This window comes from Styela clava, chromosome 12, assembly GCF_964204865.1.
Source record: "Styela clava chromosome 12, kaStyClav1.hap1.2, whole genome shotgun sequence".
In the NCBI taxonomy this organism is placed as follows: domain Eukaryota; kingdom Metazoa; phylum Chordata; class Ascidiacea; order Stolidobranchia; family Styelidae; genus Styela; species Styela clava.
In genome coordinates, this window is record NC_135261.1 from 16,801,180 (window position 1) to 16,910,000 (window position 108,821).

At 43.7% G+C, this 108,821-nt stretch overlaps 4 protein-coding genes, 2 non-coding genes and 3 pseudogenes across 10 annotated transcripts in view; 7 read left to right on the forward strand and 2 right to left on the reverse strand.

The window, feature by feature from the left end:
- Window positions 1-357: 357 nt before the first annotated feature.
- LOC120330114 (colorectal mutant cancer protein-like) lies at window positions 358-10,052 on the reverse strand. Of its 5 annotated transcripts, none has more exons than XM_078118726.1 (17): window positions 9,901-10,052; window positions 9,531-9,699; window positions 8,714-8,818; window positions 7,027-7,108; window positions 6,821-6,948; window positions 6,087-6,217; window positions 5,401-5,541; window positions 4,912-4,988; window positions 4,321-4,462; window positions 4,140-4,218; window positions 3,407-3,550; window positions 3,142-3,237; window positions 2,671-2,730; window positions 2,061-2,176; window positions 1,819-1,899; window positions 1,484-1,568; window positions 358-1,307 (listed from the first exon to the last, which is right to left on the reverse strand). In XM_078118726.1, the coding sequence occupies exons 2-17, from the start codon at window positions 9,597-9,599 to the stop codon at window positions 1,224-1,226; spliced, it is 1,620 nt and encodes a 539-aa protein (XP_077974852.1). In that variant the 5' UTR covers window positions 9,600-9,699; window positions 9,901-10,052; the 3' UTR covers window positions 358-1,223. The 5 variants fall into 5 exon arrangements, with proteins under 5 accessions (XP_077974852.1, XP_039252880.2, XP_077974851.1 ...); XM_039396946.2 differs by having other exon boundaries at window positions 1,484-1,586; XM_078118725.1 differs by having other exon boundaries at window positions 1,819-1,941.
- A 12,644-nt stretch (window positions 10,053-22,696) lies between these two features.
- Window positions 22,697-31,426, reverse strand: LOC120330179 (P-selectin-like). The gene is made up of 20 exons (XM_039397036.2): window positions 31,267-31,426; window positions 30,804-30,889; window positions 30,445-30,540; window positions 29,905-30,061; window positions 29,656-29,796; window positions 29,047-29,185; window positions 28,752-28,846; window positions 28,167-28,355; window positions 27,560-27,700; window positions 27,186-27,327; window positions 26,981-27,075; window positions 26,561-26,755; window positions 25,936-26,133; window positions 25,595-25,786; window positions 25,295-25,480; window positions 24,812-24,923; window positions 24,482-24,557; window positions 23,854-23,926; window positions 23,362-23,525; window positions 22,697-23,226 (listed from the first exon to the last, which is right to left on the reverse strand). Exons 1-20 carry the CDS (start codon window positions 31,322-31,324, stop codon window positions 23,029-23,031), a joined length of 2,733 nt encoding a protein of 910 aa, XP_039252970.1. The 5' UTR covers window positions 31,325-31,426; the 3' UTR covers window positions 22,697-23,028.
- An 11,766-nt stretch (window positions 31,427-43,192) lies between these two features.
- On the forward strand, window positions 43,193-44,715 carry LOC144430951 (large subunit ribosomal RNA; annotated as a pseudogene).
- Window positions 44,716-50,409: 5,694 nt separating this feature from the next.
- LOC120330529 (small subunit ribosomal RNA) lies at window positions 50,410-52,192 on the forward strand. The gene has a single exon (XR_005567858.2). It is a non-coding gene; the product is annotated as a small subunit ribosomal RNA (ribosomal RNA).
- Window positions 52,193-53,847: 1,655 nt separating this feature from the next.
- Window positions 53,848-55,854, forward strand: LOC144430613 (uncharacterized). Its single transcript, XM_078118624.1, has one exon. It carries the CDS (start codon window positions 53,848-53,850, stop codon window positions 55,852-55,854), a length of 2,007 nt encoding a protein of 668 aa, XP_077974750.1.
- A 195-nt stretch (window positions 55,855-56,049) lies between these two features.
- Window positions 56,050-56,727, forward strand: LOC144430614 (uncharacterized). The gene has a single exon (XM_078118625.1). The coding sequence runs from the start codon at window positions 56,050-56,052 to the stop codon at window positions 56,725-56,727; it is 678 nt and encodes a 225-aa protein (XP_077974751.1).
- A 1,342-nt stretch (window positions 56,728-58,069) lies between these two features.
- On the forward strand, window positions 58,070-63,978 carry LOC144430947 (large subunit ribosomal RNA; annotated as a pseudogene).
- Window positions 63,979-73,838: 9,860 nt separating this feature from the next.
- Window positions 73,839-75,366, forward strand: LOC144430949 (large subunit ribosomal RNA; annotated as a pseudogene).
- Window positions 75,367-107,342: 31,976 nt separating this feature from the next.
- The window catches only part of LOC144430857 (small subunit ribosomal RNA), a 1,810-nt gene continuing 331 nt past the window's right edge, over window positions 107,343-108,821 (forward strand). The window contains exon 1 of the ribosomal RNA XR_013479771.1: window positions 107,343-108,821. This exon is cut by the window's right edge and continues 331 nt beyond it. This is a non-coding gene — a ribosomal RNA (small subunit ribosomal RNA).

A 108,821-nucleotide genomic window follows, 5' to 3' on the forward strand; every position in this document is an offset into this window, starting at 1 on the left:
GACATGGCAACTACTGTAAACTATTTATATGATCAACCAATCAAGTACAAAGATTTCAGGTAAATTCCTTCCAGCGCCTGATTCAAGCAAGTTTAGTTACAAAATAATTTCCTCGACATTATCGCAACTTACAGCATTCAACTATTTTGTCAGATTTAATACCAGGCGAGATACTATTACCGCTTTCTATTTACCCTTTGCGTAGTTTTGAAAGTATATCTTTTAGCTGTTCATGTCACAAGATTCTTAACTTATTTCTTGACTGGTGTGTTCTGATGTAATTTCACCCGAAAGTGTTTATAGAAGATGAAACTGACAGCACTCGTTGACATGCAATCGGCGAAGATTTCAACACAATTTGTCAACATTAAGCACACTTTATTTGAAATCTATTTTAACACAGTGCAAGGCAAGAACTAAGTGCAACCGAAAATTTACACAATGCTGATAAAAAAACAGCACAAAAACCTACATGAGAACAGTTCGCTATGAATTTGATGCATCATGGGATACCGAGTATTACAGCATGAGATTAGTCATTATAATACACAGTACGTAGTCATCGTTACCATTCGGAGTTTCAGAGATAAGAATGACTGATAAATATCTATAACAACAACTAATGTTGTTATTTAATCGTCACCAAGGGAAACGTGAAAGTAAAATATGTACTAGTAATTACCCTACTCTGAAAGATCGGTATATCTGCCTAATGCACCTTTTGATTATATTAAGATGTACAAGAATCACGCTAAAATATGATACAGTAAAAGAAAATGTAAAAAACAACTTCAGAATAAAATAAAAGGTAATATTAAACTGGACATGGAACATAAAACTGAAAGAGGTAATAGAAAAAATGGATAATTGAAAGTCAGTATGAGGCCACCACATCACTTGAGTAAGGTTCAGTAGTAAGTAGCCGTATGGGAGAATAATAAAATGAAAAAGGAAAACGGTCAAATCAGTCATGCGATAAAATAGGTCATGGAAATTTACATAAGTGCTTAAAACTTTTTAATATTTCGAAATATTTTGCACAATGTGAGATAAATATCAACATAAACATACAGTTGCTATAAAAAAATGCAGTATTGTAATATGTGAAAATGTGAAAAATTTGTCATGAAAATTCATATAATATGGATGGCTATATATATTGTTTATATATAAGAAATGTAGCAGTCATGGTGAAACATTGAAGGTCATGGAAAATTATAGTACTAAAGTGCAGTTTCATTTTCAGGTAAAACGGTATTTTCTCTTTCTCGTTCATAAAATAAAACTTTCCGTTTCAGCTCTTGTATCTGAAAAAAAAATGCTTTTACCATAAGAAAACTACCAGCAAACTGCAGAAATAAAACATCATAATTGCAAGTAAATTGAAGTAAAAATATTCTATCCCACTAGTTTAACTAGTTTTACCTTGTGATGTTTGAATTCTAATCAGATATTCAGAAATATATTATTTTACATTACGCACCTGTATTAAATGCTTTGCATCTGATATTGCAAGTACTTTCTCAAGTTCTTGTACTCTGGTTCTGTGTTTTAATTTTTCCTTTTTGCTGTTTTCCAACAAAGTACTGAATAAAAAGGGAATAGTTTTAGAAAAGTTTAATCAAATATTTTAAAGTATCGCCAAAGCATTAATGCTTTTCAACCAAGGTACCAGCCAACCAAAAAAACGCCACTCTTTCATAAATAAGACAAACACCACTTGGCCACCACCAAAACAAAATGATTGAGTGAAAATCCCAGTCCACTCTTAAAAAGACACTCAGTGAATGGGAAGATAGTGGAATTTTTCATACATACCTATATGAATCCTTGAGACTTGACATAACTTGAGACGACTTGATATGTCTGTTTTCACTGTTTTGTTGAATTTGCTGTAAACTAAAAGCCAGTCTATCATTCTCCTTCTTTAATCGTTGCTCCCTTACAGAAAAATTGATTAAATACACCAACGATTGTAATAATTTGAATTGGTTGTTATATAAGTTGAAATGTGTACAACAAAAATGGACACAACCAATACCAGATGGAATGACAAATACCTTTTTAATGCTTCTGATAACTCTGTGCCAAGTTCTGACTCTGCCATAGTACTAATTCTGAGATCAGCCAGAGATAAAAAAGCAGGCTTTTTATTCATTTCAGCATCGGCTTCAGCCTGTCAAAAGTATAGTTAACTTTAAAAAACAAGTGAGTGCGGGTTTTCACTGTTTTTTCACAGGTTTTGCAAGGTTTGGCGGTGGTATCAAATCCCATGCCAAACAACTCACTCAGGGTGTAATGAATGTAGGAAATGGAAAAACTGGAAAAAATTTGATCATTCCAAAAATAAGCAAATTTGGGTAGAATAACTTATACCAAAATTTTAAAACAAGGGTTTAAGCAACTTGTATTATTTAAAGTAGTTATCTAAAGTAGCTTAGTTTTTTTCTTCTTCAATAGAATGTATTTATTGAAATTTATATTAAAATCCTCTATATGTGTTGTGCATTGGAAATAGATCTATTAACAACTTGCAGACACATCATATTCTCCATAATTTGCATTGTTGTGCATCTTGTCATTGGGTTTTCTACTCCTACAATACTTGAACCATAACTGATGGAATGATTCAATTAGATTAATTATTTAAACAAAAAATGTATTCCAAACCTCATTCATAGATTTTGCAGAATCAGTCCAAACGCAATTATATGAAGCTGCTGAAGATGTCTGAAACAATAATGATGATTTCTTAAATGGAGCTATTGATACAAAATGGATGTTATAAGACAAGGCTACTCAAGGAGTTGACCGCATTCTTCATCCGTCTTTATTTTTACACATTAGCTCCATGAAGTTTGGATGAGTGATTTCCTTGCTTGCCATAGTTTTAAAGAATGCTGTACCCATCCCTTTCAATCATACCTGCATATGCTTCTAGCCTTTTGTTTGCCTACTTTACATCAAGTTGTGTAAAGGGACTGAAACCTATTGGAAAGGGGGTATATTCACTTGGCACAGACAGTCCCGACACTCGTAATAAAACTAAAATAAGGAAATAAGGAAAATAAGGAATAGAATTATGGCCTAACCCGAACCTGGTACACACACTACGGGAGTACCTTTTTCAATCCGACTTACCCTACTTTTGATCGATTTTGGTTTCAGATCCAAACTGGATTCATGAAGACTCTGGTTTGCTTTTTGATATTCACATTTAAGATTGACAAGCTCTTCCTGGAACAAAACTCAAATTTCAGAAAACTGGCATGTGAAAATTTACGGTCGTATTGGATATCAAATATCGAATTTTCAAACTGAAATTTTGTAGGAGAAGGTGGGCCACCACAAAGTTTCCAAAAGGATCGTTATCGTTAGGCTAAAACACTCTTGTAAATAATCGAACCTTTACACTTGTTAATTCATGCAACAAGACTGCGTTTTCAAGATCAAATTCAGAGACAACTTTATCCGATTTGTTGGAATAAGATGGAGATTGTAGGGTTCCAATAGAGAAGGAATCAAGATCCACAATCGCACGTTTCACTGCCTGGGTAGAAATAAACAAAAAACAATGTTGTTGTGATTCATGAATTATATTGAGAAAAATTTTTCCATCTGTATGGTGGCCCACCGATGTCACACATGAAACAAAAATTTTTAAAAAAAAAAATTGATGAATAAAAAAATAAATAAAATTTGCAAAAATTGAAAAAACGAAAATGAAATAAAAATGGAATGAAAAATATGAAAATGAAAAAGGTTGACAACAATGGGCCGTTTGCCTATCTAATCTTTTTTTTTGCAAATTTAATTTTTTAATTTTTTTATTTTGTTTGGATTTTTTTTTAATTTCACATGTGACAACGATGGGCCACCATACATCTGACATTTTAATATAGATTCATGAATAATTCAAATCGGATTTCATAATGATGACTATCAAAACTTTAAATTTTAGAACAAATACTCAATTAGTGCTTTCATGTCACTGTCATACAGATAAACTTGAATGAAAGGAGCAGTAAAGAAAAGCATGACTAGCACAACCCACAGTAATTTTCTAAGGAAACATATTACATTCTATGATTAAAAACTAAAAAATGGTGTTGCATTTTCAAAGTATTTATTCGTCTGACCTGTTTCTTCTTTTCTACTTCTTTACAGAGTTCCATCATTGTTAGAAAATCAGATGCAGTAACTTCATATAATGAACAGCTGACATAAATAACAGAAAAGTAAATTAGAATATCAAAATACAGATTCAATAATTTTTTATATTTATCCAACCCCTGATCAAATCATAAAAAAAAATTGTACCTTTCCATGATTTGGTCTAAAAAATCAGGAAGATGACTTGAAACATCTGATGGACTGAAATCATCATTTAAAGAATGTTGAAGGCCGTTTAAAGTTCTTCTTAACCTATATTTATGAGTGTGTTTGATGTGATGAAAAGTATCTGGAAAAGAAGAATTATATTGTCACACTGCAGTTATCTGCTAAAAGCCATGAGATAGCCGTAAGAATTTGATATTTTCAATAGATGATTTCACATATTCACTTCAAACAAGACTCTTTATAAGTAGGGCCTGATATTTATGAAAAAATCTTTCCGGTTCAACCTTTTTCTTCCTAAATTATTGCTTCCAGGTGAAGCGGTGGGCATGGGAATTAAACTTGAGGTCTTCGACCTTGGTTACAAACAAATTTAACTAGTACCGTCCACCAGACATTTGCGATCCATCAGGATCCTAGTAGATCTACCAGCACTACAAAACTGTCCTCTATTTCCACCAAATATAAAGCTTTCAATGCAGGTGCTTGTCAATATTATCAGACACCGAAAAACAGGCCACTGAGGCATGTTTAGAAAGTAAGTATGAAATATACATGAATTTCAAACCCTACCTTCAAGAAACTCTTGTTCAAGGACAACCTTTTCCAAACAAGAAATAAGTGCAAGATAGGCCTCTGATGTTAGTTCACTGGAAATATAAAAATAATCATTTGTATAATCTACTTCCATACAAAAAGAAATAAAATAAGGTATATTCTAAGATTAAATACCAAAAATCACATACTTAAAAATTGGTCTTCCTTTAATTTATCACACCCTGGGTAAAGTAGGGGGAATTGGAAACATGATATGTGTAACCTACAAAGTCAACGCAGTTAAATCAATGTAATACAACTAAGCTTACCCCTCTCATCTATATAATTCAAAGCAAACTAAACACTCAATGAATTTTGATACAGGTTCCATCACCCTGATGGTGGGTCAAAGTATCACCTTACCATTTGGGCAATCATTACGTATTTGTCAATCTTAAGAAAAAATGTTGTTGAAAAAGGTAAATTTTATTGAAGATCAAAAACTTGAACAGCTCCTATATTTACCTATAAAATAGTGTCATCTTTTGAACAGTGTTGTTGGATTCAAATTTTGATAATAGCATTTGAAGTTGCTCTGTTTTATTTTTACTTTCTTGAAGAGTCAAACGAAGTAAATTATTCTCCGATTTTAGATGATCATTGCAACTGGAAATTTTGAAATACAATAGAAAATAAGGAATAAAATTAAAAAAATCTAATCAACTATCCATTTAGCAATAAGAGAAAGAAAAAATAAATAAGTTTACAAATGTATGACACCAATCAATTGCTTTTAGTCTATTTTTCACATTTATTCGTTTTGTACAAATATTTTTCAGTCCATTATATTCACGTTTAAAGATTCGTTTCACTCAGACAAATACTACTCAAACTACTATAGATAAAGACGGTTTTATTAACAATAAGGATAATAAATCTTACAAGACAAGCAAATTTTCTCTAACAAAGTTTTTCACCATATCAAATTCGAATATTACATAGCACAAAGTAGTACAGTGATACCTCAGTTGACGAACAACTCGATACTCGAACAATTTGGTAGTAGAATAAAAGATTCGTCTAAAAAACACTGCGGTACTCAAACACCCAAGCGTGCCACCTAGTGATATTCTGAACGAATTATGTTCGACTACCGAGGGAGGTATCCTTGTATATAACAATTTTATTATATCAGCATAAAATCAACTCACCAACTCAGTCGTTTTAATTCAATTTCAAACTTGCTCTGTATTGATGGATTTGTTGAATCGTTTAATATTTCTTGAATATTTGAACTTGTTCGAAAATCTTGAACTAGTTGTTCTGTGAATCGTGATGATAACTAGATAGATATGTTTGTAACTTTTAGACAAGATATACACCCGAATCCAATTTATTATCTATGCCTATGGACTATGGTGTTACAATGCCCTAACAAATAGCTTGTGCGAAGCGAACAATGCATGTCATAAGATCAATAACCAAAATTTTTGCGCCTGCAACTACGAGAAAGTTTATGTTAAATGAAGGTGCGGCCCACAGTTTCACCCACTTATTTAAATCTGGCCCTCTTGTATTTAAGGTTGCACATCCTGCCATAGACATACAGATATTTAGTTGTACGGAGATTTTTCATATGACACTTTTTCAAACCAATCAAGGCTATTAGTTACCTCTATTCTATGATGATAAACAAAAAGCTATTTTTTCGTGAAAGGATGCAATATCCTGACTCAACATTGCTTAGCCAATTGATTGCACTTTAGGTGAGGTGATGAACACGATATATGACACCAGTACAGCTAAAGTCAGCATACCAATTACAGAGCTCCAGGGTTTGTGTCAATCAGTACAGTTATGGTTGAGCATAGTGTGTCAGTTAGTTACTTTGTAAATAGTCACAAAGATGAGTTTTCTATGAATACAAACAAAGTATTCAACCTACTTTTTCAGAATCTAAGTCTTTTCCATGAAACTTTCCTACTATATCCTCAGTAACATTGGAATTTTTGACTGGTGTTTTCTTCAACTTGACACGTTTAGCTTTTTTCGATACAGCAATACCAGAAGGACCTAAAAATAGAAAGATTTGAACCCAAGATCTGTAACCTGTGATGCTAACATAGTTACCGTAAGTTAACATTTTCTTACTTGCTGTTCCTTGTCCATTATTCCTGCCATCATCTCTCTTTGTACCTTTTAGTTGGTTTAACTCATTGAGAAGATTGTGCACCTATAAGCAATATCGCCGGATGAGAACAGAACAGGCCTAAGTCACAATTTTGAGTTTTGAGAAAAACGCAAAAAACAATTTGGAATTTTTTTATTTTCGAATTTCTAGATATTCACACTTAGTAAAGTCCTGAGCTCTGGTTATTTTAATGTGGATGAGAATATCTTTGTAATCAATATTTTTTGGCACTTCAGCTTCAATTCCTTCCTGCTTTTTTACCCTCATAAGAAACTTTGGCCCATTCTGTTCTCAACAACTTCTGAAATTTTTTGTATGGGATGCAAGGTAAAACAAGGTGACTTAGGCCTAAGTTGCACTGAACAAATTTTTAGGGATGTAAATTTCGACATTTCATTTCTGATGTTCATGCCCATCATATTGGAACTTAGGACTATCTTTTTTCAATATTTTGGGGTTTTGAGCCATGCTCTACAAGGTGGTGGTCTTGAAATCCTGAATTTCTCAATAATAAAAATTTTAGCTGGACTTAGGCCCATTCTGTTCTGAAATATTTTAGGCCAAGTCCAGCTAAAATATTTATTATTGAGAAATTCAGGATTTCAAGACCACCACCTTGTAGAGCATGGCTCAAAACCCCAAAATATTGAAAAAAGTCAATTTTCCAAAAATGTAACTTAGGCCCCTTCTGTTCTCATCCGGCGATATGGAGATAATTTAATCAATATTTTATACAAATTCACAAGAACAAATCTTATATCCATATAAAAATTGTGTTCAACTGGCAGTGATAAAAAATAACAATGAAGTAGCATTTTAGAATAAATGTCATATTTATGACTACCAACTAGACTACCAACTAGCCTATATTTCAATTATACTTTTCCAAGTTCGTAGGTCGAATCCCATGCGGGGATGGTTATATGCGTATTGCTGGACTTCTCGCCACCTTAGGGTGGTTCACATAACCGCTGGTCGGTTACGGCTTCCGCCATCAAGTCTATGCTTTCAAAAACAAATAACTGGCTAACTAATCCCATACCAGACTTGGACTGAGGCGCAGTTCTTACCACTTCATGGCAGCTCCTGCCACGAACAAACCGCGGCAGCTCTTGCCATGGTTAAATAGCGCTATTCAGTATTCAGTAATCGGTATTAGCGGTATATTCACAAATTAATGTGGAATTATATGTACTTAAACCCTAACCCCAAATCCATCAAAACTGTATCCATAAGAAAAACGTTCCGATTTACCCAATATTTGTCACCATAAGGGACAGCCCTGTCTTTACGGCCTACCTGCCGCGTTTACGGCAGCAAAATTTTACCTGCCATTGGTTTTCAATTTGCTGCCGCGGTGACGGCAGCTCGACATTGGTTTGTGGCAGCTAAAATGTCAGTCGCCATAGGTTTGGCTGTAGCGGCCATGGTAGGGAAATACCGCCATGGTTTTGCGGCAGCTGCAGACGCCACATGATACTTAAAACTGCACTTGCTTGGACTGGTAACCGGATGAGAGGCCGTGGTTCGGCATATGATTGAGCTGTCTTATCGGCTTTCTTCTCCCCCTATATAAATATGTGAATCCTATCCTATGATGCATTTGCCAATCTGCCCTAGTTTATATATAGTTTCAAACTTCGTTACCTTTCTTCTTAAATGATCTCTTTCCTCTCTAATGCCATCTAAAGTTGCTCTGGTTTTATTTAATTCTTCTTCTTTTTTATAAAGAAGTTCTTGGACATCTAGTACCTAAAATAATGGCAATTATAAACATAGAGAGCCGAAATGATAGTGTTGTAATACATTTCAGTATGATATATACTATGATATATAGTTGTGCGTAGAGCTCTACTCAGTGTTTGATTCGATTCGGTTGATCTGTCTCACGCTATGGAATTTACGGGCTTCTATCCACTGCTGCAGGGGTGTGCAACCTTTAATACAGGAGGGCCAAATACAAATAACTAAATGGAATCGCGAGCCGCACCTTTATTTAACATGTACTTTCTAGTATTTGCAGGCACAAAAATTTTGGTTATTGATCTTATGAAATGTGTAGTTCGCCAGGTTTTGTTTGTTTACCCGATACTGCTGTCATTTGTATTGTTCATTTTTTGAGCTGTGTTATAGACTCAAGATTGAAATAAAAGTGTTTGTGAAAAGTATTGTATCACAAGTACTTCTAGTGGAATTGTCTCAACAATTTTTGCATGAGTTATTCTAATCCTCACCTAACTATGGCATCCAAAAATATATGAATGATCGTCCAAACCATGAGAACAATCACCCAAAACCAAAAAAACAAAAGCATACTCTCTCTCTCTCGTTTTTTTGTTGTTGGTGGATCATCTTTCGATTGCAAGTGTTTGACTACGGTTTTTTGGACAACCATCCGTATATTTTGCCAGGTATGAGGTAATTCATGTAATTGTAAAAATTACCTAAATCTGTAAATACTTACATTCTTATCTGAATGGTTGATGTGGTCATGGCTTAAGAACCAAGGCTTACGTTTGCTCACAGGGTTCATGGACTGGTATCCACTGAATATAGTTTGCTTGCAAATGAGTTAGAGACATAACAAGCGAAGCTGCCAAGAAATTAAGATGATTCCAAGCTGAAAATTTTCTCTGTAAATTAAAAAACCAAAGTTTTTAGACTACTGCAATACAGAACAAATTAGGTATACTGATATAAGTTGGATATTGAACTAAATTAGTCAAAACTTTGAACCGACGGCAGAACAGGATATTATCACATTATCGCACAGGTAATCAATGATCAATATAGTGACGAATGATATGTGAAATAAAATAAATAAACTTCCGTACCGGTACCGGTACTAAATTCAGCCAGGTCTGCAGGTTTAGGAAAACTGGACAGGCGATCTAAATCTCTTTGTACTTTTGTCTCTAGCAAAGTACGTCGTAAACAAAACTTAGAAGTTTTATCGGCGACGCATGTGGGCGAGGCGCAGTTCTTACCACTTCATGGCAGCTCCTGCCACGAACGAACCGCGCAGCTCTTGCCATGGTTTTATAGCGCTATTCAATATTCAGTAATCAGTATTAACGGCAGTGGCGGCGCGTGGTCATTTTGACAACCGGGGCAAGCTACTGCGGGATCAAGTCACCCCCATCTACGGGGACAGGATGAGCTCTGTAAGTTCTCGCATCATTTTATGAGTATAAAAACCATTCCATCGGTAACAACCAAGTATAAGTATAAGTTTATTTCGACTCCATAATCAGCAATAGACGATAAAAAAATAGATAAAAACAAAAGTAACTGATTATAGAATCGGGAAAGCGAACAAAACCTAGAGTAAGGTTTGAAACGTACAGATTTTAGATAGAAAGGTATTGAATTGATAAAAGAAGTAGTACGTGTTCGCTCACCCAAAAGTAAAAAAAAACTAATTAAGGCACGCACGCACACACACAATCATCGAGACATGATACTGTCGGAAGCGAAAAAAGCGAGACTTAAAAGTAAAAAGGAAGGAAAATATACAAACAAATAAAAAAAAAAATGAATAAATTCTTTTGCCACACCAAATTAATAATTTTATGAGGATTGCAAAATTGGATACCAAATTAGTCAACAAGAGTAATGTATTGTGGATAAAAAAGTAGGATAGGATTTACATATTTATCCCGGGGGAGAGGAAAGCCGATAAGACGGCTTATCCATATGGCGAACCACGGCCTCTCGTCCGGTAAGTATTCCTCAAAAGATATCGTCAAGCTGATTATAATTGGAGTCACCTGATGCCAAATTGCCCAATCAGAATTGCCAAGAAGGATGTATGAAGAGGTGGGCTAGACCTGCTTCACTCATCAAATAGAAGCCACAACAAGCCAAATAACGTCCAAATTATTTTAAATACTATTAATCAATAACAGTACCGGTAATCATAATTAAAATTAATTAGGGAGGTATGATACAGAGGTAGGAAAACTGGTTAGGGGAATATATATGGTGTTTAAGGTTCAAGTAAGGTTTCTAGGGTCATGGATTATAGGCAAGTAACTTCAATTGAGGTTGTTGATCACTGCGGTCAGTTCAAATTCATCACGGATGATTCATCAGTCTGCAAGTTTTGTTGATGTATACACCTTTCATGTTGACATAGATAGCATTTAAATTGATCATCATGACGTCCTGAAAAACGAAAAATATATCTGCGAGTACAATATTCAATGATTGCAAATAAGGAATCAATAGAAAACTACCCTACACCTTTGAGTGGAAGTTGTTGAATTGTGTAAATAGTGATTAATATTTTTTAAATATCATTAGACTGCTAGTTGAAAGACCTGAGAAAGAAGAGATTGTGGTTGGGACACAAGAGAAATTGTTCACAAACCATGCAAAAACCTTTCGATGTCGGTCAAACCACACACATGTATGCCATTATCTTAGTCATTAACATCAGTATCAGTAGTTTATTTTTACACATGCCGAAAATACACATTATACGAATAGGATTAAGTAAAAAAAGAAAAAAAATGCATTTTAGTGTGAAGGAAGACGCGATAAACCAGTAATGGTTATCGAGCAGCGTCACCTACAAGGAAGTCTAACATCAAATTTTATAAAGGAATAAAAATACGAACATTAAATACTAAGAGAATAAGGAAATAGAATATATTCAGGCGACCCGAATATCCGAGTCTCGTTCATAACGAAGGAAGCAAGCGACTCCAGTCACAACAGGCGGGGTAACCATGTCAACCGCGTTTTATTAGATATCAGAGTGATAAACCATAGCATTATGAGGTAACTATGGATAAACGGGCTAAGAAACCTCGCCTGTCAGCTGCAGTAAGGGCCATTGTTTTGGGGGTAGTACCTCATTCGGGAGACATTAATAACAAACAATATTATTGGAATCAGGTTCCGAAAGGGGTTTTTAAATCTATACGGTACCGTACTCATGGAATTCTACAGTGGCCTGAGCCGCCTGATGACTGAGTGCTGGTGGCAAATTCATACATGAACAGAAAAAGAGATCAACTTAAAAAGGTAAACAAAATTCTGGTAAATACTAGATTATCGTTGAACCAAACATAAGTTAGATCTAGCAGAAATCCACAAACAGACTGCACAGATATTATTAAAATAGGCTACTGAAGGCAATTACAATGCAATAAGAGATCTGAAATATAACTTATAATTTTAGATCATGTACCACATGGCTATTGTGGTATAATTTCAACAAAAGTGAGAGCACTTATGTTTGACTGCAGGTAACAAATGCAAAAAAAGATATTGGTTAATTCAAAACATGAACCCTCGAGTGTGACTGCACTTCCACAGATATCTGTGGATTACAGGAAGAATAGAAACAAACTCATGTGCAAAATAAAAAGTATAATAAATATAAGACATGACTATTCATTTCTCTGCATAAAATTAAACAGTCCTTGTAGAATTCAAAAAAAGTAAGCATGGAGATTCATTTCACTGTACAATATATGAAGTAAATTAAGAAATAGACAGAAATAACCATGAATATCCATTCCACTGTGCAGTATCAAAGGTGCAGAACGAATTCAACAAGAATAAGCATGAAAATTTATTTCACTGTGCAGTATATAAAGTAGGCAACAACAAAAGAGTGAATATTCATTCCACTGGGCAATATATAAAGTACGACAAAAGTGTGACATAGAAAAATAAGCATGAAAATTTATTCCACTGTGGAATATATGAAGTAATAACAAGAATCTAATAAAAACAAACATGATTGTTTCTTCCACAGTGCAGAAAATTGATTATTAAAAGTATCAAGTCAATCTATTCGAGAGGCTGTGGATCAGATCAAGCAATCCTGGCAATGACAAAGAGGAAAGCTGACAGCACATCAACTCTAGGTGCTGGCAGGTGACAGGTAAGAAGAGAGCATGAATTTTTTAAATTTAAATTTAAAGATGTCATAAGTGGAGTCACGTAGACTGAGGGGAATACTGTTCCAAATTAGTACACCTTTGTATTTTAGGGAATTTTGTGTTAAGCCTAGGGAAAAACGTGGTACAAAAAGATTAGACTTAGTCGAGGAGCGGGTATTGTGCTCATGTACATTACTAAGACTTAGAAAATAATTGTCAAAAGCTGCGGGTAGATTATTGTTGTGGTATTGGTGCATAATCTTGGAGACCTCTAATTTGTAGATGTCTGACAATTTTAGCACCCTGGTCTTAGGGTATAGGATGTTTAGGTTGGAACGAAAAGGAGCTCTAGCGAGAGTTCTAACAGCTCTATTTTGAAGAACTTTTAATTTATGCAAATTTGTTTGGGAGGCAGCCCCCCAAGCAGCTACAGCATATTGTATATATGGTTGGAAAAGGGCAAAGTATACGGTTCGAAGGGTTGCGTCATGTATATAATGCCTGAGCTTTCCTAGAATACCTACTGATCTTGAAAGTTTCCTATGTATTTCAACAGTGTGGGTGTTCCACTTTAATTTGTTGTCAATAATGAGCCCTAAATATTTGTAAGAGTTGACAATTTCGAGCGAGATTCCTTTAATCACACTAACCCTTACACATTTGCATGCTATACACAGCATAAATTCGACCAAGGATAAAAATTTTGTACACACGCAGGACGCAGCATATAGTACTACAGCAAGTTAAAATGTAGGGGAGAATCCAAATATACCTCGACGTACAGGAGTTAAATTTTACCGTCTACAACCCTCACAAAGAATCACACCACCCAAACAGAAAACAAAGTTCACGCATGTGGAATATCAGAAACCCAACATTGAAAAGAAAGGAAACATGCGCATGCAGATATCAGAATGTGAACAGCCATATTAAGGAAAATCTAGAACAAAATAAATGGCCAACTAGAATGCAAAACAGATGGAGAGAGCTCAACTGCTTGTTCAAAATTAATTAGTAATCTCAGAAACAATAACAATAGGGGAGAATCCAAATATACCTCGACTGGTCACCTAATTACAATATTAGGTACAGGAGTTTAATTCTACTGTCTACAACCCTCACAAAGAATCACACCACCCAAATAGAAAACAAAGTTCACGCATGTGGAATATCAGAAACCCAACATTGAATGAAAAGGAAACATGCGCACGCAGATATCAGAATGTGAACAGCCATATTAAGGAAAATCTTATGCTATAGAACATGCCAACTAGAATGCAAAACAGATGAAGAGAGCTCAACTTATGTCATGGTCTTTCTTTTGAAGTTGTAGCTAATTACATACGAAAAATATATAACAGTGTGATTCTAATAATAAATTTTAATATTTTGATACCAAGTAGGACTTGACTTTTTTCTGAAAAGATTTTTTGGATTTCAATGTCTTCAAATTCAAGGGGAGAGAATTCCACAGCTTGGGCCCAGTATAACATAAGGCATGCTGGCTCACAGATGTACTCATAAAAGGTATGAACAGGTTGGAACTACTTCTTCGATTGGAAGTAATTTTAGTTAGTATGTCGTCGAAGCAGTTTGGCAAGGAATTGTTATGGAAATCATGGACTAATGATAATACTTCAAATTTCATTAAATCTTCAACTTTGAGTATATTTAGCTTTTTATAGAAATGGTTTACACTTTCACGTTTACCTTTCCTAAAAAGAATTCTTAAAAAATTATTATAAATACTTTGCAATTTTGAGACAAGTGTTTTATTACCATGGAGCCAGACTGAGCAACAATATCGGATATAGCTGAGTAGTAATGATTGGAACATTGCTAGTAAAGCTGATTGATTAACACACTGGAATACTTTGGCAGCAACTGCCAAGTTTCTTTTTGTTTTACCAATAACATGCAGTATGTGTGATTTCCAAGACAGATTTTCATCGAAGATAACTCCTAGAAATTTTATTTCTTTCACTCTTTCAATTTCATTGCCATTGAGCAGCAGTGGTTTTGTACAACTCACACTTTTATGCTTGCTTGGATGGAATAATACAAATTTAGTCATGTTAGCATTAAGAGATAATTTATTAACTAACATCCAGCTATGAATGTTGGCTAGTTCGTAGTTTGCAACTGTGAACAGATCTTAAAGGTTTTCCCCATGAAGAATCAAGTCAGTGTCATCAGCAAATATGATTGACTCAGAGGATTTCAGACACCTGGACATATCATTAATGTAGGCTAGAAAAGATAATGGACCAAGTAAAGATCCTTGAGGAACTCCGGGCTTCATGACACAAATATTTGTAGAGAATGAATTGTCATATTGCACAATTTGTTTTCTGTCTTGCAGGTAGCTCCTGATCCAATTGAATGGGACGCCTCTAATTCCATAGTGATAGAGCTTACTTAAAAGGATGGAATGGTCAATGGTGTCAAAAGCTTTTGAAATATCAAGGAATATTCAAATTGCATGTTGTTTGCCTTCAAAGGCCTTGGTTAGTTTGTGTACCAAAACATTAGCAGCCATAGCAGTGGAGTGTTGCTTGTAGAAACCGAATTGATGCGAGTGGAAAACATTGTTGGTTTCAAAGTAGTTTGACATTCTACTATACATTATTTTTTCAAGAATCTTAGGCAATCGGCACCAATCGGCAAAAGCGACAATTTTTAACGATAAGAAATTGTCTTTAAAACCGGTCCAAGTCAAGGGATTAATAAATATAGACATAGTTTATTTTGAAACCTCTTTCAAAAGGAAAGGATATATTTACCCAGATAAATACAATGACATATTAACAGAAACTTCGGGAAAGCAGACAAAACCTAAAATAAGGTTTAAAACGTTACTATGAAGAAAGGAAAGTTAATGCAAAGATAAGGACATGCGTCGCTCACTCATAAATATATATGCTACTAGACTTCTACTGCTTGAACATATATGCAACACGCCGCGGTTTCTTGGAAGCAAAATGCTCAATAACGCGCTGATTAAAGTCATGCATCCCAGATATAACTTCTCTGTGAATGGATAAAACAGCCAAGGAATTTAATCTATCTTGCTTCATTGTGTTTCTGAGATACGTTTTAATACGCTTCAGCGTGCTGAATGTTCGCTTTGCGTCGGCGGAAGAAATAGGCGTCGTCAAAATGATGTCCAGAAATTTTGCAGACGCCGCAAAGGTAGTTACTAGAGTGTTATCTATGAGGAACCCATAGAGCGCGCAATTTGATGTGATGTTCAAAAAAGTTTGATTGGTGTATATACATCGCAATTCATTTTCCAATTTACCCACGTTTATCATGGGGTAAAATTTGGAGACAGTAGCCAACAAATGGATGGGAAATTGACCTGCAAATTTTGAAAAATTTTTGGGGTTCATCAAAGAGAACGCGGCAAGGTGTTCAGTGCGCAGACGATCGCCTATTTGATTCACCAGAATGTCACAGCATTCCTTTGCAGACAAAATCAAACGCTGCGTTGTTTGCCCGCGGCGTAAAGAAGCACTCCATGTGTCGTCGTATTTTATTGTTTCCCGGATACGAGATACAGCATTGCAGAAGTCTGAAATACACGACTGCACAGACGCTCTATCCATTAGCCTTGACTGCAATGCGCCGTATAATACATCCACGTGATAGAATATTGTGGAGAAAAAGCGAGAAAAAATGAAAACTCACCATCTTCTAGCAGAAGCTTTAGACCTGCCGCCTCCCTCACAGAGCGTTCGTCCCAAACCGGAGAGCTCTGAATGCCATTGAAACACTCAATGAGCTCAGACCTAATTTCGGACACGCCCTGCACCATGCGTGATTGGAAGTTCCAACGTGTTGGTGCACAAGCTGGGAGACGGCGGCTACATATCTGGCGAAGGAGGTCAGAGCGCTTCGGCGAAACGGAAAAAAATGAAGAAAACCCCGAAACATTTGTTGCAAAAAATATACGGACGAGAGGGGTATCAAGACACATATTTTTAATAACGAGGTTAAATTGGTGTGCATAACAATGTAAAAAATGCGCATGAGGAAAATCTTCTTTTATATAAATTTGAACACCATGTTTCGACCCACTCATGACTGCCGCGCCGTCATAAGTTTGAGCTATCAATTTTGACTTCAATTTTGACTAAAGGTCTCTAACTGATTCAAATAGCGAAACAAGCGACAAAAACGAAGGCGAGGAAACTATCAACTCTTCAAGCAACCAACGAACGAGAAGGAATGCGTGAATATGTCAACACGTTGTTGTAAGAAACGTCGGCATTGTGTCGTCATAATTTTGGGGCTAGCCCCGATCGGCCCTGATGATTCAGTAAAAGAAACAGAAAACAAACGAGACAAACGCGGCGAGTGGAAGATAAAAGAGAGAATACGATATACAATGAGCAACCGGGGCAAAATCGGCGTCGTCCCGTCGACGTTCGGCGAAGGCTTTGCGAGCGAAAAATGAACCATGTCGGGAGAATATGGCTAGTGTAGACAGTCTGTGCAACCGATATTGAGGTATTTTTCGAATATTTTTTATTATACCGAAAAAACAACCGGGGCATTGCCCCGGTTGGCCCTATTGACGCGCCGCCACTGATTAACGGTATATTCACAAATGAATGTACCAGATTTTAATTGATCATGTGGAATTATATCTACTTAAACCCCAACCCTAACCCCAAATCCATCAAAACTGTACCCATAAGAAAAACGTTACAACTTATCCAATATTTGTCACCATAAGAGACAACCCTATCTTTACGGCCCACCTGCCGCGGTTACGGCAGCAAAATTTTACCTGCCATTGGTTTTCAATTTGCTGCCGCGCTAACGGCAGCTCGACATTGGTTTGTGGCAGCTAAAAAGTCAGTCGCCATAGGTTTGGCCGTAGCGGCCATGGTATGGAAATACCGCCATGGTTTTGCGGCAGCTGCAGACGCCACAGAATACTTAAAACTGCACTTGATGTGGGCAGTATTGGGTCCAAAATTTGCTGCATTGGACTCGAAAGAAACCTATGGTTATTGGACACGAAAGAAACCTATGGTAATTGGACACGAAAAAGCCTATGGTTTTTGGACAGTGGACACAATGTATATGAATAAGTATAAGTTTATTTCGACTCCATATTCAGCATAGTAGACGATAAAATGATTGATAAAAACAAAATAAATACAACTTATTAAAGAATCAGGAGCGCAAACATATACGCTTTGCCCATTGGACGCCCTTTTACAAATTTCCCGTTAACTTGCACAAATAAGACAAATGTAATGATCATCAGTGCAGAGAAGATCCAGGGGTAGTTGAATGGCAGTCGAGTTTTTGTGTGATAATCTTTTTTTAATATCCTTTATTACCACCATAGGAAAATGCGTGCACATTGAAACTAGATGCCGATTGAAACGTAGATTTTCTCTGATGTTGCGTTGTTGTGATTGTGGCGCAACAATGTGAAATTCAAGGTTATGCATGCAAACTGTGAAATCTCTAAAGACAGCGTGCTGCGAGCATTGGACAAGTGATTATGCTTATTCAAAATTGGGAGAGATTTTATAAATTCATTAGTTAGGCAGACGACAAGGGCAATACTATCAACAAGACGATTTAATTTAGTTACATAAGGTCAATAAATTGGTGTTGCAACAAATTGTTAGTCAATATATCACACCTCTTATTTGAAGAAAGAAGTGCATTCTTTCTATTCGACCTTTAGATATGACCTCCACTCTTGCGACAACTCTTTCTACCGATAATCTCAAGGTCCTGGTCAAAATAATCAATATTGACTTAACTGCAAGACTTCCGAATTTATTGTCCAGTCTCTTCCTGTAATGATATTTTTGGATTTCAATGTTTTCAAATGGGAAAGAATTCATTCAATAGTTTGAGTCCAATATAACATAGAGCATGCTGGCGCTCAGATTTACTCATGAAAGGTATGTCGTCAAAGCAATTTCAAAGAATTGTTTTGAAAATTAATACTTCAAATTTCATTATTTCTTCTTAACCATGAGTATATTTAGCATTTGAAGTAATGGCTTACACTAGTGGTTCCCAACCTTTCATGGCCCGTGATCCATTTCCGGTGGATTTTAGTGCTCATGACTAGGGGTGTATTCGAATCGAATTTCGAATCAGAACGTTCCGATTAGAATATTTCCGAATCTGATTCTATTGAATTTTTTTTTTAACTTGGAAAGAAGTAAAGCATTGTTTGTGATTTAGTAATAATGAAGAACTAAAAAATGAACTAAAAAATGAATTTCTCGGAAAATATACGTCCCTTGAATAATTAAATTTTTTTAACACCTCAGGCGACACAGGTGACACATATTTTTTTTTCTTTCTAACAAAATCATGTATGTGTATTGTGATCATTCTTTACTAATATTGACTTATATATATAATTTGTGCAAATGCCCTTTATTTCACATGTTATAGTATACAGCAGTATCTCTAGTACAGTGGTCTCCAACACGCGGCTGCGTCATGGTCGAGATGAGTGGGCTTTACTATGAGTAGGTTATATCGTGTTATTTAACATCAAGAGTCCAGTCCGACAAACTGTAAAAAGTGAAACACCCCCTCCCCCCAATGCAACAATGGTGAAGGAGAAGGATTCAGAAGTCAATGTTCCAGAGTTTTACCGGTATGTGTCCGAAGAATAGTTCCCAAAGTTAATTGTAGGCTACACTACTTGCGATGTTTGGCAGTACTTATATTTGCGACCAGTTCTTTTTTTCAACATTGAAAGGTAAAAATTCAGCGTTCCGCACACGACCAACGAACGAGCATTTGCATGCTGCCTTAGACTAGCAAACTAACTCAAAATAATGCCAAACTTCAGTTTCTCGCCGCTATACAAAACGGCGCTAAATATCCAGCACACGTATATGAATATGTTTCATGTTTTGTTTGGTGTAAGATTCAAGTGTAATTTCAACACAGTACATTCAAATTTCTTTTGTTATTTTATGTGTATCCATTTTGTAGCTGTTTGTTGGTTTGTTGCCCGCGTCGTCAATAAAGTTCAAAAAGTGGCCCATTACATATTTTGAGTTGGAGACCCCTGCTCTGGTACCTCTATTCCAGTGTTTTCCGAGTCCGCGGTCTCAAATGAGTCCGCAGAACGTTCGAATGAGTCCGCAACGACCAAATTAGAAAGTTATGTAGTAGTATATTTAATATAGGTCACTAACCTTTTCAGTGTCGCAAAATTCATTGCGGGGCGAAAACGTTTTTACCAGACTTAAGTACCTGCCAAGTTACGATTCACGTTAGTATTTACATAAAACATAAAATTCAAGTTTATTCACATAAAATTAATCGAGTCAATAATTACTCGAAAAATTACTCGAACAGCAAACTATTGGAATACCTGGTAACACGTGACTTGGACACAGCATGTCAATCGCGCTGAATCAAACGATTAAATTGCACAACGGACTCGCAGATTTCTGACAAAAACACGAGTTGACACGTACTTTTCGCTTCCGTTAAGATTGAGTGTCATATTTGTGTTTTTTATCTATTTGTTTCCTGTAACACCATTGGCACATTTTTAAATGATCTTATTGTGCGCCAATATCGCATGAATTTCACATCTTTTCAGTGGGCCATTTGGTAAAATTCGATTCACCAATACAAATAACAAAGATGTAACATTTCAAAATTTTCCGAGCGGATATAATAATTTGAATATACAATACCATTAGATGAGTTCTATCAGATTTCAATGGATACGCAGTAACAACATTTCGGAGGATTTGTTTCGAGGCAAAAAAGACATAGACTCGATACAGACAGAAAATGACAGCAAATTCAGGAACCAGTCATAAAGATATTGTTAATTTTTTAATTTTACGAAGACGATCGATAAGGACAAAAATCAAAATGAATTTATTTGAAAATCTTAGTTGTAAATTCCTTCCTATGATTTTCGTCAGCGAATTGTAGCCAGTGATCTCATAATATCTTTCGAGTTTGTCAGAGCGAGCAGTTCTCGATGTCTCAATGACTGAGCACCTCGCTATGGTTTCGATTAAATTTTGTAAATATGGATTGTAAACGGACTTCGTTAAAATTCTGTTGTCTTTGATTTTATTGCTCCTTCACACAGAGTTCGGTTTTAAAGTTACCGCAGGTTGAGTCCGCAAAGATTTTCCCTGGTGTGAAAATAGTCCGCGACCAAAAAAGGTTGGGAAACACTGCTCTATTCAGTTGTGTCATTCATCATTCCAGAAGTACAAATGACTTCGAAGGAACCATCGCAGTTTTATGTTTGATAAGGAATAATGCTATGCTATGATGTGGTAATAAAATGATGTCATTTGTAACCAAAAGATTGCTTATAATAACAACATATTAGATAAAAATTCAAACATTTTAAGTGGCGAAAAAAAGAGATAGGGAAGGGGTAAAGAGTGACCCCAAGGTAATGAAATCAGGTAGAGCGGGAAATTTTGTTATAAAAGGAAAAGTATGCAAAGAAATTCGCTTTAAAATAAATTTTGAGCCGAGTAGCCTCCCTCCATTTGCGATTGCGACCAAACACTCTCAAAATATAAGTATCAAAAACTTTAAAATAGTAAAGTAAAGGCAGAAATTTTAAGAGGTCAAGCAAGGGTCAAAGAAACATCAATTGCTGTTTGAGCTATGTTACAAAAATAACCAAGAAAGTCGATGTTTCAGGAAACATCCGTTGGGATATGAGCTTGTTTGACCTAATTTTTCTCCTGTGGATAAAGTGTAGGCAATCTCTTTACCAATTATGCTTGGTTTTGATTTAGAGTTGTATAGCCGTGATTTGCGCAAAGCCGGCGTTAATAAAAATAACCTAATGTTGGGTGAACTCTGACCCGCTTTTCATCCATTCAGTGTATGAAAATATTAATTGGTCTAAAGATTTCTACCAGGGTAACGTTCACGTGGAGCTTCGTTATCAGTCAAATTATGCAAATCGTGTATGAGATTGCAAATTTGTACAATATTAATACTAACGTAGTCCCACCACTCTCTATGGTTTCCAACAATACAAACCAGAGTATTGGTCGGAGACCGAAGACTTATCGATCGAAACTGCGGTTTCGATTCTTGACTTTATAGTGACTTTATAGTGACACCGCGTGTCCCATCACTAATTAATCAATGACTCGCTATGATACGACATAATTCATCCAAAATCAATAGGATTCTGATCCGAGATATGATGAATGCACATGCAAAATTTGGAGCAGATTCAACCTTGCCTTCTTGAGATATCGCGTTCATCTAACAGACAAACGAACAGACATATAGACAGACGAATACCTATCAACATACCTACCGATCTTAAGATCGATAAGTAATTAGTGAGCGAGGCGAATATTTTTTAGATGTTTCTAAAATGTCTAACAGGTATGTGGCCATCCAGCTTCTCATGTTTTGCTGCATCTGCGAGGTTAAATATGGGTAGGATGGGCAGTATACGAATGGAAAGCGTAAATGATATTATATGGAGAGTCACACGCATAAATTTTTATTTCAAAAAAACTTACAAAGTTATTTGCGAGAGGGTCATACTTCGTTCGATAGCTGTTAACTCGCTCGTGGATCGCAAATTCGTAACCAAGGATTGCAACGCAGGGCGCGAAGATTTGGGCACATTTGATTTTGAGGAGTTTTATGATCGTAAAGTTCATTGTCAAAGAGTTGTCTACCCTAACACAACGGGAAACTGAGCCACTCATTTCGATACCTTTATCCAGTAAGATAATATATTTGATTCTATAAAAAGTAAAAAATTACGATTATTTAGTGCTACAGACATTAAGCAATGTTTTATATAAAGTACAAATAACGATAAACAACAATGAAAGAAAGAGAATAAAAATGATATATAGAAGGCAATCCTTAAAAAAATAGCAAAAAAAGCATGAAAACAATTGGTAATATGGACTAATAAATCATTTCTGTGGGTCAATATTAAAAATCTAGTTCAATACATATATATGGTGTAAAATTTAAATATGTATATATAAAAACTTTATGTGTACAGAATAGAAACCGTACTCATGTTTGGCAATTTTACATATTTGCGTGATAGCAAGGATCCCCGCACACAACATCTCCAATCTTCTTAGCTAATTTCACGTTCAGATCATCAAATCCGTTTTCCCAAGCGTCCATTATGACGTTTTCTTCACCTCCGGCTATTTGAGTAATCTCACCAAGTAGAGCTTCTTCGTCATATGGGCCGGTAGGCTTGATAGGCAACACTTTTATCTGAAATGAGATAATGAAAGTATTAAAACAACAGAACAGAATTTTTTATTAATTTAAAACTATAAATTCATTACTATTTTATTTTTCTTATGTCTTCAGCAAAGTTCTGCAACAAGTAATCGTAAAAATACTTACCATTCCTTTGTTTGCCACAGCTCGGAAATATTCAGCGGCAAAAACAGCATCGTCTTGTGGTTGTCCATCAGTTACCAGAAGAATCATATCATGAGAATCATCTCTGTTTTCGGGCGAATCAAAAATAGTAGCTGCATATGTAATTGCTTTGCCGGTACGAGTTCCTAGTAAAAGTAATACGATGGGGTGAAAATGTACATCGTCGGAGAATAATTACATGCATTTGTGTATTAGATCAATCGGCGCTCCGGTGTGTGTGGAGGTAACTAATTTTGTTCGCCTACTTCGTATATACACTTGGCTAAAACAGACAGTTCCCGAACTTGTAATAGAACTAAAATAAAGAGAATCGGAAAAAAATTATCGCCTAACCCTAACCCGGTACATACATTACGGGAGTACCGATTAATCATTTAGATGCCCTGTCAAAAAAAATTCTGATTGTCATCGTAAATTCTTAAAGCTATTGCATTAAAAGGAAAGACTTCTTACCACTTCCGTCATATGGAACATTTCTGAGATGCTCGATAAATTCTTCATTTGTTCTGATCTGACCAAGGTTAACCTGTATTGGAAAGTGATAAAATGAAGCTAATAATTATGTGTTTGTTTTAAATCTAACGACTCCCTATAATCCCTATAAAAACTGACATGGGCAAACTACGGCGCGTTGGGTACTTCAATTTGATCCGTTGGATGAAGCCACAACCAAACTAAATCCAAATTTTGATGTTTGAGCTAGAAAATAGCTCAAGGAATTTGTTAAGATTGAATTAAATTCAGTTTTGGTACGAAGCTTACTGTTTTCCACTTTTGCTTTTGTAACACTGTAACATTGGTCATAAAATGTCACTTTTTACGTCACACTTACATGTCCCGCTAGTCTAGATGGGAAAACCTTGCCCACCCATGCTGTAAAACAATCCCACCAAGACAACTAGTATATAACAAAGATTGTATTCGATATATAGTTTCATCTCTTTTTCTTTGGTTTATGAATCATTTAACCTTCTTTCTCAGGCTCTCACTTTTATTGGATATTATGTGAATGCCGCGTCATCTGCTTTTTGATAGAATTCTATCAGAAGAATTATTGAAAAATGTTCATATTGGTACATACCTGCGATTCTACATCAACTTCAGAATTGTATCTTGCAAAGGCAAAACGAGATGAGTCGAGAGAAAGATCGAACTCTCTGAATTAAATATACATGTTAAAATTATTTAAGTCCAAATCTTTTATATGTATGTAAACTTATTAAATTAAGCACCATCTATATATTATTGAGTTGTAACCTAATTTATTGCCATACATAAATCATATTCAAGATTTGTTAAAAATCAAGTAGTTGACATTAATATACACAAACATACTGATTGTACACAATTTTAGTTTTCCTTTTGGTAGAAATTATGTGCAAAACCAAATAAAAGAGTTTAAAATACTCACGAAATGAAGCCGATTAGAAAATCAATCATTTTGTTCCAGTTTGGCAATGTGATGGACGAAGATGAATCAATCAAAAGCAATAAATCCATAAAGGCATGTGGCGGACAAGTTTCTGTTGAAAAGACAAAAAATGATAGTAACAAACTACCTTAGCTATTTTCAACCATTTTCCAGGCCAGCACAATTTGTAATCGTGGTGGGTTATCGGGAACGTAGAAGCGCCCGCCAGTTGGCGCATCGTGTCAAGTAGTAGAAACACGCCTGCCATCGCATGTCTTTTAATGATATGATTAAGCCCACGTATCAATTTACTCTCGTCTTGATGAATATAAAAATACTCTGAATTCTATTGCCTATGTATAATTAAACGGCACTAGACTGAAAACCAGAATATCTACAGATCCACGTCTAGAATGAATTTTCAACGTTTTATTATTCAATTTAAAAACATGACCATATGAAAAAGAATAAAAGTTTACATACTTGCACAGCAAGGCTTGGCAACGCTCCATTTTAAATTGTTTTGACAAGTGCTTTGAATAGAATTTGGTGGGTAAAGATAAAATCCGTCATCCAAACATTTGTATTCACACACTGAGTTTACATCGGTGTCATTAGAACATGAAATTTCACCGTGCTTCAAAATTCCAGGTTCATTGCATTGTAGAGCTGTAATGAAAAGAGCGAATTTCAATGGACTACTCAAAAATCGCACAATTACGTCAGTTTTCGGCAGAACCAATCTCCAACTCATTTAATCAACAAATCAATAATTGCATGTACCTTTGCACGTAGGTACTGATTCCGACCAGGCACCATATTGTTTACTTCCAGAGTTTTTGCAGATAGAATTTCTTTTTCCAATCATAGTGTAACCTGCACTGCACTTAAAGTTACAAATGTTTCCAACTTTATCACCGTTGCATGAGACAGTTCCAAATTCTAAATACTTCGGTGCATTTCTACACGTGATTGCTAAATGATAAGAATAGATAAGATACCTTCAACCAGCCAATATTTTTTGAAATTCCATAAATGCTGTTCGAACAAAGACAAATTGTTGGCTAAGTTGATAAAATGTACCTTTTAAATACAGATTTATAAAAAAGATAGTTATGGCTTACGGGCGCAAAAAGGTTCCTTTCCTTTCCATACACCTGTTTTAGGAATAGTGTCATGGAGAGAACATGTCCTCTGGGCATTTCCACCACCAAGCCAATATCCAAAATCGCAAGAATATGTGCAGACACTACCGACTTTAAAGTCACGTTTGCACTTGATTCTTGAGTTGCTAGGTGCCTCTAATGGTTCGCACTCAACGCCTAAAAAATATGTAAATGTAAATAAAATTGTACGGTATTCATATCGATAAATAATATTCAAAATTTTATTTAAATGCATTATGTCGAAATGCATTATTTGGAGACGTTTCAAACAAAAAAACTAAAATGACCCTATTACTATAATGACTGCGGGTATCGTACTATCGGAGTGTGATTAATTAATGGGGTTATATGTTCCACCGTTTTTGTTTTCAACTATCACGTGATTCTACGGGATTCTACTAAGTTCACATTGCAAACGATGTTTTCTATAAGAAAATACCTTCAAACTAGATAATTAAGAAAAATTATATTACGGTTAACCTACCGGTTTGTATAGGGCTATCTATTACAAGCTTGACAATAATCGATATCGAAATCTTCTTATAGCCAGTACAAAAATATTTTATTCGTTGTGGTAACTTACGTTTACACGTTGGTGGTACATTAGTCCATCTTCCAACTGAATTGTCATTATACATGCATGTAATTCGTTTGTCTCCGACAAGAATATGATTCTTTGAACATCTGAACTCACAGACCTGTCCTTGTTTGTGAATTGCTCCAAACGTACATGCCCGAGCTCCAAACGCTGGAGTTTTGATATCATTACACAGCACCTCTGTTAAAATAAATATGATGTAATAAAGCAAACAATTATTTCAAAATAGAAGAAATAACATTGCTTATTAAAAACTCTTCTATATGAGGATATTTAAACATATACAGCAATATTCTCACTTTGCTAATATTTTTTCTCAACAAAAGACGTATTTTCTTGTCACACTCGCAACACTTTTTATTGTGGCAACATTTCCGGTTATGGTGTAATGTATTTGTTTCCTACCTTTACAATATCCACTAAACTCTGACCATTTTCCTGTCTCCTGGCACTCTGACGTCAAATAACCAATGGCGTGGTAACCAGCATTGCACGATGCCCTAAAATGAAAAGTTATAATCATATGAGTTGAAAAGTTTGAAGAATGTAATAGGCATGAATTCAATATTTTGATTGAAATTGGACTTTGTATTCACGGAACACTACTTACACACAAGTACTCTGATAGAAATTTCCTTCCCTGCAGGAGGTAATTGTTCCCATGAATGGGTCTTCCGGTTTCACTGGTTCGCATTTGACCTCGACGCACGTAGCACTAAACGGCACATACTTGACGCCATCATTTCCAAGATCTTTTAAATTAGGAAATTACGTAAAAATCGCATTCATACATATTAATTTGTTGTCATTAATTAGCAAAAATAATAAACAAATCAGAATTCTAATATTGAATTGGCAATAATCCACTGGAATTGGCGTAGAATGAAGTGATGTTTAAACATGGAGGAAATCACATTATTCCAATCTTTAAATTTAGCACACTTGATTTAATAAGATATCGTTTCCCGATTAAACCCTACTTACCCATGCATGTAGTTGATTTTTGTCCGATAAGTCTGTAACCCTTTATACACGAGAATCTACATTTATCTCCAATCGTGTCATCTCCCATGCATTGTATGATACCGTGCTTGGGTGCCACTGGACGTCTTTTGCACTTGTTCACTGTAATGAATGTGAAGTATTTCATGAAACACTCAACCTTATTTTTTATTGATAACACGCGTTTGCTCACTCTATCGCAGATTCAATTTCCAGCATAGTAAAGTACATTGGTCATTTGTTTCCGAATACAAATGTAAATACAATAGCTTGACTAAGTGAATTCTTTGAAAGTAATTAAACCCACTTGAACGTATCATGTAGGACGTATGTAATCGGATTATGTAACACAGATTCTAAATGCTCTTCACACACGACACTTTAAAATGTTTAATTAGATTAACAGTCTGGCATGTGCAATATTGTCGAATTCGATGTTACTGTGTGTTGAAGTTTCGCGTTGCATTGCGTTGGGCCATTTGTGAAACTTGCGGTATTTCAATCAAAGTTAAGTCATCTTGATCAATTTGGGACATTAGACACAGGACAGTTCTAACTCACCAATTACACACTTCACATGCTAACTCACATTTGCATTTCGGCATAGGCGAACTCCATTTCGCGATTGGAGTTCCGACGTCACGGCAAACAGATGTCAAGGCTCCTATCAAAACATATTCAGCTGGGCAAGAAAACGTACACGTGCTATTCAGGTCATTATCATCACTACATGACGTGAACAGCAGACCTTGAGGTTTTCGAACGCGACAAGTTTTTTCTGTAAAAACAGTGAAATGAATTTATTATGATGTCACGATCAGGAGATTTAAATACATTATCAAGGTCGTAACCCTTTCGGGAAGCACTGATGGAGCAAATTTGATTCGAACTATTTATGACAAGTCTAACGGCACATTTTTATGCATTCGTTGCTTCACGATCATTAGTGGGCGCAAGTAAAATAGAGTTAGTTTTGCAGTATAACGTCACCATACAATTATATTTTGAAAGTGTGAATAGTTTTGTGATATTTTTCATCGGAATTCTAATCAGACTAGCATACCAAAGAATTGGATATAGAATTGGTGGGTAATGATTTAACCAAGGTGATTTAATAAACATATTTCCGTGGAAAGCGTCGGCAAATAAAAAGTTTTTAACGCAATCTACATACCCAAGCAATAACCAGTAGAATCAGACCACAGTCCGTTTTCTTGGCATATAATGCTCAGTTCATCGACTTGAAAATAACTCTCTTCACAAGAAATCCTGCGTAAGAAAATATAATAATCAACATGAATTTCTCAAACAAATTTTAAAATTACACAAATGAGAAATGTATAGAACATGAATAGTCAAACATTCACCACCATAATGCAAACAACACATTACAGTTTAAATAAAGCGTTTGATTAAATCTGCTCTATCGTTGTGCTGTTACCCGTGGGTAAAGTTATATATATACATACTCGCACACGCTCCCGATATTGTCCTCGTCAGAGCAATTCCCTCTAACTGCACCCGAAGAAATCGTCGTGTTTGAGGGGCAAGTTGTTCTCTGACAAACTGGTGGAAAAGGCTGGTAGATGGATCCAAGTGCACCGGCGGCTAACAGAAACAATTAGGTCGTTAAAAAAAATCTTACATGTTTTCTAAATCATTATTATTAGGTTTTGTTGCGAATTAAACTTAGGGAATGCAAAAAAAAAACCTACCATAATAACAAAAGCAGTGGGCAAAAATTTGAAACTAACATTGTTCTTCCACCTCTCTTTCAATTTGGTCTGCGACTGTACCGGGTGACACGAATTTCATAATGTTAATTTAACTGTGTTGAAGAATTGAAATGAAACAAAATATATACAGTTGACTGTGATACTCAAAAACATTTTTTAATTAAATTAGCTATGCAGTCTTGGCACGAAGCTTATTGTTTTCCACTTTTGCTTTTGTAACACTGTAATCATTGGTTATAAAATGTCACTTTTTACGTCACACTTACATGACCCGCTAGTCTAGGTGGGATATTATGTGAATTTAGCCAATCATGCATTTGAAAGCAAAATTGATAATCTTACGTAGACATGTTGTGATGATTTCTCCAACCAACTCGAATCCTGGATTGCATGTATAACTACAAAATCCTCCGATTATGTTGCCTCCGATACAATCAAATTTACCGTTTTCAATGGGTGATGGAGTCTCACATTTGTCACCGGCTGCAGATATGAAAATATATAATTGATCATAAAGAATACCGAAATGTCCGGTATTATTAATACCATAAATTATACATTTACAAAATCAGAAAGCAAAGTTGCACTCACATCTTCTGTCTGGAGCAAGTGTTGGCAATATGTCCGTCACAGGCGTTCCAATGCAGCCATCCAAGTGGTTGCATTCATCGGTAAAACAACAACAATGGCAAACAGAGTTCTCGGTACCGGAGTTACATTGTGTTGAAGGTCCTGATGGCATAGTGTTCTAAAAAAAAATATATATATATATTTACACAGAGAAAAAAAAACGACTAAAAAATTACTAAACATAGCTCGAGTCAATTCGTTCTTGATTAGATTTGGTAAGGGAAAAGATGCAAATTGAGTTTCGATTACCGGAATTGTTTTTGGAGTAGTATCCTCTTTTGAAATCATCTTTTAAATCGACATTTTGTCGTATATACATGATCATGACAAAAATAAGTTGCGCAGGGAAGCTTTTCTATTTTTGAGCGTAATAAAAATCTAACATTGTGTCACAATAGTCGGTCATGAATATTAAGCGTTTGAGTTGTACATATCAACCAACCCTTTGCTATCAATTACGTCCAACACATTTTAAATTACTTTTCGAAATAGCTTACTTACCTGTTTGACGTTGTTTTCGCAAGCGTGCTGCTGTTTACATCTTTTAGTTATTCTTGTCACTCCGCTATGGATTCGTACTTGAGCATGACATGATTGCTGAAAAGGGAATAATATTTAATTAAACAAATGGATAATTGCAAGTATTTTGCATTAAATAGCTATCGAGACATGGGGAGTAAATGCTAGATAAATTCATCAGGGGGTATATTTTAAAAAACTTTGCTTTTTGAAGAATCAAAGAAAATTATCGACACCAGTGTAACTTTCCACACGGAATTAAGCGCAATATCAAATATAATAAATTTTAATAAAATACCATTGGTAAACAATCACAGCAAAATAAATGAAATTTTTCTTACTTCGTTTTCTTGGCAGGTCACAATTTTTCCGTTTGTCTTGCAGTCGTCGTGACTTTGCGCGTTATCGCAACTAATGCAACGAAGGGCTAAATAAACAATTAGGATGTTTATAAAATTTGTAAATAGAATACGGTAGTATAGGTAAGCAATAAACAAAACTAAGCAGTTTATACAAACACTTGAATGATTATAATAAATATCGCATTAAAGTGCAAATATATATATAACAGAAATAACGCATTGCTGCAAATAAAAACTGCTTCAGCAAAATTAAGACTTGATTCAAATAAATATTAAACTACTGATATTTTGAGTTTGACACGAAAAATGAAATTTATAGCTTACTCAAATTGGCCAAAAATTGTTCAGTGAAAATACGAGTTCAATACTCATACATAGAGTACAGAAGACAAGAAGCTGCCGAACCCTCAGAAACTTTTCAAAGTTCAAACTTTCTACTAACCTTCGGAAGTCGCAGCAAAGCAACATGCTATCAATATGAAAAATTTCTTCGCGTCCATGTTTCAAGAGCTTGCTTGTAACAACTTCAAATGTGTGTTTCAACTCCGATTTGTAATTTTGTGAGCGAACAGAACCGCTTATATACCAAGAGGGATTAAAACGTGGGTCAAATTACACAAGATATTAATCGCACGCATATTCGAGAAATCTTCTAAAAATGTACGTGTTTAGAGGTATTTAAGTTGTCCATTTTCTCTCTCTTCATATATTGAAACAATACGGATTAGCTTCTACGATGCGCCCGGGAGGAGCCTTTGCGTTGCTGATTAGAATGCAGCCTCCAAAAATTTGACATTGGAAATGACACGGAAAGGAACAATCCAATCAAATTACACGGCTTTGGACTCGAACTAATAGAATTATTGATTAATGGTAAACATATGTAACGTGAAGACGGCGAGGGGGTTGATATCGCTCACTTGCCTATGGATCATATATAAATATCTAAGGCCATGTTTGTTACATCCACGAACAATTTTGTTTCGTTTTAATAGCAAGTGATTCTAATTTGTTTCTGTTAGGGGACATTGCGCTGATTACATAATACCAATTGAGCTTAGTAAATAAAGTATGTCAAAAGCAATTTGAATAAGTTTAGAAATGAAATGTCAATTGTCGTTTCAAAGTTTCCGCCGCCACACAAACAACATGGCCACAGAAGACGAACCACACGGGGACGTACCATTATACGTGTGTCATTAAAAAGACACAAAGTAGCCAAATGGATCTTGGTTGTAGTTGGGGCGAAATTTTTGGTGTGGGTAAAGTCGCTTTTTCCGTAACTAATGAACCAATAGATTTTTAATTTTTAGACAATACCTAAAGATGGAATTAGTCACCAGAAGGCTATTACTTTTTTTCTCTAATTTTTTTGGGTCCTATGAGATCTGATATTTCAGCCAAAAATTCAATGTTTTATGTTAATTGATGGGGGAATACTTTTTTCATTCTGCCACACGTGACTGTCCGTGTCACGGTTGCACTTTATTTTCATTTTGCGAACTCTGTGTTTGAACACATTTCGCAGTGTAAGGCTATCGGTATTGCGGTTAGTTATTGGACTTCGTGTTCATAAATATATAAATGAGTCTTGATTACTTGTTTCATCATAATAATAACAGAGAATTGAAAAGTGTCTTCTGCCCGATACTATATCTAACCCAATCTTTTGCAACCTCCATATTTGGATTTTAACGTTAGACAGAAGGAAAATTCAATGAAATAAATTAAAGAAAGTAATCACGTTACCATAGTAAGAGTTTATATATTGTGACTCAATAATTACAGGTCTTTCAATGTGGAATTCAACCGTATCGTATACTTTTTTAAATAGAAATATTGTAGTATTCATTCCAAGCCATAAATCGATTCCAATTTTGCTCCTCTTCTTCTTCTACAAGTTCAATGATAAATTGAAAATATATATAGCTTTTTTTTCAGTTCGTCCACTCCATACTATTTGTAAGGAACGATGAGATCAAGACACAATGCAAATACCACAGTTAAAAAACCCGGTTGGTCTTTTGGTATTATGCTTATTAATATTCTGTATATATATATAAGTGGTTTCGTTTGCAAACTTTTTCCTTTGAAAGAAATCACATTTCTCCTTAGTTTCATCACCTGAGAAGGTTATTGGACACGAAATGTAAATATGGGTCGTTTTGTTATTATTATTATGTTGTTGACCATCTTTCAAGTATTTCTTTCCTCATCTTTTTGTTGATAATAAATCGATTTTCTTTTGGATCACTAGCTTTGAAATATTTAGTAGTTAAAGATTGTGTTTGTCCCTAGAAGGCCTTTACTTTTATTCATTTCAAAACCTTCTGTGTGGTTTGTGGGATTTGATTTCCCATCTGAAGTTTAATGTGGTGGCGTCAATTTAAAACGGTAGCCTGGTATCGGATCCGATAATACAGTAGTGTCTCGGGTATTGGTATTTCAATTCATGTTGAAAGTTGAAACATGAATCATCTTCCCAAGACTTGGAAAAGCTATGACAATTTGGGTACCGTTACCCTGATTCAGGTACTGTAGTAATATTTTATTTCGTCACCAATGTAAAATAGTTTATTGGACACGTCAGTGGACATAACGATCGTTTCAATATTATGTTGTTGTTGTTCTTGTTTCTTGACACGGTTTTAAAAAGTCGCTTTTCTCTTTGATTATTGGACCAATTGCTTTGAAATTTCAGTAGTTAAAGATTGAATTTTTTTCTAGAAGGCTATTACTTTTATTAATTTCAAATATTCCTGAGAGCTTTATGGGATTCGTTTTTATTTTGAGCTATGACGCCATCAGAATTTGCCACCACGTGGCAATTCCGCAAACACATATTGATCACGTGATCAGCGAACAAGTTCCGTGGCCAAGTCCTGCTAATAAGTTATCGTACCGTACCACAGTAAATTTCAGCGTAACGTGTCCATATATTTGAGTTTCTTGCCTTCCTGCCAACAGCGGCTGGTGGTGCGAGTATGTATCACTTGTAACTATCGATATATATCTATATGTATATATGAAATTATGCGAATTGCTTTGTTTTGCAGTATACTGAGCTTTTTCAAATGCTGGTGTGGAGCACAGCCCCATATTATTATTCCGTAAGATATATAATATGTGAATGAAAGAGACTGTGATATGATATGTAAAAAATGTACTTGTAGCTTACTTAGTTTTCCAGCGGCACGTGCTATTTTTTTTTGGATAGCAGTTCAATGTGACCACTCCAGTTCAACAAACAATCAATTTCAAGTTCCAAGTAAGAAGCTGTTTCTACTTTTTTCAGCTTTATACTATCAAAATACAAATTACCACTCGCATGTTCATCCTTGAAAATTACAATGTATTTGACCTCCTGGGGATTCACAGTTAGCTTGTTGGAGTGCATCCATTTACTGATCTTCGAGAGCGCAGAATTGCAATCGGTTTCTAACTGGTGAAAGGAACATCTCGAAATTTTGAAAGAAGTGTCATCAGCGAAAAATGTGTCGAAAATTTACTGGAATTATGAATACCATTCACATAGAGTATAAATAATAGAGGCCCCAAAACAGAACCTCGTGGTACATCCATATATAAACATGTTTTGACGTAGATCTCACATTACCACAAATGACATGTTGCATACGTTCGCTCATGTCACTTTTGATCAGCACCAGGGCTTATATACCATAATGATGAACATTGTGCAATAATATGGAGCGATCAATTGGGAAACAGATTTTTTCAAGTCCACATGAATGTTAACAGAATGTTTTATTTTCCGCAATATTCATATAATGATGAGTACCACTGTCTAAAACTGCGTGAATAGTTGAGTGTTCAATCTCAAACCGAATTGTTTATCTGACAAAATATCAAATTTGTCCGAATATTCTGTCAATCTAGAATGCAAAAGTTTTCCAAAAACTTTAGATATAGCTGAAAAAACTGGAACTACTGATTTTAACACAGGTAGCCTACCACTTTTGTTACGTTCAGGCATTGGGAGAAAGCTCTTCGCTGCATGCATGCATTAAATAAATCTGTAAGGTCTTTGCTAATGATATGACTCATAAGTTTTAGAAAACAAATAGACAGATCGTCCGGACCAGAAGTTTTTCCCGTATCCATTTTATTTACAATAGAAATAATTTCATATTCTAGTATATGCTCCAGATAAATAGATTTTTTTTGAGGTTTGCCCAAATCCATAAAATTTATAGAATTATTCGTCAGCTCCGATGAAAGATTGGGACCAGTGTGAAATTCTTGACATATTGGCATATGGATTGGTTGTTGCATATGATGCCATGAGTTCGTGTGGAAATTTACGTTTAAGTTTCTTATTTGTGATTGTGTTAGTCAGACTTCGTGTTTTTTTTCTGTCACCCTCTCGTTCTTCAAATCCTTTTTGTTATCATCATTCTAGCATTTTGCTTGATGTGTGTGAGAATGTTGGAGTATCTTTTGTAATATGTTATTTTTGTTTTGTCGGTGGACAAAAAAAAGACTTTCATATAAAAATTTACGAGTCGAGATCGATTACTTGATATCTAACGTGAACCATGGTTTTGAGTCAAATCTCAGTTCTTTACGTGTTTTTTCCTTAGCAGGGCATGTATGTCATCAACGCATTTTAGAGTTTTCAGAAGCGTATCAAATGATTTTTCAATATCAGTCTTGAACAGTCAATATTTAATTTAGCTGTTGATTTTTCAATGTCTTCCAAGAACGAGTCAAATTGAAAGTATTTCAATGATCGCACAAATTTTTTCTTGGAATATTTTTTTTTTGATGTATGCGAAGTATGCACACTATAGGAGAATGGTCAGAAATACCTTATTACAAGGCATAACCTAACAGCTGTAATCCATTTTCGTCGCTGTAGCCTAAATAAGATCAATTAATGCAAAAATTATCAATGATTATGGTAGGCGCAGTTGTTAACACTTGTAATGAATTACACAATAACATGTTTGAGGATTCTAAAACGAAAGAATCGGAAGTTTTGCACAAATTTATATTGAAGTCGCCATGAAAGAAAACTTTTTTCTTGTTTGCCCTAATTTTGTGCAGCGACTCGTTTAGCAATGTGTGGAAGAGGACTTGCACGGGTCACGTGACTTTGTTACTGGACGGCAATAAAACAAAAACGTCCATTTGGCTCCTGTCAGTTGCAAGTCGGATTATACGTTTCCGTTTTGTTTGGCTGTTGAAAATGGTTATTTCGTATTGTTCCGTTTGATGTACGTATAGTATATAGACAACGAAATAAATCTTAGGTTATCTTCCATTGATTTCAAAAGATCCGGAACGTCGCGCAATGTGGATATCATCTATTGCCTATTGGCAGAACTGCTTGGTGTCAAGTCCAGAAGCCATCTCACTTGTGTTTCACTGTTTGCGGACAGCACTTCGTTGATAGTGAGTGATAATGTGGTGATAGTGTGCCGTTATCAATTTCTTTAAATATTCACAAGCTCCCTCATTTCAATGGAAAGCAGATGACAAACTACTGTTATTAGTAGGCCTAGGCGTGGGCCTACTTGCAGTTGCAGACTTGACTTGTGTAAGACAGTAATGAATTAATAATCAATTGCTTTGAGCCTTATAGTATAAGGTATTGTTTCCCTTATTAGCAGGTAATCTATTACTAAGTGTGAAAGGTTGAATAGATAACTAAAGTTTAACACCATGGGGCCTGGAAAAAATAACCAGAATTAAATTGAATTCGCCATCTAGGAATACGCTCGCCACCGCATCTCTGATCACCCTGGTAGTTTCACAGGTTCCAATCCCATGCGGGGATGTGCGAGAAGATTGCAGCTCTACTCCCACCGAGGGTGGTTCACATGACCGCTGATCGGTTACGACCATTCCCCACCATCCAAGTCCATGCTTCTGAAAATAAATAACTGGCTCCTCACCCAGATAAATCCTATCCTAATGGTGCTTGTACAACTGATCCAAAATGTCTTTTTATTGTCATTGGTAAAAAAGATATGCTACCCGGAATCAAATTCATTTACGACTAGCGGCTGTGGTGGGATATGAACATAAATTTCACACTCCTTGATCGTTAGATTTTATGAAAACTCTATCTGTATCCATTATCTTACAGATATGGGTGTGACCATGGAATAGATGAATGGCAAAGTATAAGTTGCAACAAGACCACAGTGGCACAAGACCTCAGCTTGCGTGACTTGATAATACATCCTCAGTATCCATTTATTGATGCTTATCGTAATGACAAAGTAACTTGGGATTACTGTGGATTGGTGGAGATAAAGTGTCCATTGTGCTTTAACGAAAGCAACTTCAAAACGACCCTATCAAGAAAAAAAATTGTTTCGGTGGGTCTGGTAGTGAAGGTTTCAGTCTAAAGTTGGACACCGATACTACAACCAGATACAGTTGCCAATGCACCTGGCGTAATATTGCGACTTTGTGATCTGAAAGAAAATTCTGATGGGTAGCCGACTAGCAGCAACATTTTGTTTAAAGAAGATTATGAGATATGACTTAAGAGTCTAAACTTTTATTTGAGAGGGGTGTAACCCAAGCTAATTTGCAAATGGTATTCATGGTACCAAATGTATCACACACTTTACAGTAATTATAAATTATATTTGAAAAATAAAGCACATCAAAAATGTATTTTTAAAAAACAATTGGTTTTATCTGCAGATACTAGGTTGATATTGAGATTGACCATTTCAATGCTAAATCAATGTCAAAAGGCACACTTGATTCGCAAAGATTTGTGAATGCGCACAGTACACCAATTTGTGTAATGTTTTGATTCCATAGGCAGGAGGTTGTGGATCGGTGCTGCTCAGGATGGGATATTTTTGCCTATAAATGCATATTACGTGTTTCACAATCCATCGTGCTCAGATTCTTTAGAGTGTGGTAGGTCTAGTCGAAAGACACATTAAATGTTTATGCTAACAACTGCAAAGTAATATTGCAACGCATACAAGTTAACAGAATTTGTTGAAATGGTCCTGCCTTTTGCCTTTCTTCAAAATCCCCCTTTTTCTAACTATTCTCTTCCTCTCTGGAGATGGCGAAAATTCAAATATCGATGGGACATATAAGCAGCTGATAATGGGTTATCTTCCCTTATTCCTGAAAATAAATTAAACACTAATCATCATTTGACAGTGCCAAGTTTGTGTATCAGATCAGTAATAAATTACCTGCTAACTATTAAAACAATCAGACAACACCTTCTGACCATTAATGAAGATTTCTTTCAATTTAAAACGCAACTATGCCTACCAATGTGGGTAGTTTTTAGAATAGAATTTATCTGTGGTTATGGACGGATTGCAAGGTGCAACATCGTACGATTACCATTCTATGTCGGGATTAGTTAGCCAGTTGTTTGTTTTAGAAGCATGGTATTGATGGTGGGAGATGTCGTAATCAACCAGCGGTCGTGTGAACCACCCTCAGTGGAAGGAGAGCTGCAATCCCCTAGCACATAACTATCCCCGCGTGGGATTGGAACCTGTGAAACTCCCAGGGGGATCAGAGATGCGGTGGCGAGCGTATTCTTAGATGGAGAATTGAATTGAATTTTGGTTATTTTTTGCATAAGCACTGATGTTAAACTTTAGTTATCTATTCAACTTTTCACACTTACTAATAGATTACCTGCTAACTAGGGAAACAATACTCCATGGCAATTATTGATTAATACCTTACACGAGTCAAGTCTGCAAGTAGGCCTACGCTTAGGCCTACCAATAACAGTAGTTTGTCATCTGCTTTCCATTGAAATGAGGGAGCTTATGAATATTTAAAAAATTGATAACGGCACATTATCACTCACCATCAACGAAGTGCTGTCTGCAAACAGTGAAACACAAATGAGATGGCTTCTGGACTTGACACCAAGCAGTTCTGCCAATAGGCAATAGATGATATCCACATTGCGCGACGTTCCGGATCTTTTGAAAACAGTGGAATATAACTGAAGATCCATTTCGTTGTCTATAACTCTATACTATACGTACAGCCAGCGGAACAATACGAAATAACCATTTTCAACAGACAGACAAAACAGAAACGTATAATCCGACTTGCAACTGACAGGAGCCAAATAAACGTTTTTGTTTTATTGCCGTCCAGTAAACAAGGTCACGTGACACGTGCAAGTCCTCTATATATTACCTCAATCGTCGCTTGTTTGCCATTGTTTAGTTTAACACAATTATCCACAGATCCTCACATCCATCAAGATTAAGCTTATATTCATCAGTTTTGAAATATTTAACATAGTTTCTTATATAAAAACAAAAACACCCGGCCGCTGTTGGAAAATGCTCCTAGACTGGTGTATTCGTGTCTTTGATACTGGTAACATTGCTAAGTTACCTAACGTAGCTGTTCCACAGTACCAGTATGTTCCCCAGCTTTTCTTTTTAGGGGGGGGTGTTTCAAAATTTAGGGCAGGTGTGGCCAACCTTTCACATACCATGCGCCACGTTTTAAACATAATGTTTCAGATGCGCCGTAAATATCTTGTATTCCCACGCCTAATGTCCGCTTCTTGTTGAAATTATATAAATTTATAATACACACACATATATACACACGTATATGTAGTTTTTACAATTTACAACTTCACATGAATAGAAATTAAGCAAGGAAGTATAATAAATAAAACTGATCAATTTTATTTAAGTACCGCCTTCATGAGACTTTTGCTGCTGTTTTACTTTCGCCAGTTTTTTTATTCTTGGAGTTCTATTTTTGAAAGAGTTTTTTCACAAACAATGCACACCGGTTTTCTTGACGGACCTGCAATAAATAACAACTCATTTTCCCATTGTTCATTAAATTCACGCTTACTATCAGTTTCCGCCTTTCTTTTGTTCATTTTCTTTCGCACTGTGTTGGGTAACAAAATATATAAAAGCAAAGCTTAACTCTTTGAACTCTGACGCCTCTGAGCGAAGTTACTCGCTCACCCTGAAGGTTCGCAGCGCCGTATTGGTAGAACCATAAAATAAGTCCAAATACTGGCTATTTGGCACGCTTATAATTTTTTACCAATTATAGGTAGCACGTTGTGTGACATTTCAATCAAAAGAAAATTTTATCGTGCATTCAGAATGTATTTTCCATTTCGAAATACATTTTGTCAAAATTAATAAAATTGACCCTAATCTAACAGTGATTTTTCTGCATGTATGTGAGTTTGGGCTTGAAATTTTGTTACTTTGGTACAAAATATACTGCCAATATTAAAGAGTTTTTTATAAGCTTTTTGTTGATATTCGAATTACTATTGTGGCTGCCATATAACCAATTTTATATTTAATTGTGTATCATTGTGTCGGGTGAACAACTTCGATAAGCGGTCATGACGCACTGATTACGCAGCTACGCAAAAGCCGATCACGTGACTACCGTCATGAAGATGTTGATAAGTACGTTCGAAACGTATTGCGTGGCAAAATGCGCAAGATAACTTTCACGACGACGTTCTCAGCGGGACATCGGTCGCCGAGTTTCGATATGATATTAACCCTGTATGGATTGAAGTACCAACGTCGAGTAATGCGTGCAGTAATAGCGAAGTGAAGGGAAGTTAATATCGTCATATAAAATTTCACGTGGAAAATGTTTTATTCGCCCATCAGTATTTGTTCAAATATCAACCAAAATAAGTACTTGCCTGCTCTGCAGATCAAAATATCTGATTGTACGAATGTTAGGCGAAGCAAGTGGATGGATCTATATCTGAGAGAACTAATAATGCAGAAAGAGCAACTCTTATTCCAACAAGGTCATATGCGTCGCCAGAACTAAATACCCTACCGCAAAACGCCAGTTCTAATAATAGATGCGTCGTATGCAGCAAAATTTACATTATTGGCAAAAAACCAATCCAGCTGCTAAAGACAAAGCGTTGGTGAAACGATGCGAGACAGTATATAAGTACAAATACTGTAATGAGTACCTATGTATAGGTAACGAAACCAACAACCATGGGTTATAACTGGCACAACAAAGTGCAATATTGGATTTAGAATGTGTCTTTTATCTGCATAATATTTTCATGTTCTTCATTGTTCCGGACACAACAAAGTGCAATATTCAATTTAAATTTTTTAGCAAGCAGTCTTTTATGTACATACATTTTTCATGGTTTTTATTGCAATCTTGTTCATATTGCGTATACGTAACCACAACTTAATGGGGCTTGAGCGGGCAGTCAAAGTCAAAGCGTAGTGCGAATTTTGAATGCGTAGCATCGGGTTATTTAATTACCTTATGCGGTCATTTAAATAATAACATCTCGACGTAGCGTTATTACGGATATCGTCACGTTTGGTTGCATTTGCGTAATATACGTAAAGTTGTGCGTGACGAGACGTAGCCTCCCTTCAATGAGAACATCATTTTGACGCAGTGTCGCTGTTAAATCTACAGATAATCTAATATATTTGACCATAAAATTTGAATGGCTCATCGTAAAATCGTTTTGGATACGTATATAAAAAGCTATTCAAATTCTCCACATATATTGCCGATTGAATATGTGGCTATTTAGGCAAGAAGTCGAAATTTTTCATATTAAATATTTGTTATCATACAATAATTTCATACGCACTTTCAAATTGCCAATTTTACTGAAACATCGTATATTAGAGCACCGATATTTACAATATAATTAGTCCCAATAACAAGCTTTCATGCCATCTTATTTAAATACTCATTGTGGTTCTTGAGATACGAGATCATAAAGTTGATTCCTCCCGACACGAAAAACAAGCCGGTAAACCGGCTTCCCGGGCCACAGAGCGTACTCAAACAAGCCGGTAAACCGGCTTGCCGGGTTCAAGCGGTTAAGTCTTGAAAAGTACACAACTGCAAATGTTTACAAACAAAAATCAACCTTTAATACACGCCTTTACACACACAAGAAGAAACTTTACCAATTAAGATTACAGAAAACCACTCATTTAGAGAATTACCGAATCACTGAATTAAACACTGAATGAATAAATTTCAATGACAGCCTCATATATATAGTTAACTCAACGAAAATTCTCGTATCCACGCAAAAATTCGAGCAATTTACGATAAACAGATTACGATTGATAACGAAACAGGGAATCATTGTGACGCCATGCTTCAAATATAAACTACAGCCTTCCTGAAAGTAGGAGAAAAACGCATTCTGTCTTATGAGCATTACACCATAAAGCTGTTTTTAACAACGAAGAGAAAAAGGTACGATTAAGAAGTAAAGTTAGGCGTAATATTGTGACAACAGGCCTTTAGTATCAATATTTGAACTTCATTTATTTTCCTGTTAAAGATGCAATGCGCCACCTCCAATCATGCAATGCGCCACGTTTGGCGCATGCGCCATAGGTTGGCCACCCCTGATTTAGGGGGTGGTAAATAATTTGCTATTAGAGATAAAACTAGGCTTTTTATATTCTTAAAAAAATGGTATGTATTTAAGAAACGATGTACATGGGGGCCCCCCAAGTTGATTGACGGCAAGCCAAAATCCACAGCAGAATGAAATTGTAGGGCCAAAGAAGGGGAGCGAGTAAAATTGCGGGACGACACGGCTGGGGTTCAAACGCCGGGATAAGGCGCCCGATGCGACGCTCATCAGAGCCCACAAAAGGTGTTGGTTGATCTAGACAGCAGGACGGTGGCCATGGAAGTCGGAATCCGCTAAGGAGTGTGTAACAACTCACCTGCCGAATCAACCAGCCCTGAAAATGGATGGCGCTGGAGCGTCGGGCCTATACCCGGCCGTCGCGACGACACGGGCCGTTCCACGGCGCTATGTCGCGACGAGTAGAAAGGCCGCAGCGGCGGGCGTCGAAGCGTCGAGCGAGAGCTCGCGTGGAGCAGCCGTCGGTGCAGATCTTAGTGGTAGTAGCAAATATTCAAATGAGAGCTTTGAAGGTCGAAGAGAAGAAGGGTTCTATGTGAACAGCAGTTGAACATGGGTCAGTCGGCCCTAAGGAACAAGCGAACGCAGTTCGACGGGGGGCGTTGCTCGTCTTCGCCCCCGGTGTCCGAAAGGGAATCTGGTTAATATTCCCGAGCCTCGACACGGAGATTGGCGCTTCGGCGCCCGGTGCGGCAACGCAACCGAACTCGGAGACGCTGGCGTGGGTCCCGGGAAGAGTTCTCTTCTCTTGGTGAGGAGCGCAGGCTCTGGAATCGGATCGCCCGGAGATAGGGCTGGCAGCTCCGTAAAGCACCGCGTCTCTTGCGGTGTCCGGTGAACCCGCGTCGGCCCTTGAAAATCCGACAAGATGGTGTAATTGTCGTGCGAGGCCGTACCCATATCCGCAGCAGGTCTCCAAGGTGAACAGCCTCTGGCCGACGGAACAATGTAGGCAAGGGAAGTCGGGAAATCAGATCCGTAACTTCGGGAAAAGAATTGGCTCTAAGGGCTGGGTCGGTCGGGCTGAGGTACAAAGCGGATGCCGGGACTTGACCGGACTGGGCGAACGCTTGCCGCTTCACGGCGGCCGGCGTGAGCTCGGACCTGCGTCCGGTCCCTATTCGTGGACTGCCGCAGCTGCGCGGGCCTCGCGGCTCGCTTCGGCCGGCGTCGAACAGCCAACTTAGAACTGGTACGGACCAGGGGAATCCGACTGTTTAATTAAAACAAAGCATCGCGATGGCCGCAACCCGGTGTTGACGCGATGTGATTTCTGCCCAGTGCTCTGAATGTCAAAGTGAAGAAATTCAACCAAGTGCGGGTAAACGGCGGGAGTAACTATGACTCTCTTAAGGTAGCCAAATGCTCTAATTAGTGACGCGCATGAATGGATTAACAAGATTCCCTCTGTCCCTGTCTGCTATCCGGCGAAACCACAGCCAAGGGAACGGGCTTGGTAGAATTAGCGGGGAAAGAAGACCCTGTTGAGCTTGACTCGAGTCCGACTTTGTGAAGAGACATGAGAGGCGTAGGATAAGTGGGAGGCCTTCGGGCCGACAGTGAAATACCACTACTCGAATCGTTTTTTGCGCATTCAGTAAAGCGGAAAGCGACCCGGCAACCCCGGGTCACACTTCTGGCCTTAAGCCGCCGGCGTTCGGTCGCCGGCGATCCGCTCTGAAGACGGTGTCAGGCGGGGAGTTTGCCTGGGGCGGTACATCTGTCAAAGAGTAACGCAGGTGTCCTAAGGTGAGCAAAAGGGCAAAAGCTCACTTGATTTGGATTTTCAGTATGAATACAGACAGCGAAAGCGTGGCCTATCGATCCCTTTGAGTTTGCGAGTTTCAAGCAACGGGTGTCAGAAAAGTTACCACAGGGATAACTGGCTTGTGGCAGCCAAGCGTTCATAGCGACGTTGCTTTTTGATCCTTCGATGTCGGCTTTTCCTATCATTGTGAAGCAGAATTCACCAAGCGTTGGATTGTTCACCCACTAATAGGGAACGTGAGCTGGGTTTAGACCGTCGTGAGACAGGTTGGTTTTACCCTACTAATGTAGTGTTGTTGCGATAGTAATTCTGCTCAGTACGAGAGGAACCGCAGATTCAGACATTTGGTTCATGTGCTTGGCTGATAAGCCAATGGTGCGAAGCTACCATCTGGGGGATTATGACTGAACGCCTCTGAAGTCAGAATCCCGCCTAAGTAGCGACGATAATCTGGTGCCTTGCCGCCGTCGAGGCGAAATTAAGCGGCCGTCTGGCCGCCGGCGAAGCCGAGTGTTTCGACCCTTTGGCGCGAGTGAACGACTTGCGCCTAAGTCGAGGCGAGCAACCTGCGCGAAGGCAAGGTGCTAAATCATTTGCAGACGACCTAGTTGAAGATCGGGGTGTCGTAGGGAAAGGTGGGGCACGTTGGGACATGGGGCACAGTGGAAAATCAGCTGTCGCACTGATACTATATCCGCAATCTTGTCCGCGGTTCGATGTTTCAATCCGCCTTTCGGTGAGTTACAACGTCCCCGCGAATGGACAACGGACGGGTGGAGCGGCGCAATCTATGAGGTGAAATTGGTTTTGGGAGGTTGAAACTAAAATTTCACCGTTTCAGTTTTTTCTTTTTTTTACTGTAGCCTTCCCAACATGACAAACCACCGTCTGATATTTTTCCGCTTTAGTCCACTGTAAAATATTCATAACGTTGGCGAGTGGATGTGCCTTCCGAATTTCGCCGTGGGATGGTCTGAAAATATTTGTTTCCTATGGGGAACAATGGACCTGGGTCCAGTGGGACATGCCCTACAGGGCACAATTCGACAGTGTTTGATACAATAAGTGCTTAGAGACCTAGAGATGCAATATATTTTGTGTAGTATTATGGTTTCTTTCGACCCATGGCCCAATATGGAATATATTCGAGAATCAATAATATTTCCACATTTAGATTCACGGAAGGAAATAATCAGTTTTATTTGCAAACTTTTTGGCCAAATATCTGAACTATTCCAGTTGAACATTGATTTAAAAAATATTAAATCTTCAAATTTGAAGTCTTTCTGTTCTTTAGACGATTATGCTGATTAAGTGCTTATTTTTAAGGGCATACTTCGTTGAATTTTGGCAGACTGACCCATTGTGCCCCAGAGTCTGTTCGAATGTGCCCCACAAGTGGGGTACAGTGGAACACTTGACATACGATTTTCAAAGCATTTTGGTAATAAAATGTGTGTCGCAAGGAAATTTCTTAGTCGCTGAATAAAAACTACATTTACCCCTCTATGCATTAGTCCCGCCAACTTAAGTTAATATGCTGAATTAACGGCTCAAAATATGCAAAAGAAAAAAAGTGTCCCAACCTTCCCCACTTTCCCCTACCTACTAGAGCAGTTTTTCACTGCGATGTGTTGAAAGTCATCCTCCAGTTCTACGATTTGTCCTTTTGAGACTTGCTTTTTTTTTCGACTCGCCCGCCCGTGGTGTCGGACTTGTCCTATTTTTTTTTTCCGCGCCGGACTTGTCCTATTTTTTTTTACCGAGCCTGGCGGGGCACATCGGCGGCGTAATCGTGGTGTCAGACTTATTTTCACCACGCCGAGTGGGGCCGACGGGATGAGAAGCCGTCACTCATCAGCGACGAAGCCCACGTGTCATTTCGCAATACGACCAGGGGGCGTCGCCGCCCTCCATTTGCTCGCGCCCCGTTTCGAAATCTTCCACGTGATTGCCGCTCGCTCGCTTGGCTGGTTTCGCGCCGATTGCTGACACGTGATTGGCCGTTACTCACTCATCCGCGACGAAGCCCACGTGTCATTTTGCAATACGAAAAGGGGGCGTCGCCGCCGCCCATTGGATCGCCCAATTTCGCAATACGACCAGGTACAAACTAACCAAACCAAAAAAGTTCTAGAGACCGCACGTGCAAGCACACTAACCTAACCCTAGGTGAGGCCTGTAAGAGCGAAAGACAGAGTTAAGTCGAATGAGCCAAGAGCGGCGTGCGGTGCGGGGCAGTCGGGGCGGGATGAGGCGCACACTCCCTCGGCGGCGGGCGAAAGAGTGCTGCGTCGCCGGCATCGGCGTCGAGAGAGGACGTGCCGAAAAGCGTTAAGTAACGGCACGAGCAAGCATACTAACCTAACCCTAGGTAAGGCCTGTAAGAGCGAAAGACAGAGTTAACTCGAATGAGCCAAGAGCGGCGTGCGGTGCGGGGCAGTCGGGTCGGGATGGGGCGCACACTCCCTCGGCGGCGGGCGAAAGAGTGCTGCGTCGCCGCCATCGGCGTCGAGAGAGGCCGTGCCGAAAAGAGTTGAGTGACGGCACGTGCAAGCATACTAACCTAACCCTAGATAAGGCCCGTGAGAGCGAAACACAGTAAACTCGAATGAGCCAAGAGCGACGTGCGGTGCGAGGCAGTCGGTGGGATGGGACGCACACTCCCTCGGCGGCGGGCGAGAGAGTGCTGCGTCGCCGGCATCGGCGTCGAGAGAGGCCGTGTCAAAAAGATTTAAGTAACGGCACGAGCAAGCATACTAACCTAACCCTAGGTAAGGCCTGTAGGAGCGAAAGACAGAGTTAACTAGAATGAGCTGAGAACGGCGTGCGGTGCGGGGCAGTCGGGTCGGGATGGGGCGCGCACTCCCTCGGCGGCGGGCTAAAGAGTGCTGCGTCGCCGGCATCGGCGTCGAGAGAGGCCGTGCCGAAAAAAGTTGAGTGACGGCACGTGCAAGCATACTAACCTAACCCTAGGTAAGGCCCGTGAGATCGAAACACAGTAAACTCGAATGAGCCAAGAGCGACGTGCGGTGCGGGGCAGTCGGGTCGGGATGGGGCGCACACTCCTTCGGCGACGGGCGAGACAGTGCTGCGTCGCCGGCATCGGCGTCGAAAGAGGCCGTGCCGAAAAGAGTTTAGCGACGGCACGTGCAAGCATACTAACCTAACCCTAGGTAAGGCCTGTAAGAGCGAAAGACAGAGTTAACTCGAATGAGCCAAGAGCGGCGTGCGGTGCGGGGCAGTCGGGGCGGGATGGGGCACACACTTCCTTGGCGGCGGGCGAAAGAGTGCCGTGTCGCTGGCATCGGCTTCGAGAGAAGCCGAGCCGAAAAGAGTTAAGTGACGGCACGTGCAAGCATACTAACCTAACCCTAGGTAAGGCCTGTAAGAGCGAAAGACAGAGTTAACCTGAATGAGCCAAGAGCGGCGTGCGGTGCGGGGCAGTCGGGGCGGGATGGGGCGCACACTCCCTCGGCGGCGGGCGAAAGAGTGCCGTGTCGCCGGCATCGGCTTCGAGAGAAGCCGAGCCGAAAAAAGTTAAGTACAAACGCGATGCTAATGAGCGAGCCGTTGTCTCGACTAATATGTAGGAGGCGCTCGATTGAGCGTCTGGCTTGAGCGCTTGTCGGCCTATCAGAACGGTCGCATTGTTATGCCCGGGTTTTAGGCACCGCTGCAGGCGGCCGGCAGAGCTCTTGTTCGTGCGAAACTGAATGGATCGAGCCCGAGAGAGGGCGAGCAAAGACGAAACTCAAAGCGCTCCGCCTGGCACTGCCTGGCGATGGCGTGGACGTCGCGGCCAGCGACTGTCGAAGCCGAGTACGTCCGCAGGCGATCGCCTCGTTCTTAAACGAATGCGACGAGTACGCGCCGGGCGGCCCAGCAAGGGCCGAGCGCAGCTGTCGCAGCTATCTGGTTGATCCTGCCAGTAGTGACATGCTTTTCTCAAAGATTAATCCATGCAGGTGCAACTACGAGTTCTCGTAAAGCGAAACTGCCAATGGCTCATTAAATCAGTCTTGGTTTATTTGGTCTCGTAAGCGAAGTGGATAACTGTGGTAATTCTAGAGCTAATACACGCTTTTATCAGATCAAAACCGACCGGGTTCGTCCTGTGACGTTTGATGACTCTGGATAACCACGCGGATCGTACGGTCTCTGCACCGACGACGTATCATTCAAGTGTCTGCGCTATCAACTGTCGAAGGTACGCTCCGTTCCTACCTTTGTGATAACGGGTAACGAGAAATCAGGGTTCGATTCCTGAGAGGGAGCCTGAGAAACGGCTTTCACATCCAAGGAAGGCAGCAGGCGCGCAAATTACCCATTCCCGACACGGGGAGGTAGTGACGAAAAATAACAATACAGGACTCTAACGAGGCCCTGTAATTGGAATGAGTACATCCTAAAACTCTTAACGAGTATCCATTGGAGGGCAAGTCTGGTGCCAGCAGCCGCGGTAATTCCAGCTCCAACCGTAAGACAGAGTTAACTCGAATGAGCCGAGAGCAGCGTGCGGTGCGGGGCAGTCGGGTTGGGATGGGGCGCACACTCCCTCGGCGGCGGGCGAAAGAGTGCTGCGTCGCCGCCATCGGCGTCGATAGAGGCCGTGCCGAAAAGAGTTGAGTGACGGCACGTGCAAGCATACTAACCTAACCCTATATAAGGCCCGTGAGAGCGAAACACAGTAAACTCGAATGAGCCAAGAGCGACGGGCGGTGCGGGGCAGTCGGGCGGGATGGGGCGCACACTCCTTCGGCGGCGGGCGAGAGAGTGCTGCGTCGCCAGCATCGGCGTCGAGAGAGGCCGTGTCAAAAAGAGTTAAGTAACGGCACGAGCAAGCATACTAACCTAACCCTAGGTAAGGCCTGTAGGAGCGAAAGACAGAGTTAACTCGAATAAGCCGAGAGCGGCGTGCGGTGAGGGGCAGTCGGGTCAGGATGAGGCGCACACTCCCTCGGCGGCGGGATAAAGAGTGCTGCGTCGCCGGCATCGGCGTCGAGAGAGGCCGTGCCGAAAAAAGTTGAGTGACGGCACGTGCAAGCATACTAACCTAATCCTAGGTAAGGCCCGTGAGATCGAAACACAGTAAACTCGAATGAGCCAAGAGCGACGTGCGGTGCGGGGCAGTCGGGGCGGGATGGGGCGCACACTCCCTCGGCGGCGGGCGAGAGAGTGCGGCGTCGAAAGAGGCCGTGCCGAAAAAAGTTAAGTGACGGCACGTGCAAGCATACTAACCTAACCCCAGGTAAGGCCTGTAAGAGCAAAAGACAGAGTTAACTCGAATGAGCCGAGAGCGGCGTGCGGTGCGGGGCGGTCGAGGCGGGATGAGGCGCAAACTCCATCGGCGGCGGGCGAAAGAGTGCTGCGTCGCCGGCATCGGCAACGAGAGAGGCCGTGCCGAAAAGAGCTAAGTAACGGCACGAGCAAGCATACTAACCTAACCCTAGGTAAAGCCTGTAGAAGCGAAAGACAGAGTTAACTCGAATAAGCCGAAAGCGACGTGCGGGGCAGTCGGGTCGGGATGGGGCGCACACTCCCTCGGCGGCGGGCGAGACAGTGCTGCGTCGCCGGCATCGGCGTCGAAAGAGGCCGTGCCGAAAAGAGTTTAGTGACGGCACGTGCAAGCATACTAACCTAACCCTAGGTAAGGCCTGTAGAAGCGAAAGACAGAGTTAACTCGAATGAGCCGAAAGCAACGTGCGGTGCGGGGCAGTCGGGTCGGGATGGGGTGCACACTTCTTTGGCGGCGGGCGAAAGAGTGCCGTGTCGCCGGCATCGGCTACGAGAGAGGCCGAGCCGAAAAGAGTTAAGTGACGGCACGTGCAAGCATACTAACCTAACCCTAGGTAAGGCCTTTAACAGCGAAAGACAGAGTTAACCTGAATGAGCCAAGAGCGGCGTGCGGTGCGGGGCAGTCGGGGCGGGATGGGGCGCACACTCCCTCGGCGACGGGCGAAAGAGTGCCGTGTCGCCGGCATCGGCTTCGATAGAAGCCGAGCCGAAAAAAGTTAAGTACAAACGCGATGCTAATGAGCGAGCCGTTGTCTCGACTAATATGTAGGAGGCACTCGATCGAGCGTCTGGCTTGAGCGCTTGTCGGCCTATCAGAACGGTCGCATTGTTATGCCCGGGTTTTAGGCACCGCTGCAGGCGGCCGGCAGAGCTCTTGTTTGTGCGAAACTGAATGGATCGAGCCCGAGAGAGGGCGAGCAAAGACGAAACTCAAAGCGCTCCGCCTGGCACTGCCTGGCGATGGCGCGGACGTCGCGGCCAGCGACTGTCGAAGCCGAGTACGGCCGCAGGCGATCGCCTCGGTCTTAAACGAATGCGACGAGTACGCGCCGGGCGGCCCAGCAAGGGCCGAGCGCAGCTGTCGCAGCTATCTGGCTGATCCTGCCAGTAGTGATATGCTTGTCTCAAAGATTAAGCCATGCAGGTGCAAGTACGAGTTCTCGTAAAGCGAAACTGCCAATGGCTCATTAAATCAGACTTGGTTTATTTGGTCTCGTAAGCGAAGTGGATAGCTGTGGTAATTCTAGAGCTAATACACGCTTTTATCAGATCAAAACCGACCGGGTTCGTCCTGTGACGTTTGATGACTCTGGATAACCACGCGGATCGAACGGTCTCTGCACCGACGACGTATCATTCAAGTGTCTGCGCTATCAACTGTCGAAGGTACGCTCCGTTCCTACCTTTGTGATAACGGGTAACGGGGAATCAGGGTTCGATTCCTGAGAGGGAGCCTGAGAAACGGCTTTCACATCCAAGAAAGGCAGCAGGCGCGCAAATTACCCATTCCCGACACGTGGAGGTAGTGACGAAAAATAACAATACAGGACTCTAACGAGGCCCTGTAATTGGAATGAGTACATCCTAAAACTCTTAACGAGTATCCATTGGAGGGCAAGTCTGGTGCCAGCAGCCGCGGTAATTCCAGCTCCAACCGTGTATGTTAAAGTTGTTGCGGTTGAAAAGTTCGTAGTTGGATTTTGGGCGAGCGCCGCCGGTCCGTCGCAAGGCGTGTCACTGGTTGCGTTCGCCTCACCTTCGGTTCTCCGTCGGTGCTCTTGACTGAGTGTCGGCGGTGGCCGATAAATTTACTTTGAAAAAATTAGAGTGTTCAAAGCAGGCTGTTCGCCTGCATAGTGTTGCATGGAATAATGGAATAGGACCTCGGTTCTATTTTGTTGGTTTTCGGAGCACGAGGTAATGATTAAGAGGGACAGACGGGGGCGTCCGTACTCTGCCGTTAGAGGTGAAATTCTTGGATCGACGGAAGACGAACTACTGCGAAAGCATTCGCCAAGAATGTTTTCTTTAATCAAGAGCGAAAGTCAGATGTTCGAAGGCAATCAGAAACCGTCCTAGTTCTGACTATAAACGATGCCAACTAGCGATCGGGAGGCGTTATCAGGACGACCTTTCCGGCAGCTTCCGGGAAACCAAAGTCTTTGGGTTCCGGGGGAAGTATGGTTGCAAAGCTGAAACTTAAAGGAATTGACGGAAGGGCACCACCAGGAGTGGAGCCTGCGGCTTAATTTGACTCAACACGGGGAAACTCACCCGGCCCGGACACAGGTAGGATTGACAGATTGAGAGCTCTTTCTTGATTCTGTGGGTGGTGGTGCATGGCCGTTCTTAGTTGGTGGAGCGATTTGTCTGGTTAATTCCGATAACGAACGAGACTCTGGCATGCTAAATAGTTACGCGACCTTCTCGGTCGGCGTCTAACTTCTTAGAGGGACGAGTGGCGTTTAGCCACACGAGATTGAGCAATAACAGGTCTGTGATGCCCTTAGATGTCCGGGGCCGCACGCGCGCTACACTGAGTGAAGCAGCGAGTGTCTAACCTAGGCCGAAAAGTCCGGGTAACCCGTTGAACCTCATTTGTGATTGGGATAGGGACTTGCAATTGTTTCCCTTGAACGAGGAATTCCCAGTAAGCGCAAGTCATCAACTTGCGTTGATTACGTCCCTGCCCTTTGTACACACCGCCCGTCGCTACTACCGATTGAATGGTTTAGTGAGATCCTTGAATCGGCCCCGTCGCGGCTGGCAACGGCCGCGTCGGCGTGTCGAGAAGACGATCAAACTTGATCATTTAGAGGAAGTAAAAGTCGTAACAAGGTTTCCGTAGGTGAACCTGCGGAAGGATCATTACCGAAGGTGGTGGTAGGCCCCGGCCGACCGCGCACTTAATTGTCTTTGGGTGCCGCCGAGAGGGCGGCCGTCAATCGGGGTTCCGCCCCGTGCGACACGCGTAACACGTTGGCATAGCAAGGCAGCCGAGTGCGATGGTGGCTTCTGGGCACCGCGCTCGATGTGCCGCCGGCCCAGCCCGGCGGTCGCTCGGCGCCGTTTGTTGGTGTTCTTGTGCAGTTGTTGTCGGCGATAGAAGTTTCTTTTCAGTTGATTATATTTTGAACGCTGTTCTTCCTTGTGTTCCGACCGGCTAATTTTTATCGATAATTGCTTTTCTGTTTTGACGCGAATTTCGCGGGCTTTACTGCACCTGACGTGTCACGCGTGGCTCATGCATATCGACTTTACGCGTCGTAGGACGTTCTTGTTTAATCTTGTTATGGTGTCAGTGGTGTGGTTTCGCATTATTCGCTTTACTGACTTAGCGTGTGGGTGGCATTTGGTCTCGTTAGGTAGAACTGTGGTGAGGGTATCGTAACGGGGCCCCATATGACCATCGTCGTCATTTATTGCTTTAATTGTTCATGTATTTTTATTTTTCATTCTGCTTTCATTTAATAACTGCTTTCTAAATTTAGTTGCTATTATATTCTAATAACGTGATCGTTCACGTTACCTGTCAGTTTCTTGTCGATTCAGGCCTTTGGAGCGTTATCATATGTAAGTTTATTTTCTATTAACTTTCTGGTTATGCATTTTCGTTCCGCCCTCATCTTGTGATTGTATATTGATTATTTCACTTTATTTACAGTCAACCGTTTTACAATAAACGCGTATGACATGGAACATCTGTGTGCCTAAATCTGACAAAGTTGAATATGACGCATTTGTTGAAGAAGTCGCCAAATACTGAAGAATCTGAAGCAACAGTGGCTTCATCGTCGACGAGTATGGAAGAAAGTAAATCCGTAACCGATAATATACTTGAGAGCTTGCCATCCTTAACCACACTCAGGCAAAAGCGTGTCAACATAGAGACCGAGCTTAAATCATTGTTGACCAATAGTCGGAATTTGATAAACGAAAAGGCTCGGAGATCGCAACTGGCATGCCCTAAAGCAGAGTTATATTTTAAACTGGCCGCTTATAATCAAATTATATCGAACATATCACCTCAAATTCGCAATGCAGAGTCAAAAGCTGCTTTCGAAGAAGGCGTTCGGAGCGTGATATCTGAAGTTGAAGGTATGATCGAAGAAATTGATAGTTACATCGACCGCAAACCTGAAACATCGTGCGTGGCACCTGACGAAAAGAACTCTAATGTTTCAAGCGGAAGTCTGGAAGATAACAATCAGCCAGCTCTGGCCCAACAGCCGAATGGTGAAATGGGGGCGGCGATTGACCAACTTCCAGAGTCTAGCTTGGCGGAGAACGTAACCCACGAACCACAAAGACGAGAACACGATGATCGTCGAGAGACACCATCTCTCCCAAAGAGTAGCTTTATGAACACCAGGTTCAATGACTTTGACGAACGCGATATGTTAGAATCAACTCGATGAAAAAGTGCCCGCTTTGAACCGGACACTTTTACTACGACAGATACACGTCGTGAATATACGATTTCTTACACTTCGAGTCATTATCAAAATCCTTCACCAGCAAATCAAATGCCGTTGCCAGACCAGTCGGTAGACTCCTGGATCGATAATCTCCAACCAAATCAAGCAGGATCTAGAACGGTAAATGATAAAATTTCTCTAGCTGAGCAAACGTGTTTATCTTTGAGTTTAAATTCTAAAATGTGGGCTGAGCATCATTTGCCGCCGGTCCAAATAAGTCCGTTTGATGGTAGTGCTATAAATTGGCCTAATTTCATTGAATTGTTTTATGAAAATGTGCATTCACCGTTGGACGACGATGGTCAACGCATGGTGAGATTGTCCTCATATTTGTCGGGTTCGGCGAAGCGTCGCGTTGAGGGATTAGGTACCGCCGGCAGTCATTACATACTGGTTTTGAAAGAATTGAAACGCCGCTACGGACAGTCTGTATTTATTGCACGGGCCGTGCTTGACCGTGTTGTGAACGGTAAGCATATTTCGCCTCTCTCGGCCGATAGATTACTTAATTTTCACTCAGACGTTCGTGACTGCGTGGTGAATCTAAAAAAGATGTGTTTTTTGGCTGACATCAGTAGTGTCGAGAATGTAAGGAGAGTTTCAAACAGGATTCCTCAAGAACTGAATTCGAGTTGGAATAAATTTGTTGTGGGTTTTATTCACGAGAACTCTAATCCGACATTAATAGGCTTTGAGCAATGGTTGTGGGAAAGAACTGAAGAAATCGACAATCCTTTTTCTCCTGATGTTACTTGCAATGTCACCAATAGAGTTGACAATGAGAGGCCCGAAACCGGTCGTCGCCAGTTAATTACGTCACCATTTTCAACGTTAACAAATTCGGAATCTGTTAATGCCTCATGCAGTGACGCACTACGTTGTCAATTCTGCAATGCTGGTCATTCTTTAAGAAGTTGTGATGTGTTTTACGGTGCAACCGATGACGTAAAACGTAATTTTGTTGTAGAGTACAGACTTTGCTTTAAATGTCTTGAACCGGGCCATCTTGCATTTATGTGTAGATGTGATGTCAAGTGTAGTATATCCAGTGGGAAACACCATGAATGTATTCATGGAATTCGCATGTTTGAAAGCGTCCCAAGACCAACAAACCGACAGGGTGTAAACAATGCGATGTCGGTAACCACTACGGTTCAATTTCAGTTGCTACCTGTATTGGTTAGAGGAGCTAATGGACGCTCCGAATATACCGTTGCTTTGCTCGATTCGGCAAGTCAGGTTTCTCTCATTCATCCTAAACTTAAAACTAAATTGGATTTGCGTGGATGTCGTAAAAAGCTTATGTTAACCACCCTGGCGGGAACTGGGATTTCATATGATTCAGAAGCGGTTGGATGTTTTGTACATGACAAATTAAATCCCGATGGCAAAGAACTAGCTCTAAAATCAGTTTTCGTATGTGACAATAGAATTCCCCACCCTGAAAGACGTCAAACGGATTTTGAAACATTCAATCATTTACGCGGAATACCACTCCCTGGTATTAAAGAAAACGAAGTTATGTTGCTCATAGGTGCGGACCATCCGTTTGCCCACTTTCAACTAGAAAGACGTGTAGGGGGGGATAACGAGCCTATTGCTATTAGAACGCCACTTGGGTGGACTTTGCTAGGTGCAAACAAACGCGCTGGTGAAGTCGTCCTAATTCAGGCCAACTGTCATTTATTACACGACGATGACAATATCTTGCAAGAACAAGTTAAGCAGTTTTGGAGTACGGACGCGATAGGAATGGTTTACAACATAAAGCGAGCAGAATCAGTGGAAGATCGCGTGGCTGCGGATATGGTTAAAGCTAAAACGTCCATTGTTGATAGGCATTATCAAGTTGGCTTTTTGTGGCGTCACGATGCTTCCATTATGCCGGAGAACAGTCTTATTGCCCGCACTGGATTTAAAAATCTGAAATATCGACTTTTGAAAAATGACTGCCTGAGAGACATGTACTGCACGTCTATGAGGAAAAATATCGAACGTGGCTGGGTGCGAAAACTGACCGATAAAGAACGGGATACTTTGGGTCCTCGAACTTGATATCTGCCCCATCATGGAGTTCAGAATCCGAATAAACCCGGCAAGATAAGAATAGTTTTTGACGCCGCTGCTACATATTGTGGAATCAGTTTAAATAATCAGATATATCCTGGACCTGATCTTATTAATAATTTAATTGGTGTTTTACTGCGATTCCGAGAAAGACCCGTTGCATTGAACGCTGATATTGAAGCCATGTATCATATGGTGCGTCTACCGCAGTCAGACACCGATTCAGTTAGATTTTTCTGGCAAGAAGATCTAAGATCAACATCCCCACCTGATGTATATCAGTTTTTAGTAAGGATTTTTGGTGCGGTCGACTCGCCATATGTTGCAAATTACTGCCTTAAACAAACCGCGCTTGATAATACCAGCCAATTTTCAACGGAAGCAGTAGAAACTGTTCTCAGGGATTTTTACGTAGATGATCTGCTTTCATCAAAATGGAATGATGACTCCGCTTTTTCCGTCGCACAAGAAGTTTCTAATATGTTAGCAAGTAGGGGTTTTCGGTTGACAAAATGGCTTTCAAGTTCCAAAACATTATTTTCAAAATTTAACACAGAGGATCGTCTTAATCCTGATGTTGATCTAGATTTTGATTGTTTGCCCGTTTCTAAGGCGTTGGGACTTCACTGGAACACTAATGACGATGATTTCTTCTTTATTTACAATTCGTTGGCAAAACCTGTTACAAAAAGAGAGGCGCTAAGCGCGACGGCATCGGTTTTTGATCCTCTCGGAATTTTAGCACCTATTATTTTAACTGCAAAACTACTTATACGGGAGTGCTGGAGAGATGACTTGAAATGGGACGAAAATTTGGTGACCGTGGGAAGAATACTTGGGGAGACTGGACCAAATCGTTAAAACAATTGACTAATTTTCGTGTGCCTAGACAATATTTAGGAGTCTCGAAAACCGACGCCACTTATGAGCTCCACTTGTTTTGCGACGCGTCTGAACAAGCTTATGGTACCGTGGCTTACTTGCGTGCCAAGAAAGGCCAGTGTGTGAATTGTAGTTTTTTGATGGCCAAATCAAGAGTCTCGCCGATGAAACATATGTCCGTTCCCAGACTAGAGCTGCAAAGTGCCTTATTATCCGCGCGTCTGCTGAAATTTTTGCGCAAGTCTTTAACCCTGCCCATCACATGCGAAATGTTGTGGTCAGATTCTACGTGTGTTCTGAGATATCTCAGAAACACTAAAACAAGATTCAAGACATTTGTTGCAAATAGACTGCGTGAAATTCTTGACTACACTGAACCTGCGCAGTGGCGTTATGTCAATACCCCAAATAATCCAGCGGATTGTTGTACGAGAGTCATGCCCATGAACAAATTCATCGAAAGCGATAACGTGTGGATAAGCGGACCAAAGTTTTTATTGTTGCCTGAATCATCGTGGCCCCAACAGCCGGTATTAGGAGCAATTAACAATCGTGATTGCGAAGTTAGAACTGTGGTGAGGGTATCGTAACCGGGGCCCCATATGACCATCGTCGTCATTTATTGCTTTAATTGTTCATGTATTTTTATATTTCATTCTGCTTTCATTTCATAACTGCTTTCTAAATTTAGTTGCTATTATATTCTAATAACGTGATCGTTCACGTTACCTGTCAGTTTCTTGTCGATTCAGGCCTTTGGAGCGTTATCATATGTAAGTTTATTTTCTATTAATTTTCTGGTTATGCATTTTCGTTCCGCCCTCATCTTGTGATTGTTTATTGATTATTTCAGTTTATTTACAGTCAACCGTTTTACAATAAACGCGTATGACATGGAACATCTGTGTGCCTAAATTTGACAGTTGTTGTCGGTGGTGGTTTTGTGGTCGATCCCACAGTGTGACGTCCGCGCGCTTCGGCGCCGGGCGAAACGTCGAGGACGGTTCTTAACGGTGGATCACTCGGCGTTTGTCGCGTTTGTCGCCACCCGAGGGCCGTCGCTAGGCCTCTGCAAAGACGGCCGGGCGTCGCCCCAAGTTGAAGTGGTCGCCGAGCTTTCTCGGCGCGACCTCGTGTCCCGTACACCGTCGGCCTCTCGACGTTCAACGACGTTCGAGGGGCGGGTCCAGGTCGGTCGGTCCGGTCACGAGATCAAGACCGACCGTGGGCCAAGGCGGCGACGGTACGCGCTCGGTCGGCACCGGCGGCGACGACTTGCGATGCCAGCGGGCCGTGGAAGAAGCGGCCCGCCTGACACATACGACCTGAGTTCAGGCGAGAGCACCCGCTGATTTTAAGCATATTATTAAGCGGAGGAAAAGAAACCAACAGGGATTCCCTGAGTAACGGCGAGTGAACCGGGAAGAGTCCAGCGTCGAATCTGCGCGCTTCTCGAGCACGCCGAGTTGTGACGTACGGAAGTCCCAGTGCGGCTCGGTTAGCGCACTGTCTCAGCGCACTAGCGACCGGCGAGGGTCACGACCGGTTTGCCGTCGGCCTAAGTCCCCGCGCAAAGGTGGCTTCCGCTCCGGCGGGGGTGTTACAGCGCGCGGACGGTGCGGCCCGGCTCGCTTAGTTGAGTCGGGCGCCTCGAATGCGAGTGCCCAGTGGGCCACTCTTGGTAAGCAGGACTGGCGATTCGGGATGAACCGAACGCCGGGTTAAGGCGCCCAACGCTACGCTCATCAGAGCCCACAAAAGGTGTTGGTTGATCTAGACAGCAGGACGGTGGCCGCGGAAGTCGGAATCCGCTAAGGAGTGTGTAACAACTCACCTGCCGATTCAACCAGCCCTGAAAATGGATGGCACTGGAGCGTCGGGCCTATACCCGGCCGTCGCGACGACACGGGCCGTTCCACGGCGCTATGTCGCGACGAGTAGGAAGGCCGCGGCGGCGGGCGTCGAAGCGTCGAGCGAGAGCTCGCGTGGAGCAGCCGTCGGTGCAGATCTTGGTGGTAGTAGCAAATATTCAAATGAGAGCTTTAAGGTCAAAGAGGAGAAGGGTTCCATGTGAACAGCAGTTGAGCATGGGTCAGTCGGCCCTAAGGAACAAGCGAACGCAGTTTGACGGGGGGCGTTGTTCGTCTTCGCTCCCGGTGTCCGAAAGGGAATCTGGTTAATATTCCCGAGCCTCGACACGGAGATTGGCGCTTCGGCGCCCGGTGCGGCAACACAACCGAACTCCGAGACGCTGGCGTGGGTCCCGGGAAGAAATCTCTTTTCTTGGTAAGGAGCGAAGGCTCTGGAATTGGTTTGCCCTGAGATAGGGCTGGCAGCTCCGTAAAGCTACGCGTCTCTTGCGGTGTCCGGTGAACCCGCGTCGGCCTTTGAAAATCCGAGGGAGATGGTGTAATTGTCGTGCGAGGCCGTACCCATATCCGCAGCAGGTCTCCAAGGTGAACAGCCTCTGGCCGACGGAACAATGTAGGCAAGGGAAGTCGGCAAATCAGATCCGTAACTTCGGGAAAAGGATTGGCTCTAAGGGCTGGGTCGGTCGGGCTGAGGTACAAAGCGGATGCCGGGACTTGACCAGACTGGGCGAACGATTGCCGCTTCACGGCGGCCGGCGTGAGCTCGGACCTGCGTCTGGTCCCTATCCGTGGACTGCCGCAGCTGCGCGGGCCTCGCGGCTCGCTTCGGCCGACGTCGAACAGCCAACTTAGAACTGGTACGGACCGGGGGAATCCGACCATTTAATTAAAACAAAGCATCGCGATGGCCGCAACCCGGTGTTGACGCGATGTGATTTCTGCCCAGTGCTCAATGTCAAAGTTAAGAAATTCAACCAAGCGCGGGTAAACGGCGGGAGTAACTTTGACTCTCTTAAGGTTTGCTCCGCATTGGAGTAAACCATGTGCCTATCCGGGGCCTCCACGTGGCGAGAGTCGGGCAATGCCTTCGGTATCCTTGGTAGCTAAAATCGGATAGGTTTTATAGTCCATCTGGGGCTACCAACCCCATTCGGACTTAACCCAAACCCGGTAGCTCAAAAATAAACGAAAAAATATCCACTGAACCCCCTGCCACTGCGGGGGTATGTGGTTTGGACCCAGCCGGGAACCAGAAAAGTAGTGGCACCTTTTTCTTGTTTTTTCCATGCCCTGACTGTGACCGTGAATTTACCACCAAGACCGGTCTCGGACTGCATAGGAGAAGCAAACATGCGATCAACTTCCATCTTGATCATGTCCCTAAACGATCTCGAGCGAGGTGGAATCATGAGGAGGACTTTTTGCTAGCGAAAGAAGATCTACGCCTAGACAAGGAGGGCATTAAAAAAAACCGATATGCCTTCCTGCAAAAGGTCCTCCCCCACCGCTCACTGGATGCTATTAAATCGAGAATTAAGCGAGGAGAATATAAAGACCTAAAGAGAAAGGTCGGGGTAGGCAAAGAGGCAGAGCCAAGGCTTGAACAAAACGAGATGCTGCAGCCAATGCTCGAAAAACATGAGATACGGCCTCAAGAACCCAAGGTACAAAGCCTACCACCCTTGCATATGCGTCCGGAAGATGCCGCCTCTGAGAGCAGTTGGAAACATACCATATGGGCATACCTCGATTCCCTAGGAATATCAGAGCATAATTCCTGGGGAGCCCCGCTGCTCGACGAGGCCATTCAGCTAAAACTCGATGGGGACGAGTTGAGGTCAATACTCGATGAACACGCTTCGGAGATGACCTCCCGCTCATCAGCTTCCAATCGGGGATCACACCGATCCCCACCGAAGCAACATCCTAGGAAGCTATCTAATCGGCAGAAGCGCAGGCTAGAATATAAAAAGGTTCAGAACTTGTTCCGCAAGAAACGAACCTCCTGCGCTGAGCTGGTATTGAGTGGGGCATGGAAAACGAACATCGCCGAAGGGAATGGACCTGCCAGAAATGACTTGACATCATTCTGGAGAAACATCATGGAAGCTCCAAAAATAGAAGACAACCGACCGGTCACCGCGATAAGACCTACGGCATGGGAGGTGATTGAACCTATAACGAAGGAGGTAGTCCGAGATACTCTAAAAGGACTGACCGAATCATCTCCTGGACCGGACGGAGTCTCTCTTCGGATGCTAAAGTCCATTCCCTTGAGCATCATCACGAAGATGTTCAATCTGTGGATGTTGAGCTGTAGTCAACCCCGATCCCTGCGGAAATCAAGAACCATCTTGATTCCTAAAGTGTCCTCCCCGACAAACCCGGGGGAATTCAGACCTATTACAATAGGTCCGATGATAACCCGGGTCTACCACAAGATCTTGGGAAGGCGGCTCGGTGAATGCTTCCCTCTCAAACCGATTCAACGGGCATTCCGTCCTACGGACGGCTGTGCAGAGAATATTATGCTGCTAGATGCCCTGTTGGAAAATGCAAGGCAGCAACAAAATCCGTTGCAATTAGCATTTTTGGACCTGAGGAAAGCGTTTGACTCGGTTCACCATTCGAGTATTGGACGCGCTGCCATAAGGATGGGAACACCACCACCTATGGTAGCTTACATTACGAGTTGCTACGTTGAGGCTGTAACAACGATACATGGTGTCGAGGTGCACCAGAACACCGGTGTAAAGCAGGGTGACTCCCTATCTCCAATACTATTTAATGCAGTGTTGGACGAAGCCTTCTCGGCCCTAGAAGATCTTGGGCCAAAAATGGAAGGCATCAGGGTCTCTGCTTTGGGACTTGCCGACGATGCCATTATAGCGACGGAGACTGGAAAAGCCCTGCAACATCAGGTAGACATCTTCCTGACTGAAGTAGGGAAAACCGGTCTCCGGCCTAATGCCAGAAAGTGTAGCACGCTCTCGATTAAGATCGATGGTAAAAAGAAAAGGTGGGTTGTCGATAAAAACAGCAAGATCGAAATAGAAGGAGAAGAAGTTCCGAGCATGGGGCCGGAAGGGGTGTATAAATACCTGGGCATAAATATTGGGGCCCAAGGTAGGAGAGGCACATTGGGACCTAAACTCCATCAAGGTCTCGAAGAACTGTCTCATGCACCTCTGAAGCCCCAGCAACGGCTTTACCTCCTTCGCGCCCACCTGATACCCAAGGTATCATACGTTGGAGTGCTCGGCAAAACAACAATGACCGAACTCCGGCGTCTTGATAGACATATACGCAACCGTGTAAGGGCATGGCTTCGCCTGCCCAAGGACACACCAACTCCCTACTTTCATGCTGATGCGAAGTATGGCGGCCTTGGAGTACCATCCCTGGCCACGTCGATAGGACTGATGAAGACTGTTCGCTTTGGTAAAATGGCAATGTCTGATGACCCCACCGTTGTGGCCATCAGCAGGCACCCTAATACACAACGCCTGCTCAAACGATGGGGTACTACCAAAGTGCAAGGCACGTCTGTAACAAACAAAGACGAAGCCAAAGAGACCTGGGCGAGTAAACTCCATTGTACCATAGATGGGGCTGGACTTGCCGAGGCCAATCTCGTCAGTTACGCCCACAGATGGGTAACAGATGGCACACGAATACTCACTGGGAGGAATTTCATCGACGCAGTCAAAATAAGAGGCAATCTCGTAGGCACAAGGAGTCGATCATCCAGAGGTCGCCCCGAATCAGATCCTTACTGCCCCCACCAGCACTGTAATCCCCACCACAGAAGGGAGACATTAGGGCACATAAGCCAACAGTGCCCCGGGCTGTGGGGGCTTAGGATTCGGCGACATAATCGACTCCTCCAACTCGTAGAAGGCAGACTGAGACAGAGAGGCATGTGTACCCGCATTGAGCCTCACATATCAACCCCGGCAGGGGTGCGCAAGCCAGACCTAATTTGCTGGGGTCATAACAGCAGCGCTTGGGTGCTAGACGCCCAAATCACATCTGACTCCACAGTGGGGTCGATCTCTCTGGCCCATAAAAGGAAAATAGACTATTATGATAATACGTCTATTAGACAATATGTGGCCAGAGAATCAGGTACCCCCGCAGAATTGGTCAAGTTCTCCTCCATAACAATCAATTGGAGGGGATGCTGGTGCCCACAATCAGCTAGGGATCTTGAATACTTGGGGATCAGAAGGGCAGACCTCATGCTCATGTCTGTACGAACGCTAGAAGACACCTCCTATATGTGCAATATCAGGAGAAGGTCATCGGGAAGACAGGAAGAATAGTGTCACTATGATGACGCAATAATAAGCCGACTGACTTGGAAGGTTCCCGGCAATAAAACGACCCAAGCTCAGGTCAATGTATCGTTCACTGTGTCCTTATTTATTAAATGTGTGTGTGTATTATGTGTCCTGTATTGTCCACTATTGTCTTGTCATTGCATAATCGTGTGAGCAAATTGGGCGGCCGCAAAATATAACCGGTCTCCCTTTTTTTTTTTAGCCAAATGCCTCGTCATTTAATTAGTGACGCGCATGAATGGATTAACGAGATTTCCTCTGTCCCTGTCTGCTATCCGGCGAAACCACAGCCAGGGGAACGGGCTTGGCGGAATTAGCGGGGAAAGAAGACCCTGTTGAGCTTGACTCTAGTCCGACTTTGTGAAGAGACATGAGAGTCGTAGGATAAGTGGGAGGCCTTCGGGCGACAGTGAAATATCACTACTCCCATCGTTTTTTTGCTTATTCAGTAAAGCGGAAAGCGACCCGGCAACCCCGGGTCACACTTCTGGCCTTAAGCCGGCGGCGTTCGGTCGCCGGCGATCCGCTCTGAAGACGGTGTCAGGCGGGGAGTTTGACTGGGGCGGTACATCTGTCAAAGAGTAACGCAGGTGTCCTAAGGTGAGCTCAGCGAGGACGGAAACCTCGCGTAGAGCAAAAGGGCAAAAGCTCACTTGATTTGGATTTTCAGTATGAATACAGACCGCGAAAGCGTGGCCTATCGATCCCTTTGAGTTTGCGAGTTTCAAGCAAGGGGTGTCAGAAAAGTTACCACAGGGATAACTGGCTTGTGGCAGCCAAGCGTTCATAGCGACGTTGCTTTTGTAACAACTTTGCAATTTGTCACTTTAAATCATCGATCATGATTCATATTCACGAGACAAATGAAATCATTGCTATTTTTAGACATAAAACTAGATCATTTCATAACTTTACAAGATAATTGACCTAAATAACCATGCCGATGAAATAAGAAATTATCGTGCGCATCCAAAATTCCTCCTATCAAAAACGAGACAAACTTAAAATTGATTGGTCAAGAAAAACCTTCTTCCCGGAAAAGTAATAAATAAAGATAGACAAATTATCCTCTAAATTGAGAAACCCCCAATTCCATATAAATAGACTTATCGGAACAAAGAAGTTAGAAAGAGAGGAGTAGTGAACGGTAGGAGAAAGGTTAGCTGTTCTGGCTAATCCAGCTGTTATCTAATGGACAATACTATTTAAGGTACAATTTATATTTATGCTTTACCTTAGGGACAATGCTATTTAGGGTGTAATTGTATTTTATGCTTTGAGTCGTGATTTATAATTTCTTGTTAATGTAAATTGTAATTGTTTAAACGGAGCAATAAAATTACATTAAAGTAAAGATATTGAGTCGATTTGTTATATAAAATTAACAGGAACTCCCAATTGAGCTCGTATAACTTCTGATTAATATAACTGTTTTATATCGGAGTCTAGATAGTCGGAGCACAATATATATCGAAGTAGTAAATCAATCAACTGACGGAGAAGATAACCAAATAGAAGCTTTTGGCGACACTGGTGACCCCGAATTGGGAACAAAAATGAGCGACAAAACAAAGAGGTTGGTAAATTAATTTACTTATTGTTTCTGCAATATAGGTTTAGATGTTAGTATTAATAAAAGCATTAGATGTTAAATAAGATAAATGGATAAATTCGCAAAAATGATAACACGCAGTAAAGCACGACAAATACAAAGGCAAAGTCGCGGAACGTTGGAAAGTGAATTTGAACCGTATCGACTAGTGCATGTTACTGACGAGAACATAGACTTACAGCGTGATTTTGAAAATACAATACCGGAAACGAACGCGGGTGTAGAACATAGGCCTATTTCCTCTCCAAATAGATTGTCATGTTTATTAGACTCTATGGATTTGACGGAATGTAACGAAGCTAAAAATGAATTAGAAACCACTATGGGCACTCAAAAAGTAAATTTTCAACAACTGCCAAATAAAGAGCTTAAGGTAGATCTATAAGCACATTTACACAAACGAGAGATATTGGACAACCCACTCCAAATGGCGCAACGACATCTAGAATGTCCAGCAGTTCGGAACCGAGAGCTATATTTTACGAGAAACATCGACTTCCAATTCGAGGGCTTTGGGAGTCAGACGTTCAAAATTGGTTCTTCTTAACAGAGCAGGAATTTATCGAGTCAGGAATTACCTTTGACTTAGAAAAGTACAGATACGTACTGAGATGTTTAAATTCTCCACAGTTAGATTTTGTCAGAGCCAGGCTATCACCTATTGAGACCCAAAACACGTATCCAAAGCTAAAGCAGATTATACTTGATATATTCGCACCCGATACTCGCGAAAAACTGAAGAAAATTTTTTCAGGCCAGTTACAGTTTGAAAGACCGGATGTAATTTTAAAAAATCTAAAGGATTCATTTATAGGGTCAGATAAAACGAATGAACAGACACTAATCAAAAAGGTTTTTGTTTCATTGTTACCTAACTACTTTGCTAATGTGTTATATTCTGATACAAATAAATAATCTTGTGAAAACATATTGTCTAAAGCCATGCAAATCTACAATTCGTCAGAGAAACAATCAAATTATGCCTCAACTTTGCATGTGGAACACAAAAATTCATCAGACGATAAGACAAGTCAATTGACCGAATTGGTTACGTCTTTAGCAAAAAATGTGGACAATTTGAACAACCAAGTAAAAAACATGAACATTCAAAAATCTGACTCAAAAATAAACCCAATCCACCGCATTAGCGCTTCAAATTATTCTAGACAATATGTCAACCCACAAAGCAATAACAGGTACGAGCGTAGAGATTATAATAGAAATCAGTACCATCGAGAAAATTTCAACAGAAATAATTATGCACCCAGAGAGAACGACAGAAAGAGGTGATTTCAACAGAAGTAATCATGCACCCAGAGAAAACGACAGGTGAGGTGATTTCAACAGAAGTAATTATGTATCTAGAAATAGTGATAGAGAAGGACTTTGTCGTTTTCATTGGAAATTTGGCAGAAATGCAATAAAATTTTTTCCGTGGGTTCTTGTCATTATATACCGATCATGCTTAATTATGGCCTAAATGGTGGGGTCTCTACGTTCTCAAGATTTATGCATGAAGTCCTAATCGGAATTGAAAATGTTTTTGTTTACCTCGACGACCTACTAATTTACACTGAAACTAAGGAGAAAAATTTAGAAATAACCGAAAAGGTTTAAGCGACTAAATCATTATGGTTTAACATTAAAATTAAAAAATGTTAATTTGCAGTTTCTAAGCTTTTTTATCTAGGATACGAAGTAACAGATAGAGGAATCAAACCACTTCCAGAAAAGGTATCAGTTATAGAAAAATTTCAGCGACCCAAAACAGTAACTGAGTGTCGTAAATTCATAGGATTATGTTGCTTCTATAAAAAGCATATACCCCATTTTTCGGAGATCATAAATCCTTTGACTAAAATTGTATCAGACAAAAATCTCAAGCGTCATAAACTTAACTGGACGGGGGAATGTGAAATTGCTTTCAATAAAATCAAGCAATGCCTGTCAAATGCTTGTATGATTGCACACCCAAAAGCGGACATTCCATTATCAGTTGTATGTGATGCAAGCAACAATGCAGTGGGTGGATTTTTGACACAATTTGTAGACGGGTCACACCAACCTTTGGGCTTCTATTCACGCAATTTAAGTCCTCGAGAACAAAATTATACAACTTTCTCGAAAGAACTACTGGCCTGTTTTCTAACCATTAAATATTTTAAGAACTCTCTGATAGATCAGGAATTTCAGTTGCTATCAGACAATAAAGCAGTTATACACGCGTTGAAAAACCCAACAAACAGACCAAGCCTACGCGAGAACAGACAGCTAGACTATATTAGCAGCTTTACCAACTCATTTTCTCACATACAGGGTTCAGTGAATCGCGTCGCAGATTTAATTTCCAGATATGTAGAAAATTACAGAGAAATAGGTAATTCAGAAATACCGGTAATCCCTTCTAACAGTAATGGTGAGACCAGAGAATTAACTCATAATAATAAGGAAAATTTAATCAACAAGGACGAAAGTTTACTTGACTCTGACATAAAAGACCCTATATTACAGGAACCATTAAAACCGTATAAACCAGGTAAATTGAATACGAATACAAGCAAGCAAGAAGCCAGAACGGAAAAACATGGGCTTATCAAAATTATTTACCAAGAGCAAAATGCAATGCCGTTAGCAGACATCGCTAACGGAAAAACATGGGCTTATCAAAATTATTTACCAAGAGCAAAATGCAATGCCGTTAGCAGACATCGCTAAAGCTCAAAATAATTGCGATGAAATACAAAATATGCTTAACAAACCAGGACATTCCCTCAAAATTGCAGAAATTTCGATAGACAATTTAGGGGGAATATATTATGCGACATATCCGAAGACAACAAACAAGCAAGCCCATTGGTGCCTAAAAGCTTACGGAAAAAGATATTTGAGAATATACATTCATTATGCCATCCTGAAATTAAGAGCACAAGTAATTTAATATCAGAAATATACGTCTGGCCCAAGATGCATATAGATATTAGCAACTGGGTAAGGTTATGCCAACAATGTCAGAAAGCTAAAGTTTACAGACACACAGTAGCCCAACTAAAATTGATTCCAATACCAGACGAAAGGTTTGCAGAAGTTCAGATCGATACAGTCGGCCCATTACCAGACAGCCGAGGGTATCGCTACTTATTTACTATGATTGACAGAACGAGTCGATGGTTCGAGTGTATCCCGATACGAGACTTAAATACCACAACACTAATCGATGCGTTTCTTTTGCATTGGGTAGCAAGGTTCGGATGTCCAAAAAGACTGCGAAGCGACAATTATTCTTCTTTCAAAAGCAAAAACTGGGCTCAATTTATGAATTTTTTAGGTGTAAAACATAGTTTTTCACTACCATATAGGCCGAATACCAACGGTCAAATCGAAAGAATACATCGTGAAATAAAACAAGGGCTGAAATGCCAAGACAATCCAACCGATTGGATTTCTAATTTAGGCTATGTACTGTTGGGGTTAAAAGCAATACCAAAAACAAATGGATTTTCATTGGCAGAACTTGTCCACGGAAGTACAATGAGACTTCCGTGTGAAATGATAGAAAGAACAAATATAAAAACTGACTTGGACCCATACAGCTATGTGTGCCAGTTGAAACGTTTTTTCAGTGACTTCCAGCCGCTTCCGATCAGGAAAAAAGTATTAGGTAATGTATATATCCCCGAGAAGTTATATTCTTGCAGTCACGTCTTTCAAAGAATAGATTCTGTTAAGAAACCTTTACAATCAAATTATAGGGGTCCGTACGAAGTTGTTTTTAGGGACCGGACTTGCTTTACAATTAAAAAGAATAATAAATTCGAGAAAGTGTCTATAAATCAATTAAAACCAGCCGAAATAAGCATCCTTCAGAATCCAGAAGGAAATCAGCTATCGGGGTCGGAAATTAAACAATTCGAACGTTTGTATTCAGAAACTAAACACCCGCTTAAAGAAGAATTATCACTGACCGAATCTAAAAATCAAATTTCTGTTTCAGAGAACCCGATCAAAGTTCGTGGAGTCAACAAGACAGAAGAGGACAATATCAATCTAGTGAAGGACACAATCAAGACACGGTTCGGGAGAATAGTGAGGCCTCCAGATCGCTATGGACAGAAGAAGAAGAGCTTGGTGTAACTGCGAGGGACCCGAAACGTACACTGAAAATGAGAGTTCTACGTAAGGAACGGTAAGATTGAAGGAAGAGAAGACTCTGGAACTTACAGGTGTGTTTGTGTTTTGTTATTGATGATAGCCTTCTTTAGCTGTCCAGATGTAGGCAACAGTGCTGTTGAAATCTCTGGGCACATATGCAGTAATAACCTTGTTACCGAAGACTTCGATATTACAGACGAAACCGAATGCCCGCCTCAGAAAACAAGACATATCATCAAGTGTAAAGCTAACGTATTTCATGCCCCCAAATTACGCACCCGGATTCCAATTAGAGCTTGTAAGGTTATTTTAACCAAATGAGAGAGTCATTTTTACTTCTTTGGATCAAAGACTCGTCGTTACTCAAGTGTAGTCCCCGGTGTCCCTGCATCAGAAATAGAATGTAGAAATTGGTTCAAAACATTCAATTCCAATCGGTACGAGAAATTTATTTATGACAGACAACCGCCTTATCATACATTATAAATGGCCAATCATTGATTGTAAAGCGGAACGCTTACTTTCTAGGTTATATAGAATTTTAGCGAAAACATACCCTTCTAGTGTTTTAAACGAAATACTGGGAAAACAAAATCTATTCGCGATAAATCGCGGTGATGTAATTGGTAAACTTCTGTGCCAACCAATCAAAATGCACCTGCTCAAAAGTTTAAGATTACCAAACGTAGTATATGACCTCTAGTCAACTATACCGATGATTCAAATTCTTCCCAGATAGGCCAAATTTTCCCGAACGGAATGGTACAAAAAGGTATTTACTTTTACAGCACAAAACTGAACGAATTTATGACATTTAAAATTAATTCTACATATTACCGTTATCACAACGGTTTATTACAAAATACTAGCATCGCCCCAAATAAAATTCACCCCTATCTAATGACTAAAGATATAATTCCAAAAGACGTGGACTATCTAACCACAATGTCGGAATTTTTCAAACATGATATTCCGAATGACGTTAACGACATGGACTCCATGTTAATGACTCTGACTCAAAACTCAGCTTTAACTAAAAGTTTGATCGATTATGCTAATTCATTTGAGGATAAGGCTCTTGTAGTGAGTGCCCACCCTATGCTGCCTTTAAAAATATTAGGTAACCATATCACGGACATCGTGATATCCTTCTTCAGCGGAATTGGAAATAAATGTTTAGCCATTATAGTTTTAATTGAATTGATACTAGCTATAATTTTTGCCTATTCCAGATCCTTCTTTATGGCTGGAAGTGGACTCAAAAACATGGCTACAATCGCTTGAGCAAGTCTCCGAAAGAAGTTGCCTGATTTTGCGAAAGGTGGAAGAAGCACCAGGAATCAGCGATCCCCGAATCACACCCGTCGAGAATCTCCTGGACCGAGCTCAAGTCGTCGCTACGCGCCCTACTCTCTAGGAAGGAGAAGATACCACCGTTATAGAGCCCCATTCACAACCAATTTTGGCAGATACCACGCAAGGTCCAGGGGAACAGATGGCGTCAATATTGATCGTACAACTGTCGAGCAACCACTGAGAAATGATAGAGAGTCAAGCCCAGACCACAGCCGACCTCGAACACTGATACCTAGAGAAGCTACTAAAAGATCAAAGCAACCACAGAGGAATGATAAGCAGCAAAAGCCAAGTCACAGTCGGGCCAAATCACCGATACCTAAAGAAGCTAGCAAGATGCAAGAGCAACCATTCATTGAGCTTCGACGTGTCGAACAACCACCAACTGATCCACGTAAGAGGCCCCGTAACATTCAACCTCAGGGATCTCAAACCCCGATACGCGGTGAAGAGATACCACAAGTCGGAAGATTTCTGCCATTTGTAACACAACCGATTATTGTAAGACCAAACAACCAGAACCAGCCTCAGGAGTTTCAACCACAGATTTTCAGACCGGTAACTCAGCCTCAAGCGGTCCAACCACAGATTTTCATACCGCCAACTCAGCCTCAAGTTGTCCAACCACAGATTGGTGCCCTTAAATAGTGCCCTTAAAACAAAATTCTGCCCGGTGGTTGTGGTAATCTGTAACAAATTTGCAATTTGTCACTTTAAATCATCGAATATTACTAAAATTAGCCTTGAAACCTTGACTTTCGACTTAGCACCTGTAAATTTCAACGAGCATAAAATGATTCATACTCACGGGACAAATGAAATCATTGCTATTTTTAGACATAAAACTAGGTCATTTCATAACTTTACAAGATAATTGACCTAAATAACCATGCCGATGAAATAAGAAATTATCGTGCGGATCCAAAATTCCTCCTATCAAAAACGAGACAAACTTGAATTTTATTGGTCAAGAAAAACCTTCTTCCCGGAAAAGTAATAAATAAAGATAGACAAATTATCCTCTAAATTGAGAAACCCCCAATTCCATATAAATAGACTTATCGGAACAAAGAAGTTAGAGAGAGAGGAGTGTTGAACGGTAGGAGAAAGATTAGCTGTTCTGGCTAATCCAGCTGTTATCTTATGAACAATACTATTTAAGGTACAATTATAATTATGCTTTACCGCAGGGACAATCCTATTTAGGGTGTAATTGTATTTTATGCTTTGAGTCGTGTTTTATAATTTCTTGTTAATGTAAATTGTAATGGTTTAAACGGAGCAATAAAATTACATTAAAGTAAAGATATTGAGTCGATCTGTAATATAAAATTAACAGGAACTCCCAATTGAGTTCGTATAACTTCTGATTAATATAATTGTTTTATATCGGAGTCTAGACAGTCGGAGCGCAATATATACCAAAGTAGTAAATCAATCAACTGACGGAGAAGATAACCAAATAGAAGCTTTTGGCGACACTTTTTGATCCTTCGATGTCGGCTCTTCCTATCATTGTGATGCAGAATTCACCAAGCGTTGGATTGTTCACCCACTAATAGGGAACGTGAGCTGGGTTTAGACCGTCGTGAGACAGGTTAGTCTTACCCTACTGATGTAGTGTTGTTGCGATAGTAATTCTGCTCAGTACGAGACGAACCGCAGATTCAGACATTTGGTTCATGTGCTTGGCTGATAAGCCAATGGTGCGAAGCTACCATCTGGGGGATTATGACTGAACGCCTCTGAAGTCAGAATCCCGCCTAAGTAGCGACGATAATCTGGTGCCTTGCCGCCGGCGAGGCGAAGTTAAGCGGCCGTTTGGCCGCCGGCGAAGCCGAGTGTTTCGACCCTTTGGCGCGAGCGAACGACTTGCGCCTAAGTCGAGGCGAGCAACCTGCGCGAAAGCGAGGTGCTAAATCATTTGCAGACGACCTAGTTGAAGATCGGGGTGTCGTACCCACTAGAGCAGTTTCTCACTGCGATGTGTTGAAAGTCATCCTCCAGATCTACGATTTGTCCTTTTGGGACTTGCTTTTTTTTGACTCGCCCGCCCGTGGTGTCGGACTTGGTCTTTTTTTTTCCCGCGCCGGACTTGTCCTATTTTTTTTTACCGAGCCGGGCGGGGCACGTCGGCGGCGTCATCGTGGTGTCGGACTTGGCCTTTTTTTTCCCCGCGCCGGACTTGTCCTATTTTTTTTTACCGAGCCGGGCGGGGCACGTCGGCGCCCCATCGTGGTGTCGGACTTAAATTCACCACGGCGAGCGGGGCCGACGGGCGCGCTCGAGCAAGGTTTGATGTGAAGCCGTCACTCATCCGCGACGAAGTCCACGTGTCGTTCGCAATCCGAAAGGAGGGAGTGGCCGCCACCCATTGGCTCGCGCCCCGATTCGAAATCTTCCACGTGATTGGCCGTTACTCACTCATCCGCGACGATGCCCACGTGTCATTTCGCAATACGACAAGGGGGCGTCGCCGCCCTCCATTGGGTCGCGCCCCGTTTCGAAATCTTCCACGTGATTGCCGCTCGCTCGCTTGGCTGGTTTCGCGCCGATTGTTGACACGTAATTGGCCGTTACTCACTCATCCGCGACGAAGCCCACGTGTCATTTCGCAATACGAAAAGGGGGCGTCGCCGCCGCCCATTCAATCGAACAATTTCGCAATACGACCAGGTACAAACTAACCAAACTAAAAAAGTTCAAGAGCCCGCACGTGCAAGCACACTAACCTAACCCTGGGTAAGGCCTGTAAGAGCGAAAGACACGAATGAGCCAAGAGCGGCGTGCGGTGCGGGGCAGTCGGGGCGGGATGGGGCGCACACTCGCTCGGCGGCGGGCGAAAGAGTGCTGCGTCGCCGCATCGGCGTCGAGAGAGGCCGTGCCGAAAAGAGTTAAGTGACGGCACGTGCAAGCATACTAACCTAACCCTAGGTAAGGCCTGTAAGAGTGAAAGACACGAATGTGCCAAGAGCGGCGTACGGTGCGGGGCAGTCGTGGCGGGATAGGGCGCACACTCCCTCGGCGGCGGGCAAAAGAGTGCTGCGTCGCCGGCATCGGCATCGAGAGAGGCTGTGCCCAAAAGAGTTAAGTGACGGCACGTGCAAGCATATTAACCTACCCTAGGTAAGGCCTGGAAAAGCGAAAGACACGAATGAGCCAAGAGCGTCGTGCGGTGCGGGGCAGTCGGGCGGGATGGGGCGCACACTCCCTCGGCGGCGGGCGAAAGAGTGCTGCGTGGCCGGCATCGGCGTCGAGAGAGGCCGTGCCGAAAAGAGTTAGGTGACGGCACGTGCAAGCATACTAACCTAACCCTAGGTAAGGCCTGTAAGAGCGAAAGACACGAATGAGCCAAGATCGGCGTCTGGTGCGGGGCAGTCGGGGCGGGATGGGGCGCACACTCCCTCGGCGGCGGGCGAAAGAGTGCTGCGTCGCCGGCATCGGCGTCGAGAGAGGAATCTGGTTAATATTCCCGAGCCTCGACACGAGATTGGCGCTTCGGCGCCCGGTGCAGCAACGCAACCGAACTCGGAGACGCTGGCGTGGGTCCCGGGAAGAGTTCTCTTTTCTTGGTAAGGAGCGCAGGTCCTGGAATCTGTTCGTCCGGAGATAGGGCTGGCAGCTCCGTAAAGCACCGCGTCTCTTGTGGTGTCCGGTGAACCCGCGTCGGCCCTTCAAAATCCGAGGGAGATGGTGTAATTGTCGTGCGAGGCCGTACCCATATCCGCAGCAGGTCTCCAAGGTGAACAGCCTCTGGCCGACGGAACAATGTAGGCAAGGGAAGTCGGCAAATCAGATCCGTAACTTCGGGAAAAGGATTGGCTCTAAGGGCTGGGTCGGTCGGGCTGAGGTACAAAGCGGATGCCGGGACTTGACCGGACTGGGCGAACGCTTGCCGCTTCACGGCGGCCGGCGTGAGCTCGGACCTGCGTCCGGTCCTTATCCGTGGACTGCCGCAGCTGCGCGGGCCTCGCGGCTCGCTTCGGCCGGCGTCGAACAGCCAACTTAGAACTGGTACGGACCAGGGGAATCCGACTGTTTAATTAAAACAAAGCATCACGATGGCCGCAACCCGGTGTTGACGCGATGTGGTTTCTGCCCAGTGCTCTGAATGTCAAAGTGAAGAAATTCAACCAAGCGCGAGTAAAGGTATCCAAATGCCTCGTCATCTAATTAGTGACGCGCATGAATGGATTAACGAGATTCCCTCTGTCCCTGTCTGCTATCCGGCGAAACCACAGCCAAGGGAACGGGCTTGGCGGAATTAGCGGGGAAAGAAGACCCTGTTGAGCTCGACTCTAGTCCGACTTTGTGAAGAGACATGAGAGGCGTAGGATAAGTGAGAGGCCTTCTGGCCGACAGTGAAATACCTCTGCTCCCATCGTTTTTTTGCTTATTCAGTAAAGCGGGAAGCGACCCGGCAACCCTGGGTCACACTTCTGGCCTTAAGCCGCCGGCGTTCGATCGCCGGCGATCCGCTCTGAAGACGGTGTCAGGCGGGGAGTTTGACTGGGGCGGTACATCTGTCAAAGAGTAACGCAGGTGTCCTAAGGTGAGCTCAGCGAGGACGGAAACCTCGCGTAGAGCAAAAGGGCAAAAGCTCAATTGATTTGGATTTTCAGTATGAATACAGACCGCGAAAGCGTGGCCTATCGATCCCTTTGAGTTTGCGAGTTTCAAGCAAGGGGTGTCAGAGAAGTTACCACAGGGATAACTGGCTTGTGGCAGCCAAGCGTTCATAGCGACGTTGCTTTGTGATCCTTCAATGTCTGCTCTTCCTATCATTGTGAAGCAGAATTCACCAAGCGTTGGATTGTTCACCCACTAATAGGGAACGTGAGCTGGGTTTAGATCGTCGTGAGACAGGTTAGTTTTACCCTACTGATGTAGTGTTGTTGCGATAGTAATTCTGCTCAGTACGAGAGGAACCTCAGATTCAGACATTTGGTTCATGTGCTTGGCTGATAAGCCAATGGTGCGAAGCTGCCATCTGGGGGATTATGACTGAACGCCTCTGAAGTCAGAATCCCGCCTAAGTAGCTACAATAATCTGGTGCCTTGCCGCCGGCGAGGCGAAGTTAAGCGGCCGTTTGGCCACCGGCGAAGCCGAGTGTTTCGACCCTTTGGCGCGAGCGAACGACTTGCGCCTAAGTCGAGGCGAGCAACCTGCGTGAAGGCGAGGTGCTAAATCATTTGCAGACGACCTAGTTGAAGATCGGGGTGTCGTACCCACTAGAGCAGTTTCTCACTGCGATGTGTTGAAAGTCATCCTCCAGATCTACGATTTGTCCTTTTGGGACTTGCTTTTTTTTCGACTCGCCCGCCCGTGGTGTCGGACTTGGTCTTTTTTTTTTCCCGCGCCGGACTTGTCCTATTTTTTTTTACCGAGCCGGGCGGGGCACGTCGGCGGCGTCATCGGGAATTCGGACTTGGTCTTTTTTTCCCCGCGCCGGACTTGTCCTATTTTTTTTACCGAGCCGGGCAGGGCACGTCGGCGGCGTCATCGTGGTGTCGGACTTAAATTCACCACGGCGAGCGGGGCCGACGGGCGCGCTCGAGCAAGGTTTGATGTGAAGCCGTCACTCATCCGCGACGAAGTCCACGTGTCGTTCGCAATCCGAAAGGAGGGAGTGGCCGCCACCCATTGGCTCGCGCCCCGATTCGAAATCTTCCACGTGATTGGCCGTTACTCACTCATCCGCGACGATGCCCACGTGTCATTTCGCAATACGACAAGGGGGCGTCGCCGCCCTCCATTGGGTCGCGCCCCGTTTCGAAATCTTCCACGTGATTGCCGCTCGCTCGCTTGGCTGGTTTCGCGCCGATTGTTGACACGTAATTGGCCGTTACTCACTCATCCGCGACGAAGCCCACGTGTCATTTCGCAATACGAAAAGGGGGCGTCGCCGCCGCCCATTCAATCGAACAATTTCGCAATACGACCAGGTACAAACTAACCAAACTAAAAAAGTTCAAGAGCCCGCACGTGCAAGCACACTAACCTAACCCTGGGTAAGGCCTGTAAGAGCGAAAGACACGAATGAGCCAAGAGCGGCGTGCGGTGCGGGGCAGTCGGGGCGGGATGGGGCGCACACTCGCTCGGCGGCGGGCGAAAGAGTGCTGCGTCGCCGCATCGGCGTCGAGAGAGGCCGTGCCGAAAAGAGTTAAGCGACGGCACGTGCAAGCATACTAACCTAACCCTAGGTAAGGCATGTTAGAGCGAAAGACAGTAAACTCGAATGAGCCAAGAAAGAGCGGCGTGCGGGGCCGGTCGGAGCGCACACATCTCTCGGTGGCTGGCGGGCGAGAGAGTGCTGCGTCGCCGGCATCGGCGTCGAAAGAAGCCGAGCCGAAAAAAGTTAAAGTACAAACGTGCAAGCATACTAACCTAACCCTAGGTAAGGCATGTTAGAGCTAAAGACAGTAAACTCGAATGAGCCAAGAAAGAGCGGCGTGCGGGGCCGGTCGGAGCGCACACATCTCTCGGTGGCTGGCGGGCGAGAGAGTGCTGCGTCGCCGGCATCGGCGTCGAAAGAAGCCGAGCCGAAAAAAGTTAAAGTACAAACGTGCAAGCATACTAACCTAACCCTAGGTAAGGCATGTTAGAGCGAAAGACAGTAAACTCGAATGAGCCAAGAAAGAAGCCGAGCCGAAAAAAGTTAAAGTACAAACGTGCAAGCATACTAACCTAACCCTAGGTAAGGCATGTTAGAGCGAAAGACAGTAAACTCGTATGAGCCAAGAAAGAGCGGCGTGCGGGGCCGGTCGGAGCGCACACATCTCTCGGTGGCTGGCGGGCGAGAGAGTGCTGCGTCGCCGGCATCGGCGTCGAAAGAAGCCGAGCCGAAAAAAGTTAAAGTACAAACGTGCAAGCATACTAACCTAACCCTAGGTAAGGCATGTTAGAGCGAAAGACAGTAAACTCGAATGAGCCAAGAAAGAAGCCGAGCCGAAAAAAGTTAAAGTACAAACGTGCAAGCATACTAACCTAACCCTAGGTAAGGCATGTTAGAGCGAAAGACAGTAAACTCGAATGAGCCAAGAAAGAGCGGCGTGCGGGGCCGGTCGGAGCGCACACATCTCTCGGTGGCTGGCGGGCGAGAGAGTGCTGCGTCGCCGGCATCGGCGTCGAAAGAAGCCGAGCCGAAAAAAGTTAAAGTACAAACGTGCAAGCATACTAACCTAACCCTAGGTAAGGCATGTTAGAGCGAAAGACAGTAAACTCGAATGAGCCAAGAAAGAAGCCGAGCCGAAAAAAGTTAAAGTACAAACGTGCAAGCATACTAACCTAACCCTAGGTAAGGCATGTTAGAGCGAAAGACAGTAAACTCGAATGAGCCAAGAAAGAGCGGCGTGCGGGGCCGGTCGGAGCGCACACATCTCTCGGTGGCTGGCGGGCGAGAGAGTGCTGCGTCGCCGGCATCGGCGTCGAAAGAAGCCGAGCCGAAAAAAGTTAAAGTACAAACGTGCAAGCATACTAACCTAACCCTAGGTAAGGCATGTTAGAGCGAAAGACAGTAAACTCGAATGAGCCAAGAAAGAAGCCGAGCCGAAAAAAGTTAAAGTACAAACGTGCAAGCATACTAACCTAACCCTAGGTAAGGCATGTTAGAGCGAAAGACAGTAAACTCGAATGAGCCAAGAAAGAGCGGCGTGCGGGGCCGGTCGGAGCGCACACATCTCTCGGTGGCTGGCGGGCGAGAGAGTGCTGCGTCGCCGGCATCGGCGTCGAAAGAAGCCGAGCCGAAAAAAGTTAAAGTACAAACGTGCAAGCATACTAACCTAACCCTAGGTAAGGCATGTTAGAGCGAAAGACAGTAAACTCGAATGTGCCAAGAAAGAGCGGCGTGCGGGGCCGGTCGGAGCGCACACATCTCTCGGTGGCTGGCGGGCGAGAGAGTGCTGCGTCGCCGGCATCGGCGTCGAAAGAAGCCGAGCCGAAAAAAGTTAAAGTGCAAACGTGCAAGCATACTAACCTAACCCTAGGTAAGGCATGTTAGAGCGAAAGACAGTAAACTCGAATGAGCCAAGAAAGAGCGGCGTGCGGGGCCGGTCGGAGCGCACACATCTCTCGGTGGCTGGCGGGCGAGAGAGTGCTGCGTCGCCGGCATCGGCGTCGAAAGAAGCCGAGCCGAAAAAAGTTAAAGTACAAACGTGCAAGCATACTAACCTAACCCTAGGTAAGGCATGTTAGAGCGAAAGACAGTAAACTCGAATGAGCCAAGAAAGAAGCCGAGCCGAAAAAAGTTAAAGTACAAACGTGCAAGCATACTAACCTAACCCTAGGTAAGGCATGTTAGAGCGAAAGACAGTAAACTCGTATGAGCCAAGAAAGAGCGGCGTGCGGGGCCGGTCGGAGCGCACACATCTCTCGGTGGCTGGCGGGCGAGAGAGTGCTGCGTCGCCGGCATCGGCGTCGAAAGAAGCCGAGCCGAAAAAAGTTAAAGTACAAACGTGCAAGCATACTAACCTAACCCTAGGTAAGGCATGTTAGAGCGAAAGACAGTAAACTCGAATGAGCCAAGAAAGAAGCCGAGCCGAAAAAAGTTAAAGTACAAACGTGCAAGCATACTAACCTAACTCTAGGTAAGGCATGTTAGAGCGAAAGACAGTAAACTCGAATGAGCCAAGAAAGAAGCCGAGCCGAAAAAAGTTAAAGTACAAACGTGCAAGCATACTAACCTAACCCTAGGTAAGGCATGTTAGAGCGAAAGACAGTAAACTCGAATGAGCCAAGAAAGAGCGGCGTGCGGGGCCGGTCGGAGCGCACACATCTCTCGGTGGCTGGCGGGCGAGAGAGTGCTGCGTCGCCGGCATCGGCGTCGAAAGAAGCCGAGCCGAAAAAAGTTAAAGTACAAACGTGCAAGCATACTAACCTAACCCTAGGTAAGGCATGTTAGAGCGAAAGACAGTAAACTCGAATGTGCCAAGAAAGAGCGGCGTGCGGGGCCGGTCGGAGCGCACACATCTCTCGGTGGCTGGCGGGCGAGAGAGTGCTGCGTCGCCGGCATCGGCGTCGAAAGAAGCCGAGCCGAAAAAAGTTAAAGTGCAAACGTGCAAGCATACTAACCTAACCCTAGGTAAGGCATGTTAGAGCGAAAGACAGTAAACTCGAATGAGCCAAGAAAGAGCGGCGTGCGGGGCCGGTCGGAGCGCACACATCTCTCGGTGGCTGGCGGGCGAGAGAGTGCTGCGTCGCCGGCATCGGCGTCGAAAGAAGCCGAGCCGAAAAAAGTTAAAGTACAAACGTGCAAGCATACTAACCTAACCCTAGGTAAGGCATGTTAGAGCGAAAGACAGTAAACTCGAATGAGCCAAGAAAGAAGCCGAGCCGAAAAAAGTTAAAGTACAAACGTGCAAGCATACTAACCTAACCCTAGGTAAGGCATGTTAGAGCGAAAGACAGTAAACTCGTATGAGCCAAGAAAGAGCGGCGTGCGGGGCCGGTCAGAGCGCACACATCTCTCGGTGGCTGGCGGGCGAGAGAGTGCTGCGTCGCCGGCATCGGCGTCGAAAGAAGCCGAGCCGAAAAAAGTTAAAGTACAAACGTGCAAGCATACTAACCTAACCCTAGGTAAGGCATGTTAGAGCGAAAGACAGTAAACTCGAATGAGCCAAGAAAGAAGCCGAGCCGAAAAAAGTTAAAGTACAAACGTGCAAGCATACTAACCTAACTCTACTCCGGACATTCGAGAAAAATGTGACTTGTCTTATCCTGGTTATTTGCACAGAGTTTGCAATTGAGTTTCATTGGACGCTTGTTTACATCTCGACGAATCATTCCATACCGCCATTTCCTATGGCCAAACAAAAATCCATCCATGACAATTAGATATGATGTTTGACGCTCGATGTTAGTAAAATGATGTTTCAAATTTCGGTCCAAGAGATGTATCGCATACCAGTCCCGTGTTAGGTCTGATTTTGGTTGATCGTATGTCTTTAATTTTAGCCTGTTATATATTATCTTTAAGGATGTTGTGGTCCATTCGTCCGGAGTGAAATCTAATACATGAATAATATTAAGTAGATGTCGCCAGTGGAGATTAACTTTGATTGAGTGAGGCCTAGAGTTGGAATACAGTGATTTGTTGAGTGACATTATTCTTGATCCTAATGAAAACAGGGCTTCATGGTGCCAGAATTCGGTCGGGGATGATATGGCACATAGCTGGCTGATCTTGTATACCAAGCATGCTTGTGCCTTCAGTTTGACGTCAAGCATATTGATGCCTCCATTTGAAATGTGGTGTAGCAATTTTTTTCTGGACACCACCTCAATAGTTTCCGGAAACCAGAGGTACCTAAAAAGGTCGGATTGTAGCTGATGGATGAATGACAAAGGAATGATGTGAACTCTAGCACTGTAATTAATCAACGAGAGTGCCAGGGAGTTCAGAACAGTCATTCTACCCCTCCAGGACAGCATTCTTGGTTTAGTGCAGTTAAGGATTTGCCTGACATCTGCACACTTTTCTGTCCATGTAGTTTCAATAGATCCTCGACCGAAGTAAACTCCCAGAATTTTTATTCTATTTTTCCCAAATCTTTTGTATTGCGTTAGGTTTAATGAAGTTTCAGCTGGGTATGTAATGCACAAAATCTCAGTTTTATCCGGGTTCACCCTCTGTCCTGTTGCTTCTGAGTATCTCCCTAATTCATTGAAAATGTGTTCCAGTGAAAAAGGGGAGCATGTTATAAAAGTGGCGTCGTCAGCATATTGTTCTAATTTTTCTTCCTTCCTCCCCAGCATAACTCCCTTGATACGTTTATTTGCGAGAACAAGCCTGGCCAGCGGTTCCGCATTCAACGTATAAAGGAGCATGCTGAGGGGGCATCCTTGTCGTATCCCACGCAGGATCCGGATTTCCTCGGTGAATGCACCATTAACATCAACGATGCTTACGATATTGGAGTATAGGCCTTTTATCAGATTGGTTGTTTTTTCGGTCACTCCCACCGTTTCCAGTAGATTGAAAAGAAACTGGTGGTCAACCGTATCGAATGCCTTGAGTTGGTCGACTGTCATGATGCATGACGGAATATTTTTTTCGTGAGAGTAACGAATTACGCTATCCAGGTTGTTATGAATATCCTGTATTGATCTTCCGGGTAAAGTCGATTTTTGAGTACTTGAGATTACCCCGTCCAAAGCGATTTTAAGGCGGTTGGACAGAATTTTTGTCATGATTTTGTAATCGACGTTAAGGTTCGCAATTGGACGCCAGTTTTTTAGCATCGTCCTTTCCCCTTTTTTATGACACAGAATAATCCTTGCGTAGCGCCAACTGTTCGGTATTTGTCCGGATATCAAGATATTATTCATCAATTGGGTGAACTGTAATTTTATTAAAGGCCAAAAAGTGATGTAAAACTCTTTTGCTAGACCGTCAAAACCAGGTGATTTATAATTGTCCATTTGTTTGATAGTATTATAAATTTCCTCTTCAGTTATAGGTAGGTCCAGATTTTCGGAAACTTCATGTATGATTTTAGGTTCACTCATTAGGTCAACTAGGTGTCGCTGTTGTATTTCATCTGTGTTTGATTTAATTCCCCAGAGGTCGCTATAAAATTCATGAGTTGTTTTTAAGATGGTTTCTTTGTCTGTTGTAGTTTCCCCATTGGGGAGGACAAGCTTTCGTAGAGTGCATTTGTTTTTTCTGTATCTGATTTTATCATAGAAGAAGCGGGATGGTTTTTCTTCCTCCTCAGTGGCTTCGATATGAGCTATTGTTTTGGTAAAAGCAACTTTTTGTTTCTGTATGGCCTGTAATTTTGATTTTAATTCATAAATTTTATTGGTGTCCGAATCATTTCCGTTTATAATCAGCTCCGCTAATTCTTGTTCAATTTGAAGTTTTTGGTCCCTTTTATATTTTGCTTTATATATCGAGAAGTTGATTGTCTCACTTTTAATTTGGTGTTTAAAGTAGTCCCACCACTGTTGGACTGTAACGAAGTGGCCCATGAAATCAAGGCACTCTTCAAACTTATGGGTTATGATTTCAATATAAATATCGTCGGCGTAATGCGACACGTTGTTCCGCCATGCACCTTTTCCCCACCGAGGTTGTGTGTACTCCCCAATTTCAAGGAATGAGAATAGCATGTGGTCCGAAACGAGATTTGGATAATATTGAAATTTTTTGACTATTGGATCCAAGTTTCTTGAGTGATGGATTCGATCAATACGTCGAGATTGTTTATGGATTTTCATTGTAAACACTTTTAAGACAGTAAACTCGAATGAGCCAAGAAAGAAGCCGAGCCGAAAAAAGTTAAAGTACAAACGTGCAAGCATACTAACCTAACCCTAGGTAAGGCATGTTAGAGCGAAAGACAGTAAACTCGAATGAGCCAAGAAAGAAGCCGAGCCGAAAAAAGTTAAAGTACAAACGGGCAAGCATACTAACCTAACCCTAGGTAAGGCATGTTAGAGCGAAAGACAGTAAACTCGAATGAGCCAAGAAAGAGCGGCGTGCGGGGCCGGTCGGAGCGCACACATCTCTCGGTGGCTGGCGGGCGAGAGAGTGCTGCGTCGCCGGCATCGGCGTCAAAAGAAGCCGAGCCATAAAAAGTTAAAGTACAAACGTGCAAGCATACTAACCTAACCCTAGGTAAGGCATGTTAGAGCGAAAGACAGTAAACTCGAATGAGCCAAGAAAGAGCGGCGTGCGGGGCCGGTCGGAGCGCACACATCTCTCGGTGGCTGGCGGGCGAGAGAGTGCTGCGTCGCCGGCATCGGCGTCGAAAGAAGCCGAGCCGAAAAAAGTTAAAGTACAAACGTGCAAGCATACTAACCTAACCCTAGGTAAGGCATGTTAGAGCGAAAGACAGTAAACTCGAATGAGCCAAGAAAGAAGCAGAGCCGAAAAAAGTTAAAGTACAAACGTGCAAGCATACTAACCTAACCCTAGGTAAGGCATGTTAGAGCGAAAGACAGTAAACTCGAATGAGCCAAGAAAGAGCGGCGTGCGGGGCCGGTCGGAGCGCACACATCTCTCGGTGGCTGGCGGGCGAGAGAGTGCTGCGTCGCCGGCATCGGCGTCGAAAGAAGCCGAGCCGAAAAAAGTTAAAGTACAAACGTGCAAGCATACTAACCTAACCCTAGGTAAGGCATGTTAGAGCGAAAGACAGTAAACTCGAATGAGCCAAGAAAGAGCGGCGTGCGGGGCCGGTCGGAGCGCACACATCTCTCGGTGGCTGGCGGGCGAGAGAGTGCTGCGTCGCCGGCATCGGCGTCGAAAGAAGCCGAGCCGAAAAAAGTTAAAGTACAAACGTGCAAGCATACTAACCTAACCCTAGGTAAGGCATGTTAGAGCGAAAGACAGTAAACTCGAATGAGCCAAGAAAGAAGCCGAGCCGAAAAAAGTTAAAGTACAAACGTGCAAGCATACTAACCTAACCCTAGGTAAGGCATGTTAGAGCGAAAGACAGTAAACTCGAATGAGCCAAGAAAGAAGCCGAGCCGAAAAAAGTTAAAGTACAAACGTGCAAGCATACTAACCTAACCCTAGGTAAGGCATGTTAGAGCGAAAGACAGTAAACTCGAATGAGCCAAGAAAGAGCGGCGTGCGGGGCCGGTCGGAGCGCACACATCTCTCGGTGGCTGGCGGGCGAGAGAGTGCTGCGTCGCCGGCATCGGCGTCGAAAGAAGCCGAGCCGAAAAAAGTTAAAGTACAAACGTGCAAGCATACTAACCTAACCCTAGGTAAGGCATGTTAGAGCGAAAGACAGTAAACTCGAATGAGCCAAGAAAGAGCGGCGTGCGGGGCCGGTCGGAGCGCACACATCTCTCGGTGGCTGGCGGGCGAGAGAGTGCTGCGTCGCCGGCATCGGCGTCGAAAGAAGCCGAGCCGAAAAAAGTTAAAGTACAAACGTGCAAGCATACTAACCTAACCCTAGGTAAGGCATGTTAGAGCGAAAGACAGTAAACTCGAATGAGCCAAGAAAGAAGCCGAGCCGAAAAAAGTTAAAGTACAAACGTGCAAGCATACTAACCTAACCCTAGGTAAGGCATGTTAGAGCGAAAGACAGTAAACTCGTATGAGCCAAGAAAGAGCGGCGTGCGGGGCCGGTCGGAGCGCACACATCTCTCGGTGGCTGGCGGGCGAGAGAGTGCTGCGTCGCCGGCATCGGCGTCGAAAGAAGCCGAGCCGAAAAAAGTTAAAGTACAAACGTGCAAGCATACTAACCTAACCCTAGGTAAGGCATGTTAGAGCGAAAGACAGTAAACTCGAATGAGCCAAGAAAGAAGCCGAGCCGAAAAAAGTTAAAGTACAAACGTGCAAGCATACTAACCTAACCCTAGGTAAGGCATGTTAGAGCGAAAGACAGTAAACTCGAATGAGCCAAGAAAGAGCGGCGTGCGGGGCCGGTCGGAGCGCACACATCTCTCGGTGGCTGGCGGGCGAGAGAGTGCTGCGTCGCCGGCATCGGCGTCGAAAGAAGCCGAGCCGAAAAAAGTTAAAGTACAAACGTGCAAGCATACTAACCTAACCCTAGGTAAGGCATGTTAGAGCGAAAGACAGTAAACTCGAATGAGCCAAGAAAGAAGCCGAGCCGAAAAAAGTTAAAGTACAAACGTGCAAGCATACTAACCTAACCCTAGGTAAGGCATGTTAGAGCGAAAGACAGTAAACTCGAATGAGCCAAGAAAGAGCGGCGTGCGGGGCCGGTCGGAGCGCACACATCTCTCGGTGGCTGGCGGGCGAGAGAGTGCTGCGTCGCCGGCATCGGCGTCGAAAGAAGCCGAGCCGAAAAAAGTTAAAGTACAAACGTGCAAGCATACTAACCTAACCCTAGGTAAGGCATGTTAGAGCGAAAGACAGTAAACTCGAATGAGCCAAGAAAGAAGCCGAGCCGAAAAAAGTTAAAGTACAAACGTGCAAGCATACTAACCTAACCCTAGGTAAGGCATGTTAGAGCGAAAGACAGTAAACTCGAATGAGCCAAGAAAGAGCGGCGTGCGGGGCCGGTCGGAGCGCACACATCTCTCGGTGGCTGGCGGGCGAGAGAGTGCTGCGTCGCCGGCATCGGCGTCGAAAGAAGTCGAGCCGAAAAAAGTTAAAGTACAAACGTGCAAGCATACTAACCTAACCCTAGGTAAGGCATGTTAGAGCGAAAGACAGTAAACTCGAATGAGCCAAGAAAGAAGCCGAGCCGAAAAAAGTTAAAGTACAAACGTGCAAGCATACTAACCTAACCCTAGGTAAGGCATGTTAGAGCGAAAGACAGTAAACTCGAATGAGCCAAGAAAGAGCGGCGTGCGGGGCCGGTCGGAGCGCACACATCTCTCGGTGGCTGGCGGGCGAGAGAGTGCTGCGTCGCCGGCATCGGCGTCGAAAGAAGCCGAGCCGAAAAAAGTTAAAGTACAAACGTGCAAGCATACTAACCTAACCCTAGGTAAGGCATGTTAGAGCGAAAGACAGTAAACTCGAATGAGCCAAGAAAGAAGCCGAGCCGAAAAAAGTTAAAGTACAAACGTGCAAGCATACTAACCTAACCCTAGGTAAGGCATGTTAGAGCGAAAGACAGTAAACTCGTATGAGTCAAGAAAGAGCGGCGTGCGGGGCCGGTCGGAGCGCACACATCTCTCGGTGGCTGGCGGGCGAGAGAGTGCTGCGTCGCCGGCATCGGCGTCGAAAGAAGCCGAGCCGAAAAAAGTTAAAGTACAAACGTGCAAGCATACTAACCTAACCCTAGGTAAGGCATGTTAGAGCGAAAGACAGTAAACTCGAATGAGCCAAGAAAGAAGCCGAGCCGAAAAAAGTTAAAGTACAAACGTGCAAGCATACTAACTTAACCCTAGGTAAGGCATGTTAGAGCGAAAGACAGTAAACTCGAATGAGCCAAGAAAGAGCGGCGTGCGGGGCCGGTCGGAGCGCACACATCTCTCGGTGGCTGGCGGGCGAGAGAGTGCTGCGTCGCCGGCATCGGCGTCGAAAGAAGCCGAGCCGAAAAAAGTTAAAGTACAAACGTGCAAGCATACTAACCTAACCCTAGGTAAGGCATGTTAGAGCGAAAGACAGTAAACTCGAATGAGCCAAGAAAGAAGCCGAGCCGAAAAAAGTTAAAGTACAAACGTGCAAGCATACTAACCTAACCCTAGGTAAGGCATGTTAGAGCGAAAGACAGTAAACTCGAATGAGCCAAGAAAGAGCGGCGTGCGGGGCCGGTCGGAGCGCACACATCTCTCGGTGGCTGGCGGGCGAGAGAGTGCTGCGTCGCCGGCATCGGCGTCGAAAGAAGCCGAGCCGAAAAAAGTTAAAGTACAAACGTGCAAGCATACTATCCTAACCCTAGGTAAGGCATGTTAGAGCGAAAGACAGTAAACTCGAATGAGCCAAGAAAGAGCGGCGTGCGGTGCCGGTCGGAGCGCACACATCTCTCGGTGGCTGGCGGGCGAGAGAGTGCTGCGTCGCCGGCATCGGCGTCGAAAGAAGCCGAGCCGAAAAAAGTTAAAGTACAAACGTGCAAGCATACTAACCTAACCCTAGGTAAGGCATGTTAGAGCGAAAGACAGTAAACTCGAATGAGCCAAGAAAGAAGCCGAGCCGAAAAAAGTTAAAGTACAAACGTGCAAGCATACTAACCTAACCCTAGGTAAGGCATGTTAGAGCGAAAGACAGTAAACTCGAATGAACCAAGAAAGAGCCGCGTGCGGGGCCGGTCGGAGCGCACACATCTCTCGGTGGCTGGCGGGCGAGAGAGTGCTGCGTCGCCGGCATCGGCGTCGAAAGAAGCCGAGCCGAAAAAAGTTAAAGTACAAACGTGCAAGCATACTAACCTAACCCTAGGTAAGGCATGTTAGAGCGAAAGACAGTAAACTCGAATGAGCCAAGAAAGAAGCCGAGCCAAAAAAAGTTAATGTACAAACGTGCAAGCATACTAACCTAACCCTAGGTAAGGCATGTTAGAGCGAAAGACAGTAAACTCGAATGAGCCAAGAAAGAGCGGCGTGCGGGGCCGGTCGGAGCGCACACATCTCTCGGTGGCTGGCGGGCGAGAGAGTGCTGCGTCGCCGGCATCGGCGTCGAAAGAAGCCGAGCCGAAAAAAGTTAAAGTACAAACGTGCAAGCATACTATCCTAACCCTAGGTAAGGCATGTTAGAGCGAAAGACAGTAAACTCGAATGAGCCAAGAAAGAGCGGCGTGCGGGGCCGGTCGGAGCGCACACATCTCTCGGTGGCTGGCGGGCGAGAGAGTGCTGCGTCGCTGGCATCGGCGTCGAAAGAAGCCGAGCCGAAAAAAGTTAAAGTACAAACGTGCAAGCATACTAACCTAACCCTAGGTAAGGCATGTTAGAGCGAAAGACAGTAAACTCGAATGAGCCAAGAAAGAAGCCGAGCCGAAAAAAGTTAAAGTACAAACGTGCAAGCATACTAACCTAACCCTAGGTAAGGCATGTTAGAGCGAAAGACAGTAAACTCGAATGAGCCAAGAAAGAGCCGCGTGCGGGGCCGGTCGGAGCGCACACATCTCTCGGTGGCTGGCGGGCGAGAGAGTGCTGCGTCGCCGGCATCGGCGTCGAAAGAAGCCGAGCCGAAAAAAGTTAAAGTACAAACGTGCAAGCATACTAACCTAACCCTAGGTAAGGCATGTTAGAGCGAAAGACAGTAAACTCGAATGAGCCAAGAAAGAAGCCGAGCCAAAAAAAGTTAATGTACAAACGTGCAAGCATACTAACCTAACCCTAGGTAAGGCATGTTAGAGCGAAAGACAGTAAACTCGAATGAGCCAAGAAAGAGCGGCGTGCGGGGCCGGTCGGAGCGCACACATCTCTCGGTGGCTGGCGGGCGAGAGAGTGCTGCGTCGCCGGCATCGGCGTCGAAAGAAGCCGAGCCGAAAAAAGTTAAAGTACAAACGTGCAAGCATACTAACCTAACCCTAGGTAAGGCATGTTAGAGCGAAAGACAGTAAACTCGAATGAGCCAAGAAAGAGCGGCGTGCGGGGCCGGTCGGAGCGCACACATCTCTCGGTGGCTGGCGGGCGAGAGAGTGCTGCGTCGCCGGCATCGGCGTCGAAAGAAGCCGAGCCGAAAAAAGTTAAAGTACAAACGTGCAAGCATACTAACCTAACCCTAGGTAAGGCATGTTAGAGCGAAAGACAGTAAACTCGAATGAGCCAAGAAAGAAGCCGAGCCGAAAAAAGTTAAAGTACAAACGTGCAAGCATACTAACCTAACCCTAGGTAAGGCATGTTAGAGCGAAAGACAGTAAACTCGAATGAGCCAAGAAAGAGCGGCGTGCGGGGCCGGTCGGAGCGCACACATCTCTCGGTGGCTGGCGGGCGAGAGAGTGCTGCGTCGCCGGCATCGGCGTCGAAAGAAGCCGAGCCGAAAAAAGTTAAAGTACAAACGTGCAAGCATACTAACCTAACCCTAGGTAAGGCATGTTAGAGCGAAAGACAGTAAACTCGAATGAGCCAAGAAAGAAGCCGAGCCGAAAAAAGTTAAAGTACAAACGTGCAAGCATACTAACCTAACCCTAGGTAAGGCATGTTAGAGCGAAAGACAGTAAACTCGAATGAGCCAAGAAAGAGCGGCGTGCGGGGCCGGTCGGAGCGCACACATCTCTCGGTGGCTGGCGGGCGAGAGAGTGCTGCGTCGCCGGCATCGGCGTCGAAAGAAGCCGAGCCGAAAAAAGTTAAAGTACAAACGTGCAAGCATACTAACCTAACCCTAGGTAAGGCATGTTAGAGCGAAAGACAGTATACTCGAATGAGCCAAGAAAGAGCGGCGTGCGGGGCCGGTCGGAGCGCACACATCTCTCGGTGGCTGGCGGGCGAGAGAGTGCTGCGTCGCCGGCATCGGCGTCGAAAGAAGCCGAGCCGAAAAAAGTTAAAGTACAAACGTGCAAGCATACTAACCTAACCCTAGGTAAGGCATGTTAGAGCGAAAGACAGTAAACTCGAATGAGCCAAGAAAGAAGCCGAGCCGAAAAAAGTTAAAGTACAAACGTGCAAGCATACTAACCTAACCCTAGGTAAGGCATGTTAGAGCGAAAGACAGTAAACTCGAATGAGCCAAGAAAGAGCGGCGTGCGGGGCCGGTCGGAGCGCACACATCTCTCGGTGGCTGGCGGGCGAGAGAGTGCTGCGTCGCCGGCATCGGCGTCGAAAGAAGCCGAGCCGAAAAAAGTTAAAGTACAAACGTGCAAGCATACTAACCTAACCCTAGGTAAGGCATGTTAGAGCGAAAGACAGTAAACTCGAATGAGCCAAGAAAGAAGCCGAGCCGAAAAAAGTTAAAGTACAAACGTGCAAGCATACTAACCTAACCCTAGGTAAGGCATGTTAGAGCGAAAGACAGTAAACTCGAATGAGCCAAGAAAGAGCGGCGTGCGGGGCCGGTCGGAGCGCACACATCTCTCGGTGGCTGGCGGGCGAGAGAGTGCTGCGTCGCCGGCATCGGCGTCGAAAGAAGCCGAGCCGAAAAAAGTTAAAGTACAAACGTGCAAGCATACTAACCTAACCCTAGGTAAGGCATGTTAGAGCGAAAGACAGTATACTCGAATGAGCCAAGAAAGAGCGGCGTGCGGGGCCGGTCGGAGCGCACACATCTCTCGGTGGCTGGCGGGCGAGAGAGTGCTGCGTCGCCGGCATCGGCGTCGAAAGAAGCCGAGCCGAAAAAAGTTAAAGTACAAACGTGCAAGCATACTAACCTAACCCTAGGTAAGGCATGTTAGAGCGAAAGACAGTAAACTCGAATGAGCCAAGAAAGAAGCCGAGCCGAAAAAAGTTAAAGTACAAACGTGCAAGCATACTAACCTAACCCTAGGTAAGGCATGTTAGAGCGAAAGACAGTAAACTCGAATGAGCCAAGAAAGAGCGGCGTGCGGGGCCGGTCGGAGCGCACACATCTCTCGGTGGCTGGCGGGCGAGAGAGTGCTGCGTCGCCGGCATCGGCGTCGAAAGAAGCCGAGCCGAAAAAAGTTAAAGTACAAACGTGCAAGCATACTAACCTAACCCTAGGTAAGGCATGTTAGAGCGAAAGACAGTAAACTCGAATGAGCCAAGAAAGAAGCCGAGCCGAAAAAAGTTAAAGTACAAACGTGCAAGCATACTAACCTAACCCTAGGTAAGGCATGTTAGAGCGAAAGACAGTAAACTCGAATGAGCCAAGAAAGAGCGGCGTGCGGGGCCGGTCGGAGCGCACACATCTCTCGGTGGCTGGCGGGCGAGAGAGTGCTGCGTCGCCGGCATCGGCGTCGAAAGAAGCCGAGCCGAAAAAAGTTAAAGTACAAACGTGCAAGCATACTAACCTAACCCTAGGTAAGGCATGTTAGAGCGAAAGACAGTAAACTCGAATGAGCCAAGAAAGAGCGGCGTGCGGGGCCGGTCGGAGCGCACACATCTCTCGGTGGCTGGCGGGCGAGAGAGTGCTGCGTCGCCGGCATCGGCGTCGAAAGAAGCCGAGCCGAAAAAAGTTAAAGTACAAACGTGCAAGCATACTAACCTAACCCTAGGTAAGGCATGTTAGAGCGAAAGACAGTAAACTCGAATGAGCCAAGAAAGAAGCCGAGCCGAAAAAAGTTAAAGTAAAAACGTGCAAGCATACTAACCTAACCCTAGGTAAGGCATGTTAGAGCGAAAGACAGTAAACTCGAATGAGCCAAGAAAGAGCGGCGTGCGGGGCCGGTCGGAGCGCACACATCTCTCGGTGGCTGGCGGGCGAGAGAGTGCTGCGTCGCCGGCATCGGCGTCGAAAGAAGCCGAGCCGAAAAAAGTTAAAGTACAAACGTGCAAGCATACTAACCTAACCCTAGGTAAGGCATGTTAGAGCGAAAGACAGTAAACTCGAATGAGCCAAGAAAGAGCGGCGTGCGGGGCCGGTCGGAGCGCACACATCTCTCGGTGGCTGGCGGGCGAGAGAGTGCTGCGTCGCCGGCATCGGCGTCGAAAGAAGCCGAGCCGAAAAAAGTTAAAGTACAAACGTGCAAGCATACTAACCTAACCCTAGGTAAGGCATGTTAGAGCGAAAGACAGTAAACTCGAATGAGCCAAGAAAGAAGCCGAGCCGAAAAAAGTTAAAGTACAAACGTGCAAGCATACTAACCTAACCCTAGGTAAGGCATGTTAGAGCGAAAGACAGTAAACTCGAATGAGCCAAGAAAGAAGCCGAGCCGAAAAAAGTTAAAGTACAAACGTGCAAGCATACTAACCTAACCCTAGGTAAGGCATGTTAGAGCGAAAGACAGTAAACTCGAATGAGCCAAGAAAGAGCGGCGTGCGGGGCCGGTCGGAGCGCACACATCTCTCGGTGGCTGGCGGGCGAGAGAGTGCTGCGTCGCCGGCATCGGCGTCGAAAGAAGCCGAGCCGAAAAAAGTTAAAGTACAAACGTGCAAGCATACTAATCTAACCCTAGGTAAGGCATGTTAGAGCGAAAGACAGTAAACTCGAATGAGCCAAGAAAGAGCGGCGTGCGGGGCCGGTCGGAGCGCACACATCTCTCGGTGGCTGGCGGGCGAGAGAGTGCTGCGTCGCCGGCATCGGCGTCGAAAGAAGCCGAGCCGAAAAAAGTTAAAGTACAAACGTGCAAGCATACTAACCTAACCCTAGGTAAGGCATGTTAGAGCGAAAGACAGTAAACTCGAATGAGCCAAGAAAGAGCGGCGTGCGGGGCCGGTCGGAGCGCACACATCTCTCGGTGGCTGGCGGGCGAGAGAGTGCTGCGTCGCCGGCATCGGCGTCGAAAGAAGCCGAGCCGAAAAAAGTTAAAGTACAAACGTGCAAGCATACTAACCTAACCCTAGGTAAGGCATGTTAGAGCGAAAGACAGTAAACTCGAATGAGCCAAGAAAGAGCGGCGTGCGGGGCCGGTCGGAGCGCACACATCTCTCGGTGGCTGGCGGGCGAGAGAGTGCTGCGTCGCCGGCATCGGCGTCGAAAGAAGCCGAGCCGAAAAAAGTTAAAGTACAAACGTGCAAGCATACTAACCTAACCCTAGGTAAGGCATGTTAGAGCGAAAGACAGTAAACTCGAATGAGCCAAGAAAGAAGCCGAGCCGAAAAAAGTTAAAGTAAAAACGTGCAAGCATACTAACCTAACCCTAGGTAAGGCATGTTAGAGCGAAAGACAGTAAACTCGAATGAGCCAAGAAAGAGCGGCGTGCGGGGCCGGTCGGAGCGCACACATCTCTCGGTGGCTGGCGGGCGAGAGAGTGCTGCGTCGCCGGCATCGGCGTCGAAAGAAGCCGAGCCGAAAAAAGTTAAAGTACAAACGTGCAAGCATACTAACCTAACCCTAGGTAAGGCATGTTAGAGCGAAAGACAGTAAACTCGAATGAGCCAAGAAAGAGCGGCGTGCGGGGCCGGTCGGAGCGCACACATCTCTCGGTGGCTGGCGGGCGAGAGAGTGCTGCGTCGCCGGCATCGGCGTCGAAAGAAGCCGAGCCGAAAAAAGTTAAAGTACAAACGTGCAAGCATACTAACCTAACCCTAGGTAAGGCATGTTAGAGCGAAAGACAGTAAACTCGAATGAGCCAAGAAAGAAGCCGAGCCGAAAAAAGTTAAAGTACAAACGTGCAAGCATACTAACCTAACCCTAGGTAAGGCATGTTAGAGCGAAAGACAGTAAACTCGAATGAGCCAAGAAAGAAGCCGAGCCGAAAAAAGTTAAAGTACAAACGTGCAAGCATACTAACCTAACCCTAGGTAAGGCATGTTAGAGCGAAAGACAGTAAACTCGAATGAGCCAAGAAAGAGCGGCGTGCGGGGCCGGTCGGAGCGCACACATCTCTCGGTGGCTGGCGGGCGAGAGAGTGCTGCGTCGCCGGCATCGGCGTCGAAAGAAGCCGAGCCGAAAAAAGTTAAAGTACAAACGTGCAAGCATACTAATCTAACCCTAGGTAAGGCATGTTAGAGCGAAAGACAGTAAACTCGAATGAGCCAAGAAAGAAGCCGAGCCGAAAAAAGTTAAAGTACAAACGTGCAAGCATACTAACCTAACCCTAGGTAAGGCATGTTAGAGCGAAAGACAGTAAACTCGAATGAGCCAAGAAAGAGCGGCATGCGGGGCCGGTCGGAGCGCACACATCTCTCGGTGGCTGGCGGGCGAGAGAGTGCTGCGTCGCCGGCATCGGCGTCGAAAGAAGCCGAGCCGAAAAAAGTTAAAGTACAAACGTGCAAGCATACTAACCTAACCCTAGGTAAGGCATGTTAGAGCGAAAGACAGTAAACTCGAATGAGCCAAGAAAGAGCGGCGTGCGGGGCCGGTCGGAGCGCACACATCTCTCGGTGGCTGGCGGGCGAGAGAGTGCTGCGTCGCCGGCATCGGCGTCGAAAGAAGCCGAGCCGAAAAAAGTTAAAGTACAAACGTGCAAGCATACTAACCTAACCCTAGGTAAGGCATGTTAGAGCGAAAGACAGTAAACTCGAATGAGCCAAGAAAGAGCGGCGTGCGGGGCCGGTCGGAGCGCACACATCTCTCGGTGGCTGGCGGGCGAGAGAGTGCTGCGTCGCCGGCATCGGCGTCGAAAGAAGCCGAGCCGAAAAAAGTTAAAGTACAAACGTGCAAGCATACTAACCTAACCCTAGGTAAGGCATGTTAGAGCGAAAGACAGTAAACTCGAATGAGCCAAGAAAGAAGCCGAGCCGAAAAAAGTTAAAGTACAAACGTGCAAGCATACTAACCTAACCCTAGGTAAGGCATGTTAGAGCGAAAGACAGTAAACTCGAATGAGCCAAGAAAGAGCGGCGTGCGGGGCCGGTCGGAGCGCACACATCTCTCGGTGGCTGGCGGGCGAGAGAGTGCTGCGTCGCCCGCATCGGCGTCGAAAGAAGCCGAGCCGAAAAAAGTTAAAGTACAAACGTGCAAGCATACTAACCTAACCCTAGGTAAGGCATGTTAGAGCGAAAGACAGTAAACTCGAATGAGCCAAGAAAGAGCGGCGTGCGGGGCCGGTCGGAGCGCACACATCTCTCGGTGGCTGGCGGGCGAGAGAGTGCTGCGTCGCCGGCATCGGCGTCGAAAGAAGCCGAGCCGAAAAAAGTTAAAGTACAAACGTGCAAGCATACTAACCTAACCCTAGGTAAGGCATGTTAGAGCGAAAGACAGTAAACTCGAATGAGCCAAGAAAGAAGCCGAGCCGAAAAAAGTTAAAGTACAAACGTGCAAGCATACTAACCTAACCCTAGGTAAGGCATGTTAGAGCGAAAGACAGTAAACTCGAATGAGCCAAGAAAGAAGCCGAGCCGAAAAAAGTTAAAGTACAAACGTGCAAGCATACTAACCTAACCCTAGGTAAGGCATGTTAGAGCGAAAGACAGTAAACTCGAATGAGCCAAGAAAGAGCGGCGTGCGGGGCCGGTCGGAGCGCACACATCTCTCGGTGGCTGGCGGGCGAGAGAGTGCTGCGTCGCCGGCATCGGCGTCGAAAGAAGCCGAGCCGAAAAAAGTTAAAGTACAAACGTGCAAGCATACTAACCTAACCCTAGGTAAGGCATGTTAGAGCGAAAGACAGTAAACTCGAATGAGCCAAGAAAGAGCGGCGTGCGGGGCCGGTCGGAGCGCACACATCTCTCGGTGGCTGGCGGGCGAGAGAGTGCTGCGTCGCCGGCATCGGCGTCGAAAGAAGCCGAGCCGAAAAAAGTTAAAGTACAAACGTGCAAGCATACTAACCTAACCCTAGGTAAGGCATGTTAGAGCGAAAGACAGTAAACTCGAATGAGCCAAGAAAGAAGCCGAGCCGAAAAAAGTTAAAGTACAAACGTGCAAGCATACTAACCTAACCCTAGGTAAGGCATGTTAGAGCGAAAGACAGTAAACTCGAATGAGCCAAGAAAGAGCGGCGTGCGGGGCCGGTCGGAGCGCACACATCTCTCGGTGGCTGGCGGGCGAGAGAGTGCTGCGTCGCCCGCATCGGCGTCGAAAGAAGCCGAGCCGAAAAAAGTTAAAGTACAAACGTGCAAGCATACTAACCTAACCCTAGGTAAGGCATGTTAGAGCGAAAGACAGTAAACTCGAATGAGCCAAGAAAGAGCGGCGTGCGGGGCCGGTCGGAGTGCACACATCTCTCGGTGGCTGGCGGGCGAGAGAGTGCTGCGTCGCCGGCATCGGCGTCGAAAGAAGCCGAGCCGAAAAAAGTTAAAGTACAAACGTGCAAGCATACTAACCTAACCCTAGGTAAGGCATGTTAGAGCGAAAGACAGTAAACTCGAATGAGCCAAGAAAGAAGCCGAGCCGAAAAAAGTTAAAGTACAAACGTGCAAGCATACTAACCTAACCCTAGGTAAGGCATGTTAGAGCGAAAGACAGTAAACTCGAATGAGCCAAGAAAGAGCGGCGTGCGGGGCCGGTCGGAGCGCACACATCTCTCGGTGGCTGGCGGGCGAGAGAGTGCTGCGTCGCCGGCATCGGCGTCGAAAGAAGCCGAGCCGAAAAAAGTTAAAGTACAAACGTGCAAGCATACTAACCTAACCCTAGGTAAGGCATGTTAGAGCGAAAGACAGTAAACTCGAATGAGCCAAGAAAGAAGCCGAGCCGAAAAAAGTTAAAGTACAAACGTGCAAGCATACTAACCTAACCCTAGGTAAGGCATGTTAGAGCGAAAGACAGTAAACTCGAATGAGCCAAGAAAGAAGCCGAGCCGAAAAAAGTTAAAGTACAAACGTGCAAGCATACTAACCTAACCCTAGGTAAGGCATGTTAGAGCGAAAGACAGTAAACTCGAATGAGCCAAGAAAGAGCGGCGTGCGGGGCCGGTCGGAGCGCACACATCTCTCGGTGGCTGGCGGGCGAGAGAGTGCTGCGTCGCCGGCATCGGCGTCGAAAGAAGCCGAGCCGAAAAAAGTTAAAGTACAAACGTGCAAGCATACTAACCTAACCCTAGGTAAGGCATGTTAGAGCGAAAGACAGTAAACTCGAATGAGCCAAGAAAGAGCGGCGTGCGGGGCCGGTCGGAGCGCACACATCTCTCGGTGGCTGGCGGGCGAGAGAGTGCTGCGTCGCCGGCATCGGCGTCGAAAGAAGCCGAGCCGAAAAAAGTTAAAGTACAAACGTGCAAGCATACTAACCTCACCCTAGGTAAGGCATGTTAGAGCGAAAGACAGTAAACTCGAATGAGCCAAGAAAGAAGCCGAGCCGAAAAAAGTTAAAGTACAAACGTGCAAGCATACTAACCTAACCCTAGGTAAGGCATGTTAGAGCGAAAGACAGTAAACTCGAATGAGCCAAGAAAGAGCGGCGTGCGGGGCCGGTCGGAGCGCACACATCTCTCGGTGGCTGGCGGGCGAGAGAGTGCTGCGTCGCCCGCATCGGCGTCGAAAGAAGCCGAGCCGAAAAAAGTTAAAGTACAAACGTGCAAGCATACTAACCTAACCCTAGGTAAGGCATGTTAGAGCGAAAGACAGTAAACTCGAATGAGCCAAGAAAGAGCGGCGTGCGGGGCCGGTCGGAGTGCACACATCTCTCGGTGGCTGGCGGGCGAGAGAGTGCTGCGTCGCCGGCATCGGCGTCGAAAGAAGCCGAGCCGAAAAAAGTTAAAGTACAAACGTGCAAGCATACTAACCTAACCCTAGGTAAGGCATGTTAGAGCGAAAGACAGTAAACTCGAATGAGCCAAGAAAGAAGCCGAGCCGAAAAAAGTTAAAGTACAAACGTGCAAGCATACTAACCTAACCCTAGGTAAGGCATGTTAGAGCGAAAGACAGTAAACTCGAATGAGCCAAGAAAGAGCGGCGTGCGGGGCCGGTCGGAGCGCACACATCTCTCGGTGGCTGGCGGGCGAGAGAGTGCTGCGTCGCCGGCATCGGCGTCGAAAGAAGCCGAGCCGAAAAAAGTTAAAGTACAAACGTGCAAGCATACTAACCTAACCCTAGGTAAGGCATGTTAGAGCGAAAGACAGTAAACTCGAATGAGCCAAGAAAGAAGCCGAGCCGAAAAAAGTTAAAGTACAAACGTGCAAGCATACTAACCTAACCCTAGGGAAGGCATGTTAGAGCGAAAGACAGTAAACTCGAATGAGCCAAGAAAGAGCGGCGTGCGGGGCCGGTCGGAGCGCACACATCTCTCGGTGGCTGGCGGGCGAGAGAGTGCTGCGTCGCCGGCATCGGCGTCGAAAGAAGCCGAGCCGAAAAAAGTTAAAGTACAAACGTGCAAGCATACTAACCTAACCCTAGGTAAGGCATGTTAGAGCGAAAGACAGTAAACTCGAATGAGCCAAGAAAGAGCGGCGTGCGGGGCCGGTCGGAGCGCACACATCTCTCGGTGGCTGGCGGGCGAGAGAGTGCTGCGTCGCCGGCATCGGCGTCGAAAGAAGCCGAGCCGAAAAAAGTTAAAGTACAAACGTGCAAGCATACTAACCTCACCCTAGGTAAGGCATGTTAGAGCGAAAGACAGTAAACTCGAATGAGCCAAGAAAGAAGCCGAGCCGAAAAAAGTTAAAGTACAAACGTGCAAGCATACTAACCTAACCCTAGGTAAGGCATGTTAGAGCGAAAGACAGTAAACTCGAATGAGCCAAGAAAGAGCGGCGTGCGGGGCCGGTCGGAGCGCACACATCTCTCGGTGGCTGGCGGGCGAGAGAGTGCTGCGTCGCCGGCATCGGCGTCGAAAGAAGCCGAGCCGAAAAAAGTTAAAGTACAAACGTGCAAGCATACTAACCTAACCCTAGGTAAGGCATGTTAGAGCGAAAGACAGTAAACTCGAATGAGCCAAGAAAGAGCGGCGTGCGGGGCCGGTCGGAGCGCACACATCTCTCGGTGGCTGGCGGGCGAGAGAGTGCTGCGTCGCCGGCATCGGCGTCGAAAGAAGCCGAGCCGAAAAAAGTTAAAGTACATCCGTGCAAGCATACTAACCTAACCCTAGGTAAGGCATGTTAGAGCGAAAGACAGTAAACTCGAATGAGCCAAGAAAGAAGCCGAGCCGAAAAAAGTTAAAGTACAAACGTGCAAGCATACTAACCTAACCCTAGGTAAGGCATGTTAGAGCGAAAGACAGTAAACTCGAATGAGCCAAGAAAGAGCGGCGTGCGGGGCCGGTCGGAGCGCACACATCTCTCGGTGGCTGGCGGGCGAGAGAGTGCTGCGTCGCCGGCATCGGCGTCGAAAGAAGCCGAGCCGAAAAAAGTTAAAGTACAAACGTGCAAGCATACTAACCTAACCCTAGGTAAGGCATGTTAGAGCGAAAGACAGTAAACTCGAATGAGCCAAGAAAGAAGCCGAGCCGAAAAAAGTTAAAGTACAAACGTGCAAGCATACTAACCTAACCCTAGGTAAGGCATGTTAGAGCGAAAGACAGTAAACTCGAATGAGCCAAGAAAGAGCGGCATGCGGGGCCGGTCGGAGCGCACACATCTCTCGGTGGCTGGCGGGCGAGAGAGTGCTGCGTCGCCGGCATCGGCGTCGAAAGAAGCCGAGCCGAAAAAAGTTAAAGTACAAACGTGCAAGCATACTAACCTAACCCTAGGTAAGGCATGTTAGAGCGAAAGAGAGTAAACTCGAATGAGCCAAGAAAGAGCGGCGTGCGGGGCCGGTCGGAGCGCACACATCTCTCGGTGGCTGGCGGGCAAGAGAGTGCTGCGTCGCCGGCATCGGCGTCGAAAGAAGCCGAGCCGAAAAAAGTTAAAGTACAAACGTGCAAGCATACTAACCTAACCCTAGGTAAGGCATGTTAGAGCGAAAGACAGTAAACTCGAATGAGCCAAGAAAGAGCGGCGTGCGGGGCCGGTCGGAGCGCACACATCTCTCGGTGGCTGGCGGGCGAGAGAGTGCTGCGTCTTTTTTTTTTTTTTTTTTTTTTTTTTTTTTTTTTTTTTTTTTTTTTTTTTTTTTTTTTTTTTTTTTTTTTTAACGGATCAGAGTTTTTCCAGTCTCGGATCAGTGTCATAAAGACACGTCATATCCGAGTCATATCGGTATTACGCTCCATAAGCATGCCACTGCGTAAGCAGCGGTCATATCGATAAGGCGGCTTCCGTATTCGCTATGCCTTGCAAGGCAAAGATTTCGACCCCGGGCATTAGTACATGCTATGTGCCAATCAGCAGGACGTATGCCCAGGGCTTCCGTCAATGCCATGCTTAGCACAGCTCAACTTCCGCCACCCCCGGCTTCCGTACAACCTGTGTGGACGTGTAACACGCACACAGACTGACATCCACCGTGAAGCTTCCGATTCATCATTTCCGTGAAAATTTGGAGATGGTATTATCGTGGATATGCTCCCTTTTATGGGGGCTGAATTTGAGAGTCATTGTTAATTTTAAAAGCAGAGTTGTTTTTACCCGTAGTCGAATTAAGGTGTTGAATATCCATTTAGAATTTCTTTCCAATTCTTTTTCAAACCGAGAAACTGAATGTCTATGTACTTGTGTTCCATCAGAAGCAGGAATTCTAAAAAGGTTATTTTTGCTGCGCCTACAATATTTGGGTCCGTATGGGATATGTACCTGTTTTCTATGTCCAGTTTTAATTTCCTGTTGATTATGCTCCTTTTTAAAATGACAAAAAATTTTTTAATCAAAATTTCGTTAGGGCCATTGTAGCTGTTATAGAATATTTGATTATTGGAAATTTTTGTTGACGAGCCAAGTATTTGATCCAGTATTTGTCTGATATCTGCAAAATATTTTGATATGGTTGTACACTGTAAAAAAAGATGTTTTGGATTGTCTATTGGGGCTTTGCAGAATTTACAGTTCAAAATTTTTAGTTTTCCCATTGGGCCAAATCTGAATGTCATTCCTCTCTTTCTATCGCCGAAAAAATAACCGTCTCTAATTATTCTGTATGAAACAATTCTTTCAGCGTTTGTGAAATTGGATCGAATCCTGCTATTAAGAAGATTAACCTCCTCCCAATCTACACTTTCCCGTTGAGGACTTAGGTGTACATTTTTCAGTTTTTGATAGATGACCTTATGTTTGGCGGTCTCCCATTCCGTAGGTGCAAAATTTACGGTTTGAAAAATTTCGAAAATGTCTTTCCAATATGGTGGTACGGGCATGGCGTGGGGCATTGAGTTGGAGTAAAGATTGCCATTAATATTGTTAATTTTTGAGCCCAATGAGAACAAGGCCTCAAAGTGCCAGAATTGGTCGATCTTGTTCCCGTTCACCAAGATTCTTATTCTCTCCACGCGGCAGGCCTTGGCCTTTGTTTTAACATCAACCATGTTGATTCCCCCTTCGCTCCAAGGTAGCTGCAGTTTTTTCCGGTTTATAGGTTCGAGCTTTTCCGGGTACCATAGGAACTTGTAGAGAGCGCTGTTTATTGATTTTATTGTGTCCGGTGGAATATCTATGACTCTGGCATGAAACATAACGATTGACATTATTAACGAATTAATAACTATCAACTTTCCGTACCATGTTAGATGACGAGGTTTTATTGAATTTAGAGTCTGAATTAGTTTTACTTTGATTTCTGCCCATAATTGCTTTGGTGTTTTTTGTCCGAAATATACTCCAAGTATTTTTACATCTTTTTTAATATATTGTCTGTATGGCGAATTTAGTATCGAAAGGTATGCCGTCTTGGTAATGCATAAAATTTCTGTCTTTTCTTTATTTATTTTTTGTCCAGATGCAAGTTGGAATTTTTGGAGCTCGTAGAAGATTTCGGATATTGATGTTTGATTTGCTACAGCGAAAGTTATATCATCGGCAAACTGGTCTAATTTGTGTTCATAGCGGCCTAATTTTATTCCATGGATGTTTGGGTTTTGTAGAATGGATCTTGCAAATGGTTCGACAACGAGAGCATAGAGCAGCATACTCAGGGGACATCCCTGTTTTATGCCGCTGCAGATGGTAATTTCTTTTGTCAGACGACCATTAACGTCAATGCAACTTTTTATATTAGAGTACATACTTTGGATGGTATTTAACGTCTTGCGACCAAGTCCAATATGATGCAGGACATTAAATAGGAAACTGTGGTCAACTTTATCGAAGGCTTTCAAATTATCAATTAATATGATTATACCGGGGGTGTTTTTTCTTTTGCAATACCGAATTATTGAATCTATATTATAGTGTATATCGTACATGCTTCTATTTGGAAGAGAGCATTTCTGAGTCTGAGTTATGATACGGTCCATGATGGGTTCAAGACGTTTTGTAATAATTTTAGACACAATTTTGTAGTCCATATTTAATGTTGTTATTGGGCGCCAGTTTTTGAGATTGGTTTCTTCGTTCTTTTTGTATAATAATTTGACTTTTGCTGTTGAGGATGACTTAGGGAAGATGCCGAAATATATTATATTGTTAATTAAATGAGTAAATTGAAATTTGATTTTGTCCCAAAATGTTATAAAGAATTCCTTGCTCAGGCCATCCATTCCGGGCGATTTGTTGTTCTGGAATGACTTTATGACGTCAAAGATTTCTTCGCTAGTCACAGGCCTTTCCAAGATGGCGTTTTCATCTTCAGATATTTGTGTGCTGCTCATCAGTGATAGGTAATAGCCCCGGATTTGTCCATTTGAATCAAATTTTGTACCCCAAAGATATGTGTAAAAGTCCTCAACCAAGGATATAATCTCATCTTCATTTGTCGTTATGTTATTGTCCGGGGATATTAGGCTAGTGATTGTGGTTTGTTTTGCTCTTCGTTTGATTTTTGAATAAAATGTTCTGGTAGGTTTTTCGTTTTGTTCTAATAGTTCCATGTTGGCCATCATGATATCCAGTTGCTGCCGCTCGTATTGAAACTTTTTAAGCAGAGATTTCAAATTCTCAATTCTGACGAAATTTTCTTTTTTGCCTTCGTTTACCAAATTATCCAATTCCCTTCGTATAAAGGTAATATTATTTTTTTTGAGTTTATTTTTGTTTTTGGAGTAAGTAACTGTTATTTTTTTAATTCTGAGTTTTAAACTGTCCCACCAGTCCTGAATTTTATCGTATTTCTCCAAATCAAAAAGAGCCAAATCGTAAGTGTTATTGATGATTAATTTATACGTTGAGTCCTGATAGTGCAAGATGTTATTTCTCCACGTGCCCTTTCCCCAGCGTATCTTTTTCATTTGTGACAAAGTAATGGACGGACATAAAAGGTGGTCGGCAACAGTATTTGTAGCAAAATTTATGCGCGAGATCAGATGGTCTAGTCCTGACGTGTTGAAAATATTATCTATTCTTCGTCCATTTGGATGTGACATAAAAGTAAAAACCTGTTTTTGGGGATATTTTCTCCGAAATGAGTCATAGATATTGTTAGTTTGGATAAAGTTTTGGAATATTTTTTCTGGAGGCCGAAGTTTAAATTTGTCTGGTTGGAGCACGTCAATTGATTGCAGCACGATATTGAAGTCACCGACTATCAAAAAATTATAAGAGTCGCAATATTGCTTTAAAATATCAACTAAATCCTCGAAAAATTCAGTTTTATGAGGACCATTTTGGGCGGGGGCGTACACGTTGAAGATCTTTATGGTTTGGTTGTCCAATTGTATTTCAATGCTGTCCATGCGATATTTAATATGGATCATGTATGTTGTTGGGTGGATGGTATTTACGAATTTGGTGAGAATAAGAGTCCCTTGAAAAAATTGTTGGTGATAATTTTCGTGCTTGTCTAGGGTATTGAAGTGTACGTCATACCCTATATCGTTGGCCCATTGGGTGATCAGTACGTTGTCGAGCCTGTGCGCTTCTTGGACACATAGAACGTTAGGGCGCTCGTGTTCGATGAAGGTTTTTAGGTCCCCCCAATGATTCTGAACTCCATTGGCATTTAATGACAAGATCTTAATAGTAGCCATCGCTTATATAGTAGATAGATTTGGGGTAACTAGCGTTTGTGGTGGTTATGGTTATATGTCCATAATTTCTCAGAGGTCAGTATTACAAAATAAAAGGCACTTTATATATTACAATTAAAATAATTTCAAGACTCACATCTCTACAGTTGTTGCTTTTTCTTTTTTCCTGTCTTTTTTCCTTCTAAAGTCACCGAGAGGGACGACTCTGATGAGCGAGTATCTTCTCGGTTTCTTTTGTTTGATAAGTCCAAAGTTTCACAATTTGAATCAGATAAATCCAGAAAATTGGGTAATGCTCTGTTGTTCTCCAAATTAGCTGGTGCAGATAGGACCTCCTGTGGCGTGTCGCTGAGTAGTGTAGTTGAGGCATCGTGTGTTTCGAAGTTATGGACCATAACCTTCACATAGGCCTGACCTTTCGGCGGAGGGTGAAACGGGGTGTTTCCTATAGTCGAGGTCTGTTTTAGCCTCGATGACCGTCTGATGTTTTCGGGTCTTTGCGGTGTTACCAGTGGACTTAGAGTGTCTTCACACTCTGACCACTTACTCACTTCACTCTCATTTGAGCCTGAGGTTGAGAATTCTTGAATGTCGTCAATGGTGTCTTCCTGATGGGTTCGTATTATTCTTTCGGTTTCTTTAATGATTGTGTCTTTCGAACTTTCTTTTTCGGGCGTACCCGGGTCACATACAATGGTTTCTGATTGAGGTTCAATTACAGCTTCTTGATGTTCGTTACTGTTCTGGGCTGGTACATTTGCAGCGGAGGCTTCTGATGTTACTGCCTGTGCTTTACGCAACCGCTTTGGTATGGACCATGTTTTTGTCGCTTCCTGGATGTTTGGGAAGTCTTGTTTCCGTTGAGGACAGACCTTCTGGACATGTCCCGGTTTCTTACAATGTCTACAAACTGGGTCATTTTCACATTGTGTGAATATGTGCCCAGTTTGCAAACATCTTCCGCATGTTGGCGTGTACAGCTCACGCGGTAAAAATGTCTTACATTGAAATCCATTAATTGAGATGAAGTCCGGAAGTCGTTCCTTTTTAAAATCTTCCATTAAAAATGAGGTATATCCATTATATAGGTCAGTCCCTCGATGGTAGTTACGCACAGCGCTCCGTATCTTCCCACATCCAAGATTGTTGATGATTGCGGATGCTCGCGCGAAGGACGTCTCCCACGAGATACCCCGGATGGAGATCCTCACTGGCGCTTTGTTTGGTAGTGACACCTCGATAACGATGTTCTGGCTTTGGATTTTTCCTCCAGTGCTGCGTAAGAAATCCTCCCGATAGCTTCGGTCAGATGTTTCGGCCGCGGCAAACGATAGAATCCAAACTCCTTTCCTGGATTCGTAGAGCCCTCTGAAATGTTGAACGTAATCCTTGGTTGTAGCGTCGTTTCTTAGCAGCTCTAACAGGTCTCCAAATTCTAGGTTTTGGTCGGTCCTCAGAAACAATGAGAGTGGTCTTGCTGTGGTATCCGTTGTCTCGTTGGCGGGTGTTGCGGCAGCTGAATAGGTCGTCATCTTTTCTTTTTTTCCAAATTACCTTCGAAGGCTATTGATCCCTTTCTAAGTCTTTCTAATTCTTTTATATACTTCTGAACGTCTGAAAGATCTTTCTTGCACTGGTGGAGTGCTGCGTCGCCGGCATCGGCGTCGAAAGAAGCCGAGCCGAAAAAAGTTAAAGTACAAACGTGCAAGCATACTAACCTAACCCTAGGTAAGGCATGTTAGAGCGAAAGACAGTAAACTCGAATGAGCCAAGAAAGAAGCCGAGCCGAAAAAAGTTAAAGTACAAACGTGCAAGCATACTAACCTAACCCTAGGTAAGGCATGTTAGAGCGAAAGACAGTAAACTCGAATGAGCCAAGAAAGAGCGGCGTGCGGGGCCGGTCGGAGCGCACACATCTCTCGGTGGCTGGCGGGCGAGAGAGTGCTGCGTCGCCCGCATCGGCGTCGAAAGAAGCCGAGCCGAAAAAAGTTAAAGTACAAACGTGCAAGCATACTAACCTAACCCTAGGTAAGGCATGTTAGAGCGAAAGACAGTAAACTCGAATGAGCCAAGAAAGAGCGGCGTGCGGGGCCGGTCGGAGTGCACACATCTCTCGGTGGCTGGCGGGCGAGAGAGTGCTGCGTCGCCGGCATCGGCGTCGAAAGAAGCCGAGCCGAAAAAAGTTAAAGTACAAACGTGCAAGCATACTAACCTAACCCTAGGTAAGGCATGTTAGAGCGAAAGACAGTAAACTCGAATGAGGCAAGAAAGAAGCCGAGCCGAAAAAAGTTAAAGTACAAACGTGCAAGCATACTAACCTAACCCTAGGTAAGGCATGTTAGAGCGAAAGACAGTAAACTCGAATGAGCCAAGAAAGAGCGGCGTGCGGGGCCGGTCGGAGCGCACACATCTCTCGGTGGCTGGCGGGCGAGAGAGTGCTGCGTCGCCGGCATCGGCGTCGAAAGAAGCCGAGCCGAAAAAAGTTAAAGTACAAACGTGCAAGCATACTAACCTAACCCTAGGTAAGGCATGTTAGAGCGAAAGACAGTAAACTCGAATGAGCCAAGAAAGAAGCCGAGCCGAAAAAAGTTAAAGTACAAACGTGCAAGCATACTAACCTAACCCTAGGTAAGGCATGTTAGAGCAAAAGACAGTAAACTCGAATGAGCCAAGAAAGAGCGGCGTGCGGGGCCGGTCGGAGCGCACACATCTCTCGGTGGCTGGCGGGCGAGAGAGTGCTGCGTCGCCGGCATCGGCGTCGAAAGAAGCCGAGCCGAAAAAAGTTAAAGTACAAACGTGCAAGCATACTAACCTAACCCTAGGTAAGGCATGTTAGAGCGAAAGACAGTAAACTCGAATGAGCCAAGAAAGAGCGGCGTGCGGGGCCGGTCGGAGCGCACACATCTCTCGGTGGCTGGCGGGCGAGAGAGTGCTGCGTCGCCGGCATCGGCGTCGAAAGAAGCCGAGCCGAAAAAAGTTAAAGTACAAACGTGCAAGCATACTAACCTCACCCTAGGTAAGGCATGTTAGAGCGAAAGACAGTAAACTCGAATGAGCCAAGAAAGAAGCCGAGCCGAAAAAAGTTAAAGTACAAACGTGCAAGCATACTAACCTAACCCTAGGTAAGGCATGTTAGAGCGAAAGACAGTAAACTCGAATGAGCCAAGAAAGAGCGGCGTGCGGGGCCGGTCGGAGCGCACACATCTCTCGGTGGCTGGCGGGCGAGAGAGTGCTGCGTCGCCGGCATCGGCGTCGAAAGAAGCCGAGCCGTAAAAAGTTAAAGTACAAACGTGCAAGCATACTAACCCAACCCTAGGTAAGGCATGTTAGAGCGAAAGACAGTAAACTCGAAATAGCCAAGAAAGAGCGGCGTGCGGGGCCGGTCGGAGCGCACACATCTCTCGGTGGCTGGCGGGCGAGAGAGTGCTGCGTCGCCGGCATCGGCGTCGAAAGAAGCCGAGCCGAAAAAAGTTAAAGTACAAACGTGCAAGCATACTAACCTAACCCTAGGTAAGGCATGTTAGAGCGAAAGACAGTAAACTCGAATGAGCCAAGAAAGAAGCCGAGCCGAAAAAAGTTAAAGTACAAACGTGCAAGCATACTAACCTAACCCTAGGTAAGGCATGTTAGAGCGAAAGACAGTAAACTCGAATGAGCCAAGAAAGAGCGGCGTGCGGGGCCGGTCGGAGCGCACACACCTCTCGGTGGCTGGCGGGCGAGAGAGTGCTGCGTCGCCGGCATCGGCGTCGAAAGAAGCCGAGCCGAAAAAAGTTAAAGTACAAACGTGCAAGCATACTAACCTAACCCTAGGTAAGGCATGTTAGAGCGAAAGACAGTAAACTCGAATGAGCCAAGAAAGAAGCCGAGCCGAAAAAAGTTAAAGTACAAACGTGCAAGCCTACTAACCTAACCCTAGGTAAGGCATGTTAGAGCGAAAGACAGTAAACTCGAATGAGCCAAGAAAGAAGCCGAGCCGAAAAAAGTTAAAGTACAAACGTGCAAGCATACTAACCTAACCCTAGGTAAGGCATGTTAGAGCGAAAGACAGTAAACTCGAATGAGCCAAGAAAGAGCGGCGTGCGGGGCCGGTCGGAGCGCACACATCTCTCGGTGGCTGGCGGGCGAGAGAGTGCTGCGTCGCCGGCATCGGCGTCGAAAGAAGCCGAGCCGAAAAAAGTTAAAGTACAAACGCGATGCTAATGAGCGAGCCGTTGTCTCGACTAATATGTAGGGGGCGTTCGATCGAGCGTCTGGCTTGAGCGCTTGTCGGCCTAGCAGAACGGTCGCATTGTTATGACCGGGTTTTAGGCACCGCTGCAGGCGGCCGGCAGAGCTCTTGTTTGTGCGAAACTGAATGGATCGAGCCCGAGAGAGGGCGAGCAAAGAAAAAACGCAAATCGCTCCGCCTGGCACTGCCGGCGAGAGCGTGGACGTCGCGGCCAGCGACTGTCGAAGCTGAGTACGGCCGCAGGCGATCGCCTCGGTCTTAAACGAATGCGACGAGCACGCGCCGGGCGGCCCAGCAAGGGCCGAGCGCAGCTGTCGCAGCTATCTGGTTGATCCTGCCAGTAGTGATATGCTTGTCTCAAAGATTAAGCCATGCAGGTGCAAGTACGAGTTCTCGTAAAGCGAAACTGCGAATGGCTCATTAAATCAGTCTTGGTTTATTTGGTCTCGTGAGCGAAGTGGATAACTGTGGTAATTCTAGAGCTAATACATGCATTAAGCGCCGACTTCGGGAGGCGCGCTTTTATCAGATCAAAACCGACCGGGTTCGTCCTGTGACGTTTGATGACTCTGGATAACCACGCGGATCGTACGGTCTCTGCACCGACGACGTATCATTCAAGTGTCTGCCCTATCAACTGTCGAAGGTACGCTACGTGCCTACCTTTGTGATAACGGGTAACGGGGAATCAGGGTTCGATTCCGGAGAGGGAGCCTGAGAAACGGCTACCACATCCAAGGAAGGCAGCAGGCGCGCAAATTACCCATTCCCGACACGGGGAGGTAGTGACGAAAAATAACAATACAGGACTCTAACGAGGCCCTGTAATTGGAATGAGTACATCCTAAAACTCTTAACGAGTATCCATTGGAGGGCAAGTCTGGTGCCAGCAGCCGCGGTAATTCCAGCTCCAACAGTGTATGCTAAAGTTGTTGCGGTTGAAAAGCTCGTAGTTGGATTTTGGGCGAGCGCCGCCGGTCCGTCGCAAGGCGTGTCACTGGTTGCGTTCGCCTCACCTTCGGTTCTCCGTCGGTGCTCTTGACTGAGTGTCGGCGGTGGCCGATAAGTTTACTTTGAAAAAATTAGAGTGTTCAAAGCAGGCTGTTCGCCTGCATAGTGTTGCATGGAATAATGGAATAGGACCTCGGTTCTATTTTGTTGGTTTTCGGAGCACGAGGTAATGATTAAGAGGGACAGACGGGGGCGTCCGTACTCTGCCGTTAGAGGTGAAATTCTTGGATCGGCGGAAGACGAACTACTGCGAAAGCATTCGCCAAGAATGTTTTCTTTAATCAAGAGCGAAAGTCAGAGGTTCGAAGACGATCAGATACCGTCCTAGTTCTGACTATAAACGATGCCAACTAGCGATCGGGAGGCGTTACCATGACGACCTTTCCGGCAGCTTCCGGGAAACCAAAGTCTTTGGGTTCCGGGGGAAGTATGGTTGCAAAGCTGAAACTTAAAGGAATTGACGGAAGGGCACCACCAGGAGTGGAGCCTGCGGCTTAATTTGACTCAACACGGGGAAACTCACCCGGCCCGGACACAGGTAGGATTGACAGATTGAAAGCTCTTTCTTGATTCTGTGGGTGGTGGTGCATGGCCGTTCTTAGTTGGTGGAGCGATTTGTCTGGTTAATTCCGATAACGAACGAGACTCTGGCATGCTAAATAGTTACGCGACCTTCTCGGTCGGCGTCTAACTTCTTAGAGGGACTAGTGGCGTTTAGCCACACGAGATTGAGCAATAACAGGTCTGTGATGCCCTTAGATGTCCGGGGCCGCACGCGCGCTACACTGA

Coding starts and splice junctions, on each gene's coding strand:
- LOC144430614 (XM_078118625.1), top strand. CDS start 56,050: ATGTATCATATGGTGCGTCTACCGCAGTCAGACACCGATTCAGTTAGA.
- LOC144430613 (XM_078118624.1), top strand. CDS start 53,848: ATGCCGTTGCCAGACCAGTCGGTAGACTCCTGGATCGATAATCTCCAA.
- LOC120330114 (XM_039396945.2), bottom strand. CDS start 9,599: ATGAACCCTGTGAGCAAACGTAAGCCTTGGTTCTTAAGCCATGACCAC. Junction 4,989..5,400: donor AAGATGACACTATTTTATAG/GTAAATATAGGA, acceptor TTATATTTCCAG/TGAACTAACATCAGAGGCCT. Junction 4,219..4,320: donor TTAGACCAAATCATGGAAAG/GTACAATTTTTT, acceptor TATTTATGTCAG/CTGTTCATTATATGAAGTTA.
- LOC120330179 (XM_039397036.2), bottom strand. CDS start 31,324: ATGGACGCGAAGAAATTTTTCATATTGATAGCATGTTGCTTTGCTGCG. Junction 29,797..29,904: donor ACTTGCTCCAGACAGAAGAT/GTGAGTGCAACT, acceptor TCATATCTGCAG/CCGGTGACAAATGTGAGACT. Junction 23,227..23,361: donor CTGTGGCAAACAAAGGAATG/GTAAGTATTTTT, acceptor ATCTCATTTCAG/ATAAAAGTGTTGCCTATCAA.